The following is a 144,179-nucleotide window of genomic DNA, read 5'->3' as shown; positions in this document are numbered from 1 at the left end:
GGTGGTTTGATCCTACAGACAGATTCCCTTTAAAAGGGTTGTGTACTTATAGGACATTCCTTTCTTAAACTAAATGTTCGGCCCCAATAAAATAATAAAGCCTGTACTCACTTCCCATGCCGGCTCTGTTACCGCGGTGTCGGTACTCGCTTTCCCCGGGCTGTGATGCGGTGTTGTGACGCGTGATGCCTGTCGCCAAATCAGAGCTGGCGTCATCGTCTCCACCTTCAGACAAACTGAATATGAAGGATTCAGCTACAGCCCGGACTTTTTTGTTACGGGCTGCGTGGTGGAACCACTGTGCCAAAGCCCAAGGAAGACCAGGAGGGGTGTGACTAGGAGCCTCACCTAATCCCAGCAACAGACATGGTGGAGGAGTGGGTCTTCTCCTTTCTTCTAACTGCACCTTTAACCCAATCCCACCTCTACCCTCCCTTATCCTCCCTTCTTTTGAAGTCCACTCTGTCCGCATCTACTCTCCCTCCAACCTCCAAGTGGCCGTCATATACCGACCTCCAGGCCCGGCCACTACCTTTATTGACCAATTCTCCACCTGGCTTCTTCACTTTCCCTCTGCTGACATTCCCACCATCATCATGGGTGACTTCAACATCCCCACTGATACCCCTCAGTGAACAGCCTCCAAACTTCTGTCCCTTACTTCATCTTTTGGACTTACTGTTGTGAATTCTGTGGCAGAGCTCCCTCCTGTGGTCACAAGTGGTACTTCGGCTGATTCTCTCTGGAAGCTTCCGTTTGTGGAGGAAAGTGGTACTGCGGCTTCTGAGTTTCCTCCCTCAGGTGATTTGGTGAGGTCGTTAGGTGCTTCTCTACTTAACTCCACCTAATGCTTTGATCCATGCTTCCTGTCAATGTTCCAGTGTTGGACTTGTTTTTCCCTGGATCATTCCTGTGGCCTGCTGCTCTGCATAGCTAAGTTCTTCTTTGCTATTTGTTTGCTATTTTTTCTGTCCAGCTTGTCTAATTGTTTTGCTGGAAGCTCTGGGACGCAAAGGGTGTACCTCCGTGCCGTTAGTTCGGTACGGAGGGTCTTTTTGCCCCCTTTGCGTGGTTTTATTTAGGGTTTTGTGTAGACCGCAAAGTTATCTTTCCTATCCTCGCTCTGTTAAGAAAGTCGGGCCTCACTTTGCTGAGTCTATTTCATCCCTACGTTTGTCTTTTCATCTTAACTCACAGTCATTATGTGGGGGGCTGCCTTTTCCTTTGGGGTATTTCTCTGAGGCAAGGTAGGCTTATTTTCTATCTTCAGGCTAGTTAGTTTCTCAGGCTGTGCCGAGTTGCATAGGTAGAGTTAGGCGCAATCCACGGCTGCCTCTAGTGTTGTTTGGAGAGGATTAGGGATTGCGGTCTGCAGAGTTCCCACGTCTCAGAGCTCGTTCTATTATTTTGGGTTATTGTCAGATCACTGTATGTGCTCTGACCGCTATGTCCATTGTGATACTGAATTGCCTATCACAACAGTACAGGAAGCCAAAAGTGCTAATGATTCTCAATAGAGGGAAAAATGAAGTTCTGAGACCATTTTTTTTTCTTTGCACTGTGTTTTGCCTTTTTTTTCCCCTAGACATTTGGGTGGTTCAGGACACAGGTGTAGCAATGGACATTAAAGGTCTGTCTTCATGTGTGGATCAGCTCACGGCAAGAGTTCAAAATATTCAAGATTTTGTGGTTCAGAATTCTTTGTTAGAACCGAGAATTCCTATTCCAGATTTGTTTTTTGGAGATAGAACTAAATTTCTGAGTTTCAAAAATAATTGTAAACTATTTCTGGCTTTGAAACCTCGCTCCTCTGGTGACCCAGTTCAACAGGTTAGGATCGTCATTTCTTTTTTGCGTGGCGACCCTCAGGACTGGGCATTTTCTCTTGCGTCAGGAGATCCTGCATTAAGTAATATCGATGCGTTTTTCCTGGCGCTTGGATTGCTGTACGATGAGCCTAATTCAGTGGATCAGGCAGAAAAAAATTTGCTGGCTCTTTGTCAGGCTCAGGATGAGATAGAGGTATATTGCCAGAAATTTAGAAAGTGGTCCGTGCTCACTCAATGGAATGAATCTGCGCTGGCAGCTATATTCAGAAAGGGTCTCTCTGAAGCCCTTAAGGATGTCATGGTGGGATTTCCTATGCCTGCTGGTTTGAATGAGTCTATGTCTTTGGCCATTCAGATCGGTCGACGCTTGCGTGAGCGTAAATCTGTTCACCATTTGGCGGTATTACCTGAGATTAAACCTGAGCCTATGCAGTGCAATAGGACTATGACCAGAGTTGAACGGCAAGAACACAGATGTCTGAATGGGCTGTGTTTCTACTGTGGTGATTCCACTCATGCTATCTCTGATTGTCCTAAGCGCACTAAGCGGTTCGCTAGGTCTGCCACCATTGGTACAGTACAGTCAAAATTTCTTCTGTCCGTTACCTTGATCTGCTCTTTGTCATCGTATTCTGTCATGGCGTTTGTCGATTCAGGCGCTGCCCTGAATTTGATGGACTTGGAATATGCTAAGCGTTGTGGGTTTTTCTTGGAGCCCTTGCAGTGTCCTATTCCATTGAGAGGAATTGATGCTACACCTTTGGCCAAGAATAAGCCTCAATACTGGACCCAGCTGACCATGTGCATGGCTCCTGCACATCAGGAGGTTATTCGCTTTCTGGTGTTGCATAATCTGCATGATGTGGTCGTGTTGGGGTTGCCATGGCTACAAGCCCATAATCCAGTATTGGATTGGAAATCCATGTCGGTGTCCAGCTGGGGTTGTCAGGGGGTACATGGTGATGTTCCATTTCGTCATCCACCCCTTCTGAGGTTCCAGAGTTCTTGTCTGATTACCGGGATGTATTTGATGAGCCCAAGTCCGATGCCCTACCTCCGCATAGGGATTGTGATTGTGCTATCAATTTGATTCCTGGTAGTAAATTCCCAAAAGGTCGACTGTTTAATTTATCCATGCCTGAGCACACCGCTATGCGCAGTTATGTGAAGGAATCCCTGGAGAAGGGGCATATTCGCCCGTCATCGTCGCCATTAGGAGCAGGGTTCTTTTTTGTAGCCAAGAAGGATGGTTCGCTGAGACCTTGTATAGATTACCGCCTTCTTAATAAGATCACTGTTAAATTTCAGTACCCCTTGCCATTGTTATCTGATTTGTTTGCTCGGATTAAGGGGGCTAGTTGGTTCACCAAGATAGATCTTCGTGGTGCGTATAATCTGGTGCGAATCAGGCGAGGCGATGAATGGAAAACTGCATTTAATACGCCCGAGGGTCATTTTGAGTATCTAGTGATGCCATTCGGACTTGCCAATGCTCCATCAGTGTTTCAGTCCTTTATGCATGACATCTTCCGAGAGTACCTGGATAAATTCCTGATTGTGTACTTGGATGACATTTTGATCTTCTCGGATGATTGGGAGTCTCATGTGAAGCAGGTCAGAACGGTTTTTCAGGTCCTGCGTGCTAATTCTTTGTTTGTGAAGGGATCAAAGTGTCTCTTTGGTGTGCAGAAGGTTTCATTTTTGGGGTTCATCTTTTCCCCTTCTACTATCGAGATGGATCCTGTTAAGGTCCAAGCCATCCATGATTGGACTCAGCCGACATCTCTGAAAAGTCTGCAAAAGTTCCTGGGCTTTGCTAATTTTTATCGTCGCTTCATCTGCAATTTTTCTAGTATTGCCAAACCATTGACCGATTTGACCAAGAAGGGTGCTGATTTGGTCAATTGGTCTGCTGCTGTGGAAGCTTTTCAAGAGTTGAAGCGTCGTTTTTCTTCTGCCCCTGTGTTGTGTCAACCAGATGTTTCTCTTCCGTTCCAGGTCGAGGTTGATGCTTCTGAGATTGGAGCAGGGGCTGTTTTGTCGCAGAGAGGTTCTGATTGCTCAGTGATGAAACCATGCGCTTTTCCCGTCTCCCATGACAGCACACCTGAGAGAGGGGATCCGCCCAGTCAGGACAGGAAACCTACTGAAATAAAAGGGCGGTACCTCTCCCTCGCTTCAGTTGGGTTTCCTGTCCTGAGGGGAACCCTTGTACTGAATGTACGGCGGTACGTTGATTGAAGATTCCACTCACCCATTCCTGTCCCGGCTCTGGAAGAACAGGCAGAATGCCTGTAAGCCGGCCTTCAGGTGGTGGAAGCGCCGTTCGCGGGTCCTGGGGCCTTAGCGCACGTGCGGGCGTTGGCAGCGCGGTCCGGAGTCCTGGGGCTCTTCTGCGGCTGTCACGCCGCTCTCTTCCTCCTCTGCTGCCGCCGGCTCTGATTTCCGGGTGCGCGGCAGTGATGCGCGCGGGGCACGCTGGGAGTATGCGTGGCCTCGTGACGTCGCTGCTGCGCGCCGGATCCAAGATGGCGGCGCCCATGACCGAACGCTGCGGCGTCTCAGGAATCCCCTGGCGGTCTCCGGTGGGCGCAGAGGTGGGGGAGGGGCCAAAAAAGAGTACCGGAAGAGGCGGTGAGCAGTGTGGATTACCCCTTAAAAGGGTGTGGATCCACAAGAAAAGTGCTCGTACGTACAGAGCTCAGCTATGGAGGACTGTACTGAGCAACACTCAAATCAGTCATCACCACAGCCGCAGCAGCAGCAGGAGAACTTATCAGGTGCCATGTCTGCTCACCAGCATACTAGGAGGAGAAGCAGCAGTCGTCCGGATCGGAAATCGCAGGACTCCTCAGCTTCTAGGAGGGACGTTGTCCGTACTCCAGATCAGCCTCAAAAGCCGGTACCCTTGAGTGTCAGCGGGTGGTGAGTGATCTTCGTGAATGTCACATGGTGTTAATGGGCGTCATATCTCTGCTTACTTATCAGGCGCCGAGGAAGTCTAGTGCTAAAACCAAGAACAAAGAATGTGCCCTCTGCAAAACCCCGCTAGCAGTCCAATGGCAGAAAAGCCTCTGTGCAGACTGCATTCAAAAAACTATTCAGGATGAATCCCCTGACTTTACCACTAGCCTCAGAGCCATGATTAGAGCAGAGGTTAAAGGGTCTTTAAAATCAGCCCTTAAAAAGAAGAGCAAGGTCTTAGAGACTGTTCCAGATTCTGATACCCCTCAATCTGATGAGGAATATCAAGAAGGACCTCTGTCTCCCGGTTCATCCTCTTCTGTGGTCTCTGGCTCCTCTTCAGATAGTGACGTTGGGGGCAGACCATGCTTCCTGACTGAAAATACAGATAAACTGGTTAAATCTGTTAGGGCTACAATGGGCCTTAAGGACGAGAAGGAGTCCAGATCAGTAGAGGACGTTATGTTTGGTGGTTTGGAGGAGAAGAGGAAGCGTACCTTCCCTGTAAATAATAGAGTTAAAAACCTTATAGAAAAGGAGTGGAAAAAGCCAGAAAAGTCGGGTAGTCTTCCCTCAGCCTCCAAGAGACGTTATCCTTTTGATGATAAGGATTCAGAAATATGGGATAAGGCCCCTAAAATTGATGGTGCAGTGGCCAGATCTTCTAAAAGATCTTCCCTACCCTTGGAGGATGCAGGTGTCCTTCGAGACCCTCTAGACAAAAAGGCTGATGCTTTTTTAAAACATACCTGGGAGGCAGCCGCAGGAGGATTAAAGCCGGCAATAGCTAGTACATGTGTTGCCCGCTCCCTTATAGTCTGGCTGCAACAATTAGAAGATCAGTTAAAGTCTAGAGTGCCGAGAGATGAAATCATAGCCAATATGGCAATGACACAAGGAGCAGCGGCCTTTATAGCGGATTCCTCAGCCGACTCTGTAAGACTTGCAGCTAGGGCAGCAGGATTGTCGAACGCGGCAAGACGTGCCTTGTGGTTGAAAGGGTGCCCAGGGGACTTACCCTCAAAAAATAGACTCTGTTCCATCCCGTGCGACGGCAAATTCCTCTTCGGTCAGAAACTAGAGGACATTTTAGAAAAGGCTGGCGACAAGAAGAAAGGTTTTCCCCGTTTCCCAGTAGATATCAGACGGCCTTATTTTCGGAGGGGAAAATTCAATAGAGGTCGCCCCCCAGGAGATAGAAGAAACTGGGATTATAGGGATAGGAAAGGATCAGGGTACATGTTTAAGGGCCCCTCCACATCCACAAAAAAGCCCCCCCCCAATGACGCCATGCCAGAAGTAGGGGGAAGGCTTTCTTACTATCTTCATGCCTGGTTAAATATCTCCCCCAGTCGATGGGCGTTGGATGTTGTCAACGACGGACTAAAAATAAAATTTATTCATCTACCTCGAGAGACTTTTGTGTTAACACCATGCAGGAAACTTCCAGAAGAACAGCTAGCTCTGGAAACAGAGGTATTGGGGCTAGTTCTAAAAAAGGTCCTAGTAGAAGTTCCAAAAGTAGAGGAAGGAGAAGGGTTTTATTCTCCTCTCTTCTTAATACGAAAACCAGATGGCTCACTAAGGACTATTGTCAACCTAAAAAAACTAAATCGGTCAATAAAAAATTACTCCTTCAAGATGGAGTCGGTAAGCTCAGCGATAAAGATGCTGTTTCCAGACTGCTTCATGGCAGCTATAGACTTAAAGGACGCGTACTACCATGTCCCAATTCATCAAGACTATCAAAAATTCCTGAGGGTGGCAGTGTTTGTCCAGGGTCAGCTCAAACACTACCAATATGCCGCCCTTCCATTTGGTCTATCAAGGATATTTACAAAACTGATGTCAGAGGTTATGTCCTTCCTCCGTTCCCGGGACATAGTCATCGTCCCGTACCTAGACGACTTCCTAATAATAGGCAGATCAGTGGATCACTGTCTTGCACAAGTAAAAGAAGTGACTACGACCCTAGCCATATTAGGTTGGGAGGTAAATGTCGCCAAGTCGAGATTAACACCAGTGAAGGTTCAATCCTTCCTGGGGTTGAATCTGGATTCCACGCGTCAACTCTGTCTCCTGCCAGAGAACAAAATTCTCAAAATTCAAAGTCTTGTAGAATTGGCAATACATCAACCTGTGATGACACTAAGGAAGGCGATGTCCCTGTTAGGGTCACTAACATCCTGTATTCCCGCTGTAAAATGGGCACAACTTCACCTGAGGCAATTACAGTGGGAGGTCCTGTCAACACAGAGGTTGTTAAAAGGGCATTTAGAGGGAAAAATTCATCTCTCAATGCGCGTCAGAGATTCCCTAACCTGGTGGTCAGTAAGGGATCACTTGAGCTCAGGGGTTCAGTGGCTGACTCCAATAGAGGACGTGATCACAACAGACGCGAGTGGCACAGGATGGGGTGCACATCTGAGGTCCCTTTCCGTCCAGGGGTCCTGGTCCCATACAGAAAAACATCAAACATCCAATATAAAAGAGTTATGGGCTGTAGAAAGGGCAGTAAAACATTTCCTTCCAATTCTTCAGGGTCGCCATACCAGAGTAATGTCCGACAATTACGCGGTGGTAGCCTATATCAACCATCAGGGGGGAACGAGATCCTCTTCACTCATGAAGGCAACATCGGCGCTCCTTCAGTTAGCAGAATCTCACCTACTGTCTCTCACAGCTCTACACATAAAGGGGGTCGAAAACACGAAGGCGGACTACTTAAGTCGAAAAAAGCTAAGACAAGGAGAATGGTCACTGAATCCCAGGGTATTCCAACAAATAGTGCAGGCCTGGGGAGAACCGGTAATAGACTTGTTTGCCACGCTTCACAACAGGAAGGTGAACAGGTTCTGTTCGCTAGACCCGAGGGGGAACCCGGTTGCAGTAGATGCCCTCCGAATACCGTGGGAGTTCAGCCTCGCTTATGTGTTTCCACCAATAGCATTAATTCCGGTTGTAGTGAGGAAGATCAGGACGGAGCAGGCAAGGGTGATTCTGATTGCTCCATTCTGGCCGAAAAGGCCATGGTTCTCTCTCCTGAGACAAATGTCGGTAACCGATCCATGGATCCTACCAGAGGTCCCGGACCTGCTTACCCAAGGTCCAGTATGCCACTCTCAAGTGAAGGGCTTCCATCTGGCAGCCTGGAATTTGAGAGGGCATTACTGAGCAGACAGGGATTCTCGCCAGGGTTAGTTTCCACCCTGTTGAAAAGCAGGAAGCCAATTACATCAAAAATTTATGGTAGGACATGGAAGAGGTTTCTAGAGTTTCTAGGACAACCTTTGTCGGACGAGCCTCCTGTGGGTGCTATCTTGGAGTTTCTTCAAGCAGGCTTACAGTTAGGCCTGGCTACCAATACACTCAAGGTCCAAGTGTCAGCGTTAGGAGCTTTATACCATTGCAATTTAGCTTCCAATAAATGGGTGGCCCGTTTCATTAGGTCATGTAGTAGGTCTAGACCGGTAGTAATTCAAAAAATTCCTCCTTGGGATTTAAATCTCGTGTTAGACGCTCTAACTAAGAAACCGTTTGAACCCTTGCAAGAATTATCAATTAAATTTCTCACTCTAAAAACAGTGCTATTGGTAGCCTTGACGTCCGCACGTAGAGTGAGCGATTTGCAAGCCCTGTCCATTTGTCCCCCATACACTCAGATATATGACGACAGGGTGGTCCTAAGACCAGACCCGGCTTACCTGCCTAAGGTAGTCCTTAAATTTCATAGGAGTCAGGAAATTGTGTTACCCTCTTTTTGTGTTAATCCAAAAAATCCAGGTGAGGAGAGGTTTCACACTCTTGATGTAAGAAGGTCTATGTTACAGTACATATCCTTAACTAGTCAGTGGAGGAAGGATCAGTCTCTGTTCGTAGCTTTCCAGGGTAGCAGGAAAGGTCATGGGGTATCTAAAGGTACTATTGCCAGGTGGATTAGAGAGGCCATTAGCTTATCCTATACTGCTTGTGGCGTTCCGATCCCTGAGGGCATCAAGGCACACTCCACCAGGGCCGTGGCTACTTCCTGGGCAGAAAAAGCAGAGGTATCGCTTGATCAAATATGTAAGGCTGCTACCTGGTCCTCACCATCTACCTTTTTTAAGCACTACCGACTGAATCTATCCTCCTCGACTGACCTTACCTTTGGTAGAAGGGTGCTGGAAGCGGTGGTCCCTCCCTAAGGTGTTCCTTTCTCCAAAAATCTCTCAGGTGTGCTGTCATGGGAGACGGGAAAACACCATGGTTACTTACTGGTAGCCGGTTTTTCCGGAGCCCATGACAGCACCTGTATATTCCCTCCCTTCTTTTTTTCACCCTTGGGTGCGCACTTTTAGTTGGGTGTTTTTTGTTATTATTATAATGTGGTGGTGGATTACCATGTATACTAACCAAAGAGGCCTCTCATGCTCTGGAAAACCAACTGAAGCGAGGGAGAGGTACCGCCCTTTTATTTCAGTAGGTTTCCTGTCCTGACTGGGCGGATCCCCTCTCTCAGGTGTGCTGTCATGGGCTCCGGAAAAACCGGCTACCAGTAAGTAACCATGGTGTTTTTTTTCCAGGAAGTTATCGCCTGCTGAGTGAAATTATGATGTGGGCAACCGAGAGTTGCTGGCCATGAAGTGGGCATTCGAGGAGTGGCGTCATTGGCTTGAAGGAGCTAAGCATCGCGTGGTGGTATTGACTGATCATAAGAACTTGACTTATCTCGAGTCTGCTAAGCGTTTGAATCCTAGACAGGCTCGTTGGTCACTGTTTTTGCCCGTTTTGACTTTGTGATTTCGTACCTTCCGGGCTCTAAAAATGTGAAGGCAGATGCTCTGTCTAGGAGTTTTGTGCCCGACTCTCCGGGTTTATCTGAGCCGGCGGGTATCCTCAAGGAAGGAGTAATTGTGTCTGCCATCTCCCCTGATTTGCGGCGGGTGCTGCAAAAATTTCAGGCTAATAAACCTGATCGTTGTCCAGTGGAGAAACTGTTTGTCCCTGATAGGTGGACGAATAAAGTTATCTCTGAGGTTCATTGTTCGGTGTTGGCTGGTCATCCTGGAATCTTTGGTACCAGAGAGTTAGTGGCTAGATCCTTTTGGTGGCCATCTCTGTCGCGGGATGTGCGTACTTTTGTGCAGTCCTGTGGGATTTGTGCTCGGGCTAAGCCCTGCTGTTCTCGTGCCAGTGGGTTGCTTTTGCCCTTGCCGGTCCCAAAGAGGCCTTGGACACATATCTCTATGGATTTTATTTCAGATCTTCCCGTTTCTCAAAAGATGTCAGTCATTTGGGTGGTCTGTGATCGCTTTTCTAAGATGGTCCATCTGGTACCCTTGTCTAAATTGCCTTCCTCCTCTGATTTGGTGCCATTGTTCTTCCAGCATGTGGTTCGTTTGCATGGCATTCCAGAGAATATCGTTTCTGACAGAGGTTCCCAGTTTGTTTCGAGGTTTTGGCGAGCCTTTTGTGGTAGGATGGGCATTGACTTGTCTTTTTCCTCGGCTTTCCATCCTCAGACTAATGGCCAGACCGAGCGAACCAATCAGACCTTGGAAACCTATCTGAGATGCTTTGTTTCTGCCGATCAGGATGACTGGGTGTCCTTTTTGCCTTTGGCTGAGTTCGCCCTTAATAATCGGGCCAGCTCGGCTACCTTGGTTTCGCCATTTTTCTGCAATTCTGGGTTCCATCCTCGTTTCTCTTCAGGACAGGTTGAGTCTTCGGACTGTCCTGGTGTGGATACTGTGGTGGACAGGTTGCAGCAGATTTGGACTCATGTAGTGGACAATTTGACCTTGTCCCAGGAGAAGGCTCAACGTTTCGCTAATCGCAGACGCCGTGTGGGTCCCCGACTTCGTGTTGGGGATCTGGTTTGGTTATCTTCTCGTCATATTCCTATGAAGGTTTCCTCTCCTAAGTTTAAACCTCGTTTCCTTGGTCCGTATAGGATTTCGGAGGTTCTTAATCCTGTGTCTTTTCGTCTGACCCTCCCAGATTCTTTTTCCATACATAACGTATTCCATAGGTCATTGTTGCGGAGATACGTGGCACCTATGGTTCCATCTGTTGACCCTCCTGCCCCGGTTTTGGTGAAGGGGGAATTGGAGTATATTGTGGAGAAGATTTTGGATTCTCGTGTTTCTAGACGGAAACTCCACTATCTGGTTAAATGGAAGGGTTATGCTCAGGAAGATAATTCCTGGGTTTTTGCCTCTGATGTCCATGCTCCCGATCTTGTTCGTGCCTTTCATGTGGCTCATCCTGGTCGGCCTGGGGGCTCTGGTGAGGGTTCGGTGACCCCTTCTCAAGGGGGCGGTACTGTTGTGAATTCTGTGGCAGAGCTCCCTCCTGTGGTCACAAGTGGTACTTCGGCTGATTCTCTCTGGGAGCTTCCGTTTGTGGAGGAAAGTGGTACTGCGGCTTCTGAGTTTCCTCCCTCAGGTGATCTGGTGAGGTCGTTAGGTGCTTCTCTACTTAACTCCACCTAATGCTTTGATCCATGCTTCCTGTCAATGTTCCAGTGTTGGACTTGTTTTTCCCTGGATCATTCCTGTGGCCTGCTGCTCTGCATAGCTAAGTTCTTCTTTGCTATTTGTTTGCTATTTTTTCTGTCCAGCTTGTCTAATTGTTTTGCTGGAAGCTCTGGGACGCAAAGGGTGTACCTCCGTGCCGTTAGTTCGGTACGGAGGGTCTTTTTGCCCCCTTTGCGTGGTTTTATTTAGGGTTTTGTGTAGACCGCAAAGTTATCTTTCCTATCCTCGCTCTGTTAAGAAAGTGGGGCCTCACTTTGCTGAATCTATTTCATCCCTACATTTGTCTTTTCATCTTAACTCACAGTCATTATATGTGGGGGGCTGCCTTTTTCTTTGGGGTATTTCTCTGAGGCAAGGTAGGCTTATTTTCTATCTTCAGGCTAGTTAGTTTCTCAGGCTGTGCTGAGTTGCATAGGTAGAGTTAGGCGCAATCCACGGCTGCCTCTAGTGTTGTTTGGAGAGGATTAGGGATTGCGGTCTGCAGAGTTCCCACGTCTCAGAGCTCGTTCTATTATTTTGGGTTATTGTCAGATCACTGTATGTGCTCTGACCGCTATGTCCATTGTGATACTGAATTGCCTATCACAACAACTTACTCAGTGGTCCTCCACAGCCACCCACACAGATGGACATACCCTAGACCTGGTCTTCACCCGTTTCTGCCCTCTATCTGACTTCACCACCTCCCCTCTCCCTCTATCCGACCACCATCTGCTCACTTTCTCATCCCTGTCCTCCTCACCGGTCACACATATCCAGCAACATGTGCACGCCCGCAGAAACCTTGCACACCTAGACTCCCACACGCTCTCTGACTCTATCCTACCACTGGTATCCATATCCTCACTCCACGATACAGACACTGCCACTGCTTTCTACAATGCCACTCTCGCATCAGCTATTGATACGGTGCCCCTCTCGTTCATGGCAGAGTGCGACGTATCAATAGACAACCCTGGCACAATAACACCACTAAAAAGCTCCGGCAACTGTCCAGGTTTGCAGAGCGGCATTGGAAGAAAACACATTCACAAGATGACTTCACTGCATTCTAACAGGCAACACTTGCTTTTAAATCTGCTCTCACCTCTGCTAAACAGGTCTACTTCACAACACTCGTATCTTCCCTATCCTACAACACCAAACAGTTATTCAAAACTTTCAACTCTCTCCTCCGCCCTCCACTGCCCCCTCCAACCTCCATTATCTCTGCTGAGGACTTTGCCACACACTTTAAAAATAAGATCGACCAAACAAGGCAAGTCTTCATTGTTCAACCACCACAACCCCTTTGTATACCAGACCAATGTCCAAACCCCATATCCTCCCTCTCCAAGATCACTGAAGGGGGCTTAATTGTCTCCTCTCCAAATCGCACCTCACCACCTGTGCGCTTGACCCCATCCCACCTCCTCCCCAACCTCACCACCACACTTATCCCATCCCTAACCCACCTCTTCAACCTATCACTAACTTCTGGCACCTTCCCTTCTGCTTTTAAACATGCCACAATCACGCCTATCCTTAAAAAGCCAACCCTCGACCCAACAGCTGTGTCCAGCTATCGCCCAATATCGCTGCTATTATTTGCTTCCAAACTCCTGGAGCAGCATGTCCACGCTGAACTTTCCTCCCACCTCTCATCTAACTTGCTCTTTGACAATCTACAATCTGGTTTCCGCCCCCATCACTCAACTGAGACAGCCCTGACCAAAATCACTAATGACCTACTTAAAGCCAAAGCTAACAGACAATACTCTGTACTCCTCCTTCTAGACCTGTCCTCTGCATTTGACACAGTTGACCACTGCCTCCTACTACAGATCCTCTCCTCCTTTGGCATCAAAGACGTCGCCCTATCCTGGATCTCCTCATACCTTTCCAACCGCACATTCAGCGTCTCCCACTCCCACACTACCTCCTCATCCCACCCTTTCTCTGTTAGAGCCCCCAAGGCTCTGTTCTAGGACTCCTACTCTTCTCAGTCTACACACTTGGCCTGGGACAACTCATAAAGTCCCATGGATTCCAGTACCACCTTTATGCTGATGATACTCAGATCTACCTTTCTGGCCCAGACGTCACCTCTCTGCTGTCCAGAATCCCGGAGTGTCTATCAGCCATATCCTCCTTCTCCTCTTGCTTCCTCAAACTCAATGTGGACAAATCTGAACTCATCATCTTTCCTCCATCTCATAGATCTTGCATACCTGACCTATCTATTGCAATTAACGACATCACACTTTCCCCGTACCGGAAGTCTGCTGCCTCGGAGTAACCCTTGACTCTGCCCTGTCCTTCAAACCGCACATCCAAGCTCTTTCCACCTCCTGTCACCTCAAGCTCAAAAATATTTCCAGAATCTCCCGCCTTGACTACTGCAACATCCTTTTCTGTGGCCTCCCTGCTAACACCCTTACACCTCTCCTGTCTATCCTTAACTCTGCTGCCCGACTAATTTATCTCTCTCCTCGCTACTCCTCCGCTTCCCCCCTCTGCAAATCTCTTCACTGGCTCCCATTCCCTCAGCGTATCCAGTTCAAATTACTAATACTGACCTACAAAGCCATCCATAACCTGTCTCCTCCATATATCTCTGAACTAATCTCCCGATATCTTCCCTCATGTAATCTCCAGTCCTCCCAAGACCTCCTTCTCTCTTCCACACTTATCCGCTCACCCACCCGCCTCCAAGACTTCTCCAGAATATCCCCCATCCTCTGGAATTCTTTGCCTCAACACATCCGACTATCAACCACATTCGGATCCTTCAGACGGAACCTGAAAACCCTGCACTGACCCCGCTGCCTCCTCACCACTACTGAAGCTACCACCTCACCAATATCGGAGCTCCTACAACCCTCAACCTATTGTCTCCATCCCCACCATCCTGTAGAATGTAAGCCCACAAGGGCAGGGTCGTCACCCCTCTGTATCAGTCTGTAATTGTGTGCTTTCTGTAAGTGATATCTGTAATTTGTATGTAACCCCTTCTCATGTACAGCACCATGGAATCGATGGTGCTATATAAATAATAATAATCTGACCACAGACATGCAGCAGCTAACGACACCACGGTCCATGGAGAGACAAGGTAAGTGATCCATGTGCTACTCCAGGACTGACCTTGGGAAGATGGCGGCTGACCCCTAGGAACGGATAGCTGGAATGGCCCAGGGGGAATGTCCAACAGATGCAGGCAGGCAGAGAAGATGAAAGGTACTGCAGGTGCATACAGGACAGTCTGATGGAGAGATGAGCACTGGCAGGTGCAGCTGGCTTGGCTGCCATTGAGGAAAGCGCTGGCGGGTGCAGCTGGCTCAGATACCGTTGGAAGAAGCATTGGCGGGTGCAGCAGGCTCGGCTACCGTTGAAGGAAACACTAGCAGGTGCAGCAGAATCGGCTACCATTGAAGGAAGCACTGGTGGGTGTAGCAGACTCGACTGACGTTGAAGGAAGCACTGGCAGGTGCAGCAGACAAGGCTACCATTGAAGGAAGCACTGGTGGGTGCAGCAGACTTGGCTGCCATTGAAGGAAGCACTGGCAGGTGCAGCAGACTCGGCTACCGTTGATGGAAGCACTGGCAGGTGCAATAGACTCAGCTACCATTGAAGGAAGCACTGGCAGGTGCAGCAGGCTGACCTGTTGGAGGAGGCGCAGTAGCGTAGCTACTGGGGGGGGCAGAGGGGGCCATCGCCCCGGGCCCTGTCACATGAAGGGGCCCACTGGGAGCTGGCGCTGCCACTTCCGTGATGAGGCACAATACAGCACAGGAGGAGAGCAGTAAAATGCCTGCTCCCCTGCCTGACGGAGATTCTGCACGCTGGCAGCACAGTGGCCAGTTGCAAATCTCCCTCCTGCACTGTATTGTGCTGACCGACCTCCTCCCAGGCTGCAGGTTTCTTCCCTCCCTGTGCACGCTGGGACTGGCTCAGGGCAGCACGCTGGGCTGGGTCCTAGTGCCCACCTGCATTTACACTCAAATACTTCCTGGTCCTGCTGCAAACGTCATTGGTAAGTGGGGTCCTGGGGATAAAATGCATTAAATTGATAGGCATGTCAGTCACTGGGGGGTAAATGTGAGAGGATGGGGGTGTTGTGGGGGCTTAGGTGGGGGAGGGGGACAGGGCACTGGGGGGGGTGAATGTAAGAAGATAAGGGTATTGTGAGGTCTGAGGTGGGTGAAGGGCAACAACACTGAGGGGCTGATTATTATACGGTTTTGTTAAGAGACTATATGCACTCCATCACATGTAATAGTTGTTCTCTGGGAAGGGGAGGTAGGGGGCATATTATACTTATCAGCTGGGTAAAGCCATGAGCTGCATCACATTTAAAGCATCACTGCAGCATTTTTTGTTATTTCACCGCTGGAGTGGCGCTTTAAGGCTATGTGCACATGGTGCGGATTTTGCTGCGGATCCGCAGCAGTTTCCCATGAGTTTACAGTTCAGTGTAAACCTATGGGAAACCGAAAACGCTGTGCTCATGCTGCGGAAAAAAACACGCGGGAACGCAGCGGTTTACAATCCGCAGCATGTCACTTCTTTTGTGCAGAATCGTGGCGATTCTGCACACATAGGAATGCATTTATCCGCTTACTTCCCGCATGGGGCTATGCCCACCATGCGGGAAGTAAGCGGATCATGTGCGGATGGTACCCGTGGTGGAGGAGAGGAGACTCTCCTCCAGGCCCTGGGAACCATATTTGTGTAAAAAAATAAAGAATTAAAATAAAAAATCATGATATACTCACCTCTCAGCGCTGCACGCGGCCGTCCGGTCACAGGGTTGCTGTGCGAGAAGGGCCTGTGATAACGTCGCGGTCACATGACCATAACATCACAAAAGTCCTTCTCGCACAGCATCTTTGGAATCAGACCACCGCGTGCAGCGCCGAGGAGATCGGGACGTCAGAGGGTGAGTATATAACCATTTTTTTATTATTTTTAACATTACTATTGATGCTGAATATTGCTGCATATGCAGCATCAATAGTAGGAGTAAACCCGCAGCGGAAACCGCAAGACAAACCGCGATAAATCTGCAGGGATAACCGCAGCGGTTTTGCCCTGCAGATTTATCAAATCCGCTGCAGGAGAACCCCAAGGGACCCTTCCTACACGTGGATCCGCAGCGGATTTCCATCAGGTTTACAGTACCATGTAAACCTATGGAAGACAAAATCCGCAGTGCACATGCTGCGGAAAATACAGCGCGGAAACGCTGCGTTGTATTTTTCGAAGCATATCAATTCCCCAGGTGTAAAAACACAGGCGAAATCTGCACAAAATCCGCTGGGAATCCGCAGGTAAAACTGTTATGATCCGGTGACCTTGGAGCAGCATGAAAACTTTCACTGGAGTAGGTGGTAACTATACTGACCGCAAATCCTGATCTTAACACCGCAACTAGAAGTAGCCGTGGGGTGTACCTAACAAACCCTCGACACCTCGTCACAGCCGGAGGACTAAATACCCCCATAGATGGAAATAGGAATACTATCTTGCCTCAGAGCAGAACCCCAAGGATAGGCAGCCCCCCACAAATATTGGCTGTGAGTAGGAGAGGAAAGACAGCACGGTGGCGCAGTGTTGTCTAATCCCACCCAGGACAACATCTGCTAAGAGTTTGTATGTTCTCTCCGTGTTTGCGTGGGTTTCCTCCGGGTTGTCCGGTTTCCTCCCACATTCCAAAGACATACTGATAGGGAATCTAGATTGTGAGCCTCATCGGGGACAGCAATAATAATGTGTGTAAACTGTAAAGCGCTGCGGAATATGTTAGCGCTATATAAAAATAAAGATTATTATTATTATTAAAAGACACACACAGTCAGAAAACAGGATTTAGCACAAGAGGCCGCTCTATCTAAAATAGGAAAGGATAGGACAGAGTTCTGTGTGGTCAGTATTAAAACCCTTCCAAAAATATCCACAGCAGATTATACAAAAATTCCTCCATCTAACTAAAGACGTGGAACGTATATCTGCAACTCCAGAGACTACTAAACTCAGAGCAGGAATATAATCAAAAACAAGCACACAGCTTGTGTGCCATAGAAAAAGAAACAAACACTTATCTTTGCTGAATTGGCAGCTAAGCAGGAGAAGCCAGACAGGGATCAAATCCTTCCCAAGAAACATTGACAACTGGCAAGGACAATGAGTCCTGCAAACCTAAATACTCCAATCAGAACTGCAATCAGTAGATACACCTGTCCAGGACTGCAGCCCAGAGACAACTGCATTACCACCTACAACCACCGGAGGGAGCCCAAAAGCAGAATTCACAACATAAAACGCAGGGTGTTTTTACCTGCGGATTTTGCAGAATCCGAACGGAAAAGTCCGCAATGTTATCCGCAACGTGTGCACATACCCTAAGAGGCGCAGTTACAGCTGCTGTGGCTGAAACAGTATCGGCGCCACTCCCTAGGCTGCAGTGAGGAATGAAGTTAATTTCCTCCTGGCATCATGACTCTCAGTGCAGGCGACGCACGGTGTCAGAACACTATTAACTATTATACTGTGTTTTGTATAGGGGATCTGTGGGGGCATTATACTGTGTATAGGGAAGCTGTGGGATCATAATATTGTCTAAAGGGTAGCTGTGGGGCCATTATACTGTGTATTGAAAAGCTGTGGGCTCATCATACTGTGTATAGGGGAACAGTGGGAACATCATACTGTGTACAGGGAGGCTGTGGAATCATCATTCTGTGTAGAGGGGAGCTGTGTGCTCATTATACTGTGTATAGGGGAGCAGTGGGGACATCATACTGTGCATAGGGAAGCTGTGGAATCATCATATTGTGTGTAGGAGAGCTGTCGGGGCATTATACGGTGTATAGGAAAGCTGTGGGCCCACCATACTGTGTATAGTCAAGCTGTACATGGAGGCTACTTAGGGGACATTATTAAATGTTAAGTGGGCACTTAAACATTATTGTTATTGGGGCACTCAGAGCACTGAGACCATCAAAATTTCATATGTGGTATTATTACTTTTTAGGGACAAAATGTGGAGGGCACGAGCACAGGGCATTAGTGTTTTCTAGGGGTTAATTTTATTATCTAGAGAGCACAAATGAGTCATTTTTACTATGTAAGGGGCTCAGTGGTGGCATTATTATGTGGGGCGGCACCATTATTGTACTACACAGCAGGTGCAGAAATAGGGACACATACGGCAGCAGCGGCTCCGTATTGCGGTATCAGCAGAATGATTAGCTTGTGCAGGTTGAGAATAGATATGGACGGTGCTGGAAATGTGTGACGTATGATGTGTCTTTGTTGTAATCTCTGCAGATAAGTCCTGGCTGGAGAAGTTCTTACGTTGCTCTGGGCCAGATGGAAAAGATGGGAAAAGTGAACAACTCCATAAGGGTATGTGCACACGATGCGGATTTTGCCGCGGATTTTTCCGCCGCGGATTTGGAAAATCCGCAGTGCAAAACCGCTGCGGTTTTCACTGCGGATTTTACTGCGGTTTCTTCTGCGGATTTTCAACTGCACTTTCCTATTGGTGCAAGTTGAAATCCGCTGCGGAATCTGCAGAAAGAAGTGACATGCTCCTTCTTTTTTTCCGCAGAGAATCCGCGCGGATTTTTCTGCATCGTGTGCACTGCGGATTTTGTTTTCCATAGGGTTACATTGTACTGTACACCGCATGGAAAACTGCTGCGGATCCGCAGCGGTCAAATCCGCTGCGGATCCGCGGCAAAATCCGCATCGTGTGCACATGCCCTAAGAAAGACCATCAGCTGTAAAGGTACCGTCACACTAAGCGACGCTGCAGCGATACCGACAACGATGTCGATCGCTGCAGCGTCGCTGTTTGGTCGCTGGAGAGCTGTCACACAGACAGCTCTCCAGCGACCAACGATCCCGAAGTCCCCGGGTAACCAGGGTAAACATCGGGTTACTAAGCGCAGGGCCGCGCTACATTATATTTAAAGTGGACTTAAGGTGTATTGTTTTAGTTCTTACAATCACCTGTCTGGTCCACTTTTTGTAAGGAATTTTTCTGCTTTTATTGCCACTTTGGATTAATAAAATTTGCAACTTTTTATCCATCTTGCTGGAGCTGGAGTGTCTACTTTGTTGGAAATAACCCGATGTTTACCCTGGTTACCGTTGTAAATGTAAAGAAACAAACACTACATACTTACTTTCCCGGTGTCTGGTCATGTCCCTTGCCTTCACCTTCCCGCACTGACTGAGCGCGCCGTAAAGTACAGCGGTGACGTCACCGCTGTGCTGTGCTTTACGGCCGGCCGGCGCTCACCAGTCAGTGCGGGAAGCTGACGGCAAGGGACCTGACCAGACACCGGAATGTAAGTATGTAGTGTTTGTTTTTTTACATTTACAACGGTAACCAGGGTAAACATCGGGTTACTAAGCGCGGCCCTGCGCTTAGTAACCCGATGTTTACCCTGGTTACCAGTGAACACATCGCTGAATCGGCGTCACACATGCCGATTCAGCGATGTCAGCGGGAGATCCACTAGAAAGAAGGTCTTCCCGCTTACCTTCTTGGTGGCCAAAATGTTGTTTACCTCAAAAACGTCCTCAGCGCTGGCAGGAGTCGGAGTGGCACCAGGAACCTTAAAGGAAGAACTGAGGACAACAGGTTTGAGACACGTGGAAGGAATTTGGGATTCTCAAGGAGGCCAGGTGTTTGAGTTTGTAGGCTACTGGATTAATCTGTTTCAACACCTCGAAGGGACCAATGAAGCGAGGACCCAAATTATAGGATGGTATCTTGAGGCGGATATACTTAGATGATAGCCAGGATGAAACAGAGTTGAGTTCAGATGTCACTTATCCACATGTCTTTTCATCCGCTCAGAGGATCTCACCAAGGACGCTTTGGTGTCTTCCCAGATCTCAGAAAAGTTCCTGATGAGGAAATCGGCAGCTGGAATATCGGAGGTGACCGCCACAGGGAATGTCACTTTGGGGTGTTGACCGTTGTTAGCACCAAGCCGGATCCCTGCTCTGACGGGCAGGGTCTCCTGTGTGTCTCTTCACTTACCCATGCTGCAAACAGTTCTTCTTTTCCTCATGATCGGCATGCTTCCAGCCGCTCCTCTAGCCAAGTCCTTAGGGCATGTGTGCGTGCGTTCCTGCCCTCTTAAAGGGCCAGTGCGTGCACTTGCTATTTTCCTCCAAGCCAATGGCTATGGGACATCCTCTTCCCTCTGTACCAGTCTGTCATTGTTAGTTTGTTTACTGTAAGTAATATTTGTATTTTGATGTAAACCCTTCTCATGTACAGCACCATGGAATTAATGGTGCTATATAAATAAATAATAACAAATAATAATAATAATTATGTATATATTGCTTCGTCCCCACTGGGGAGGTGCCTGAGCAACCTTCCTGTTTCGCAGTCTAAGTTGTGTAAGGTTGCATACCTGTCCCCACTGCACTCAACTGCAGATCCTGCCTGCTGCACTCTAATGCAGACCTTGCCTGCTGCGTTCAACTGCAGACCCTGCTTGCTGCACTATAATGCAGACCTTGCCTGCTTTACTCAATTGCGTATCCTGCCTGCTGCACTCAACTGCAGACTCTGCTTGCTGCACTCTAATGCAGACCTTGCCTGCAGCACTCAACTGCAGATCCTGCCTGCTGCACTCTAATGCTGACCCTGTCTGCTGTACTCTACCGCAGATCCTGTCAGCTGCACTCTGAAACAAACACTGCCTGTTGCACTTTGATACAAACATTGCCTGCTGCACTCTGATACGAACTCTGTCTGCCGCACTCTGATGTGAAGTCTGCTGCATTCTAATACAAACTCTGCCAGGTGCTGCCTCCAGTCTGTCCTCTGGGTCCATCTGCTGCGCGTCCGTTGGTCTATCCTGGAGTGGCACCTGGCATTCAAATCTAACCTCACCCTCAGAGGCTCTAGTGAACAGTCAGGTGTTCGCTTAGTCACGCCCCTCCAGGCTCTCCATGGTACGCGGCACAGTGGTTCCACAAACCATGTCTGTGACAACCGTAGACCACAGATTTGGACGAAAACTCGCTCACGTGGTTATTATAAGAGAATTCAACCCAAGGCAGGAGCTCAGACCAGTCACTGTGATGACGAGCATTGACAAAATGAGTCAGGATCTGATTGGCTCGTTCCACTTGGCCAATGGACTGAGGATGGTAAGAAGATGAGAAATCCAAAGTAACATCCAGTTGCTTACAGGTGGCCCTCCAGAAACGATAGGTAACCTGGACACCTCAATCGGAGACTATGTGAAGCGGTAGACCATGGAGACGAAAAATCTGAAGAATGAATACTTTTGCTAGTACTGGTGAAGATGGAAGACTGGATATCATGATGAAATGAGCCATCTTGGAGAAACTATCTACTTTCACCAAGATGACGGTACATCTAGCCGACACTGGCAGATCCGTGATGAAATTCAAAGAGATATGCTGCCAGGGAGCAGATAGCACAAGCAAGGGAAGCAACCAACTGATCGGAATCTGTTTGGGAGTTTTATTTCAGGCACACGAGGGACAAGCGGAGACAAAATTTGCAACATCTTTGCACAGTGTCAGCCACCAATAGTGTCGAGAGATAAGGAGAGTTGTCTTCTTCTGTCTGGGTTGGCCTGTTAGCTTAGAAGAATGTCCCCAGAGAAGAACCAGCTTCCTGTCAGGTTCAGCCACGTAAGTCTTACTGGCGGGTAGATGAGATAAGTCTAGCAGAGCGACTGTGTTTCTTTTGCAGGGCTCGATGATATGTTTAGGCTTCTCCTCCTGGTCGGACCCCTGGAAGGACCTGGAGAACGCGTCCACCTTAACGTTTTTATCAGCCGGCCGAAAATGGAGTGTGGAGTTGAAGTGAGCGAAGAACAAAGACCACCTGGTTTGACGAGGGTTAAGCCACTGAGCAGACTGCAAAAAGGCCAGATTCTTACCACAGGGTGCAACGCTCTTTCAAGCAAGTAACGCCACTCCTCCAGAGCCAGCTTGATCGCGAGCAGTTCTCTATCACCAATAGAGTAATTACATTCTGGTGCCGAGAAGAGTTTAGAGAAAAAGCCACAGGACAACATGCAACCGGATGAAAACTTCTGAGTGAGAATGGCACCGACCTCTGTGGAAGTTGCATCCACCTCCAGGAAGAACTGCTTGTTATGGTTTGGGCGATGCAGCACCAGAGCCGAGGAGAATGCCTGCTTGAGGAATACAAAGGCGTCTTCTGCTTCAGGAGTTCATTCCTTAGGATTGGCTCCTTTGCGGGCCAAGGCAAAAATAGGAGCAGTCTGGGAAGAAAAAGGCGGAATTGGTGATAGTACACTGCTCAAAAAAATAAAGGGAACACTAAAATACCACATCCTAGATATCACTGAATGAAATATTTCAGTTGCAAATCTTTATTCATTACATAGTGGAATGTGTTGAGAACAATAAAACATAAAAATGATCACTGTAAATTAAAATTAATATCCCATGGAGGTCTGGATTTGGAATGATACTCAAAATCAAAATGGAAAATCAAATTACAGGCTGGTCCAACCTCAGTGGAAATGCCTCAAGACAAGGAAATTATGTTCTGTTGTGTCTGTCTGACCTCCACGTGCCTGTATGACCTCCCTACAACTCCTGGCATCCTCCTGATGAGGCGGCGGATGTTCTCCTGAGGGATCTCCTCCCAGACCTGGACTAAAGCATCCGCCAACTCCTAGACAGTTTGTGGTGCAATGTGATGTTGGTGGATTGTGCGAGACATGATGTCCCAGATGTGTTCAATTGGATTCAAATCTGGGGAATGGGTGGGCCAGTCCATAGCTTCAATGCCTTCATCTTGCAGGAACTGCTGACACACTCCAACTACATGAGGTCTGGAAGTGTCCTGCATTAAGAGGAACCCAGGGCCAACCGCACCAGCATATGGTCTCACAAGGGGTCTGAAGATCTCATCTCAGTACCTAATGGCAGTCAGGCTACATCTGGCGAGCACATGGAGGGCTGTGCGGCCCTCCAAGCAAATGCCACCCCCACCATTACTGACCCACTGCCAAACCAGTAATGCTGAAGGATGTTGCAGGCAGCAGATTGCTCTCTACGGCATCTCCAGACTCTGTCACGTGCTCAGTGTGAACATGCTTTCATCTGTGTAGAGCACAGGGCGCCAGTGACAAATTTGCCAATCCTGGTGTTCTGTGACAAATGCCAAGCGTCCTGCATGGGGTTGGGCTGTGATCACAACCCCCATCTGTGGACGTTGGGCACTCAGACCATCCTCATGGAGTCGGTTTATAACCGTTTGTACAGACACATGCACATTTGTGGCCTGCTGGAGGTCATTTTGCAGGGCTCTGGCAGAGCTCCTCCTGTTCCTCCTTGCACAAAGGCTGAGGTAGCAGTCCTGCTGCTGGGTTGTTGCCCTCCTACGGCCCCCTCCACGTCTCCTGGTCTACTGGCCTGTCTCCTAGTAGCGCCTTCAGCCTCTGGACACTATGCTGACAGACACAGCAAACCTTGCCACAGCTCGCATTGATGTGCCATCCTAGATGAGTTGCACTACCTGAGCCACTTGTGTGGGTTGTAGAGTCTGTCTCATGCTTCCACGAGTGTGAAAGCACAACCAACATTCAGAAGTAACCAAAACATCGGCCAGAAAGCATTGGTACTGAGATGTGGTCCGTGGTCCTTACGTGCAGAAGCACTCCTTTATTGAGTGTGCCTTGATAATTGCCAATAATTTCAATCTGTTGTCTATTCCATTTGCATAACCGCATGTGAAATTGATTGTCAAACAGTGTTGCTTCCTAAGTTGACAGTTTGATTTCACAGAAGTTTAATTTACTTGGAGTTGTATTCTGTTGTTTAAATGTTCACTTTATTTTCTGAGCAGTGTATATATATATATATATATATATATATATATATATATATATATATCTATATATATATATCTATATATCTATATAGACACTTAAAAAAGAGGCAGCACTCCGGGCGACGTTTCAGCTCCATCTGAGCCTTTATCAAGCTTGATAAGGCTTGATAAAGGCTCAGATGGAGCTGAAACGTCGCCCGGCTATGTGGGTCGATTAAATCTTCCACATTTTTCACTTAAACTATGGAGTGCTGCCTCTTTTTTAAGTGTCTGTAAACTTGCTGCAATCGCTGGACTGGTTGCTTGAGGCCCTGCACCTGAAGATAAGTACTAGAGTTGTGCTGTTCCTTTTTTTCTACTATATATATCTATATATATATATATATATATATATATATATATATATATATATCTATAATATAACGCTGGGAGCGTCACTCTGTCCGAAGCCTTTATAGACTGCGCAAGCGCCGGCGCAGTCTGGACCCCACAGAGTGACGCTCCCAGGAGATCGCAGTATGCGTAAACACTAAACGCACACCGCGATCTCCAACGGATAGCAGGGACGCGCCAGGAGGGTGAGTATGAGCTATATTATGTTACACAGTTTATGAGCTATATTCACCTGTCTGTCCCATTCCAGCGCTGCCTGCCGCTCTGTCTTCCGGGTCCTCTGCCTGTGACGTTCACAGTTCAGAGGGCGCGATGACGCGCTTAATGCGCGCCGCCCTCTGACTGAACAGTCACACCAAGAGGACCCGGAACACGGAGCGGCACGCAGCGCTGGATCAGGGCCAGGTGAATATAGCAAGTGTCGGGGGCCTGAACTAGCGACGACTCCGGCACCTGGCCCCCACAGCGCGCCGGTGTCCCCGCCTGCTCAAGCCCCCCAGCACTCGGCGCCCAGCGACGATAGGTGAGTATGTTTTTTTTTTTTATATATATCGCAGCAGCATACGGGGCATACACTATGGAGCATCTTATGGGGCTATCAACCATAATGGAGCAGTGTACAGGGGCATATACTATGGAGCATCTTATGGGGGCCATAAACCTTTATGGAGCAGCGTACGGGGCATACACTGTGGAGCATCTTATGGGGGCCATAAACCTTTATGGAACAGCGTACGGGGCATATACTATGGAGCATCTTATGGGGGCCATAAACCTTTATGGAGCAGTGTACGGGGCATATACTATGGAGCATCTTATGGGGGCCATAAACCTTTATGGAGCAGTGTACGGGGCATATACTATGGAGCATCTTATGGGGGCCATAAACCTTTATGGAGCAGTGTACGGGCATATACTATGGAGCATCTTATGGGGGCCATAAACCTTTATGGAGCAGTGTACGGGGCATATACTATGGAGCATCTTATGGGGGCCATAAACCTTTATGGAGCAGCGTATGGGGCTTATGGATGGGAGCAGCAAATTAAAAAACGGTGGCGCAGGATGGGAGCAGCACATGACAGAACGGGGGCGCAGGATGGGAGCAGCACATGACAGAATAGGGCAGCACATGACAGAACGGGGGTGCAGGATGGGAGCAGCACATGACAGAATAGGGCAGCACATGACAGAACGGGGGCGCAGGATGGGAGCAGCACATGACAGAATAGGGCAGCACATGACAGAACGGGGGCGCAGGATGGGAGCAGCACATGACAGAATAGGGCAGCACATGACAGAACGGGGGCGCAGGATGGGAGCAGCACATGACAGAATAGGGCAGCACATGACAGAACGGGGGCGCAGGATGGGAGCAGCACATGACAGAATAGGGCAGCACATGACAGAACGAGGGCGCAGGATGGGAGCAGCACATGACAGAATAGGGCAGCACATGACAGAACGGGGGTGCAGGATGGCAGCAGCACATGACAGAACGGGGTGCAGGATGGGAGCACAGGATGGGAGCAGCAAATAACAGAATGGAGGCGCAGGATGGGTGCAGCACATGTCAGAATGGGGGCGCAGGATGGGAGCAGCACATGTCAGAATGGGGGCGCAGGATGGGAGCAGCACATGTCAGAACGGGGGCGCAGGATGGGAGCAGCAAATGACAGAACGGGGGGCACAGGATGGGAGAAGCACATGTCAGAATGGGGGCGCAGGATGGGAGCAGCACATGTCAGAACGGGGGCGCAGGATGGGAGCAGCAAATGACAGAACGGGGGGCACAGGATGGGAGCAGCACATGACAGGATGGGGGCACAGGATGGGAGCAGCACATGTCAGAATGGGGGCGCAGGATGGGAGCAGCACATGACAGAACGGGGGCGCAGGATGGGAGCAGCACATGACAGGATGGGGGCGCAGGATGGGAGCAGCATATGTCAGAATGGGGGTGCAGGATGGGAGCAGCACATGACAGAATGGGGGCGCAGGATGGGTGCAGCACATGACAGGATGGAGACGCAGGATGGAGCAGCACATGACAGGATGGGGGCGCAGGATTGGGGCACCAAATAACAGAATGGAGGCGCAGGATGGGTGCAGCACATGTCAGAGTGGAGGCGCAGGATGGGTGCAGCACATGTCAGAATGGGGGCGCAGGATGGGTGCAGCACATGACAGAACGGGGGCGTAGGATGGGAGCAGCACATGACAGGATGGGGGCGCAGGATGGGAGCAGCAAATGACAGAATGGGGGCGCAGGATGGGTGCAGCACATACCAGGATGGAGACCACATACCAATATAAATGCTCGCCACCCGGGCGTAGAACTGGTTCAATAGCTAGTGTATTTGTATATATATATATATATATATATATATATATATATATATATATATATATATATATATATATATATATATACATATATATATATATATATATATATATATAGAATATATGTGTGTATATATATATATATATATATATATATGTATATGTATATACAGCCACACACACAAACATGTATATATTACATATGATGCTTTATTATGTATCCCCTTAGTGACGGAGCCAAATTTTTGAAATCTGACCAGTGTCACTTTATGTGGTAATAACTCTGGAACGCTTCAACAAATCCCAGTAATTTTGAGATTGTTTTTTCGTGACACATTATACTTTCTGCTAACCCCTTCATGACCCAGCCTATTTTGACCTTAAAGACCTTGCCGTTTTTTGCAATTCTGACCAGTGTCCCTTTATGAGGTAATAACTCAGGAACGCTTCAACGGATCCTAGCGGTTCTGAGATTGTTTTTTCGTGACATATTGGGCTTCATGTTAGTGGTAAATTTAGGTCAATAAATTCTGCGTTTATTTGTGATAAAAACGGAAATTTGGCGAAAATTTTTAAAATTTTGCAATTTTCACATTTTGAATTTTTATTCTGTTAAACCAGAGAGATATGTGACACAAAATAGTTAATAAATAACATTTCCCACATGTTTACTTTACATCAGCACAATTTTGGAAACAAAATTTTTTTTTGTTAGGAAGTTATAAGGGTTAAAATTTGACCAGCGATTTGTCATTTTTACAACGAAATTTACAAAACCATTTTTTTTAGGGACCACCTCACATTTGAAGTCAGTTTGAGGGGTCTATATGGCTGAAAATACCCAAAAGTGACACCATTCTAAAAACTGCACCCCTCAAGGTACTCAAAACCACATTCAAGAAGTTTATTAACCCTTCAGGTGCTTCACAGCAGCAGAAGCAACATGGAAGGAAAAAATGAACATTTAACTTTTTAGTCACAAAAATTATCTTTTAGCAACAATTTTTTTATTTTCTCAATGGTAAAAGGAGAAACTGAACCACGAAAGTTGTTGTCCAATTTGTCCTGAGTACGCTGATACCTCATATGTGGGGGTAAACCACTGTTTGGGCGCACGGCAGGGCTTGGAAGGGAAGGAGCGCCATTTGACTTTTTGAATCAAAAATTGGCTCCACTCTTTAGCGGACACCATGTCACGTTTGGAGAGCACCCGTGTGCCTAAAAATTGGAGCTCCCCCACAAGTGACCCCATTTTGGAAACTAGACGCCCCAAGGAACTTATCTAGATGCATAGTGAGCACTTTGAACCCCCAGGTGCTTCACAAATTGATCCGTAAAAATGAAAAAGTACTTTTTTTTCACAAAAAAATTCTTTTAGCCTCAATTTTTTCATTTTCACATGGGCAACAGGATAAAATGGATCCTAAAATGTGTTGGGCAATTTCTCCTCAGTACACCAATACCTCACATGTGGGGGTAAACCACTGTTTGGGCACATGGTAAGGCTCGGAAGGGAAGGAGCGCCATTTGACTTTTTGAATGAAAAATTATTTCCATCGTTAGCGGACACCATGTCGCGTTTGGATAGCTCCTGTGTGTCTAAACATTGGCGCTCCCCCACAAGTGACCCCATTTTGGAAACTAGACCCCCCAAGGAACTTATTTAGATGCCTAGTGAGCACTTTAAACCCTCAGGTGCTTCACAAATTGATCTGTAAAAATGAAAAAGTACTTTTTTTTCACAAAAAAATTCTTTTCGCCTCAATTTTTTCATTTTCACATGGGCAGTAGGATAAAATGGATCATAAAATTTGTTGGGCAATTTCTCCCGAGTACGCCGATACCTCATATGTGGGGGTAAACCACTGTTTGGGCACTCGGCAGGGCTCGGAAGGGAAGGCGCGCCATTTGACTTTTTGAATGGAAAATTAGCTCCAATTGTTTTCGGACACCATGTCGCGTTTGGAGAGCCCCTGTGTGCCTAAACATTGGAGCTCCCCCACAAGTGACCCCATTTTGGAAACTAGACCCCCCAAGGAACTTATCTAGATGCATATTGAGCACTTTAAACCCCCAGGTGCTTCACAGAAGTTTATAACGCAGAGCCATGAAAATAAAATAAAAAAAATTATTTTCTCAAAAATGATATTTTAGCCTGCAATTTTTTATTTTCCGAAGGGTAACAGGAGAAATTTGACCCCAAAAGTTGTTGTCCAGTTTCTCCTGAGTACGCTGATACCCCATATGTGGGGGTAAATCACTGTTTGGGCACATGCCGGGGCTCGGAAGTGAAGTAGTGACGTTTTGAAATGCAGACTTTGATGGAATGCTCTGTGGGCGTCACGTTGCGTTTGCAGAGCCCCTGATGTGGCTTAACAGTAGAAACCCCCCCACAAGTGACCCCATTTTGGAAACTAGACCCCCAAAGGAACTTATCTAGATGTGTGGTGAGCACTTTGAACCCCCAAGTGCTTCATAGAAGTTTATAATGCAGAGCCGTGAAAATAATAAATACGTTTTCTTTCCTCAAAAATAATTATTTAGCCCAGAATTTTTTATTTTCCCAAGGGTTACAGGAGAAATTGGACCCCATAAGTTGTTGTCCATTTTCTCCTGAGTACGCTGATACCCCATATGTGGGGGTAAACCACTGTTTGGCCACATGCCGAGGCTCGGAAGTGAAGTAGTGACGTTTTGAAATGCAGACTTTGGTGGAATGCTCTGTGGGCGTCACGTTGCGTTTGCAGAGCCCCTGATGTGGCTTAACAGTAGAAACCCCCCAAAAGTGACCCCATTTTGGAAACTAGACCCCGAAAGGAACTTATCTAGATGTGTGGTGAGCACTTTGAACCCCCAAGTGCTTCATAGAAGTTTATAATGCAGAGCCGTGAAAATAATAAATACGTTTTCTTTCCTCAAAAATAATTATTTAGCCCAGAATTTTTTAATTTTCCCAAGGGTAACAGGAGAAATTTGACCCCAATATTTGTTGTCCAGTTTCTCCGGAGTACGGTGATACCCCATATGTGGGGGTAAACCACTGTTTGGGCACACGTTGGGGCTCGGAAGTGAAGTAGTGACGTTTTGAAATGCAGACTTTGATGGAATGCTCTGCGGGCGTCACGTTGCGTTTGCAGAGCCCCTGATGTGCCTAAACAGTAGAAACCCCCCACAAGTGACCCCATTTTGGAAACTAGACCCCGAAAGGAACTTATCTAGATGTGTGGTGAGCACTTTGAACCCCCAAGTGCTTCATAGAAGTTTATAATGCAGAGCCGTGAATATAATAAATATGTTTTCTTTCCTCAAAAATAATTATTTAGCCCAGAATTTTTTATTTTCCGAAGGGTAACAGGAGAAATTGGACCCCAATAGTTGTTGTCCAGTTTCTCCTGAGTACGCTGATACCCCATGTGTGGGGGTAAACCACTGTTTGGGCACACGTCGGGGCTCAGAAGGGAAGTAGTGACTTTTGAAATGCAGACTTTGATGGAATGGTTTGCGGGCGTCACATTGCGTTTGCAGAGCCCCTGGTGTGCCTAAACAGTAGAAACCCCCCACAAGTGACCACATTTTAGAAACTAGACCCCCCAAGGAACTTATCTAGATATGTGGTGAGCACTTTGAACTCCCAAGTGCTTCACAGACGTTTACAACGCAGAGCCGTGAAAATAAAAAATCATTTTTCTTTCCTCAAAAATGATGTTTTAGCAAGCATTTTTTTAGATTCATAAGGGTAACAGGAGAAATTGGACCCCAATAATTGTTGCGCAGTTTATCCTGAGTACACTGATACCCCATATGTGGGGGTAAACCACTGTTTGGGCACACGTCAGGGCTCGGAAGTGAGGGAGCACCATTTGACTTTTTGAATACGAGATTGGCTGGAATCAATGGTGGCGCCATGATGTGCCTAAACAGTGGTAACCCCTCAATTCTACCTCCAACACTAACCCCAACACACCCCTAACCCTAATCCCAACTGTAGCCATAACCCTAATCACAACCCTAACCACAACCCTAATTCCAACCCTAACCCTAAGGCTATGTGCCCACGTTGCGGATTCGTGTGAGATATTTCCGAACCATTTTTGAAAAATCCGCGGGTAAAAGGCACTGCGTTTTACCTGCGGATTTTCCGCGGATTTCCAGTGTTTTTTGTGCGGATTTCACCTGCGGATTCCTATTGAGGAACAGGTGTAAAACGCCGCGGAATCCGCACAAAGAATTGACATGCTGCGGAAAATACAACGCAGCGTTTCCGCGCGGTATTTTCTGCACCATGGGCACAGCGGATTTGGTTTTTCATATGTTTACATGGTACTGTAAACCTGATGGAATACTGCTGCGAATCCGCAGCGGCCAATCCGCAGTGTGGGCACATGGCCTAATTCTAAAGGTATGTGCACACGCTGCGGAAAACACTGCGGATCCGCAGCAGTTTCCCATGAGTTTACAGTTCAATGTAAACCTATGGGAACCAAAAATCGCTGTACACATGCTGCGGAAAAACTGCACGGAAACGCAGCGGTTTACATTCCGCAGCATGTCACTTCTTTGTGCGGATTCCGCAGCGGTTTTACAACTGCTCAAATAGAAAATCGCAATTGTAAAACCGCAGTGAAATGCGCAGAAAAAAACGCGGTAAATCCGCCATAAATCCGCAGCGGTTTAGCACTGCGGATTTATCAAATCCGCAGCGGAAAAATCCGCAGAGGACCAGAATACGTGTGCACATACCGAAACCCTAACCCTAACCCTAGCCCTAACCCTACCCCTAACCCTACCCCTAGCCCTAACCCTAGCCCTAACCCTAGCCCTACCCCTAACCCTAACCCTACCCCTAACCCTAACCCTACCCCTAACCCTAACCCTATTCTAACATTAGTGGGAAAAAAAAATGTCTTTATTTTTTTATTGTCCTTACCTATGGGGGTGACAAAGGGGGAGGTCATTTATTATTTTTTTTATTTTGATCACTGAGATAGATTATATCTCAGTGATCAAAATGCACTTTGGAACGAATCTGCCGGCCGGCAGATTCGGCGGGCGCACTGCGCATGCGCCCGCCATTTTGGAAGATGGCGGCGCCCAGGGAGAAGACGGACGGGACCCCGGCAGGATCGGTAAGTATGATGGGGTGGGGGGGGACCACCGGGGGGGGGGGGGATCGGAGCGCGGCAGGCGTGGAACGGAGCACGGGGGGCGTGGAACGGAGCACGGGGGGGCTGGAACGGAGCACGGGGGGGCTGGAACGGAGCACAAGGGGGGGGGGGGTGGATCGGAATGCAGGGGGGGTGATTGGAGCACGGGGGGAGCGGACAAGAGCACGGGGGGGAGCGGAGCACTGGATGGAGGGGAGCCGAAGCAGTGTACCGGCCAGATCGGGGGGCTGGGGGGGGCGATCGGTGGGGTGGGGGCACATTAGTATTTCCAGCCATGGCCGATGATATTGCAGCATCGGCCATGGCTGGATTGTAATATTTCACCCGTTATAATAGGTGAAATATTACAAATCGCTCTGATTGGCAGTTTCACTTTCAACAGCCAATCAGAGCGATCGTAGCCACGAGGGGGTGAAGCCACCCCCCCTGGGCTAAACTACCACTCCCCCTGTCCCTGCAGATCGGGTGAAATGGGAGTTAACCCTTTCACCGGATCTGCAGGGACGCGATCTTTCCATGACGCCACATAGGCGTCATGGGTCGGATTGGCACCGACTTTCATGACGCCTACGTGGCGTCATGGGTCGGGAAGGGGTTAATGGTAAATTTAGGTCAATATGTTTTGTGTTTATTCATAAAAAATATCAAAAATTTGAGAAAAATTTAAAAAAATTAGCAATTTTCAAACTTTGAATGATTATCCCTTTAATCCAGATGGTCATACCACAGCAAAACATTAATAAATAACATTTCCCACATGTCTGCTTTACATCAGCACCATTTGTAAAATGTTCTTTTATTTTGTTAGCATTTTAGGAGGGTTAAAACTGTAGCAGCAATTTTTCATTTTTTTCAAGGAAATTTACTGAATTTATTTTTTTAGGGACTTATCCATGTTTGAAGTGATTTTAGGGGTTTCATATATTGGGAAACCCCCAAACGTGATACCATTTTAAAAACGGCACACCCTGACATATTGAAAACTGCAGTCAGGTAGTTTATTAACTCTTCAGGTGCTTACAGGAATTAATGCAAAGTGGCATGACAGAAATGAAAATGTGTATTTTTACCACCTAAATACCTCTAACTTCTGAACAGATTACTACAGCCGGCAGACTCTAAGGCCGCTATTTGGTCGTGAATTGCCATGGCAAACATCAGGACCACAAAATCATGATCTGAGGGCACCAATTGGGACAAAGAGGAAGCCCCCACACTCTGTTAATCATTTATAATGATGTAATCACTATTGACAGCAGCATCTAAGGGGTTAAACAGATATTGACGGTGCAAACACTTATCGTGGTTGATGCAGAAAGTTGTCAGCTATAGTGCACAACCGACAGCTGCTGGATTGTCACCTGTATGCGGAGGCCATTCTCTTATATGTCAGGTCAGTTAAAAGACGTATTGGCGGTCATTAAGGGGGTATATTGCAGTCCCTTACAGGAGCAGTATACAGGACGGGTAGTATACAGGAGGGGCAATATATGGGAGGGGCAGTATACAGGAGGTTCAGTATACAGTACATATTTGCTTTCTCCCTCACCACCCCCATCATTGCCCATTCCACCACCACAATCATTGCCCTTTCCACCACCTTCATCATTGCTTCCTCTTCCACCACCCCCATCATTGTCCTTTCCACCACCACCATCATTGCCTCCTCTCCATCATTGCCACACACACACACACACAGACACACACCAGTCACCTCTCTGCACGTTCCTGGCAGCCACACACAGACGGAGACACACACACACAGCACCACTCACCTCTCCACTCGTTCCAGGAAGACACACACACACACACACACACACACACAGCACCACTCACCTCTCCGCACGTTCCCGGCAGCCACACACACACGCACACACACCCACACAGCACCACGCACCTCTCCGCTCGTTCCCGGAAGACACGCACACACAGCACCACTCACCTCTCTGCACGTTCCCGGCAGCCACACACGCACACACACAGTACCACGCACCTCTCCACTCGTTCCCGAAAGACACACACAGTACCACTCACCTCTCTACACGTTCCCGGCAGCCCCACACACACACACACACAGCACCACTCACCTCTCCGCACATTCCCGGCAGCCACACACACACATAGCACCACGCACCTCTCCGCTCGTTCCCGGAAGACACACATACACACAGCACCACTCACCTCTCTGCACGTTCCCGGCAGCCACACACACACACGCGCGCACACACAGTACCACGCACCTCTCCACTCGTTCCCGGAAGACACACACACAGCACCACTCACCTCTCCGCACATTCTCAGCAGCCACACACGCGCGCACACACACACACACACAGCACCACTTACTTCTCCGCACGTTCCCGGCAGACACACACACACACACACCGTACCACGCACCTCTCCGCACGTTCCTGGGCAACGGCAGTATTTTCGTTGCTGGCAGCGTTCTCTCTCTGGCACAGCCGCGTGCTGAATAATGACGTCATCCAGCAGCACTGCTGTATCAGACAGGAAGCACGGGCAGGAAGCAGGACGGATCCATGCAGCTCCGCTCCACTACCATTTTGTAGTCAGCGGAGCTGCAAGGATTGCTCCCTGCCTGTCGCACATGAGGGCAATCTGGCCAGGGAACCCTCGGGCCAGATTGCCCTCAGTGTTAGCCGCTCTGCAGGGTACCCCATCCGCCTCCGGGCCCCGATGCAGCCGCACTGGCTGGACATGCGGTGTGTCCACCCCTGATACTCGGGACTACAGATCAGGAGAAGGACTTGGGTATTCTGGTTACAAGATTTTAGGATGTAGAAAATTAATGATAAAATCCTATGATCCCAACATATTGTTACCCCTTTCTAAATTACTTGTGAGGCCACATCTAGAATATGGGATCCAGACTTGGGCTCCACATTTGAAAAAGGATATTGAGAAGTTAGAATCAGTTTAAAGACGGGCAACTAATTACAAGGGATGGAAGGCCTCTCATATGATAAGAGGGGGGAAAAGTTGGGCTTGTTTAGCTTAGAAAAATAGACACCTCAGGGGAGATCTCATTTGTATGTATAAATATATGTGTGGTCAAAATAATGGATTGGCACACGACTTATTCCTTCCAAGGACCATACTGAGGACCAGGGGGTATTCATTACGGGTGGAGGAAAAGTGATTCCTGGAAAGGGTTCTTTACAATTTGAGCAGTCAGAGTGTGGAATGCCGACCACAAGACGTAGTAATGGCAGACACCATAACAGCTTTTAAAAAAGGGCTGGATGATTTCCTCAATACGCATAACATTGTGGGTTATAGTTAATACTAGATGGTGGCCCGATTCTAACGCATCGGGTAGTCTAGAATATGCATGTTCACGTAGCATATTGCACAGCCCACGTAGTATATTGCCCAGCCATGTAGTATATTGCCCAGCCATGTAGTATATTGCCCAGTCACGTAGTATATTGCCCAGCTGCGTAGTATATTGCCCAGCTACGTAGTATATTGCCCAGCCACGTAATATATTGCCCAGTGACGTAGTATATTGCCCAGCCATGTAGTATATTGCCCAGTCACGTAGTATATTGCCCAGTTACGTAGTATATTGCCCAGCCACGTAGTATATTGCACAGCGACGTAGGATACAGCACAGAGCCACGTAGTATACAGCACAGACACGTAGTATATTGGCCAGTCACGTAGTATATTGCCCAACCAGGTATGTAACATTTTAAAAAATAAACATATACTCACCTTCCGAGTGCGCCTTGTAGTCCTCTGCCTGTGTGTGGTGCACGCGGCAGCTTCCGGTCCCAGGGATGGTATGAGCGCAGGACCTGTGATGACGTCACGGTCACATGACCGTGAAGTCATGGCTGGTCCTTCTCGCATACCATCCTTAGCACCAGAACCTGCCGCTTGCACTGCCGAGGACAGGGCGAGACGTCGGAGGGTGAGAATAAAGTTTTTTTTTTTTATTATTATTATTTGTAACAGATCTTTTTACTATTGATGCTGCATACGCAGCATCAATAGTAAAAAGTTGGTCACACAGGGTTAAAGCTGCGTAACCGGAGTGCGTTACACCGCGCTCCGGTAACACTGGCATTAACCCTGTGTGAGGGCTGACTGGATGACTGGAGGGGAGTATGCGCGGGCACTGACTGCGGGGAGGAAAGAGCGGCCATATTGCCGCCGGACTGTGGCCGTCGCTGATTGGTCGTGGCAATGGTCGCGGGCGTTTTGCCACGACCAATCAGCGACTTGGATTCCATGACAGACAGAGGCCGCGACCAATGAATATCCAGGACAGACAGAAAGACGGAAGTGACCCTTAGACATATATAGTAGATAGTGACAAAATGTAAAATTGGTGGTGAAAGGTTGAACTTGATGGACCTAGGTGTTTTTCCCAACCTATGAAACTATGACTTGAATCAGAGAAGATATCACCTATAAGATACCTGGTTGGAAATGTTTATTTGTGATACTGCCTGTGTCTCATCAGTGCTGTGGTTCCTGTATGGTCCACAGCCTTATGATGATTGTTAACAACTAACATTAATATTGATCACTGTACTTGGTGCTGTAAACATGTACTGACAGTGGTTCTTGTGCTGCATTCATGCTCTGACGGAGGTTCTGACACTGAATTCATGTACTGACTGTGGTTCTGACAATTTAGGCTATGTGCACATGCTGCGGAATGTTGTGCGGATTTTTCTGCACTGATTTTGGTAAATCCGCAGGAAAACCGCACTGCAGCTTTACTGCGGAATTAATGCGGATATACCGCGGTTTTTGTGCGGATTCCACCTGCGGTTTTACACCTGCGGATTCCTATTGAGGAGCAGGTGTAAACCACTGCGGAATCCTCACAAAGAATTGACAGGCTGCAGATTATAAACCGCTGTGTTTCCGTGCATTTTTTTCTGCAGCATGTGCACCGCGGATTTTGTTTTCCTTAGGTTTACATGGTACTATAAACTCATGGAAAACAGCTGCGAATCTGCAGCGTCAAATCCGCAGCAAAATCAGCAGTGTGTGCACATAGCCTTAACCCCTTCCCGACCTGTGACGCCACGTAGGCGTCATAAAAGTCGGTGCCAATCCGACCTGTGACGCCTATGTGGCGTCACGGAGGGATCACGTCCCTGCAGATCGGGTGAAAGGGTTAACTCCAGTTTCACCCGATCTGCAGGGACAGGGGGAGTGCTACTTCAGCCCAGGAGGGGTGGCTTCACCCCCCCCCCCCCGTGGCTACGATCGCTCTGATTTGCTGTTGAAAGTGAAACAGCCAATCAGAGCAATTTGTAATATTTCACCTTTGAAAACTGGTGAAATATTACAATCCAGCCATGGCCGATGCTGCAATATCATAGGCCATGGCTGGAAACCCTGATTAACCCCCCCCCCAACCGCCACCGATCTCCTCCCCAGTCCTCCGTCCTGTGCTCCGCTCCCCTCCGTCGTCATGTCTGCTCCCCCGTCCTCCTGTCTGCTCCCCCGTGCTACGCTCCCCCCCCCCCCGTGCTCCGATCCCCCCATGCTCCGATCCCCCCATGCTCCGATCTCCCATCCGCTCATACTTACCGAGCCTCCCGGTGTCCGTCCGTCTTCTCCATGGGTGCCGCCATCTTCCAAAATGACGGGCACATGCGCAGTGCGCCCGCAGAATCTGCCGGCCGGCAGATTCGTTCCAGGTACATTTTGATCACAGTGATCAAAATAAAAAAAAATAGTAAATGAACCCCCCCCCCTTATCACCCCCATAGGTAAGGACAATAATAAAATGAAGAAAATATTTTTTTTCCCCCCCACTAGGGTTAGGGTTAGAACTAGGGTTAGGGTTAGAACTAGGGTTAGGGCTAGGGTTAGGGTTAGAATTAGGCTATGTGCACACGGTGGGGATTTGGCTGCGGATCCGCAGCGAATTGGCCGCGGATCCGCAGCGGATTGGCAACTGCAGATTCGTAGCAGTTTTCCATCAGGTTTACAGTACCATGTAAACCTATGGAAAACCAAATCCGCTGTGCCCATGGTGCGGAAAATACCGTGCGGAAATGCTGCGTTGAATTTTCCGCAGCATGTCAATTCTTTGTGCGGATTCCACAGCGTTTTACACCTGTTCCTCAATAGGAATCCGCAGGTGAAATCCACACAAAAAACACTGGAAATTCGAGGTAAATCCGCAGGTAAAAAGCAGTGCCTTTTACCTGCGGATTTTTAAAAAACGGAAAAATCTCACACGAATCCGCAACGTGGGCACATAGCCTTAGGGTTAGGGTTGGAATTAGAGCTAGGGTTGGAATTAGGGCTAGGGTTGGAAATAGGGTTAAGATTAGGCTTGTGGTTAGGGTTATGGTTAGGGGTGTGTTGGGGTTAAAGTTGTGGTTAGGGTTGGGATTAGGGTTAGGATTAGGGTTGGGGTTAGGGTTGTGGTTAAGGGTGTGTTGGGGTTAGGGTTGTGATTAGGGTTATGGATACAGTTGGGATTAGGGTTAGGGGTGTGTTGGGGTTAGTGTTGGAGTCAGAATTGAGGGGTTTCCACTGTTTAGGCACATCAGGGGTCTCCAAACGCAACATGGCGCCACCATTGATTCCAGCCAATCTTGCGTTCAAAAAGTCAAATGGTGCTTCCTCCCTTCCGAGCCCTGACGTGCGCCCAAACAGTGGTTTACCCCCACATATGGGGTACCAGCATACTCAGGACAAACTGGGCAACAACTACTGGGGACCAATTTCTCCTGTTACCCTTGCAAAAATAAAAAATTGCTTGCTAAAACAAAATTTTTGAGGAAAGAAAAATGATTTTTTATTTTCATGGCTCTGTGTTATAAATTTCTGTGAAGCACTTGGGGGTTCAAAGTGCTCACCACACATCTAGATAAGTTCCTTGGGGGGTCCAGTTTACAAAATGGGGTCACTTGTGGGGGGTGTCTACTGTTTAGGCACATCAGGGGCTCTGCAAATGCAACGTGACGCCCGCAGACCAATCCATCAAAGTCTGCATTTCAAAACGTCACTACTTCCCTTACGAGCCCCGACGTGTGCCCAATCAGTGGTTCCGCCCCACATATGGGGTATCAGCGTACTCAGGACAAACTGGACAACAACTTTTGGGGTCTAATTTCTCCTGTTACTCTTGTGAAAATATAAAATTGCAGGCTAAAAAATAATTTTTGAGGAAAGAAAAATGATTTTTTATTTTTCCGGCTCTGCGTTATAAACTTCTGTGAAGCACTTGGGGGTTTAAATTGGTCACCGCACATCTAGATTAGTTCCATGGGAGGTTTAGTTTCCAAAATGGAGTCACATGTGGGGGAGCTCAAATGTTTAGGCACACAGGGGCTAATTTTTCATTCAAAAAGTCAAATGGCGCTCCTTCCCTTCCGAGCCCTGCCGTGTGCCCAAACAGTGGTTTACCCCCACATGTGAGGTATCAGTGTACTCAGGACAAATTGCCCAATAAATTTTAGGATCCATTTTATCCTGTTGCCCATGTGGAAATGAACAAATTGAGGCTAAAATAAATTTTTTGTGGAAAAAAAAGTACTTTTTAATTTTTACGGATCAATTTGTGAAGCACCTGGGGGTTCAAAGTGCTCACTATGCATCTAGATAAGTTCCTTGGGGGGGGTCTAGTTTCTAAAATGGGGTCACTTGTGGGGGAGCTCCAATGTTTAGGCACACAGGGGCTCTCCAAACGCGACATGGTGTCCCCTAACGATTGGAGCTAATTTTTCATTCAAAAGTCAAATGGCGCTCCTTCCCTTCCGAGCCTTACCATGTGCCCAAACAGTGGTTTACCCCCACATATGAGGTATCGGCATACTCGGGAGAAATTGCCCAACACATTTTATGATCCATTTTATCCTGTTGCCCATGTGAAAATGAAAAAATTGAGGCTAAAAGAAATTTTTTGTGAAAAAAAAGTACTTTTTCATTTTTACGGATCAATTTGTGAAGCACCTGGGGGTTCAAAGTGCTCACTATGCATCTAGATAAGTTCCTTGGGGGGTCTAGTTTCCAAAATGGGGTCACTTGTGGGGGAGCTCCAATGTTTAGGCACACATGGGCTCTCCATACGCAACATGGTGTCCGCTAAAGATTGGAGCCAATTTTTCATTGACAAAGTCAAATGGCGCTCCTTCCCTTCCGAGCCCTGTCGTGCGCCTAAACAGTAGTTCCCCCCCACATATGGGGTATCGGCGTACTCAGGAGAAATTGTACAATAACTTTTGGCGTCCAGTTCCTGTTTTTACCCTTGGGAAAATAAAAAAATTGTTGCTTAAAGATCATTTTTGTGACTAAAAAGTTAAATGTTCATTTTTTCCTTCAAGGTTGCTTCTGCTGCTGTGAAGCACATGAAGGGTTATTAATAATAATAATAATAATAATAATTTTATTTATATAGCGCCAACATATTTCGCAGCTCTTTACAAATTATAGAGGGGACTTGTACAGACAATAGACATTACAGCATAACAGAAATCACAGTTCAAATAGATACCAAGAGGAATGAGGGCCCTGCTCGCAAGCTTACAAACTATGAGGAAAAGGGGAGACACGAGAAGTGGAGTTATTATTAATATTATTAAAATTTCGTTGTAAAAATGAGAAATCGCTGGTCAAATTTTAACCCTTATAACTTACTAGAAAAAAAAAAATTTGTTTCCAAAATTGTGCTGACGTAAAGTAGACGTGTGGGAAATGTTATTTATTAACTATTTTGTGTCGCATAACTCTCTCGTTTAACAGAATAAAAATTCAAAATTTGAAAACTGCGAAATTTTCGCCAAATTTCCATTTTTTTTCCACAAATAAACGCAAAATTTATCGACCTAAATTTACCACTAACATGAAGCCCAATATGTCACGAAAAAACAATCTCAGAACGGCTAAGATTCGTTGATGCGTTCCCGAGTTATTACCTCATAAAGGGACACTGGTCAGAATGACAAAAAACGGCAAGGTCTTTAAGGTCAAAATAGGCTGGGTCATGAAGGGGTTAATCAGCCATCGAGTGCTTTTAACAGCCACAGGCGGAGTGATGATCTTCCAGGACTGTTAACCTGTTAAATCCCACTGTTAATCACTGACAGCGGGCTTTGACATGTGTCGGCTGGAAGCGTGTCACAAATCTCATCAGCACCATAAAAGTGAACATGATAAATTTAAAAAATAAAAATTGTGGAATTGCACTTTTTTGTAATTTCACCGCACTAAGAATTTTGCTCACATTTTCTAGTACATCATATAGTATGATCAATGGTGTCATTCACAAGTACAATTCTTCTCACAAAAACAATATTGGCAGAAAAAAAAAAAGCTATGGGAAGAAGGGAAGGAAACATGCAAGGTCGTGAAGGGGTTAAAGCACTACAGACTGTTCGCTAGGGCTGTAGAAATATAACTGGGCTGGAATTGTGGTAACTTGTGCTCCACATACTGCTCCGGGTTTAGACACTTTTTGCTCCTCAGCAGTTTTGAAAAGTGAGAAGAAAAGGAGACGATGATAATAAACGTTCACTAAAGGGGAAAGAGCAGGAAGCGGAGACCTCGTCACACTGAGCAGAGCTGCAGCGCCGGAGCTGTGTGCTGGGGGCAGAGCCGCCTCTCACCAATCCGGGCTCTCAGCGCCGGAGGAGGCTCCTCTTACACAGCTCTCATAGCCGGCCGCCTCCTCAGCCGGACTCCACCATGCTGCTCTCAGCCTTCCCACTAGCCAGACATTTTGTGCTCAAGAGGAAAATCTTTTCTTCCTGCTGTAGACAGATCTCGGCCATGTCTACTCTGCTAATCTCCCAGCCGCAGTATGCATGGCTGACAGAGCTGGGCCTGCAGGAGGAGAACGACGGGGTGTACAATGGTGTCTGGGGAGGAAAAGGAGAGGTAGGTGCTGCTGCCACAGGAGTGAGGGTGCAAGTGCTGGCAGGGTGTGTGTGTGTGACACCAATGTGAACAGAGCCTCACACTAGCGACACTTCATCTAGTGATGGTCCGTAGAGTCGCGTTATTACGCAGTCGCCAATGACGTTTCCAAGTTGCACGCGACTCCTATGCCATAGACTTCAATGTGAGTCACGTGCGACTGTGGTCTGTGCCTTAGCTGCAATTTGCAAAAATCGCCGCTCTTAAATAGTCGCACGACAGCAAGTTGCAGAGACGGTTTTGATGGTGTAACTTTCCTGAGCATCTGTTGTGCAGCCCCAGCCTTCTTCTTTCGGAGCTTGGGACCATCCAAGAATCTTTAAAGGGAACCTGTCACCTGAATTTGGAGGGAACAATTTTCAGCGATGGGGGCGGGGTTTTTGGGTGTTTGGGAGTACATATGCAGCCAGCAGGTAAAGAAAGGGTGAATCAAACACCCGAAAACCCCGCCCCTATGGCTGAAAATTGTTCCCTCCAAATTCAGGTGACAGAGTCCCTTTAAAGGGAACCTGTCACCCCCAAAATGGAAGATGAGGTAAGCCCACTGGCATCAGGGGCTTATCTACAGCATTCTGTAATGCTGTAGATAAGCCCCCAATGCATCCTGAAAGATGAGAAAAAGAGGTGAGATTCTACTCACCGGGGTGGCGTTCCCGGTCCGATGGGCGTCGCGGTCCGGGGCCTCCCATCTTCTTACGATGACGTCCTCTTCTGGTCTTCACGCTGCGGCTCCGGCACAGGCGTACTTTGTCCTGTTGAGGGCAGAGCAAAGTACTGCAGTGCGCAGGTGCTGGGCCTCTCTGACCTTTCCCGCTGCCTGCGCACTGCAGTACTTTGCTTTGCCCATAAAGGGAACCTGTCACCCCGAAAATCGCGGGTGAGGTAAGCCCAGCGGCATCAGGGGCTTATCTGCAGCATTCTGTAATACTGTAGATAAGCCCCCGATGTTACCTGAAAAAGGAGAAATAGACGTTATATTATGCTCACCCAGGGGCGGTCCCGCTGCTGGTCAGGTCGGATGGGCGTCTCCGGTCCGCTGCGGCGCCTCCAATCTTCATTACAAGACGTCCTCTTCTGATCTTCAGCCACGGCTCCGGCGCAGGCGTACTTTGCTCTGCCCTCTTGAGGGCAGAGGATAGTACTGCAGTGCGCAGGCACCGGAAAGGTCAGAGGCTCGGCGCCTGCGCACTGCAGTACTTTGCCCTCAACAGGGCAGAGCAAAGTACGCCTGCGCCGGAGCCGTGGCTGAAGATCAGAAGAGGACATCATGGAAAGAAGATGGGAGGTGCCGCAGCGGACCGGAGACGCCCATCCGACCTGACCAGCAGCGGGACCCCCCCTGGGTGAGTATAATATAACCTCTTTTTCTCCTTTTTCAGGTAACATCGGGGGCTTATCTACAGTATTACAGAATGCTGCAGATAAGCCCCTGATGCCGGTGGGCTTACCTCACCCGCGATTTTCGGGGTGACAGGTTCCCTTTAACAGGACAAAGTACGCCTGTGCCGGAGCCGCAGCGTGAAGACCAGAAGAGGACATCATCCTATGAAGATGGGAGGCCCCGGACCGCAGCGGGACCGCCCCTGGGTGAGTATAATCTAACCTTTTTTTCCTCATCTTTCAGGTTACATCAGGGGCTTATCTACAGCATTCCAGAATGCTGTAGATAAGCCCCTGATGCCGGTGGGCTTAGCTCATCTTCCATTTTGGGTGTGAGAGGTTCCCTTTAAGACCATATACTTGTCACAAGGATCTTCTACAAGAGACCTGTTCAAGTCATGTTTTGGCTTCTACGATTACTATGAACGCAGACCACAAGTGGCCATTTACCAGGCCTCTGTCAGGACTGTTCAAGCCTAAAACAGGCGCTCAGTGCACCCATGGTGTGGCCAAGCATTTAATTTGCCTTCCCACATACTGTACTTTTCCTCTATCATCACCACCCCTCCCTTTTTTTATTTTTATTGACCCCTCTGGCTTTATAGAACCAGAGAAGGGCGACCATATATGTGGAAAACTAGTGAGAAAGTGTAATTAATGTTTAGTCACCCCAAGGGTGCACTGAGCTCCTGTGCGTGGTGGCAGCTGTCATTCTGTGCTGACAGCGTTCACAAACATATTTCCGTGTGCGCAATGCACTACATGCTGACTAATGAAACATTGTTTTCTTTGAAAAAGATGTGCATTGGCTGTCATGGCAGCCTGGGGCCTACTGAAGGTCCCATGTGTCTACTTTGTGCTCCAATGACGCCCTGACATAAGTAACCTTGCCTCCCAAAAATATCGTCAGTTCATTAAGTGGGAAATTAAATGGCGCCATTTTAAAACTTGCTCTCATTTGGTAAAACTCAAGCCCTCCTAATGCTCTGTCAATTGAAAAATACAAAAGTTGGTTCATAGTGACGGCTTCTAGAAATGTTAGTACCTGAAGTCTAAACTGAAAGGGTAATCCGGTACAGCAAATATACCCAGGTATCCTCTATATCTCCTGATACGTGGGTTACATTAGGAGAATCAAAATTCTTATTTTTCATGTTTTATACCATCCGTATGCTGTGGGCTTTACGCTCTCAGTTACTGAGGGCCGTCTGATAATAAATCTATCTATCCTCCATACAGCACCATGGATTCAATGGATATATATATATACGGTATATATATATATATATATATATATATATATATATATAATCTATCCTGAAATGGCACGTTTGTGTCCTTCATTCCTCATTGCCAATGTCACTCTATTGTCCATTAGAATAAATTTTTTTTTTTTTTGTATAATTATTTTGCTGAGCTGTCAGATAGAAGGTTAATAAATGATTTCTTGACCTCACTATTTCAGAGTCATCATTAAATTGTTAATTTAATGTTACATTTTAGCTCCAGGTGAAACTAAAAACTGTTATTTAGCTCTGTAGGATTCAGGACACCTATTAATCTCAGGCAACTATGCCAGTTTTTTCAGGCAAAATGCACTTTGGCATTTTCTTTTCCTGAATCCTATTTTGTCACTTCAGGAGTGTTTTTCTGAGGGTATGTGCACACGTCCGGATTTTTAGCGTTTTTTTTGCGGAATTTCGCCATAAAAACGCTATAAATCAGCTAAAAAAACGCTAACCTTATGCATCCTGAATCTGTCCTGAATGCTGCAGCCAGGATCATATTCCTCACCAACCGTTACACCGATGCCTCTACCCTGTGCCAGTCATTACACTGGCTACCCATCCACTCCAGAATCCAGTACAAAACTACTACCCTCATCCACAAAGCACTCCATGGCTCAGCACCACCCTACATCTCCTATCTGGTCTCAGTCTACCACCCTACCCGTGCCCTCCGCTCCGCTAATGACCTCAGGTTAGCATCCTCAATAATCAGAACCTCCCACTCCCGTCTCCAAGACTTTACACGTGCTGCGCCGATTCTTTGGAATTCACTACCTAGGTTAATACGATTAATCCCCAATCCCCACAGTTTTAAGCGTACCCTAAAAACTCATTTGTTCAGACTGGCCTACCGCCTCAATGCATTAACCTAACGATCCCTGTGTGGCCTATTTAAAAAAAAAAAAAAAAGGTTCCTCGCATCATGTTCTCATACACTTTATGCAGTTAATAGCCCTCTGTGTCTGTACTGCTACATACTTAGGCAGGTAACTGGTTCATGCAGCTTTACATGAACACCTGAGCCTTACACTATGGCTGGTCCTAATAACTAAAGCAATTGTTACCATCCACCTCTCGTGTCTTCCCTTTTCCCCATAGTTTGTAAGCTTGCGAGCAGGGCCCTCACTCCTCCTGGTATCTGTATTGAACTATATTTCTGTTATGCTGTAATGTCTATTGTCTGTACAAGTCCCCTCTATAATTTGTAAAGCGCTGCGGAATATGTTGGCGCTATATAAATAAAAATTATTATTATATTATTATCCTATCATTTAGAATGCATTCCGCATTTTTTGTGCATATGTTAGCGTTTTTTTCCGCAAAAAAAAAACCGCATACCGCAAAAAATGCAGACATGCTCTATCTTTTTGCGGATTTTCTATCAAAATGGACATTCCGGAAAAATCCGCGCAAAAAACGCATCAAAAACGCGCAAATTCCGCGAGAAATCCGCGCGAAAAAAGCACACGGACTTCTGGCAGAATTCTCAGGATTTTGTCAGGAAAAAATCCGGACGTGTGCACATACCCTGAAGGGTTTTGCCTGAGGTGGATGTCTGGGTGATTTGTCTGACCGGAAGTCACAGATCAGTCACCATCTCCCAGTGTAGGCCGGCTGCAGGGAGAATATTCATGGGCGTGCTTCATTAACAAATGTACATGATCAGAAAGTTTCCTAGGTTAATCTTAGAAATGTATCCGTGAAAATCGTATGCTATACGCAAGTTGTGTGGATTTTTTTTTTTTCTCCTCACAGCTGGTCAGACTGAAAGAAAAATCATCACACGCTGCGGATTACTCTGCAGATTTTTCCAGACTGATTTTGGTAAATCCACAGGTAAACCGCACTGCGGATTTACCGCATTTTTTTTTGCGGTTTTTATGCGGATTTCACCTGCGGATTCCTATTATGGAGCAGGTGTAAACCGGTGCGGTATCCGCACAAAGAATGAACATGCTGCGGAATAAACGCTACGTTTCCGAGCGTTTTTTTTCCGCAGCATGTGCACTGCGGATTTTGTTTTCCATAGGTTTACATGGTAATGTAAACTTATGGAAAACTGCTGCGAATCTACAGCGGCCAATCCGCAGCGGATCCGCAGCGTGTGCACATACCCTAAAGCCTCATTCACACATCACATATGATAAAACCAGACTGGTTATTTTGATCAGAGTGCATTCTTGGCGTCATCAGGTTTTCTTGTACGTGGAGGGGAAAAAAAGTTTCTCCACCTCACCCCCATGTGACAGTCTGTAAAAATCGGTACGCACACTATTACATCTGAGTGCAGTCTTTTTCATGGGCCCATAGCTTTTATTTATTGATTTTTTTTTTTTTTTATTTATTTATTTATTTTTAATCTGACACTCGGATCAAAATTGGACATGTCTCTGATTTTCTGCAGACCAAGCTCTGCAAAAACTCACTGTCGTGAGTGTGTGGACCATTAACCTTTTCACCAAAGCCTGTTTTCACCTTCCTGAACTGACCAAATTTTACAATTCTGACCACTGGCACTTTATGGGGTTATAGCTCTGGAACGCTTCAACGTATCCCACTGATTCTGAGATCTTCTCGTGAAAGATTGTACTTCACGATAGTGGTAAAACTTGTTCAATATGACTTGTTTATTTGTGAAAATGCTGCAATTTTTAAACTTACATATTCATATTCCCTTCAATCCAGAGAGTTATGTCACACAAAATAGTTAATAAGATTTCCCACTTGTTTACATTACATCTGCATTTTATTATGCATTTTTATAGCGCCATTTATTCCATGGCGCTTTACATGTGAAAAGGGGGCAAATATAGACAAATACATTAAACATGAGCAAAAAACAAGGCACTAACAGGTACATAAGGAGAGAGGACCCTGCCTATGAGGGCTCACAGTCTGTAGGGGATGGATGAGGATATGCTAGGAGAGGGTAGAGCTGTTTGTGCGGCAGTTCAGTAGGTTGAGGATCACTGCAGGCTGTAGGATTGTCAGAAGAGGTCGTCAGGTTCTTTTTGAAGGTTTCTATGGTAGGCGAGAGTCTGATGTGTTGGGGTAGAGAGTTCCAGAGTATGGGGGAAGCACCGGAGAAGTCTTGGATGCGGTTATGGGAAGAACAGATGAGAGAGGAGAAGGGAAGGAGATCTTGAGAGGGTCGAAGGTTGCGCGTAGGTAAAAACGGGAGACCATGTCACAGATGTATGGAGGAGACAGGTCGTGGATGGCTTTATATGTCGTAAGGGTTTTGAACTGGAGTCTATGGGCGATAGGAAGCCAGTGAAGGGCTTGGCATAGGGGAGAGGCTGGGGATTAGCGGGGAGACAGATAGATTAGTCGGGCAGCAGAGTGTAGGATGGATTGGAGTGGTGCTAGAGCGGAGGCCAGAGAGTAGGAGGTTGCAGTAGTCAAGGTGGGAGATGAGGGCATGACCTAGTGTTTTTGTGGTGTCGCGGTCAAGGAATGCGCGGATCCAGGAAATATTTTTGACTTTAAGACGGCAGGAGGAGGCAAGGGCTTGGATGTGTGGCTTGAGAGGGCAGAGTCGAGGATCACCCTGAGGCATCGGGTGTGTGTGACTGGGGAAAGTGAGCAGCCATTAACACTGATGGATAGGTTGGGTGGAGGGGTAGAGTGAGATGGGGGGGGGGGGAGGGGGTGTAAATGATGAATTCTGTTTTGTCCATGTTCAGTTTTAGAGAGCGAGCAGAAAAGAAGGCCGAGATAGCAGACAGTGTGGAATTTTGGTAAGTAAGGAGGGAAGGTCAGGTCCGGATAGGTAGATCTGCGTGTCATTGGCGTAGAGATGGTACTGCACACTGTGGGATTCTATGAGCTATCCCAGGCCGAAGGTGTAGATGGAGAAGAGTAGGGGTCCTAGAACAGAGCCTTGAGGAACACCGACAGACAAGGGGCTAGATGAGGAGGTGGCGTGGGGGAGGAAGACACTGAATGTTTGGTCTGTCAGATATGACGATAGGGCCAAGTCTGTGATGCCAAGAGATGAGAGGATCTGTAGCAGAAGGGAGTGGTCCACAGTGTCAAAGGCAGAAGACCGGTCCAGGAGAAGGACAGTAGTGTCGCCCTTGGCAGTTAAGAGGTCATTGGTGACTTTAGTTAGGGCAGTTTCAGTTGAGTGATGGGGTCGGGGTGATGGGGTCGGAAGCCAGATTGTAACCGGTCAAAGATGGAGCAGGAGGAGAGGTGGGAGGACAGTTCAAGATGGATGTGTTGTTCCAGTAATTTGGAGGCATAAGGGAGAAGAGATATCGGGCGATAGCTAGACACAGAGGAAGGGTTGAGGGAGGGCTTTTTGAGGATGGGTGTGATCTAGGCATGCTTGAAGGATGAGGAGAAGACACCTGTTGTGAGTGAGAGGTTGAAGAGGTGGGTTGGGATGAAGACTGTGGCAGGGTTAGGGATGAGGTGGGACAGTAGCGGGTCAAGCGTGCAAGTGGTGAGGTGTGATCTTCTGTCATGGTGGAGAAGCTGGATTTGGAGGAACAGGGCTTAGCAGCTAAGAGGGTCATTGGGCGCTGCGGGCCAAAGCTTTCTCTGATCGTATCGATCTTCTGTTTAAAGAAAGAGGCAAAGTGTTCGGCAGAAATGAGAGGGGAGGGAGAGGTGCAGGGGGGACGGAGTAGAGCATTGAAAGTGTTGAAAAGCTGTTGTGAGATAGGGAGGATATGAGAGATGAGAAGTAAGTTTGTTTTGCGGCAGTGAGCCTGGACTTGAAGCTGTCGAGGGACTGCTTGTATGCAGTGAAGTGGTCGGCGGAGCGAGATCGCTTCCATCTCCGCTCAGTGATCCTGGAAGCCCATCTCCGTTCTTTGGTCAGCCAGAGCTGCCTGTTGAGTGTATGAGTTTTGCTATGCATGAGGGGGCTGCTAAATTGAGTGTTGCTGTTGTTATAAAAAGTGGCAGTCAGCATCTGTGTCATGAAGGGAGGCTATGTCTGTAAGAGGGAGAAGGTACTCCGAGAGAGTGATTGTAAGTTGAAGTGTTTGAGATTTCGGCGAGAGTGAGTTTGTGGAGTGGGGGTTGTACACAAGGAGAGGGAAGAGAATGTCAGTAGGTTGTGGTCAGACAGAGGGAGGGGCGAGTTAGTGAGATTAGGCTTCTTTCACACTTGCGTCGTTTGACGTACGTCGCAATCCGTCGTTTTGGGAAAAAAATCGGATCCTGCAAATGTGCCCGCAGGATGCGTTTTTGTTTTTTTTCCCCATAGACTTGTATTGCCGAAGGATCGCGACGTGTGTCCGTCGTACACTGGATCCGTCGTGTTTTGGCAGACCGTCGGCACGAAAAAATGTCCAATGTAATGTTTTTTCATACGTCGCATCCGCCATTTTCTACCGCGCATGCACAGCCGGAACTCCGCCTCCTCCTGCCCACGCCGTGAATAATTTTCATAACGTGTGTCGGTACGTTGCGCCGACGCTTAGCGACGGACCTGTACTGACGCAAGCGTGAAAGAAGTCCAGCTTGTGGCCACCTGTTGTGAGTGGCGTCAAAGGACCATTGAGTGAGACCAAAGGAGGTGGTCAGCGATAAAAGTTTAGAGGCAGCTGGGGTGGAAGTGTCAATGGGGATATTGAAGTCACCCATGATAGTGTGGATGTCAGCAGAGGGGAAATGAAGTAGCCAGGTGGTGACGTGGCCGAAAAAGGTGAAGATGGCTAGTTCTGGGGGGGGGGGGGGGGAGGAGGCGGTAGATGACAGCCAGTTGGAGGGGGAATAGATGCGGACAGAGTGCACCTCGTACGAGGGAAGAGTAGCGGAGGGTGATAGCGGGATTGGAGTAAAGGAGTAGGTGTCAGACAGGAGCAAGCCAACTCCTCCACCACGTTTGTTGCTGGGGCGAAGGGTGTGAGAGAGGTGGAATCCGCCATAGGAAAGCGCAGCTGTTGAGGCTGAGTCAGAGTGGGTGAGCCAGGGTTCAGTGATGCCGAGGAAGGAGAGTTTATTGGTGATGAAGAGGTCATTGATAATTGGCAGTTTGTTGCAGACGGAGCGTGCGTTCCATAGTGCTCCAAGTAGGGGGACCGGGGGCTGGATGAATGGGTATGAGATTATCATGGTAGGGAAAACGTGCAGAGGTCGTGGCAGGGGGTTAGAATTGAGTGTGGGTATGTGTTGATGAGGGCCGGGATTTGGGGATACATCACCAGAGACGAGGAGTAGAAGACAGAGCTTTAGTAGGTGGGAGCAGGATAGGACATGATGTGGCCGTGTTTGTCTGGTGAAAAAGGATTGTTTGTGGTGGAAGAGTTCTGAGGAGAAGGTGAGATGGCTGGGGAGTATTGAGGGAGATACGACTAGTTTTTTGCTAGGTGGAGGGTTTGCAGGACATTGTAAGAAGGAAAGTCGTATGGGGGTGAAAGAGAAAAGAAACTGAAACATTGTAGTGGTTTGGTATTCTGTTACCTTCCAGTCCAATTCAGTCTAATTCAAAGTAATTAAAAAGATGTAATTTGAAAGATGGAGGTTAAAAGATGAATGGAGCAGAAGCCTCGTATGGATACGTCTAAGGTTGTGAAGGGGTAAAAGTGTGAATGTGGAAATCCCCTAATGGCAATCGAACGCGACAAACGACCGAGGTCTTAGGGCAGTTGACGATCGCGGTAGATTCTCTCATCCATGAGATTCGGACATTTTAAATGTTTCAATGAATCTGAGCGCACTGGGAGAAGATGGAGACTGCACTCAGATATCATCCGAAAGCAGGCTGATGGTTTCCAGGGACTCATTGATTTGCGCAGCAGAGTGTGATTTCCCCGCTGACGGGGCTGTTGATTGTAATTAGTCACCGTGGGCTCATTGGACATCATTTTTGGCCATATGCGCCTGGTCAGTGGAACCAACAAATATTTGTACCCACAATACCGTATTTTATACCAGAATTAATAATGGTGAAAGTTTTGAGTTTTTTTCCTGAGCAAATTCCTACATGGCCCATGTTATGGTCACTGAGGAATCTTCATGCTGTACATTGTTCTCCAGTATGGATGATGATAATCAAATTTTATGCCTGTATTGTTCTCTACATAATTTAATTTTTTTTTTTTTACGTGTTTTTCCCAGGTTGTGACATCCTATTGTCCTGCTAGCAATTTGCCAATTGCCAGAGTTAGACAGGTAATGTAGATGAAGTGGTCTTAATCAGTGTTTATGGGTTGGTAATGCTGTACATTTTGTATACCGCTTTGTATGGCGAGTCCATCAGTACTATATATTGGTGGTGGGTATACTTAATGATGACCCGGTTAGCCTAAAAAAGACACTTAAGGAAAATATACAGTTCAGTAATATAATTCTTACAATTAATGTCTACTGTTTAATAGCAGTATTTCAGGAGTAATCCTGTCTGCATAGATGATCACCTATCCACTGTACGCTCGTACCTTCACCATTTACTCTCGGGGTGCACGTACGACCTAGTTCTCCTGATGGCGGCCTTGTGCAAAAGAGGAGGAAAATGAACAGTTACTCGTACTGATCTAACAGTTCAGGACAGTGAATAGGTAATGGTTTATGTAGACTGAAATGCCCCATTAAGGGAACCTGTCCCATCCAGAAATGTTATGTACTTGTAGTTCTAGTGGTAATCTGAAGGTAAGTGGCATTTGAATCCTGTGTAGTCAGCTTACTGATGCAGCCGCTTATTGTCCCTGCAGCCGCTCACTTCCAGGCATCAGGGTGTTGCACGGAGCTGTTGGGCTACGTTCACATTAGCGTCGCGTCGCTGTTGCGTCGGCGACGCAGCGGCGACGCGCCCCTATGTTTAACATAGGGGACGCGTGCGTCTTTTTGCACGCGTTTTCCGACACGTGCGTCGTTTTAGACGCTAGCGTCGGACGCAAGAAAACGCTACAAGTTGCATTTTTCTTGCGTCCGATTTCGGCAAAAAACGACGCACGCGTCGCAAAACGCGCATGTTTTTCCGTGCGTCGCCGACGCAACAGCGACGCGACGCTAATGTGAACGTAGCCTTAGTGACCACCATACAGTGAGCTCGCTGTAATTCCTCCTCCATTCAGTGAGTGACTGTTATACAGCGTGTGTGCACAGCAGGCTCTCAGTCGCTGTGTAATGGAGTGATTACAGCCCGCTCTCTGTATAGTGAGCTGTGTCAGTAACTGCTCTCTGCACAACCCTACTGAATGGAGGCAAGCAGCATTTTCTTACAATGGCTTTCAGTACAGTGGCTAGGTAGCATTTTTGCACTATTTACTTGTAAATTTAGGGTTAATCTGCAGGTAAATAGTGTTTCTGGATGTGACAAGTTCCCTTTATTCCCTTTAAAATCCTATGATGGTCATACACATTTAATTATATTAACAGCCCCCCCGTGGAAGCCCATGTGAAACGCGCGTTGGGGTTTCTAGTTTTTGCGCACTTTCACATGGGTTACTATGGCTAAGATGACCTTTTTTATGATGCATCTTTTCTCCTCTATCCTACTTTTGCATATGGCTTTCCTTTTTCTTATTTTTGCACAAGATTGACTTTGTCTTTGTACCACCTGCAAACTCTTAGTTACTTTACATTGGAGATTAGTTGAACGTGTAGTTTGCCTGACATTTGTGAGATTTCTTACTTTGCTGTAGATATCTCTTCTCTGTGGACACTACGTGTTTTGTATATGATAACCCTATTCGGTCTAACCCTAACAAGGAGCTGAAACGAAGAGTTTCAGAATTGAATAAAATTCAAAAAAGCTTTATTGTACAGAAATAAATAGTGCAAATAAGTGCACAAGCACCCTAACATAAGGTGGGAGGCTGAATAATAATGTATGATATAAATACAGCATAAGTAAGACAAACTGCAGAGTAGTAAATATAATCCTATAAGTTTTGCCCCCGGAAGAAGCTGGTTGCGAAACGTGCGTTGGGGTGAGGTGGGAGGCTGCGTCTGCTGCAGGTAGATATGATTTTTGTGTCTAGTTACACTTGTATATGCAATATTGTTGTACTCTATGCATGCTTAGGCAGCTAGTAGTTCACCAGGCAACTTATAGGAATATATTTACTACTCTGCAGTTTCTTACTTATGCTGTATTTATATCATACATTATTATTCAGCCTCCCACCTTATGTTAGGGTGCTTGTGCACTTATTTGCACTATTACCGTATTTATTTCTGTACAATAAAGATTTTTTGAATTGTATTCAATTCTGGATCTCTTAGTTTCGGCTCCTTGTTAGGGTTAGACCAAATAGGGTTATCATGTATTGTGAAGTGCCAGCCATATCTTTGGGACATTGGTGATTTGTAGTGTTTTGTATATGTTGTACATGCATATAATAGATCTTAACTCTTGCCTGTACCCTTTACTTAATTGTGGAATTACAGCATTGCGACATCCTGTGCCATCACCATTTACTGTTCCATTTTTTTTTTTTTCTTTACCTTCCTTTTTATTATTGCTTTTCTGTAATAAAGTTTTGATATTTTTCTAAACAAAAACTCTCTGGACTTTGCCTCCTCCTATTCTCTTATAGGTTGCACATACACAGGAGTGCTAGCTCGGGCCAATCACTTCTATGTTCTCTATGAAAAAGCCATTGCCAGACATGTCCAGTGGTGGCTTTTTTCCTCTGGGTAACTTGATCGGCTGTCCGAAATGTAACGTGCCCGATTGACCTCTTCCCATCAATAAGTTGGCAGGCGTCACCATACACAATGGAATAATGTCAGCAGAGCCCTATCGACATCGGAGAGATTGGCCAACATTAGCCTAATGTATACAGGGGACTGTAGACCAACTTTTTTTTCTTTTGTACTTGCAGAGTGACATGCATGTAATGTGTTAAGTGCAATTGGCCCACAGTCTTGCTTTTTAAAAAATCTTTTTTGAAGTTTACATCTAGTCATAAGACCTTGTTAGAGACAGTTATGCCTCAGTAGCTTCTGTACAGCCCCTTTTACTATCTGAGTTGATGATGATAATGCTATCTTTCTTGCAATGACATTTCATACACCATTCTTAAAGGGAATCTGTCAATAAGATCAACCTTCTTAAATCTGTCTATATGGACATTTAGGTCATAGGAAATTGCAGATAACAAAATATTATTCTATTCAATCTGATGTCTTATTCCAGAGAGATCCACATTTATCTTGTATGTAAATGAGCTAAGATCTATGGGCCGGAAACTGATCTCCCTGATAATCTGCCTCCCATAGCTCATTATAAATGAAAAGGGGCATTTCCAGTGTAATGACTGACCCTCTGCTCTCATAATCACACACCGCTCTGCCGTGAGATCCGAACTGGCACAGTACAGCAGAAGTGAGCTTTGTCTGATTCCAATCACTTGCAGCAGCACCACTTGTCCTCATAGTGCTATCAGCTCTGCTGCAGAGTTCTCCCTGATTTATAACCAAAACAGTAAAGCCGAGTTGAACCTTGTCTCATTGCAAACAAGACCAGCACATTTTCAGTTGTCTTCTCACAAAGCTGTCAGCTCTGCTGTACTGCCCTTCCCCCCACACTGGCTGCCTGTGAGATAGAAGCTGAAGCACTAGGAGGTGACTGCAGCTACAAATGTTTTGTAGTGAGGCAAACTTCACTTCTGCTGTGCTGTGTTTTGGCTCTGATCTCACAGTAGATCTGTGTGTGTGATTGAGAGCATACTGTCAGTCATTACATGTCTCACACTGGTATTGTTCCTTTAACCCCTTCATGACCTTGGGATTTTCCGTTTTTCCGTGTTCGTTTTTCGCTCCCCTCCTTCCCAGAGCCATAACATTTTTTTATTTTTCCATCAATTTGGCCATGTGAGGGCTTATTTTTTGCGAAACAAGTTGTACTTTTGAATGACATCATTGGTTTTAGCATGTCGTGTACTAAAAACCGGGGAAAAAATTCCAAGTGCGGTGAAATTGCAAAAAAAGAAAAAAAATCTGATGTCTTATTCCAGAGAGATCCACATTTATCTTGTACAGGGTGGAGCCCGGTAATTTGCTGATTTGGGAATGAAATAAAAAAATTATGATCATTAGAAAAATTTATTTTATATTTTAATTATACTGAACAGTAATGGAATTTTTAAATTACATGGTTTTAAATAGTGTATCTGACAAATGTCGACCTTCGCTATCCACACACTGCTGCATACGTTTTCTGAAGTTTTCATGAACTCTAACAAGCATGTCCACTGGTATTCTGCCAATTTCAGCTTCAATATTGTTCCTTAGGTCTTCCAAGGTGTTGGGACGGTTGATATACACCTTAGACTTCAGGTAACCCCAAAGGAAAAAATCGCATGGGGCTAAATCTGGTGAGCGTGCTGGCCAGTTCACATCTCCCCTCAAAGAGATAAGCCGTCCAGGAAACATTTGCCTCAAACAATTCATGGTAACCCTCGCTGTGTGTGCAGTGGCACCATCCTGTTGGAACCATGTATCCTCTAGTTCCATTGCCTCAAGAGCCGGCTGAAAATAATCCTGTATCATAGACAAGTACCGTTCGGAGTTCACAGTTATGGCACGACCATTATCCTGAAAAAAGTAAGGACCAATGATGCCTACTCGTGATATGGCGCACCACACAGTGACGCGGTCCGAATGCAGAGGTCTCTCGTGAACTTCTCTGGGGTTTGTTTCACTCCAGTAACGCATATTTTGTTTGTTTACACACCCACTGAGGTGAAAATGTGCCTCATCAGAAAAAAAACACAATTGCGTCACGGGGTATCGTTGCTAACATGTCTTCACAAGAGGTCCGCCGTGTCAAATAGTCCCATGCTGACAAATGTTGGACCACGCACATTTTATACGGGTGAAAATTCAGTTCATCATGAAGAATCCGGTGAACTGAAAGGCAGAGGAATACAAATCTCCCATCAGCCACTGTAAGCCACACCCACTCTCCCCTCTCTTCGACCGACAGTGCCGCCACAGCATGCAGTGCAAAAAAGCAAATTACCGCGCTCCACCCTGTATGTAAATGAGCTAAGATCTATGGGCCGGAAACTGATCTCCCTGATAATCTGCCTCCCATAGCTCATTATAAATGAAAAGGGGCATTTCCAGTGTAATGACTGACCCTCTGCTCTCATAATCACACACCGCTCTGCCGTGAGATCCGAACTGGCACAGTACAGCAGAAGTGAGCTTTGTCTGATTCCAATCACTTGCAGCAGCACCACTTGTCCTCATAGTGCTATCAGCTCTGCTGCAGAGTTCTCCCTGATTTATAACCAAAACAGTAAAGCCGAGTTGAACCTTGTCTCATTGCAAACAAGACCAGCACATTTTCAGTTGTCTTCTCACAAAGCTGTCAGCTCTGCTGTACTGCCCTTCCCCCCACACTGGCTGCCTGTGAGATAGAAGCTGAAGCACTAGGAGGTGACTGCAGCTACAAATGTTTTGTAGTGAGGCAAACTTCACTTCTGCTGTGCTGTGTTTTGGCTCTGATCTCACAGTAGATCTGTGTGTGTGATTGAGAGCATACTGTCAGTCATTACATGTCTCACACTGGTATTGTTCCTTTAACCCCTTCATGACCTTGGGATTTTCCGTTTTTCCGTGTTCGTTTTTCGTTCCCCTCCTTCCCAGAGCCATAACATTTTTTTATTTTTCCATCAATTTGGCCATGTGAGGGCTTATTTTTTGCGAAACAAGTTGTACTTTTGAATGACATCATTGGTTTTAGCATGTCGTGTACTAAAAACCGGGGGAAAAATTCCAAGTGCGGTGAAATTGCAAAAAAAGTGCAATCCCACACTTGTTTTTTGTTTGGCTTTTTTACTAGGTTCAGTAAATGCTAAAACTGACCTGCCATTGTGATTCTCTAGGTCATTCCGAGTTCATAGACACCAAACATGCCTAGGTTCTTTTATCTAAGTGGTGAAAAAAAAAATTCAAAACTTTGCTAAAAAAAAAATTGTGCCATTTTCCGATACCCGTAGCGTCTCCATTTTTCGTGATCTGGGGTCAGGTGAGGGCTTATTTTTTGCATGCTGAGCTGGCGTTTTTAATGATGCCATTTTGGTGCAGATACTTTCTTTTGATCGCCCGTTATTGCATTTTAATGCAATGTCGCGGCAACAAAAAAAACGTAATTCTGGCGTTTCAATTTTTTTTTTCTCGCAACGCCGTTTAGTGATCAGGTTAATCCTTCTTTTTTTTTTTTTTTTTTTTTTTTTGATCGGGCGATTCTGAACACGGCGATACCAAATATGTGTATGTTCGATTTTTTTTATTTTTTTATTATTGATTTATTTTGAATGGGGCGATTTAAACTTTTATATCTTTTATTTTTTTTCACTTTTTTTTTTTTTTTTTTTAACTTTTGCCATGCTTCAATAGCCTCCATGGGAGGCTAGAGGCTGGCACAACTCGATCGGCTCAGCTACATAGCAGCGATCATCAGATCGCTGCTATGTAGCTGAATTGCAGGTGTGCTATGAGCGCCGACTACAGGGGGGCGCTCACAGCAGGCCGGCATCAGGAACCATAGAGGTCTCAAGGACCTCTATGGTTACCGTTCTCTTGCATCGCTGACCCCCGAACATGTGGCGGGGGTCAGCGATGCACTCATTGATGGCCGGAAGCGCCGGTTAAATACTACTGTCAGCGTTTGACGGCGGCATTTAACTAGTTAATAGTGGCGGGTGAATCGCGATTTCACCCGCCGCTATTGCGGGCACATGTCAGCTGTTCAAAACAGCTGACATGTCCCAGCTTTGATGCGGGCTCACCGCCGGAGCCGGCAACAAAGCGGGGGTTCTGACCTCGGACGTACTATCCCGTCCGAGGTCAGAAAGAGGTTAAAAAAACACAAAAAACAAAAAAAACACTGGAGGCAGATTCTCATGCAGGCCAATGTTTGGCCCATAGTGCTGAACAGCTCATTTACATGAACAGCATTGATTTCTCTGAAATAATACGTTAAATTAAATCGTAGATATCGAGATATAATTTTATTCAGCTTCCTATGACCTACATGCCCATATAGACGGCTTAGCTGATTGTGCTGACCAATTCCTTTTTAACCACATCAGTGGAAAAAGGTATACAGCTCTTGATTTCTTCTTTGTCCGTGTTCCGTAAATTGAAATGTATACTTATGTGTAAACATAGACTGACAATAATGTATTCGTTTCTTGTGTGCATTATAGTAAATATCGTGCTTAATAAATCATGTCACCTTTCTAGTCCCTTTTTCTTTGTCGTTGGACAGGCATACATGCATAGGACTTGCCCTTAGTTGACCACCTTTACCAATAGTTGCATTTTAGTTCTAAGTCATCCTAAGTTATAGCTGTTGTATACTTTATTATTTCAGGCCACTCTTGAGGAATATAATGAAACGGTCACAAAAGCAAAAGAAGCTTGGAAGATTTGGGCAGACGTGAGTAGCAAAAAGAAGCTCTGCTTGTTAGAAACCATTGTAAGGGAGACCCCTATCAGAAAAGGCCTTGGGCACATCAACGTTAAAGCCTTTATTAGGAGGCTCCACCAGAGATTATTTTTTCAGTATGTGAAAATATAGGGGCGATTTATCAATACCGGTGATTCTCTGGGGGATAACTGTCCTGCGAGTAGTTATAGCGCAAAAGCGGACAAACTGGAGACCAGTTACAATCTACTTGCGCTAAAGTCTCTGGCACGTGTTTTGCGACCAGCAGCAGAAATTCGAATACATTTGAAAACATTTGTGACTTTGTAAAATACTACAACTATGACAATGTGACACCGTATGAAATCATTAGTTGTGATAGGACGTGTTTATCCCTGGCCTAAATGTTTTTATTATTGGCTGTGGCTTAAATAAATGCAAAATACTGTCAAGCTCTGCATGAAAAGCGGGTCAAACTCGCATTTCTGCATACGTTAATTGCCGTTTATGTATTAAATGAATCTATAATTTTCAGACTGTTTCATGCTAGTCTAATAGGAGAGCATTTTTTACACTCTTATTATGACTACAATTCCTGACCCAACTGATTGCCTAGAGGCCCCAAGTAAAAGCCTCTTAACAATCTAAAATGTACTGATGCTTGTGAAATATTATTGTTTTAACTTCTTTCTACGTTTTTCCTTTTTTCCAATAATACTAACTAATGTAATAATAGATTTTATTCTTTCTATTTTCCCTAGGTTCCTGCTCCCAAGCGTGGGGAAATAGTACGCCAAATTGGCGATGCTCTACGAAAGAAGATCAAAGTTTTAGGACATTTGGTACAGAATTTGTCTAAAGTGCATATATGAATGACTTGACGTGGAGGAAAATTCTTGGTTATGGGGTTGTACAGACTCCACATGTATCCTAAGGGTATGTGCACACGTCAGGATTTCTTGCAGAAATTTTCCTGACAAAAACCGGACATTTCTGCCAGAAATCCGCATGCGTTTTTATCACTTTTTTTATGCGTTTTTTTTTTTCCCAAATGCATAGAATAGTGGGAAAAACGCAGAAAATCCGCTAAATTAATGAACATGCTGCTTTTTTTTTTTTTTTACCGCGATGCGTTTTTTGTGTGAAAAAAACGCATCATGTGCACAAAACATGCAGAATGCATTCTAAATGATAGGATGCATAATGTATGCGTTTTTAATGAGTTTTTATAGCGTTTTTACCGCAAAAAAAGTGAAAAAACCTGAACGTGTGCACATAGCCTAATAGTGAAAATATCAGACTAGAGGTTGTATCAGGGCCAATTTGTATGCCTGGCTGTCACTAGAAAAGCAGTTGCGTGATGATTCCGCCTATGGCCTTCATGTGATACTAATTATGACCTAATCTGTGTCAGGAATGCTGCACTATTGCTTTTATACTGGATTTGAACCTGAAGTTGCTTGTATTATGGTTCTCCATTTAGCTTCAGTATGATTTGGGCACGCCTCTCTCAAATTAGGCATAGGTGGATGATATTTTAATTGTCTGCAATACTGTATATCTTTAATGGATTTTTGGCACTATAATATTGATGACCTATCGTTTTAGATGGACTAAAAATATCCGCTCTGACTCCTGATATCCCAGCCCATTAGCTGACCAAGGGTGCTGTGGTGAATGCAGTGTCACCTATATTTTTTGCTAGGCACCACTCCATAGACTTGACCGTCTTCTGCTTCTGGTGTCCAATTTACTTAGATGCAGCACCTTCTTCAGCATGTAACAAACTTGAAGGTGTTTGAATTTTAGTCCCTAAAACGATTTTAAAAATCTATTCTGGTGTCTCACTATTGTTATCTGCTATTTTTCATGTAGGCAAATATTTTTTTCAGGAATCCTTGGAAATGGGAAAGATTTTGGTGGAAGGTATTGGTGAAGTCCAAGAATACGTTGATATATGTGATTATGCTGTCGGCCTGTCCCGTATTATTGGTGGACCTATTTTACCATCTGAAAGTAAGTGCTTCTAAGGGGCAATATATCAAAATATATATAATGTGAAGAGTGGAGCACCGTATGGTTGCACATGAAGACTTTGTGCTGCCAAACCGCTTCCTCCATGGGGATGTGCCCTATATTTTTCATGTCCTATATGGCAGAAGCGTGGAAAGCACTTATGGTAGGGCTCACGTGCACTTCATAACTGCCACGTTATAGCTGGAAAACTTGCTTTACTTAAAGAAGTGATTCACTACTGGACATGTCCCTTTATCAAGTGGCTCAAGTAGCAAGATGAATTTAAAAAAAAAATTATTTTGTTTACCGGACAAAAAGTGTTCACCTGGCATTGCAGCAGATCAGTGGCCACGTGACATTGTCATGAGACCCAGTGAGAGGCGCAGGGCTGAGAGTGTTGTCTGGGAGGCAAGTGTACATGTTGTAAGGTGGATGGGAGGTATGTGTCCCTGAGGTGCCATGCCTTGGTGATGTAGGACCCGGAGAAGCAGGCTCTGGCATATATAGTGCAGAGAGGTGTTTTCTCTATCGCCTCTCGTTGGGGGACACAGGAACCATGGGTGTATGCTGCTGCCACTAGGAGGCTGACACTATGCACAAAAAAGTTAGCTCCTCCTCTGCAGTGTACATCCCACCGACTGGCATTATACTCTTCAGTTTAGCTTGGTGTCAGTAGGAGGTGGACACGGGTCTTTCATTAGACCTTTATCTACCTCAATGTGCGTCGTTTTTCTTTTAGGTTCTCTGGAGGGATACAGGGTGAACAGTCACACCTGTAGTCCCACTCTGTGGACTATGAGTACGGCGTGTACTGCCACCCCATATCCTCATAGATCCCTCAGCAGGACCATGATCCTAGCACACAAGCGTCCTTAGAAGTCTGGAACTAGCTCCGTCCCCCACCCACTCACCTACCACAGCCTGTCGGTTAGAGGAGACGAGGACGTCCATCACAGCTCCTTGGACGTCTCATTCCCCTCAGGTTAGTAACTGCGTGGGATGTTTAGGTGAGTATTTTCCCCTCCCATTCCCTTATCACTCGCAGTGTGGGAGAGAAGAGGTACCTTTGGAAACGCACGATTTTTACCTTCATTTTTATTAGGGAACCCAGGGGCAGCCACACGGGCAGAATCTCATCGCGCGATGGCCTTTCAGGCCGCTCTCCCTCCTAGCTGTGGAAGGCCGGCTAGGCACGCTGGTTCTGTCTCCCTCTTCGGCGGCCGCAGTGCTCCCCCTGCAACCGCACTGCTCGGTGGTCGCGGGGTCTTCACTTACAACGCGACAGCCTGACAGGCTGCCGCGCCGCTTCCCCCTGTGGCCGCACTGCTCGGCGGCCGCAATGCGTCCTGTGTCTGCGCGCCGGCCTTAGCAGGCTGCCGCGCTGCTTAGTCCCTGCGGCGCAGTGCTCCGGCGCCTCGGTTCTCTTCTTCGGCGGCGGCGGCCTCTAATTTAGGTTCCGGCATCGGCCAGGGCCTACTTCCGGCGCCGCGACTCCGCCACTTCTGGTTTGCTCGGGCGGGCTTTTCTCCTGCCCGACAACCTTCTCCTCGCATTCTCCGCCAGCCAGCGCCATCTTGGTACTCCTGGGTGCTCAGCAGACTGCCCTCCCCCACTTTGCTGGTGCCACACATCGTCGCTCCACCACCTTGCAGAGCGGCAGTGGATCATATCGCCTCCCTGTCTAAAGACTTCCCCGGAGGTCCACCTGCAAGCCGGACAACTTCCTTCACCTGGATTCCGTTTTCGTCTGCCGTGAGTAGCTCTGCACTGCAGACTGACGCTCCCCTCTGCCCTCCTGTCCCCTAACCCTCTGGCGTTTTCTTCAGGGACCCGTCAAAATGTCTACCTCTAAGGGAGGCCGCTCTCTTCCTCCTACTTCTTCCTCTTCTGCCTTAGTCAAGTACTTTGCATGTTCGTCTTGTAACTGCAAACTTCCCTCAGGTCAGTCCTCTCCACTCTGTCAGGCCTGCAGCCAATTGTTCCCACCGCCCAGGATCCCCCGGCCGATCCGCCCGAGAGTGATACCCCCACCCCAGGCTGGGCTTCCCCTCTGTCACAATCGGTGGCCGAGCTAACATGGGTGTCTCAAACTCTGGTGTCCGTGCTGAATCGATTACCTCTGAAGACCCCTGCAGTAGCCAGCGGGTCACAGGAGCCTCCGTCCGAGCCTTCCATTTCAAGCCGCAAAAGGTCGACAGGAACACTGGTGAGTCCTCTTCCCGCTCCATCTTGCCATCTCACCACACGGTCCTTCTTTGTGGGCGGCTTCCTCCCGGTCCTCCTCCTGAGTCAGGCGAGGCATTCTCTGATGCGCCTTCGGAGGATATTTCGGAGCTGGATTCTAACCAAATCGCTAGCATGAGGGATATGGTTCAGAGCCTCCTAGACCACCTTCCAAGTTTTTCGCTCCGCGTCCTGAATTCGAGGAGATCATGACCAGACGTTTTCAGAGGGGAAAGCACATTGGCGTTTTGTATCCTTTTTCTCCAGATATTACCGCAAATTGGACTGTCTCTCCCTCGGTGGATCCTCCAGTCTCTAGGCTATCCACCAACACGGTCCTCCCACTGCGCGGTGGAGCATCTCTAAAGGATTCTAACGATAGGGTTATAGAATCCTTTGCGAAATCGGCCTTTGAAGCGGCTGCAGCTACTCTATGCCCGGCCTTTGCTTCCACTTGGGTTTCAAAATCCATATCCAAATGGGACAAACAGCTCCGTCGGGGCATCCTGGACGGGGCTCCACCCAGACAGCTGGTGGAGCTTGCAGACCAGATTCCTCATGCAAGTGAATACCTGGTCACCGCCTCCCTGGACGCCGCGTCTTGTGCGGTTCAGGCGTCCAGCAATGCTGTTGCCATCCGTCAGACCATTTGGCTCAAGGCCTGGCAGGCGGATTTGTCTTCTAAAAAGTCCCTTACCAGCCTGCCTTTTCAGGGTTCACCACTTTTTGGTTCTAAGCTAGACCAAATCATTAAGGATGCCACCGGGGGCACAAGTTCTTCTTCCCCAGTCCAAACCTCGTAGACTGCAATTTCGGTCCTTTCGACCTTTTCGTCGCTTTGCGGCGTCCAACTCCTTTTACCAATAGCAACAGAGGCCATAGGCACGTCAAGAGAAGTCGGTATCCTTTAGACCCACTCCTTCCTGGCATCCCCACTACTCCCAGGGTAGATCTTCCAGGTCCAGGACCGGAAGATCCACCTCCGCATGACTCGCGACAAGACCCCAGTCCTCTACCCAGGCTGGGCGGCCGTCTCCTCTTCAGGGAAGTCTGGATCTCCTCAGTAGAGGATGCATGGGTCAGGGAAGTTGTATCCTCGGGATACAAAATAGTTTGTTTCACGACCTCCGGATCGTTTCTTCGAATCCCGACCTCCACGAGACCCCGCTCTTATTGGGGGTTTCTTCGCAGCCATCGCTTCTCTCCTCAAAGCCGGGGTGATCGTTCCCGTCCCTGAAAAAGAACGGTTCACAGGTTTCTATTCAAACCTTTTTGTGGTGCCGAAAAAAGATGGCAAGGTTAGTTTCATTCTGGATCTCAAATTGCTGAACAGGAGAGTTCGTCTGAATCACTTCAGGATGGAATCCCTTCGTTCAGTAATTGCTTCAATGGAGGCTCAGGATTTTCTGTGATCCATAGATATTCAGGACGCCTACCTCCATGTTCCGATATTCCCAGGACATCACAGATTCCTGCACTTTGCAGTGCTCCAGGAACACTTTCAGTTCGTCGGCCGCCGTTCGGTCTCGCAACCGCTCCCAGGGTTTTCACGAAGATCATGGCAGCGCTGATGGCCATCTTGAGGGTCAGAGGCCTGGTTCTGTTTCCATACCTCGACGACATCCTCATCAAGGCTTCGTCCTTTTCTCAGGCTCACGAAAGTCTGGCCATCGTTCTCGACACCCTAGCCCGCTTTGGGTGGCTGGTCAACCGGAAGAAGTCCTGCCTTATTCCTTCTCAGCGCATCGTCTTTCTGGGCATGCTCTTCGACACTCATCAGACCAAAGTCTTCGTTCCCAAGGACAAAAAATTCATCCTTCGTCGGGACATACGCTTGCTCCAGGGTCCTCGGCCTCCCTCCTTCCAATCGGACATGAAGGTTCTGGGGAGGATGGTAGCATCATTGGAAGCGATTCCCTTTGCCCAATTTCATTCACGACCTCTTCAGCAACCCATTCTGTCTCAGTGGGACAGGTCTGTCTTCTCCCTGAATCATCAGATCCGACTCTCTCTCCGGGTCTAACGGTCTCTCAACTGGTGGCTGACGTCACCTCTCATCTCCCAGGGCAGGTCCTTCCTTCCAGTTCGCTGGCAAGTAGTGACGACGGATGCCAGCCTGCTTGGCTGGGGTGCGGTGTTTCGCCACCTGACTGTTCAGGACCGTTGGTCAATGTCCTCGAGATTCGGGCCAATTTTCTGTCCCTTCGTCACTGGGAAAGGATTCTCAGGGGCCTTCCAATCTGAATCCAGATGGACAACGCCACAGCTGTGGCTTATGTCAACCATCAGGGGGGGACTTGGAGTTCCTTGGCCCTTGTCGAGGTATCCAAGATACGGTTCCGGTGATATCCGCGGTGCATGTCCCCGTCGTGGACAATTGGGCCGCTGACTTCCTCAGCCGCGAGGGTCTCGCGGCAGGGAAATGATCCTTGCATCAGGAGGTCTTCCATCAGATTTGCCTTCGATGGGGGACTCTGAATGTGGACCTCATGGCATCCCGAATGAACAGGAAGGTTCCTCGATTCGTCTCCAGATCGCGCGACCCTCTCGCAGCGGGCGTCGCTGCTCTGGCCATTCCTTGGTCGCAGTTTGCGCTCCCCTATCTGTTCCCACCCCTTCCCTTGCTTCCCAAGGTGTTGAAAAAGATCAAGGCGGAAGGGGTGCCGGTCACTCATCTCCCCAGATTGGCCCAGGAGATCTTGGTTTGCGGAGATCGTCAACCTTCTCGCGGATGCCCCCTGGCGCCTTCCAGACAGATCCAATCTGCTGTCTCAGGGTCCGATCTGCCACCCGAATTCTCTGTCGCTCAGTTTAACGGCGTGGCTGTTGAGACCGCAGTTCTAAGAGCGTCCGGCTTTTTGGACCGGGTGATCCACACTATTATCCAGGCTAGGAAGCCTTCGTCTTCCAGGATCTACTATCGTACCTGGAAGTCTTACTTCCGTTGGTGTGAGTCCAACAAAGTTTCACCCATGTCCTTTTCCCTGCATTCCATTTTGGACTTTCTGCAGGCAGGACTGGATTCGGGCCTTGCTCTTAGTTCCCTAAAGGGCCAGGTTTCTGCACTCTCCATCCTTTTTCAGAAGACGTTATCTTCTCGGCCACAGGTTAAGACCTTTCTTCAAGGAGTAGCCCATGCTGTCCCTCCGTACAGGGCCCCGGTGGATTCATGGGATTTAAATCTTGTACTGGACGTTCTGAGGGGTGCCCCTTTTGAGCCTCTCAGGGAGGTTTCCCTGTTTCTTGGAGCCTCCATTGGGGACACAGCTCCCTCCCATGTTAGTTTTCGCTGTTCTGTATTCTGACTGTTATCTTGTTTACAGTTCTCATGTTTGTGGTTATGTTTCAACCTTACTGTTTTTCTCCTACTGCTTTCTCACTAACTGAAGAGTATAATGCCAGTCGTGGGGTGTACACTGCAGAGGAGGAGCTAACTTTTTTGTGCATAGTGTCAGCCTCCTAGTGGCAGCAGCATACACCCATGGTTCCTGTGTCCCCCAGTGGAGGCTCCGAGAAACAGATTTTACAGTAAGCAACCAAAAATCCTGTTTTTATTAGCCCAGACTATGGGTCCAGGTTTTATGAGCATCTGAAAGAGCTGGGTAGGATTGGCTGCTCACTTACCTGGAGTCCAGGTTTTGGATTGTCTGATTAACGCAGTTGGAGCTGTCTCCCTTTGTCTGTGGGTTTAGCAAGGTGAGGAAACCATATGTGCTGCTTTGACCCTGCTTGAGTCTTAAAGCAAAAGACTCACATTTAAATGCCTGAGCCCTTGTGTTATATGGACTGGTTATTTTCCTTTTGTTCCATTATACAGTGGGGAAAAAGTATTTAGTCAGCCACCAATTGTGCAAGTTCTCCCACTTAAAAAGATGAGGCCTGTAATTGACATCCTAGATAGACCACCTGTGAGAGTCAAAATTGAGAGAACCAATCCAGAAAATCACCTTGTCTGATTTGGCAATATTTATTTATTTTGCAAATTATGGTGGAAAATAAGTAGTTGGTCACCTAAAAACTGAAGTAGAACTGTTTCATAGAAACAAAACTCGTCATGTTTGGAAGAGACAGAATGCTGAGTTGCATCCAAACACCAAACCTACTGTGAAGCATGGGGGTGGCAACATCATGCTTTGGGGCTGTTCCTCTGCAAGGGGACCAGGACGAACGATCTGTGCACATGAAAGAATGGGGCCATGTATTGTGAGATTTTGAGTGCAAACCTCCTTCCATCAGCAAGGGCATTGAAGATGAAACGTGGATGGGTCTTTCAGCATGATAATGATCCAAAGCACACTGCCAGGGTAATGAAGGAGTGGCTTCGTAAGAAGCATATGAAATTCCTGGAGTGGCCTAGCCAGACTTTAGATCTCAACCCCATAGAAAACCTTTGAAAGACTTAAAGTATGTGCACACGTTGCGGATTTACCTGCGGATCTACAGTGGATTGGCCACTGCGGCTTGGCAGCAGTTTTCCATCAGGTTTACAGTACCATGTAAACCTTTGGAAAACCAAATCCACTGTGCCCATGGTGCAGAAAATACCGTGTGGAAACGCTGCATTGTATTTTCCACAGCATGTCAATTCTTTGTGCAGATTCCGCAGCGTTTTACACCTGCTCCTCAATAGGAATCCGCAGGTGTAAGACTGCAGGTGAAATCCGCGGGTAATCCGCAGGTATAATGCAGTCCGTTTTACCTGCGGATTTTTCAAAATCTGTGCGGAAAAATCCGCGCACGAATCTGCAGCGTTTGCACATAGCCGAACAGAAAACATTTGGCCTGTCATTGCCAACAAATGATGTATAACAAAATATTGAGATGAACTTTTGTTAATGACCAAATACTTTTCCACCATAATTTGCAAAATAATCTTGCCAAATCAGACGATGATTTTCTGGATTTGTTTTCTCATTTTGACTCTCATAGTTGTGGTCTACCTTTTGTGTCAATTACAGGCCTCTCATCTTTTTAACCCCTTCATGACCCAGTCTATTTTGACCTTAAAGACCTTACCGTTTTTTGCAATTCTGACCAGTGTCCCTTTATGAGGTAATAACTCAGGAACGCTTCAACGGATCCTAGCGGTTCTGAGATTGTTTTTTCGTGACATATTGGGCTTCATGTTAGTGGTAAATTTAGGTCAATAAATTCTGCGTTTATTTGTGATAAAAACGGAAATTTGGCGAAAATTTCGCAATTTTCACATTTTGAATTTTTATTCTGTTAAACCAGAGAGTTATGTGACACAAAATAGTTAATAAATAACATTTCCCACATGTATACTTTACATCAGCACAATTTTGGAAACAAAATTTTTTTTTGCTAGGAAGTTATAAGGGTTAAAATTTGACCAGCGATTTCTCATTTTTACAACGAAATTTACAAAACCATTTTTTTTAGGGACCACCTCACATTTGAAGTCAGTTTGAGGGGTCTATATGGCTGAAAATACCCAAAAGTGACACCATTCTAAAAACTGCACCCCTCAAGGTACTCAAAACCGCATTCAAGAAGTTTATTAACCCTTCAGGTACTTCACAGCAGCAGAAGTAACATGGAAGGAAAAAATGAACATTTAACTTTTTAGTCACAAAAATTATCTTTTAGCAACAATTTTTTTATTTTCCCAATGGTAAAAGGAGAAACTGAACCACGAAAGTTGTTGTCCAATTTGTCCTGAGTACGCTGATACCTCATATGTGGGGGTAAACCACTGTTTGGGCACACGGCAGGGCTCGGAAGGGAAGGCGCGCCATTTGACTTTTTGAATGGAAAATAAGCTCCAATTGTTAGCGGACAACATGTCGCGTTTGGAGAGCCCCTGTGTGCCTAAACATTTGAGCTCCCCCACAAGTGACCCCATTTTGGAAACTAGACCCCCCAAGGAACTTATCTAGATGCATATTGAGCACTTTAAACCTCCAGGTGCTTCACAGAAGTTTATAACGCAGAGCCATGAAAATAAAAAATAAATTTTCTTTCCTCAAAAATGATTTTTTAGCCTGGAATTTCCTATTTTGCCAAGGGTAATAGGAGAAATTGGACCCCAAATGTTGTTGTACAGTTTGTCCTGAGTACGCTGATACCCCATATGTGGGGGTAAACCACTGTTTGGGCGCACGGCAGGGCTCGGAAGGGAAAGTACGCCATTTGGCTTTTTAAATGGAAAATTAGCTCCAATCATTAGCGGACACCATGTCACGTTTGGAGAGCCCCTGTGTGCCTAAACATTGGAGATTCCCCACAAATGACCCAATTTTGGAAACTAGACCCCCAAAGGAACTAATCTAGATGTGTGGTGAGGACTTTGAACCCCAAAGTGCTTCACAGAAGTTTATAACGCAGAGCCATGAAAATAAAAATAAAAAATTTATTTTCTCAAAAATGATCTTTGAGCCTGCAATTTTTTATTTTCCCAAGGGTGACAGGAGAAATTTGACCCCAAAAGTTGTTGTCCAGTTTCTCCTGAGTACGCCGATACCCCATATGTGGGGGTAAACCACTGTTTGGGCACACGTCGGGGCTCAGAAGGGAAGTAGTGACTTTTGAAATGCAGACTTTGATGGAATGGTCTGCGGGCGTCACGTTGCGTTTGCAGAGCCCCTGGTGTGCCTAAACAGTAGAAACCCCCCACAAGTGACCCCATTTTGGAAACTAGACCCCCCAGGGAACTTGCCTAGATATGTGGTGAGCACTTTGAACCCCCAAGTGCTTCACAGATGTTTACAACGCAGAGCCGTGAAAATAAAAAATCATTTTTCTTTCCTCAAAAATGATGTTTTAGCAAGCAATTTTTTATTTTCTCAAGGGTAACAGGAGAAATTGGACCCCAGTAATTGTTGCGCAGTTTGTCCTGAGTATGCTGATACCCCATATGTGGGGGTAAACCACTGTTTGGGCGCACGTCGGGGCTCGGAAGTGAGGGAGCACCATTTGACTTTTTGAATACAAGATTGGCTGGAATCAATGGTGGCGCCATGTTGCGTTTGGAGACCCCTGATGTGCTTAAACAGTGGAAACCCCTCAATTCTACCTCCAACACTAACCCCAACACACCCCTAACTCTAATCCCAACTGTAGCCATAACCCTAATCACACCCCTAACCACAACCCTAATTCCAACCCTAACCCTAAGGCTATGTGCCCACGTTGCGGATTCGTGTGAGATTTTTCAGCATAATTTTTGAAAAATCCGCGGGTGAAAGGCACTGCGTTTTACCTGCGGATTTACCGCGGATTTCCAGCGTTTTTTGTGCGGATTTCACCTGTGGATTCCTATTGAGGAACAGGTGTAAAACGCTGCGGAATCCGCACAAAGAATTGACATGCTGCGGAAAATACAACGCAGCGTTTCCGCGCTGTATTTTCCGTACCATGGGCACAGCGGATTTAGTTTTCCATAGGTTTACATGGTACTGTAAACCTGATGGAACACTGCTGCGAATCCGCAGCAGCCAAATCCGCACCGTGTGCACATAGCCTAATTCTAAAGGTATGTGCACACACTGCGGAAAATGCTGCGGATCCGCAGCAGTTTCCCATGAGTTTACAGTTCAATGTAAACCTATGGGAAACAAAAATCGCTGTACACATGCTGCAGAAAAACTGCACGGAAACGTAGCGGTTTACTTTCTGCAGCATGTCACTTGTTTCTGCGGATTCCGCAGCGGTTTTACAACTGCTCCAATAGTAAACTGCAGTTGTAAAACCGCAGTGAAATGCGCAGAAAAACCGCGGTAAATCCGCCATAAATCCGCAGCGGTTTAGCACTGCGGATTTATCAAATCCGCAGCGGAAAAATCCGCAGAGGAACAGAATACGTGTGCACATACCGAAACCCTAACCCTATTCTAACCTTAGTGGAAAAAAAAAAATTCTTTATTTTTTTTTATTGTCCCTACCTATGGGGGTGACAAAGGTGGGGGGTCATTTATTAGTTTTTTTATTTTGATCACTGTGATAGATTATATCTCAGTGATCAAAATGCACTTTGGAACGAATCTGCCGGCCGGCAGATTCGGCGTGCGCACCGCGCATGCGCCCGCCATTTTGGAATTTTGGAAGATGGCGGCGCCCAGGGAGAAGACTGACAGACCCTGGCAGGATCGGTAAGTATGATGGGGTGGGGGGAGCACGGGGGGGGGGGTGGGGGGGAGGAATCGGAGCATGGGGGGGGGGGGGAGATCGGAGCACGGGGGGGTGGAACGGAGCACGGGGGGGTGGATCGGAGCACGGGGGGGCGGATGATGCAGGGGGGTTGGATCAGAGCACGGGGGGGGGGTGATTGGAGCACGGGGGGAGTGGACAAGAGCACGGGGGAGCGGAGCACAGGACGGAGGGGAGCCGGAGCAGTGTACCGGAGAGATCGGTGGCTTGGGGGGGCGATCGGTGGGGTGGGGGCACATTAGTGTTTCCAGCCATGGCCGATGATATTGCAGCATCGGCCATGGCTGGATTGTAATATTTCACCAGTTTTAATTGGTGAAATATTACAAATCGCTCTGATTGGCAGTTTCACTTTCAACAGCCAATCAAAGCGATCGTAGCCACGGGGGGGTGAAGCCACCCCCCTGGGCTAAACTACCATTCCCCCTGTCCCTGCAGATCGGGTGAAATGGGAGTTAACCCTTTCACCCGATCTGCAGGGACGCGATCTTTCCATGACGCCACATAGGCGTCATGGGTCGGATTGGCACCGACTTTCATGACGCCTACATGGCGTCATGGGTCGGGAAGGGGTTAAGTGGGAGATTTTGCACAATTGGTGTCTGACTAAAAACTTTTTTCCCCACTGTACCTTTTTGTTTACCTTTTTGTAAACCGCTTGTTTGTCTTGAATCACTGAACTAAGTCCTATGTGTGAATCAGCGTCTACCACAGAGCCGATCCCTCACAAAAAAAGTATTTATCCAGCAAGTTGTAGAGCATTATATGGGGCGTATTTTGTAAGGAGCATCTTATGGGGCTTCTGATTCAATATGGCTATTCAAAAACATTTAACCTACTGATGTCTCAATTAATTTTACTTTTATTGGTATCTATTTTTATTTTTGAAATTTAATAGTAGCTGCTGCATTTCCCACCCTAGGCTTATTCTCGAGTCATTACGTTTTCCCAGTTTTTTGTGGCAAAATTAGGGGTCTCGGCTTATACTCGAGCATATACGTAAGTAAAAAGCAAAAGTGCATTTAAATAACAGGGTTCTTAGTAATACTGTTTTTGATCAAAAAAAGCATAAAAGCCTTCCCACCGTTGACAAGGTGACCCAGATAGGGACAGTCCTACGCTGTTTAATATTAAAAAGCTTACCATGTGTCAGAGTTGACCTCAGTGTGTGAATAAGGGCAGACAAAAAAAAAAACTGGGTCCCGACCTGTGGACACCAGTCTGTGGAAGCCTTTTAAATGTAATTTCCAGCTCAGGAGAGGAAGGCCACACCCCGGCTTGCACTGAATGCAAAAATACAAAGAAAAAGCACAAAAATTGAGCTTGGTTTAAATTGATCAAAAAGAGCATAAAAGCCATCCCTCCGTCGACGGGAAAATGGATACCAATAAAAGTAAAATTAATTGAGACATCAGTAGGTTAAGTTTTTTTTGAATATCCATATTGAATCAGGAGCCCTTTATAATGCTCCATATAGTTCATGATGGGCCCATAAGATGTTCCATACAAAATACGCCTCATAAGATGCTCCATATTAAAATATGCCCCATATAATGCTGCACAAAGGTTAATAATGGCCCCATAAGATGCTCCATAGAAATATTTGCCCCATATAATGCTGCATAAAAGTTGATGGCCCCATAAGATGCTCCATAGATTATGCCCCATGAGATGCTCCACAAATTATGCCCCATATGCTGTTGCTGCGATTTAAAATAAAAAAAATCACACTCGCCTCTCGTCGCTCAGGCCCCCCCAGCACTTGGATATTCACCTCTCCCCATTCCACCGCCGGGCGCCGCTCTCTTCCCTCCTCCACAGTGACTGTTCAAGCAGAGGGCGGTGCGCACACTAACTACGTCATCGCGCCATCTGACCTGAACAGTCACAGCCAGAGGACGGAAGACAGCGGCGTGGAACGGGGAGAGGTGAATATCGCGTAATGCTCACCTCCCCCGTCATACTTGCCTGCTCCCTGTGCGGTCCCTGGCAGCGTCTCACTGTCAGATGGTCTCCAGGAGTCGGCGGCATCTTCCTATGTTCTGCGGTACCACGTGACCGCTGAACACAGGAAGAGCTGCCCGGAGACCATCGGAAATGCAGGGACCGCGCCAGGAGCAGGTGAGTATGTGACAGACGCCGCTAAATTTTTTGTGAAAAAAAGTTAAATGTTAATTTTTATTTAAACATTCCAAAACTTCCTGTGAAACACCTGAAGGGTTAATAAACTTCTTGAATGTGGTTTTGAGAACCTTGAGGGGTGCAGTTTTTAGAAAATACCCAAGTGTGACACGATTCTATCATATAGACCCCTCAAAATGACTTCAAATGTGATGTGGTCCCTAAAATAAAATGGTGTTGTAAAAATTAGAAATTGCTGGTCAACTTTTAACCCTTATAACTCCCTAACAAAAAAAAATTTTGGTTCCAAAATTGTGCTGATGTAAAGTAGACATGTGGGAAATGTTACTTATTAAGTATTTTGTGTGACATATCTCTGTGATTTAATTGCATAAAAATTCAAAGTTGGAAAATTGCGAAATTTTCAAAATTTTCGCCATATTTCCTTTTTTTTTTTCACAAATAGACACAGGTAATATCAAATAAATTTTACCACTATCGTGAAGTACAATATGTCACGAGAAAACAATGTCAGAATCACCGGGATCCGTTGAAGCGTTCCAGAGTTATAACCTCATAAAGGGACAGTGGTCAGAATTGTAAAAATTGGCCCGATCCATAACGTGCAAACCACCCTTGGGGGTAAAGGGGTTAAGCAGTGTTTTAAAAGGGGAGAGCTACAGACTAGTGATATGTACTCTTTTTAATTTTAATAAAGTCGTATCCTACAACTGTTTGTTACTATGCACTAATAGCCTTTTTTATATTTGAATTTAGGGCCTGGGCATGCGCTGATAGAACAGTGGAATCCTGTAGGACTGGTGGGAATTATCACTGCCTTCAATTTCCCAGTTGCTGTATACGGCTGGAACAACGCTCTGGCTCTTATCTGTGGAGACGTTTGTCTATGGTAAGAAAAGGCTACATGGCGTCCAGTGACTTGTTGGAGAAATACAAGTGCTTGCTCTGCTCTGTTCACATGTCCAGTAATGTTACTGTTGTGGGATAACAAAATCGGAAAGATCCAGTATGGGATACAGTATCAGTTCTTTTCTCCTAAAATCTCTTCATTTAACTCCAATCCAGCTGTTCTGTTTTTTTGTTTTTTTTTTAGTGGCCTAGGCTAGGGGAAACGGATCAGACTGTTGTATGAAATGTTAATATTAATGTGGAGCAGAGTTTCTAGTTTACCAGCTTAAAGTACATTAAAGTGGTTGTCCGTCCTCGCTCCATACACTTCTATAGAGTTCTGTGCAAGTGTCGGACACATGGCCGCGTTCACTAGTTGGGCTCTGGCTGGGAGTATGTACAACTCGTATGTTCCCACCAGTTCCGTCTCAGAAATCGGCTACTCCAGTGTGCGCTAGGGTAGGGGGTATTCGTAAGTCTGTAGTCACACAGAGTAACTGCAGACTTATCAAATGGACAGCTCCTTTAAGTCCTTGCCTACTGTTGGTTCACTATGACTGCTGAATGGCATTATATATGTATGTGTATATATATAATTTTTTTTTTTTTACATTTTTTCATGCATTTTATTAATGTTCGCCTTCATTGTTTGGATTTAAACTATTTTTTTTTTTTGTTTCAATTAGGAAGGGTGCTCCTACCACATCTCTCACGAGCGTGGCAGTGACCAAGTAAGGTTCTCGTGTGGCTTGCTTTTTTCATTTTTTTTTTTTTTTTTTTTTTTTGGGGTGGGGGGGTTACAGTTAATTTGAAAGTTGTTTTTGATCACTGAATCTTGGAATAATAAGTTCCACAGTTAGATGTGCTTCAAAGAAGAAAATGTCCCGAGGTGAGATATTATAAATGTCCCTACTGTGTAATGTCTGTGTCTGACCGTACAGGAACATGGTCTGATCATACCACATCTCCTGGGCAGGGGAGGAAGCAAGAGTATGCAGACATTACAGCAGGGGATCACAGCTGATTCTTTCTGAGGCAAAGCATTTCCTGCTGGTTTAAAAAACAAAAAACAAAAAAAAACTACACACAAAAACATTTTACCTCCCAAAGGGGGAAATGATAAGTCCATGTTCCTGTATGGTCACACGGCCATTACACAGTACACAGCAGGGGCACATGTATAAGATTATCTCAGCACAGGAACATTATTTTAAACACATCCAATTGTGGAAATTATTAATAATTTTCCAAGATCTATTGATTTAAATTAATTTGTTTGTGAAAAAAACATTTTAAGTATTCACATATCCTAATGACCTTTAACCCCTTTCCGACATCTGGCGTAATAGTATGCCGATGCCGGACTCCCTCCCTTTGATGTGGGCTTCGGAGGTAAGCCCACATCTTTCCAGCAATAGCTGCGGGTAGATTCGTAATCCACCCATGGCTATTTACCAGTTAAATGCCGCTGTCAGCAGCATTTAGCAAGCGTTTCTGACAATAGCGCTGGAAATCCACCCACCGGTTACCTGCGTGACATGATCATGGGTCACCGGTGTGTTGGCATGACAACCGGAGGTCTCCTGGAGACCTCTATGGTTGTCAGTGCCGGCTTGCTGTGAGCGCCACTCAGTGGTCGGAGCTGATAGCAAGTGAGTAATTATGCTATATAGAGGCGATCTGATCATCACCTCTGTGTAGTAGAGGCGATCGGGTTGTGGTAGCTTCTAGTCTCCCATGGAGACTATTGGAGCATGCCGATAGATAGATAGATAGATAGATAGATAGATAGATAGATAGATATAGATATACTAGATTGTGGCCCGATTCTAACTGATATCTGTCTGATGTCTACGTCCTTTATGACATCATCGTCGCTGTGCCCGTCGCTGATTGGTCGAGGCCTGGCGGCCTCGACCAATCAGAGACGCGGGATTTCCTAGACAGACAGACAGAAAAACCCTTAGACAATTATATAATACTAGATTGTGGCCCGATTCTAACGCATCGGGTATTCTAGAATATGCATGTCCCCGTAGTATATGGACAATGATGATTCCAGAATTCGCGTCAGACTGTGCCGTCGCTGATTGGTCGAGGCGACCTTTATGACATCATCGTCGCCATGGCAACCATTATGACATCTACGTCGATACTTTGCCCGTCGCTGAATCAGAAACGTGAGATGTCTACGTCCTTTATGACATCATTGTCGCTGTGCCCATTGCTGATTGGTCGAGGCCTGGCGGCCTCGACCAATCAGAGACGCGGGATTTCTACGTCGATGCTGTGCCGGTCTCTGATTGGTCGAGGCCTGGCGGCCTCGACCAATCAGAGAGCCGGGATTTCCAGGACAGACAGACAGACAGACAGAAAGACAGACAGACAGACGGAAAAACCCTTAGACAATTATAGATATACTAGATTGTGGCCCGATTCTAACGCATCGGGTATTCTAGAATATGCATGTCCCCGTAGTATATGGACAATGATGATTCCAGAATTCGCGGCACACTGTGCCCGTCGCTGCTTGGTCGAGGCAACCTTTATGACATCATCGTCGCCATGGCAACCATTATGACATCGTCGCTGTGCCCGTTGCTGATTGGTTGAGGCATGGCGGCCTCGACCAATCAGAGACGCAGGATGTCTACGTCCTTTATGACATCATCGTCGCTGTGCCCGTTGCTGATTGGTCGAGGCCTGGCGGCCTCGACCAATCAGAGCCGGGATTTCCAGGACAGACAGACAGACAGACGGAAAAACCCTTAGACAATTTTATATATATATATATATATATATATATATATATATATATTACTATTGAACCCGTTCTACGCCCGGGTGGCGAGCATTTATATTGGTATATGGTCTCCATCCTGGTATGTGCTGCGTCCCCATCCTGTCATGTGCTGCTCCCATCCTGCGCCCCCATCCTGTCATGTGCTGCTCCCATCCTGCGCCCCCATCCTGTCATGTGCTGCTCCCATCCTGCGCCCCCATCCTGTCATGTGCTGCTCCCATCCTGCGCCCCCATCCTGTCATGTGCTGCTCCCATCCTGCGCCCCCATCCTGTCATGTGCTGCTCCCATCCTTCGCCCCTGTTCTGTCATGTGCTGCTCCCATCCTGCGCCACCGTTCTTTAATTTGCTGCTCCCATCCATATGCCCCATACGCTGCTCCATAAAGGTTTATGGCCCCCATAAGATGCTCCATAGTGTATGCCCCGTGCACTGCTCCATAAAGGTTGATGGCCCCCATAAGATGCTCCATAGTGTATGCCCCGTACGCTGTTCCATTATGGTTTATGGCCCCCATAAGATGCTCCATGGTATATGCCCCCGTACACTGCTCCATTATGGTTTATGGCCTCATAAGATGCTCCATACTCTATGCCCCCGTACACTGCTCCATTATGGTTGATGGCCCCCTTAACATGCTCCATTCTATATGCCCCCATATGCTGCTGCAATATATAAAAAAAAAACAAACAAAAAAAACATACTCACCTATTGTCGCTGGGCACCGAGTTCTGGGGGGCCTGAGCAGGCGGGGACACCAGCACTTACTATATTCACCTGTCCTCCGTTCCACCGCTGCGCGCCACCATCTTCCCGGTCCTCTGGCTGTGACTGGTCAGTCAAAGGGCGGCGCCAGCGCGCATTAAGCGCGTCATCGCGCCCTCTGAACTGAAGGTCACAGGCCGAGGACCGGGAAGATGGCGGCGCGCAGCGGTGGAACGGAGGACAGGTGAATATGGCCGATACTCACCCTCCTGGCGGTTCCTGCTTCTCTGTTGGAGATCGCGGTGTGCGTTCAGTGTTAACGCATACCGCGATCTCCCGGGAGCGTCACTCTGTGAGGCCCAGACTGCGCCGGCGCTTGCGCAGTGTGTGTGTACTTGCGGTGCAAAGCTTTCCAAACCAAAGTCCAAATGGTTCCAAACATATGAGAAAAAAAGGAAAACAGCTCACAAAGAAAATAGAAAAAGTGGGCTTTAATGCCTGGACGGTTTCGGATTTCCAATCCTTTTTCAAGCAATGAGTATACAAATGAAGTGGGTATATATAGCTAATACATATGTTTCTTATTAACCATCAATAAAACAGTATTCATTTTTCTAACATTAGTGCTAACATACTCCGTATCCTAATAAAGTGCATCAGTGTCCATGTGCATATTTATACAATTACACCGTAAAACAATATCCAGCATACACAGTAGGCTGCAAATATCACGCAAATATGGTAATGAGCAATTAGAACTAAACAGATGTCCCAATCTAGTATGTAATTAAACAAAAGATACACTTACAGGCATATCGCCGTTTGTGTGCAAATCTCGGCGTCTTCCTGGAGTTATATAATCATCAAAAATGCAGATAAAGGTGGCGCAGTAGTCATTATGAATGAAAAAGATTATATTAATGAGATCAATAGACAGTTGGCTGACCCGGAGGTGTACGAGAGACTTACCCATGACCCAAAATTTGAGATTGCAAGGGACATTAAATCAATTTTGGATGGTGCCCTGAATATGCAAATTATTGATCAAGATTTATTCGATTTTTTGATAGTGAAATTTCCCATCACTCCCGTGATGCACATATTACCAAAGATACATAAGTCTCTCGTGCATCCTCCGGGGAGGCCTATTGTGTCAGGCTGTGATTCCATTTTGTCACACATTGGGATCTTCTTGGATAGGATCTTGAATCCAATTGCTAATCATGCAGAGTCATTTGTGAGGGACACTACAGATTTCCTTGAAAAGATTAGTGGGGTTGAAGTGACGGGTGATATAATATTGGCTTCGTTCGATGTAATATCATTATATACGTCGATTGAAAACAGTAAAGGTTTGGAGGCAATTAGTAGGAAGCTGCAAAATACTCAATATTCTGAGGATACCAGAACATTCATTTTACAATTGCTTGAATTGATATTGACCAAAAATTATTTTCTGTTTGGAGACGTTTATTATTTTCAATTGCGAGGAGTTGCCATGGGCGCGAATATGGCGCCGGCTTATGCAAATATCGTCATGAGCACCCTCGAGGAAGATTTTGTCTATGTATCTCCCCACTTCAGCTATGTAGCTGCGTGGTGGAGATACATAGACAATATCTTTTTAATTTGGACTGGTCCAGAAGCTACACTGCTGGAATTCCATAATTACTTGAATGCAGTTGACGACTCAATCAAATTCACTTTGGTATACTCAAACACCAATATTCAGTTCTTGGATGTGAGTGTAAAAATCGATAACAATAGATTGAGGACTCAACTGTATTCTAAGACGACGGACAAAAATGACCTTCTTCTCTTTAAAAGCCAACATCCGAGAAAAATGAAAGAATCCATCCCCTTTAGCCAGTTAATCAGAGTCAAAAGAATTGAGAGTAGGGAAGACTCTTTAAAAGAATCCATGGAAAATACCCTAAAAAATTTTTCAGACAGAGGTTATCCTAAAAATCTTCTAAAAACACAAAAAAATAAGGTGGATTTATTAAAAAGAGATGATCTTCTTCAAAAAAAGCCTTATAAAAAAGAATTGAATCGTATACCTTTTGTGACATCTTTTTGTGAGGAGAGTAGCAAAATTTCAAAAATTGTCTGTAAACATTGGGGTATGTTGTCTAAATGTCTACCACATGTGACAGAATTCTCCAATCCTCCAATGTTTTCATACAAACGTAACCGTACTATTGGTTCCACTATAATTAAATCTGATATTGGACCCTTCAAAAGGTCCAGTCAAACAACTATGTCTGGTCAAAACAGAAAGGGATGTTTCCCCTGTCTATCATGCGTAAATTGTCCCATGATGCTTAAAGGTTCTAGTTTTGTTCACCCTACTACTCAAGAAAAATTTAAGATACAACATTTTTTGACTTGTAATTCTGAATTTGTTGTGTATTTGTTACAGTGCCCCTGTTCCTTATGGTATGTCGGTGAAACAACTTGTGACTTCAAAACTCGAATTAACCAACACCGACATACCATAAGGAAGGGACGTATGGATCTGCCTGTCTCCAAGCACTTTGTAGAGAAATCGCATACAGAAAAACAATTACGATTTCGTATAATTGACATGGTTCCTCCCCAGAGAAGAGGGGGAGATCGTGTGCGACTGCTCAAAAGAAGGGAATTAGAGTGGATAGTGAAATTGAATACATTAAAACCACATGGATTAAATGTAATTTCAAAACTAATCAAGTTATATAGAATTTGGTATTTTTCCTCTTTTCATATATATGTGGGAATATGTTTTAAATTTTTTGTATATACATTTTTTTCAGATGTCCCAATCTATAAAGAGAAAGATATTCCTTGTATGGAAAATGGTGTCCTCCTTCTTCAATATGTTTTTGGAAATAAATACTCTGCTGAAATAAATATTTTGATGGCACTCATTTGTCTTTATATGTTATTTGCTCTACAGTATCATTATGGAAGTTTAATATGGTCTCATTTATTAAGGGCACACAGGAATTTTGGCGAGTTTTTATTTCTTTGGTACTCCAGCCCTGTTTCGTAATACCCACGTAGTTGGGTTGTGCTTGCTAGACCCGTATGGGCTAGTGTCCGGACCATTATACGAATATGATACAATGTAGCATTTAGACATGTATGAGTGCGTCCTATTTCTGCTAGCGCTTAAATTAGCCCATTGAATTAATATTAAGGTCTTTCGGTAATATGACACTTAAAAGATACTTATGTGGCTAGCGCTGAATTAAACCTAAAGTTTCGCTATAAATTTGCAGAGTTTTCTCGACATTTCCACTAGGAATTAAGGTCATTCCCTTTTCCAATATGGCGTTGTTGTATTCGGAGCCTGAATGCGCAGGCGCTGACCACAATGCTATGCGTCTTAGGTCAGAAGCTATAGACATGCGCAGTGACTCCAGGAAGACGCCGAGATTTGCACACAAACGGCGATATGCCTGTAAGTGTATCTTTTGTTTAATTACATACTAGATTGGGACATCTGTTTAGTTCTAATTGCTCATTACCATATTTGCAGCCTACTGTGTATGCTGGATATTGTTTTACGGTGTAATTGTATAAATATGCACATGGACACTGATGCACTTTATTAGGATACGGAGTATGTTAGCACTAATGTTAGAAAAATGAATACTGTTTTATTGATGGTTAATAAGAAACATATGTATTAGCTATATATACCCACTTCATTTGTATACTCATTGCTTGAAAAAGGATTGGAAATCCGAAACGTTGCCACGCCGTCCAGGCATTAAAGCCCACTTTTTTCTATTATTTTCTTTGTGTGCTGTTTATATATATATATATATATATATTATTCAAATCACCCCCCTTTCGCCCCATTCCAAAAAAAAAATAAAAAATCAAACATGCACATATTTAGTGTCGCTGCGTTCAGAATCGCTCGATCTATCAATAAAAAAAGAAAAGATTAACCTGATTGCTAAACGGCGTAGTGAGAGTCAAAACGCCCAAACTTTTTTTTTTTTTTTTTGTCGCTGCGGCATTTTATTAAAAAGCAATAACGGGCAATCAAAAGATTCGTATCTGCACCAAAATGGTATCAATAAAAATATCAGCTCGACACGCAAAAAAATAAGCCCTCACCCAAACCCGAGATCACGAAAAATGTTGCTACGGGTATTGGAAAATTGCGCAATTTTTTTTCTTAAAGTTTTTGGATTTTTTTTTTTCACCTCTTAGATAAAAAAGAATCTAGACATGTTTGGTGTCTATGCACTCGTAATGACCTGGAGAATCATAAACGCAGGTCCGTTTTGGCATTTAGTGAGCCTAGTAAAAAAGCCAAACAAAAAACAAGTGTGGGATTTTGCTTTTTTTGCAGTTCCACCGCACTTGGAATTTTTTTCCCGTTTTCTAGTACACGACATGCTAAAACCAATGATGTCGTTCAAAAGTACAACTCGTTCCACAAAAAATAAGCACTCATATGGCCATATTGACGGAAAAATAAAAAAGTTATGGCTCTGGGAAGAAGAGCAAAAAACGAAAATGCAAAACGGATAAAAGCTCTGGGGGTTAAAGGGGATTTGTCATTTCCCCGGAGATGTTTTTAGTATATATTTTGTCCAAAAATCCCAATACTTTTTTTTTCCTTTAAAACTTTGTTTGCTGGGCAGTTCCTCTGCTAATTCTCCTACAAATGTTATTAATTGATACTATGCCAGGAATACAACTCCAATTGTTAACAGTGTCCAGTAAGTGCGGTAGTATTAAACTGATGCACCTTTTTGCCAATGGAAATGGTGATGCCCAGGAATAATCTTCTAAGAAAAGATTGTCCACGATTGTTTTATGGAGAACTGATGAGTCCTCTTTAAGGCTACATTCCCACAATGAGTATTTGGTGACTTTTGAAGTTGCAGACTTTCTGCAGCATGTCTGCATCTATTGGGTTCTTTGCGTTTTTTTTTTCTCTTTTTTCTTACTATTTATTTATTTGCATCTTTCTCCAGTGTCTGAATCCATTTTACTCCATGTACTTTGCCAAATCAGTAATTCAGCCCAGACTGTGGCCAGTATATTGACTGCGGGCTGAAAGCTGTGCCAACCAGTCCAGCTGCACTTTGCGGTCATGTGCACTACATTAATATTACGTTTATATGTTTCAGAATTGTCGCTCAAGTGCTCGAACATAATAACTTGCCAGGTGCAATCTGCTCCTTAACCTGCGGAGGCGCTGACATTGGGTGAGTGAAGGATGTTGTCTCTTTGGACATGTTTTAGTTAATACTTTTATTCACTCTTGAAATTGCAGCTATTGCTCCTTACTAATAACTCTCTATAGTAATGTTTCTCTTATTCCTCATTGAAATGTATGAAGAAATTGACAACAAGGCTGTCCCAGTCTGTCAGTCAGATGTGTCCAAACACGCTGACCTTGTTAACACTAATGGTCCAAGAAACATGACCATCTGAACCCGGGCGTACACTGGTCAGCTAAGGCTACTTTCACACTAGCGTCGGAATTTGGCCCGTCGCATTGCGTTGGGCCGAGATTCCAACGCTAGCGTTGTTAGCACCGCACAACGGGTGCAGCGGATGCATTCTCCGGCGCATCCGCTGCCCCATTGTGAGATGCGGGGAGGTGGGGGCGGAGTTCCGGCCACGCATGCGCGGTCGGAAAAAGCGGTCAGTCTGGAGCAAAAAACTTTACATTTAACGTTTTTTGCTCCCAGCGGTCCGCCACAACACGGCGCAACCGTCGCACGACGGTTGCGACGTGTGTCAATACGTCGCAATGCGTCGGTAATGTTACGCTATGGGGCAAAAACGCATCCTGCAAACAACTTTGCAGGATGCGTTTTTTTCCCCTAAACGACGCATTGCGACGTATTAAACAAAACGCCAGTGTGAAAGTACCCTAAGTACTGTCTGTTTTATCTGGTGAAGCACTACTGTACAGCCTTTTTAGGTTTTGCATATACTTATTTAGATACTTATGGTTATACTTGTATTGTCGTTTTTTTGTCTTTTTAGCTTCACTTATTTTATTGAACACATGTGTTATGGCCGAGCTTAATACATAAAATTCAGCATATAAAAGTTCCACACGTAGGGGGCTTGTACACAATCTTTATGAAATAACATACAATAACCGACTGTAGAACAAGATGAGGGGAAAGTGATTAATGAAAAGATGGAGTGGTGAGGGGTAGAGATGGACGAACATGGACTTCACCAGGAAGTCCGTGTTGCTGTTTGGGTATGTCACCCTAAATATCGGGTGTTTCTTGCGCTGTCATGTGCATGATGGCATGGAAAACACTGCCTCTGATCGGCGGTAAGATTAATACCATCGGTGACACAGCACGTGTTTCCACACTGTTAAATGACAGCGTGAGCCTGCAGCTTTGATCAGAGGTAAAAAGTTTCTCCAGTCACTGGCATCAGCTGATGGGACTATTGCTCAAATAAAGGACTTCATTTTGGCTGTGCCTTTTTATTTACAATATACAGTTGTGATTAAAAGTTTACATACCCTGGCAGAATTTTTGCTTTCTTGGTCTTTTTTCAGAGAATATGAATGATGACACCAAAACTTTTTCTCCACTCATGGTTAGCGGTTGGGTGAAGCCATTTATTGTCAAACTACTGTTTGCGCTCTTTTAAATCATGACAACCCAAAATATCCAAATGACCCTGATCAAAAGTTCACATACCCTGGTGATTTGGGCTTGATAACATGCACAGAAGTTGACACAAATGGGTTTAAATGGCTACTAAAGGTAACCTTTACTCCCATCAGCCCCACCTACTCTCACTGTTAGCGGCAGCAGACGTAGGCTGATGGGAGTAGTAGTCCAATCAGCCAACTCCAGTAACCGGAGGTAAACTTTTTGCATCATGTCAGTGTGGGAACCGCAGCTGTCTGACCAGCAGTAATGATTTTACTGCTGATCAGAGGCAGTGTTTGCCATGCTGGCAAACACTGGATGTTCGGGCCCTATATTGAAGTGAAAGGTGTTCGGGTACTGTTCTTGTACCCAAACCGCATTTCTTCTTCTTTTTTTTAAACTGTTCGACCGAACCCACTAGACCCAAACATCCAGGGGTTTGCCCAGAGGGTTGTAGAGTGAGTGATATAATAGAAAGGTTATGGTATTATAATAAGAAATATATATATATATATATATATATATATATATATATATATATATATATATATATATATATATATATATATATATATTTTGATTGGGAATATAATACTTTTTTTTTTTTTGTTTTTAAAGTTTAAACTATTTTTACAGGTTGTGTGATCTTTTAGTGTGGTGCGACATCCGCTTGTTAATAATGTCTTCTCCACAAGCTGTGACATCGCTGCATCCTGAAAATGGCCGCCAAAGAGGCGGCACATGATCAGATCCTTCCATCAGCCGTCTCCAATCAAAAACTGAGTTACCAGTTTCCGATGCACGGGTTTCATCCTTTCGCCATATTCAGGACGTTAGCTCTCATCCAGCCGGTGTAGAAAGGGCTGATGCATTGAAGCTAATGTATATTAAAAAAAAATTCTGAAATCTGCGCAGAAGATCGAATCAAACATTGCCCATGCATAACTCTTTGTGGACAGTGCCAAGCCAGTGTAAGGAGACTTATCGGCCACGCACTGGTCCTCTGGGAATATGCAAATGGCCTCCTCTGACAGTAAAGGTACCTTCACACTAAACGTGAACCAGGGTGAACATCGGGTTCAGCGATGTCAGCGGGAGAGCCAGCGACCAAAGAAAGTTCTGGCCCTCTAGCCCCGACCAACGACATCACAGCAGGATTCTGATCGCTGCTGCGTGTCAAACTAAACGATATCGCTAGCGAGGACGCTGCAACGTCACGGATCGCTAGCGATATCGTTTAGTGTGAAGGTACCTTTAGGGTCGATATTCACTTTTGGGATTGCTACTAGTGATGAGTTAATATACTTGTTACTCAAGATTTCCCGAGCACGGTCAGGGGTCCTCCGAGTATTTTTTTTTTTTTTTTTTTTTTTAGTGCTCGGAGATTTAGTTTTTCTTGCTGCAGCTGAATGATTTACATCTGTTAGCCAGCATAAGAACATGTGGGGGTTGCCTGGTTGCTAGGGAATCCCCCACTTGTACTTAGGCTGGCTAACAGATGTAAATCATTCAGCTGCGGTGCTAAAAACGAAATCTTCGAACACTAAAAAATACTCGGAGGACCCCCAAGCGTGCTCGGGAAATCTTGAGTAAGGTCGGGATCACACATACGTGTGATACGGCCGTGTCTCGCAGGTGAAATCCCTCCTCTGGCGCCAGCACTTGGGAGCGGAGCGTGCAGCTCCATGTGTTGCTGTGCGGCTGCACGCTCCGCTCCGGAGTGCCGGCACCAGAGCTGGGTTTTCACCTGCGAGACTCGGCCGTATCTCGCGTATGTGTGATCCCGGCCTAACTGGTATATTCGCTCATCACTAATTGCTACATCTAATAGGTGGCGTTAGCGGTCGTGTCCTCTTGTTCCTTGAAGAGTCTTTTTGCATATATAAATCCCATAGTATGGTCCAGAATGGGGTATAGCAAAAAAAAAAAAAAGCCCCCTGACAATTATTCCATTTTTGATAGCCATCTCTTTGCTTACCACACTGCATCAATGATGTTCTATACTTACTAAGTGACTGTGGCAGCCGATCGCTGACATCAATGCTTCAATGTCACTTTCTGCCCAATAAGCAAAGGCTTTCAGGGGACCATGGAGCAGTTAGTGCAGGGTCTGCAGAGAAATAGAATTTACATTCTGGATCACATACATTTCAATCTTTCTATGTTTCGCTTTTCTAGTATTAATAAACCCCACTTATCCCACCTGCCATTTTACTGTCAAATCGCAGAAGATCACTTGATTTCACTTTCATGTTTGGGACGTGAATGTGCTGAGATTTTTGACTCTGCTATTGCTCAGGTGCTATATTTGACTAAGAAGATTTGCAGGACCCCGATCCATTGGCCACTTCAGCAGTCCATGGCCACCAGACCAGAGCCCAGCAAACCTCCGCTTCTTCTGATTCATAGGTCCTGCTCGATGTCATGCTGTAACTACCACCATTGCTGCTAGTCCGGGGTCCTGCAAATCTTTCTGATTAACTTTGAGTCATGTTCCCACAAGGTGCATACACAAGCTTTCTACACAGCGCACACTAGAGATTGTCTGCAGCGTATATTGACCGCCAATCTACAATCTACCTTTCTGCTAGGTGCTCTATAGGCCGTGTGCCACATCTAGTATTAAACGTCTGTGTGCTGTCCATATGCAAAAGTGATGGCATGAGGACAAATGACAGTCAATGTTGTAGTTTACATGAACGTTATTACACACCTGCCGATGGTCTGGATGGGGAAAACTGCAGCTTGCGCTACTTTGATCCATCTTCTGGATCATTATAAATCAATGGGTGCATTTTAAAAACAAAAACGCATATGGGTTCCCATCCGTATGTCATGCGCTTTTCACGGATACATTAAAATTCTAAAAATGGGAAACTGTATTCACGTAAAAACTGATGCCAAGCGGACATATGAATCAGAAACTGACTTAAACAAATGGACACATGGATGAAATTTTAAATTTTTTTTCTGGACGTAAAACAGATGATGTTGTTGTGCGAGTCCTGACTTACTCGGATATAATAGTTTTCTGTAGTATTTCCCACATTTGTCTTCATGTATTGCCATTGTTAATTGATAAATTCTCTTTTAGCCAACTTTGCTTTTTTCATGTTTTTTAAAGCAATGCCATAGCCAAAGATGAGCGTGTTGATCTCGTTTCCTTCACTGGCAGTACAAATGTGGGAAAACAGGTTGCTCTGAAGGTTCAAGAACGGTTTGGTGAGTTATTGGGAAATATGTACTCGTTAGACATGAGCGATCATGCTGCGAGAAGGTGTTATCCGACCATGCTCGTGTGCTAACCCAGTGTTTTTGGCATTCGAGAAAAATATGTTCGAGTCCCCGCACCTGCATGTCTCCGCTGCTTGACAGCAACAACACATGTAGGGAATTCCTGTTAGTCAGGCAATCCCTCCATGTGCTACGAGACATGCAGCCGCAGGGACTCGAACATATTTTTCTAGCATGCCAAAAAGACTGTTAGCACACGAGCATGGTCGGATAATGCCTTATCCCAGCACGTTTGCTCATCACTAATACCGTACTTTTCTTTTCATGTTTTTCATTGTCTCCCTTAGGTCAGCACTCACATGGTGTGTATGCACCTTTAGGATAGCTATTGATTTTGTAGATAATCTGCACTTAAAGGGAACCTGTCAGCAGGATTGTGCACAGTAACATGCAGACACTGTCAGGTCGGCGCCATTATGCTGATTAAAATGATTCCTGGGTTGACGAAAACAGTGAGTTATTTTAATCTTTATTTTCAGTTTCGAGGTAATGATATGCTCGTGCTTCGGAGCGGCCTGTGGGGGGGTCTTCATGTGGTGCTCCGATTAGCTATTCATAATGAAATATATATAATTTTTTTTTTTTTTTTCATTCATGTAAACTAGGGGTAGGTCAGTAAGTGATCAGTGACCTGTCAGCAGGCTGCATTATGAGTATCTATGCAGCACCACATGCTGACCCCCACAGCCCGAGCATATCCTTAACTCAAAACTGAAAATAAAGGTTAAACAGCTACAAGATGGATTTTATCAACCAGGGTATCATTGTAATCAGTGTAACGGCGCCGACCTGACAGTGTCTGCAGGTTACTGTGCACAATCCTGCTGACAGGTTCCCTATAGCAGTAAGGTTTGTGCTTTGGATTGGCCACTGATTAGTTCCTTATTAATGTATCTAATCCATGGCTTTTCACCAGTAAGGTGCAGGTAGGGGACTGTATTATCTGCATTATTAGTTATTCCGCACAGTTATTTCCTGAGCATTGGTATAAAATCCGCCCTTTACTTTGTCAGTGAACGCTTTGGGCTTAATGGCGTCTGTCTGGATTCAGATATGGAATCCACAACAAAATCCAGACAGTTCTCACCGTGTGAACTCTGCCCATTGGTTTCACAGTTTTGTATTGAAAGCCAGTGCTGTTTATGACTTCTTCAATATATCCATTTTCTCAGGTAATTTTTATTAATTAGATTTATACGCCGGAGCCTATTGACGTGAGTTTGTAGAAGCTTACCACATAGTTTATCACATGATGGGATTAGATCTTGAGCACAGCAGTGTATCACACATGATAGGATTAGATACGAATGTGAAATGTGATCCCCCTCTCCATCCACTTCTATGGGAGTGGTGGTGTAATGTGTGACCCCGCTCTGTCCACTATATTATTACCATAGGAGTGAGTGAAGCGCGGGACACAGTCCCGTGTCCTTCCCATCTCCAGCACATTCCATGTCTCCGCCTATCCCGTTTAGCACATTCCACGTCTCTACCCCCCTCCAGCGCATTCCTGGCCTCTTTACCCTACCATCATATGCCATGTCTTTCCCCCCTTATATTTTGGCCTCTGCCCAAAAGCATCATGCTTGACCCATCGCCGCATCAGCCATGATACTCATGGATGGATGAAGTCACTGCTACGCTCCTTTGGCCTCCGCAGCTTGTCCTCCTTGCAACCCAGGACCGGAGGTGAACAGTACAGCTTCGTTACAGGTCCTGACAATAGAGGGTATGTGGAGCTCAGCGGATAGTGCCGGGCTGTTAGGAAATGGTGCCCAGCCACATTGGATTGGCAGCCCACAATGGTGTGCCCAGTTCACACCTGATGCAGCTACAAAATTGAAAATGGGGGATCTGCGTCTGACCGCTGTCCCCTATACCCAAGGGCTGCTGTAGTTGCAGACTGTTATAGACCTTCAAAGTAAAATGGCATCTCCCAATGGCTGCATTAAAAATGTATTTCACAAAAAAACCATAAATACAGTTTAATAAAGCACAGGTTAAAAGATGTTATGTAAAGGTTTCCATTTTTATAGAACTTTCCCCACAAATTGTAGATCAATCTGATCCGCTCCTCCTGCTTCAAGAACATCCTGCTTGCAGATCAGATACCATATTCAGCATGGGTCCATATAAGCATTCTACAAGATGTACTGTTTTGCTGTTTAGCTTCCATTTGACTGCTCGTTTTTCCTTAGGACGGAAGTTGCTTGAACTTGGAGGAAACAATGCCATCGTTGGTAAGTATATAAGCTGATAATGATACATGTGTGCCTTTTTTTTTTTTTTTCCCCGTTTAGTGTAGAAAATGATATTTAAGCTTCTGCTCTTACTGCTTGGGTTGTAATGGGAAGCACCTTTTGTGTTATAATGTTTATACCGTTAATAAAAAGGCAGGCTGCAGCTTGATCTTGATATGCTGCGGTCTTTGACTTGGGTCTTTTATTAGACACTATACAGCTTTGGAGTGTATACTGTTAGCAGGACATGACCTCAGTTCCTCCTGATTTAGACCACAGAAAGAGATGAGACGATTAGGTTGACAATGTTAGAAGTTGATCAGTATGACCTCATTCAGACATCCGTTTTTGTCATAAGTATTCTTTCCGTGTTTTTCATGGATAAATCATGTAGCCATTATATTCAATGGTCTTTTCACATGGATATTTTTGCAGATCGCCTTCACAATTTTTCATCCTTGATGCTTCCAGTTTTTTCCTTTTCTAAAGACTCCTTCAAATGTCAGTGATTTGTTTTATCACTTTTTGTTCATATTCTCCGCTTTGCAGCCAACCAGGATCACTTATTTCTGAGCCCTTCCTCTTGGGCTGGCATCCATGCCAAGGTATTTCCGAAGGTTCTGTCCCCGGTTATGGCTTTTCTCTGGACCAGGGAGGGAGTGGAGCTATTCCATTACCTGGACAATATTCTGGCCAAGGCGCCTTCCTTTTCTCAGAATCTGGAAAGTTTTTTTTCAGATTTTTCTATAGTCCCTGGAAAAATTCGGATGGATTGTCAACAGGGCAAAGTTTGTGTTAATTTCAACGCAATGGTTTCTATTTCTAGGGATGATATTCAACACTCTTCAGGTATTCATTTTCCTTCCAGAGTAGAGGGTAGCACTACAATCCTTTGTCTGAATTTGCATGAGTCTTGGGAAACATGGTATCCACATTCAAGGCAGTCCTGTTTGCAGAGTTTTATTTAAAACCTATACAGAACACTCTTTTGGCCTGTTGGGTCAGGTCAGTACAATCTCTAGACCATACAGTCCTCCTTCCACTTCACTGTCGCCAGTCCTTTCAATCCAGTGGAACGTTCTGACCATGGATGCCAGCCTTATTAGATGGGGGACCCTCTTCTGCCACTTGGTTCAAGGATCCTGGAACAGATGGAGAGACTCCTTCCAATCAATGTGAGCTGTCTGTCTCTTCTACATTGGCAGTACCTAGTTCTAGGATTGCCAATCAGGATCCAGTCACACAATGTTATAAGTGGCCTAAATCAACCTTCAAGGAGGTACACTGAGTCTATCTGCCATTTCAGAGGTGGTGGAGATACTAAAGTTCCTCTGATCTCAGTGGATCATATACCTGGTGTGGACAACTGGGCGGCAGACATTCTTGAGCCACTAGCAGATAGCAACAAGGTGGTACCAAGATTCGTCACACATATTTGGCAATTGACACATTGGCGATTCCCTGGTCTCAGCTCTCTCTACCTTACCCGTTTCCACCTCTACCTCTTCTGCTCAGACTCCTCAAAAAGTCAAGGCAGAGGGGATTCCAGTTATCCTCATCACACCAGCCTGGTCTTGGAGGGCCTCATACATGGACATGATCAACCTTTTGGCAAAATTCCTCACTATCCAGATCTTGTGTCCATTCTTCCACCAAAATTTACAGTTGCTCAATTTTATGGCATGGTTGTTGATTCTGAGGGCAGTGGGTTTGTCAGAATCAGTTATCCACATCATGATCGGGGCACAAAAAGCCTTCCTCGCTGCTCATCTATCACCACATTTGGAAGACCTACTTTCGCTGGTGACTCTTCTGGAAATTCTCCAGTTTCTTTTTCTCTGCCTGTACTACTCTCCTTGCAGTTGGGGATGGAGTCCAGGTTGGCGCTTGGTTGGCTCAAGGGACAGGTGTCCGCTTGCGCTGGTTTTGTTTCAGTGGCATGTGGCCTCTAGACCTCCCTATTGACCCCATGTTGTTCTGTGGGACCTTAATCTAGTCTTAATCTTCAGTCTACACCACTTGAGCCCCTCAGAGATTTTAGCACATCATCTTGCAAGTAAGGTAGCTTTCTTTATAGCCGTCATCTCTATTAGAAGAGTGTCGGAGCTTAAGGTTCTCGTCGTTTTCCTTACTTCATCCTGCACCAGGGAAAGGTAGTGTTGAGACCTCTTCTGTCCCTCCTCCCCAAGGTGGTTTTGCCACCCTGCACCTTGTCATCCGACCGAGAAGCATTTTGGAACCAATATTATTTGGGAGTGTTTTTTCACATGGTTTTGTAATTTTTCTTTTTACTGTGGTGTGTTTTTTTTTTTTTTTTTTTTTTTTTTTATATCTTCCGTCTTTTTTTTGTGCCTTCCAATTTGGTTTATTCTGAAAAGTACAGAGCAGCTTCCAAGTGGGAAACTTAAAAGTTGCATTTTGTTTTAACCCCTTGGCTTTTTTAGAAACTTGAAACTGTAAAAAGTCTGCACATATTTATAGTTTATTCCTTTCAGCACATTCTTTCTTATGGTATCCTTTTCAGGCCAATTCAGCTGCAAAAACTGTCATCTGTTCATACCCTGATGAGTACGAGTTCTATATGTGAAAAACACTGATAGAATTTGTCAAGTTGTCAAAAACTGATATCTGAATGAGCCCTAAAGAGTAGGAGAGGCATGGAAATCTTTATTCTTAGGGTTTTTTATTTAAAGATAAAAAAGCTACCACATTCATGGTAAAAACAGACCTAAAAACCAAAAAAACAGTAGAATATGGTCTAAAAAAACACAGGTTAAAATAGATCAGTTTTTCATGTATGCAACTTTGTGACGGCTTGGGTATATTGGGTAAATACTAGTCCAGTTTAATATGCTATGTGAATTTATTTTTTTTTTCCCCTTTCTAATAAATCCCGAACAGGCCATTGGTTTCTATTCTTCTGTTTTTGACATCTGGCTCAATAGTCTGCTTGTAATCTTGGGATGCTGAAATGCCGGTCATGAGCCTTTCGTCTGATGTTTTCTCGATCTTTTATGATGACACATTGGTTTTATTCGACCTTAATGCAGATATTATGTGATTTAACCCCATCAGTGTTTGAAGATGCTGATCTCAATCTGGTCACCCCATCTGTGCTGTTTGCTGCGGTGGGCACTGCAGGTCAAAGGTGCACGACAGCTAGGCGGCTGGTAAGAGGAGATTAGTTGTACGTTAGGACTCCTGTGGCCATTTCTAAGAAAAAATTATGGTAGTGGTGTCTAAAATTGTCACTTTTCTTTCAATAGTTTTTACACGAGAGCATTCATGATCAGATTGTAGAAAAACTCTCCAAAGCATATACTCAAGTCCGAATAGGAGACCCATGTGAACGTGAGTAGAATTTACTTACAAGAAGGATTTTTTGTTTTTCCAGTGGCAACCAATTTTAACCTTTTAAATATGCTGGATACATCCCCACTGGATCATACACACATGGTTGAAAAGTAATGTCTGACTTTCATTTGTTCATTTTCATAGATCTTTTATTTATTGCTTTTGTCAGATTCAAGTAATTTCTGTGACCATTGTGGGTTTTTCTGTCACTAAACGAGTGGTACCAATAATTTTGGCCTCGTTTGCGTATAAGGTTTGCCAATGCATAACAGAAGGTGAATTGGATGGGGCGGTGATATCAATGGCTTGAAGGGTATATTCAGATTTGTACATCGGTTTCATTCATCCAAATGAAGTTGGATTGGCTGCAGGAGCTGGACTTTCTGCAAACCACTTTCAGATAATGATTGGAACAGTCACTGAAATTTTCAGTACAAATTAGTTGAGAATGAATAAACACAAAACAATAATCTTGCTTCATGAGCCATATAATTGTGACAGAGATGTAGCCATTAGGGTATGTGCACGCTGCGGAAAGGTGTGCGGATTTTCCCGCAATGATTTTAGTTAATCCGCAGGAAAACCGCACTGCGGAATTACCTCGGTTTTTGTGCGGATTCCACCTGCGGTTTTACAACTGCGGATTCCGCGTGTTTTTTTTCTGCGTTATGTGCACTGCGGATTTTGTTTTACATAGGTTTACATGGTACTGTAAACTCATGGAAAACTGCTGCAGATCCACAGCGTCAAATCCGCAGCAAAATCCTCAGCGTGTGCACATAGCCTACTTCTTCCCGTGGTGTATAGTCAGACTTATTTTTTTTTATTTTTTCAGCGGGCACGTTATGTGGACCTCTGCACACAAAGCAGGCTGTGGAAATGTTCCTGTCAGCCGTTGAACAAGCCAAATGTGAAGGAGGCACAGTTGTTTGTGGTGGTAAGGTACGTTTAGGTTGGATAGTCAGTGCAGCGAAGTGTGAAATCTTTTTGGTTGATGATTGATCTCTTTTGCAGGCTATTGATCGTCCAGGTAATTTTGTGGAACCAACCATCATGACCGGCCTTGCACATGATTCACCTATTGTTCATAAGGAAACATTTGCTCCAATACTTTACATCATCAAATTTAAGGCAAGTTATTTTATGTTCCATAATGGGGTTTTTTTAACATGGAGGACATGCCAAAAAAACTACACTACTGTGTGTATATGTATGTACAGTTGTGCTCAAAAGGTTCATACCCTTGCAGAATTTTTGCTTTCTTGTCCTTTTTTTTTCAGAGAATATGCATAACGCCAAAACCTTTTCTCCACTCATGGTTAGTGGTTGGGTGAAGCGATTTATTGGCAAACTACTGTGTTTGCTTTTAAAATCATAATGACAACCCAAACATCCAAATGACCCTGATTCAAAAGTTCACATACCCTGGTGATTTTGGCCTGATAACATGCACAGAAGTTGACACAAATGTGTTGGAATGGCTACTAAAGGTAACATCTAGTGATGAGCAGTATACTCATTGCTTGGGTTTTCCGAGCATCCTCGGGTGATCTCTGAGTATTTGTAAGTGCTCAGAGATTGTTTTTCTTGCCTTAGCTGCATGATTTACAGCTGATAGCTTGAATACATGTGGGGATTCCCTAGCAACCAGGCAACCCCCACATGTACTCAGGCTGCCTAGCAGCCGTAAATCATGCAGCTGCGTCAACAAAAACTAAATCTCCATTCAGTTACAAATACTCAGGAAACCACCCGAGCATGCTCGGGGAAAACCCGAGCAACGAGTACTCGTTCATCACTAGTAACATCCTCACCTGTGACCGGTTTGCTTGTGTATGTGCATAAAAGCTGAGTGAGTTTCTGGGATCCAGACAGTCTCATGCATCTTTCATCCAGCCACTGAGTTTTCTGGATTGTGAGTCATGGGGAAAGCAAAAGAATTGTCAACTTATCTACGGGAAAAGGTAGCTGAACTACATAAAACAGGAAAGGGATACAAAAAGATATCCAAGGAATTGATAATGCCAGTCAGCAGCGTTCAAACTGTGATGAACAAATGGAAAATCAGGGGCTTTGTAAAAACAAAACCACGGTAAGGTAGACTAACAAAATTGTCATCCAAAACTGCCAGGAAAATTGTTCGGGGTGCAAAGAGACCCACAAATGACATCAGCTGAAATACAGGACTAATGAACCGATAAGGAAAAGAAGGATCCTCCAAATGCAAAATAATGCCTAAAAAGTATTGATTTTTATTAAACAATTATTTTAAAAAAGGACATAATTGAAAGAAAGGAGATGGCCATTCATACAAACAGAAAGCGAAAAATGCACTGTGCAGAGGTTATAATAAGAATCACTCCATTTATAGGGATTTATACATATAGAGCCTGTAAACTAGTAAGTACCTAATATTGATGATGGAAATACATGCTGTGGTCTTAATCACACTAGCAATGCAATATACATAATAATGAACATCCCAGACAGTAAGGGTTAAGATGCAATAAACAAGGTGTTGAGTGTTTCCTACATGTACATGATGCTGGAAGATTCTGGAAACTGTCCCAGGTGTGTGGTGCAAACCAGACAGCTTGGATATTAAAAATAAGGCTATAATAGCATGACTCTAAACCATCTGTTTAGAGTCATAGTATATAGGGGTCTATATACACTGCTCAAAAAAAAATAAAGGAACACTAAAATCCCACATCCTAGATATCACTGAATGAAATGTTCCAGTTGTAAATCTTTATTCATTACATAGTGGAATTTGTCGAGAACAATAAAACCTAAAAATGATCAATGTAAATCACAACTAATATCCCACGGAGGTCTGGAGTTGGAATGATGCTCAAAATAAAAGTGGAAAATGAAGTTACGGGCTGATCCAACTTCAGTGGAAAGGCCTCATGACAAGGAAATTATGCTCAGTAGTGTGTGTGTGGCCTCCAAGTGCCTGTATGATCTCCCTACAATGCCTGGGCATGTGCCTAATTAGGCGGTGGATGTTATCCTGAGGGATCGCCTCTCAGACATGGATTAAAGCACCAGTCAACTTCTGGACAGTCTGTGGTGCAATGTGACGTTGGTGGATGTTGCGAGGTGTGTTCAATCGGATTCAGGTCTGGGGAATGGGCGGGCCAGTTCATGGCTTCAATGCCTTCATCTTGCTGGAACTGCTGACACACTCCAGCCACATGAGGTCTGGCATTCTCCTGCATTAGGAGGCCAACCGCACCAACATATGGTCTCACAAGGGGTCTGAGCATCTCATCTCGGTACCTAATGGCAGTCAGGCTACCTCTGGCGAGCACATGGAGGGCTGTGCAGCCCTCCAAAGAAATGCCACCCCACACCATTACTGACCCACTGCCAAACCGGTCATGCTGAAGGATGTTGCAGGCAGCAGATCACTCTCCATGGCGTCTCCCGACTCTCACGTCTGTCACGTGCTCAGTGTGAATCTGCTTTTATCTGCGAAGAGCACAGGGCGCCAGTGGCGAAATTGCCAATCCTGGTGTTCTGTGGCAAATGCCAAGTGTCCTGCACGGTGTTGAGCTGTGAGCACAACCCCCATCTGTGGACGTCGGGCATTCAGACCATCCTCATGGAGTCTGTTTCTAACTGTGCAGACATATGCACATTTTTGGCCCACTGGAGGTAATTTTGCAAAGGCTGAGGTAGCGGTCCTGCTGCTGGGTTGTTGCCTTCCTACGGCTCCCTCCACGTCTCCTGGTGTACTGGCCTGTCTGTTACGATCCGGTGACCTTGGAGCCGCATGAAACTTTCTCTGGATTAGGTGGTAACTGTACTGACCGCAAATCCTGAACTAACACCGCTACTAGAAGTAGCCGTGGGGTGTGCCTAACAAACCCTAGACACCTTAACACAGCCGGAGGACTAAATACCCCTATAGATGGAAATAGGAATTCTACCTTGCCTCAAAGCAGAACCCCAAAGGATAGGCAGCCCCCCCACGAATATTGACACTGAGTAGGAGAGGAAAGACACACGCAGGCAGAAAACAGGATTTAGCAAAAGAGGACACTCTAGCTAAATAGGAAAGGATAGGACAGAATACTAAGCGGTCAGTATTAAAACCCTTCCAAAAATATCCACAGCAGATAATACAAAAATTTTCCTATCGCCACGACAGCACCCACAACGAGAGAGAGGGGATCCGCCCACCTTCCGGACAGGAACCTACAGGTCAAAAAGGGGCGGTCCCCCTCGCCCTCCAGTTTGGGTTCCTGTCCGGACGGCGGGAGCCTACAGGTCTCGTTCACCTACCCGGGTCCGCCAAGCCTCTGTGCGGTGTCCAGGTGAGAACGGCAGATATGTCTATTCTGCCAGGGGAGTAACACCACCAGAAGGCATCAGGGCGCACTCCACTCGGGCTATGGCATCATCCTGGGCGGAGAAGGCAGATGTCCCCATTGAAATGATATGTAAGGCGGCAACTTGGTCATCACCTTCCACCTTTTATAAGCACTATCGCCTTGATCTATCTGCTAATTCCAGCTTACAGTTTGGCCGTTCAGTACTTAGTGCTGTGGTCCCTCCCAGTTAAATAGTCTTTGAAAGTCTCTCGTTGTGGGTGCTGTCGTGGCGATAGGAAAACCGGTTTTTACGTACCGGTAATAGGATTTTACAGAGTCCACGACAGCACCCATACATTCCCCCCCGTATTTAGTTACTTATTCCTGCACTCTGTTGGAAGGTGTGCCTTAGAGATCACTCTATAGAGGTGGTGGTATTTAGTAGTGTTTAAGATAATATTGTCATGTACTGATTCATTGGCGGTATCCCTTGTACTCTGGAACACAAACTGGAGGGCGAGGGGGACCGCCCCTTTTTGACCTGTAGGTTCCTGTCCAGAAGGTGGGCGGATCCCCTCTCTCTCGTTGTGGGTGCTGTCGTGTGGGTACGTAAAAACCGGTTTCCACCATCTAACTAAAGACGTGGAACATATATCTGCAACTCCTGAGAATTCAACAAGACTGAGAAAATACTGACACAATCTAAGCTGGACAAGAAAAAACAAATGAATAGCACTGAATTATCAAGCACACAGCATGTGTGCCACAGAAACAAAACCAGACACTTATCTTTGCTGATTTGGCAGCAAGGCAGGAGGAACCAGACAGAGGTCCAACACCTCCCAACAACCATGGACAACTGGCAAGGACTAATGAATCCTGCACAGCTAAATACCCCAGTCAGAACTGCAATCAGCAGATACACCTGACCAGGACTGCAACCCAGGGACAACTGCATTACCACCTACAACCACCGGAGGGAGCCCAAAAGCAGAATTCACAACACCTGTCTAGTGGTAGCGCCTCCAGCCTCTAGACACTACCCTGACGCACATCAAACCTTCTTGCCACAGTTCACATTGATGTGCCATCCTGGATGAGCTGCACTACCTGAGCCACTTGTGTGGGTTGTAGAGTCCGTCTTAGGCTACCACGAGTGTGAAGGCACAACCAACATTCAAAAGTGACCAAAACATCATCCAGAAAGTATTGGTAATGAGATGTGATCTGTGGTCCCCACCTGCAGAACCACTCCTTTTGAGTGTCTTGATAATTGACAATTTCCATCTGTTGTCTATTCCATATGCACAAGAGCATGTGAAATTGATTGTCAAACAGTGTTACTTCCTAAATGGACAGTTTGATTTCAGAGGTTTGATTTACTTGGAGTTATAGTCTGTTGTTTAAGTGTTCCCTTTATTTTTTTGAGCAGTGTATATGTGGTTTACTAAGCCGATATCTAAGCAACACTCAGTATAAGCATACAGACAGGCATATTTACCAGAGCTCCAACCTGCAACAGTGGACCCCATAATGCACATTTCAGCAGTTCTTCCTCAGAAGGGGTGCATCTGAAAACTAGCGGTGTGGCTGTTTCAAGATGCACAATAAGGAGGCACTTGAAGAAAACTGGGCTGCATGTTTGAGTCGCCAGAAGAAAACCATTACTGCGCAATGACCATAATTGAACTTTTTGGCCACAACCATAAATGTCATATTTGCAGAGAGGTCAACAATGCCTATGCTGAAAGGAACCCCATTCCTACTGTAAAGCACGGAGGTGGATCGCTGATATTTTGGGGGTGTGTGAGCTACAAAGCCACAGGAAACTTGGTCAAAGTTGGAGGAAACATGAATGCAGCATGTTATCAGCAAATACTGGAGGCAAATTTGCACTCATCAGCCCAGAAACTGCACATGGGGCGTACTTGGACGTTCCGACGTGCCAACGATCCAAAATACAAGGCCGAGTCGATCGGTCATTGGCTACAGCAGAACAAAGTGCAGGTTCTGGAGTGACTACCTCAGTCTCCTGACATCAATATTGTTGAGCCACTCTGGGGAGATCTCAAGCACGTAGTTCATGCTAGACAGCCCAGGAATTTACAGGAACTTGAGGCTTTTTGCCAAGAAGAGTGGGCAACTTTACTATCTAAGAAAATGAAGTCTTTTGTGGTAATTGTGGATGAGGTTCTTTAAGCGGTCATTAATATTAGAGGGGGCAATACACCGTATTAAGAAATGGGGTATGTGAACATTTTGATCAGGGTCATTTGGATGTTTTGGGTTGTCATTATGATTTTAAAAAGAGAAAAAGCAGTAGTTTGACAATAAATGGCTTCACCCAACCACTATAGCCGTGAGTGGAGAAAAAGTTTTGGTGTTATCATTCATATTCTCTGAAAAAAGGCCAAGAAAGCAAAAATTCTATATATGTCTGTTAAGTTCTTCCCCATTCTTGAAATATGGACCCTCTTTCCTGTATGTAAATCTAGCTTTATTAGGCAAGAGGGCATAATCCAACTCTTCTGTGGGCATCTTCTTGATGACCACGTCCAGTTGGTGAACAATACTAGATGTACATGTAGGGAAGAGGGTGTTAATCTTCGTAATGGATTTCGTTCCAATGATCTCCATACAAGATTCTGTAGAAACGCAATATTTACATACATACTATGTATTACATATTTATAGTCTTCCTTAACCCCTTTAATACATTTGACGTTAGACCATGCTCCTGGTATGACTTAAACAAACTAAGAGGTTTCTGTCAGTGTCACACTGACTGGTATAATGTACTGCAATGAAAAAGTAAATAAATAAAAATTAAATTATAACTTAATGTAGTTATAGTTTTGAACAGCTAACGTGTGCCCGGACTAGCTGCGGGTGGAATCGCGAGCCACCATTTAACTCATTAAATGCCGCTGTCAAACTCTGACATCGGCATTTAACATATGCTTCCGCCAATCACGTCAGTAATCTGCCCATCTGTTACACACCCCCTACCTCCCCCCTGTCATCTGCTCGTGGGTCACCGATGGGTTGGCATGACAACCAGAGGTCTCGTGGAGACCTCTATAGTTGTCATTGCCAGCCTGCTATGATTGCTAAACAGGTAGCAAAAAAAAGTCACAACGCCAGAAATTACATTTTTTTTTTTGGGTTGTCATGACACTGCATTAAAAAGCAGTAACGGGAGATCAAAAGAACGTACCTGCACCAAAACGGAATCATTAAAAATGTCAGCTCAGCATGTAATAATAAGCCTCCACCCAGTCCAAGATCATGAAAAATGGAGACGCTACGGGTCTCGGAAAATAACTTTGTTTAAAAAAAAAAAAAAAAAAAAATTTGATATTTTTTTTCACCATATAAATTTAAAAAAAAAAAAAAAAAAAAAAAAAAAAAAGATACACGTTTGGTGTCTATAAACACTTACTTACCTGGAGAATCCCAATGGCAGGTCAGTTTTAGCATTTGGTGAAAATGGTATACAAAAATAAAAAAAACCAGATGAAGGATTGCACTTTTTTTGCAATTTAACCGCACTTGGAAATGTTTTCCAGGTTTCCAGTACACGATATGTTAAAACCAATGGTGTTGTTCCAAAGCACAACTTGTCCCGCAAGAATCAAGCCCTCACATGGCCATTTTGACCGAAAAAAAAAAAAAAAAATGGCTCTTGGATGAAGGAGCAAAAAAAGAAACCGCAAAAACGAAAATACCTTTGTTTGTAACGGGGTTAAAGTCCATGTCGTTTTTTTTTTTTTCGACTTCCATAAGCAGAGTGGTAAAATCTAAAAAGAAAACCTATTGTGTTGTGAGGCTTGTGTCCTGTTAGGCTGACAATAATGGGACATATTCTCTTCGTTAGACTGAGGAGGAAGCATTTGCTTGGAATAATGAAGTGAAACAAGGTCTTTCAAGCAGCATCTTTACTAAGGACCTCGGACGAATATTCCGCTGGCTTGGGTAACTAAAGTTTATTTTCCAACATTGGTGCCATGTTGTTAGATTTCTGCACACATTATTCCATAGATCTTTCAGACTTCATGTGATTACTATTCAGCCAATTTGAGACGGAGTAAGCTCACTGTCTCATTCTGGTGTGTGTGTGTGTGTGTGTGTGTGTGTGTGTTTTTTTGTTTTTTTTGTTTTTTTTGTTTTTTTTTTTTTAAGTGTGGTAATTAGTGTTTCAATTGTGGTGGTTCATTGTCCATTGCAATGTGATCTGTATGCAGTTCTTGAATATAAATCAAGTAATGGGTAGATAATGAAGGTGAATTCTATAAAACATTTTTTTTTTTTTTTGTTTCTAATTTTGACTTAAAAAAATTACTGAATACATGCATCAAAAAGACAAGTTTAAAAGCACCTTCACGCCTGAAACACTTTGTAGAAACACATGGTTACTTTCTGCAGTTTAAAAAATGCATGTGTTTATAAAATAGATATTTGATACTCGCCATAAAATCTATTTTTGGAGAACACTGGGACCATGGGTTAATATGCAGATATTAAAAGGCACACACGTATAGAAATATATGTAAATAGTTTATTTAAAAAAACGTCCTCCAGGCTACACCTGGGCCACTAGCACCCAGTTATACCTTTTGTATTGACTGATCAACACCAGAAAGCAATGGTAGCCCTAGTGGTGGTCTAACATCTGCAAGCTACAAGGCGACAAAGTCCCAACCGAGCTGGACTAAACAGGTTAAGCTGCACAGATCTGTCTGTCAGCTTGTGATGAGTCAAAGTTTATAAAGGAAGGAGAGCAAGCTCCTCCTTAAGGCGAAAGGCGGAGAATCATGCTAAGGTGAAAGGTGGATAGGCAAACGCCAGATTACTCTGTCCTGAAGAAGACACTGAGTGCCCACTTCGGAGCCCTGCCTGATGGAAAAGATTGCCCTGCTGGAAAGCCAAAATGGAGAGATATCTTTGATTGGCGTGAAAGGAGAGCACTGGAGATTCCCCAAATCAGGGCGGCTAATATGATGACCCAGACATTGCCTGGATGGGCAATCCTAATCTATGGCTTACAAGTCAAGTTCTGCAGGATCAGAATGGCCAAAGCAGGAGCCTGCCCTTGTGAGGCAACCCTGGTTCGAGACAGGCAAATAAAAATTAAAAAGGAGTGTATCGCCGCCATTAGGTTCTCGCCTAACAACAAGAGTCTTTCTAAATGTAATGGTAGAAAAGTAGGGAACACTTGTTCCCTAATCTTAGTCAGACAAACGTGATCAAAAAGACCCAAAGTGTTTCAAGCTTTGGACTAAACAGCCCTCTTTGTAAATTAAATGATCAAGAAATTGGGGACGAGACCATTGGGAAAGGTCTATTTTGATGCCATCTGTGGTTCCCAGGGGTATCTGCAATGAAGAACAGGATTTCTGGACTTAATATAAAGAATCCCGAGCTTAAATCCGAAAGAATAAAACAGATCCTTAGCAGTATTTTCATCAGGAATCTTTAAATACTAAATTCGCAATGTAGCATAAAAATGTATAGAAAAACAAGAGGATGTCAAGTGGTGCAGAGTGAAGGGCCTGGTGATTTAATATGCAAAATAATGAGTAATTGCAATATTTTAGGTGCAAGTTTCAAAGAATAAGATACAATTATATCAATCTCTGGAAGTAGGTGACATCAGTATCAATGGTAAGAGGACCAATCTCGCTCTCCCTTTCACAATAGTTTATTTTGCCTGCAATTGGCATTTTGTCAGAAAGTTAAGTACTGTAGAGGTCGATATTATGTCACTAGGCTATACCTAGTGAAAACTTACAAAATGTGCATTAAGTAAAATTCATCTTGTAGAAAAACTGTAACATAGGTGCAAAATACACATTAGATACAGAAGAGCATTTACCATCCAGCATATACAGGCAGGAACCCTCGGACGGGCATTTTGCATTGCTTCTTCAGAAGAGGCACCTGAATCCTGAGCTTAGTAGACATTCAAAATCTTCCATCCAAGCTGGGGAAGAAAAATCCTGTCCTGATGGTAAAAGACCAAGATTCCTCTGATATGTGGAAATGTAGAAGAGCGCAGATGTCTGATCTGACCCGTCACCCACTGGGGTAAACTCTAATGAAGGAGGTAGGATTCTTGGGAGACCATTGAAGATGTAAAATCTCTAAAAGCATTGGCGTCTGTTGCGTTGCCTGGAACTTGACCGATTGAAGGATCTACCTTAAGGCTCAATTGAGACAGACCTAGCCACTTGGAGGCGAAAAAATGGACACATGACTGCATATTAAACCACTATATATATATATATATATATATATATATATATATATATATATATATATATATATATATATATATATATATATATATATATATATATATATATATATATATATACGCACACGCACACACTAGATGGTGGCCCGATTCTAGCGCATCGAGTATTCTAGAATATGCATGTCCCCGTAGTATCTTGCCCAGTCACGTAGTATATTGCCGAGCCACGTATGTCACAGGTTAAAAAATAAACATATACTCACCTAACGATCCGAGGGCCCCTTGTAGTTTAACATACTCACCATTCTTTTCGCTGCTCCTCAGCGTCCCGTCTCTCCGCCTCCTGGGATCGAACAGCGCTGTGTCGATGGGCGCGTGGCTGCCGCCATCTTCCGTTCCCAGGATGCATTGCGAAATTACCTAGATGACTTAGCGGTCTCTCGCAATGCATCGCTGGGAAAGGAAGATGGAAGCAGGCGCGAGCGGACAACGGAGGGTGAGTATAGCAGGTTTTGTTTTTTTTTTACTATTGATGCCACATAGGCAGCATCAATAGTAAAAGGTTGGGGACACACAAACGCCGGCATTAACCCTGTGTTAGCGGTGACCGGAGGGGAGTATGGAGCGGGCACCGGGGACACTAACTTCGGGGAGTAAGGAGCGGCCATTTTCTTCCGGACTGTGCCCGTCGCTGATTGGTCGCGGCAGCCATGACAGGCAGCTGGCGAGACCAATCAGTGAATGAATAACAGTGACAGAAGGACAGACAGACGGAAGTGACCCTTAGACAATATATCTTGTATATAATTGTCTAAGGGTCACTTCCGTCTTTGTCTGTCCTTTTTCTTTCTGTCACGGATATTCATTGATCGCGCCCTCTGTTTGTTATGGTCGTGAGATCGCTAAGTCATATGATTAATTTCGCAATGCATCCTGGGAACGGAAGATGGCGACAGCCGCGCATGTATCGCCGGAGCTTCGGTGGATCCCAGGGGGGGGTGAGTATATAACTATTTTTTTATTTTAATTATTTTTTTTTAACAGGGATATGGTGCCCACACTGCTGTATACTACGTGGACTGTTAGATACCGCGTGGCTGCCATGTACTACATAGGCAGTGTTATATACTATGGCTGTGTGATATACTCCGTGGGCTCTGCAATATATTAAGTGGCCACTGTTATATACTGCGTAGGCAGTGTTATACACTACGTGGCTGCTATATACTGCGTGGGCTGTGCTATATACACTGTGTTCCAAATTGTTATGCAAATAATATTTCCTCATATTTTCTCTAAATTACCTATCTGAATTGCAGTCATTGTTATTTTCCAGTCATCTACTATTCTAGTGTAATTGCAATGTTTTGGAACAAACTACCTATGAAAACAGTATCTTTAAAAATAAATAAACACTCAAAATGCATGTTCCAAATTATTATGCACAGCAGGGTTTTCAACCTTTTTTATTTAATTTTGAACAAAAAAAGTTCAATTGTGAAGTTATAAGCATTATCAGCTTATTACAAAATGAAATCAAACAGTTTTCAAGTGAAAACTTTATTCTAGGTGATGTTACATTTGCACATAGGATCCCTTGTTCGAAAGAAGCTTCTGAACTCTCTCGTCCATTGAATTTGTCAGTTTTTGGATGTTTTCTGCTTCAATTGTTTTGCATGTGGATAGAATACCGTCCCAGAGCTGTTGCTTACATGTGAACTGCCTCCCGCCATCATAGACACTCTTTTTGATGATGCTCCAGAGGTTCTCAATGGGGTTGAGGTCAGGGGAAGATGGTGGCCACACCATAAGTTTGTCCTCTTTTATGCCCATAGCAGCCAGAGATGCAGATGTGTTTTTTCAGCATGAGACGGTGCATTATCATGCATGAAAATGATCTTGCTGCGGAAAGCACGGTTCTTCCTCTTGAACCATGGCAGGAAGTGTTGTTTTAGAAACTCCACATAGATTATGGAGTTCATCTTTACCTCTTCAGGGATCATAAAGGGGCCGACAATCTTTCTACCCATGATTCCAGCCCAAAACATTACTCCACCTCCTCCTTGTTGGTGCCTTAGCCATGTTTTCATGGGGTGTCCATCAAACCGCCATCCTCCACTCCATCCATCTGGACCATCGAGCGTTGCACGGCACTCATCGGTGAACAAAACAGTTTGGAAGTCAGTCTTCATGTATCGTTTGGCCCACTGGAGCCGTTTCTGCTTGTGTGCAGTGGATAGAGGTGGTCGACTGTTATGACCTGGTGGTCAGGACCATAATGGACCTGATAGTTAAGAGCACACGGAATGACCTGATAGTTACTGATAATACAGGACGAGCTCTGGGACGTGGAAACTCTGCTGACCGCAATCCCTAATCCTATCACACACACTAGAAATAGCCGTGGATTGCTCCTAACGGTCCCTATGCAACTCGGCACAGCCTAAGAAACTAGCTAGCCCTGAAGATAGAAAAATAAAGCCTACCTTGCCTCAGAGAAATTCCCCAAAGGAAAAGGCAGCCCCCCACATATAATGACTGTGAGTAAAGATGAAAATACAAACACAGAAATAGATTTAGCAAAGTGAGGCCCAACTTACTGAACAGACCGAGGATAGGAAAGGTAGCTTTGCGGTCAGCACAAAAACCTACAAAAAGACCACGCAGAGGGCGCAAAAAGACCCTCCGCACCGACTCACGGTGCGGAGGCGCTCCCTCTGCGTCCCAGAGCTTCCAGCAAGCAAGACAACAAAACAAAATAGCAAGCTGGACAGAAAAATAGCAAACCAGAGAAAAACTAGCAAGCACTTAGCTTCTGCTGGGAAGACAGGTCACAAGAACGATCCAGGAGTGAACAAGACCAATACTGGAACATTGACAGGTGGCATGGAGCAAAGAACTAAGTGGAGTTAAATAGAGCAGCCAGCTAATGAATTAACCTTGTCACCTGTGGAAGGAAACTCAGAAACACCCACAGCCACCAGAGGAATTCCATGGATAGAACCAGCCGAAGTACCATTCATGACCACAGGAGGGAGCCCGACAACAGAATTCACAACAGTCGACAGGATGGCTTATGTACAGCTGCAAACCTCTGAAGGACCCTGCATCTTGTTGTTCTGGGGACGTTGGAGGCACCAGCAGCTTCAAAAACTTGTCTGCTGCTATGACAAGGCATTTTTGAAGCTGCTCTTTTTCCAACAGGCAATTGCGTAAGGTTGAGTCCTCAATTTTTCCTTATCAGCACGCACACGTGTGTGCTGGGAATCAGGTACATACTTCTTGATTGTGCGATGATCATGATGAAGTGTCTTGGCAATGTTGATTGTAGTCATGCCTTGACCTAAATACTCCACAATTTGTTGCTTCTCAGCAGCCGACACATCCTTTTTCTTTCCCATTTGGCCAAAAATGTAGGCTACTTAACCCCTTCATGACCCAGCCTATTTTGACCTTAATGACCTGGCCATTTTTTGCAATTCTGACCAGTGTCCCTTTATGAGGTAATAACTCAGGAACACTTCAACGGATCCTAGCGATTCTGAGAATGTTTTTTCGTGACATATTGGCCTCATGTTAGTGGTAAATTTAGGTCGATAATTTCTGCGTTTATTTGTGAAAAAAAATGGAAATTTGGCAAAAATTTAGAAAATTTCGCAATTTTCACATTTTGAATTTTTATTCTGTTAAACCAGAAAGTTATGTGACACAAAATACTTAATAAATAACATTTACCACATGTCTACTTAATATCAGCACAATTTTGGAAACTAAATTTTTTTTTGCTAGGAAGTTATAAGGGTTAAAATTTGACCAGTGATTTCTCATTTTTACAACACCATTTTTTTTTAGGGACCACCTCACATTTGAAGTCAGTTTGAGGGTTCTATATGGCTGAAAATACCCATTCTAAAAACTGCACCCCTCAAGGTGCTCAAAACCACATTCAAGAAGTTTTTCTAACCCTTCAGGTGTTTCACAGCAGCAGAAGCAACATGGAAGGAAAAAATGAGCATTTAACTTTTTAGTCACAAAAATGATCTTTTAGCAACAACTTTTTTATTTTCCCAAGGGTAAAAGGAGAAACTGGACCACGAAAGTTGTTGTCAAATTTGTCCTGAGTACGCTGATACCTCATATGTGGGAGTAAACCACTGTTTGAGAGCACGGCAGGGATCAGAAGGGAAGGAGCGCCATTTGACTTTTTTAATGAAAAATTGGCTCCAATCTTTAGCGGACACCATGTCGTGTTTGGAGACCCCCGTGTGCCTAAACATTGGAGCTCCCCCACAAGTGACCCCATTTTGGAAACTAGACACCCAAAAGAACTTCTTTAGATGCATAGTGAGCACTTTAAACCCCCAGGTGCTTCACAAATTGATCCGTAAAAATGAAAATTCTTTTAGCCTCAATTTTTTCATTTTCACATGGGCAACAGGATAAAATGAATCCTAAAACTTGTTGGGCAATTTCTCCTGAGTACACCGACACCTCATATGTGGGGGTAAACCACTGTTTGGGCACATGGTAAGGCTCGGAAGGGAAGGAGCGCCATTTGACTTTTTGAATGAAAAATTATCTCCATCGTTAGCGGACACCATGTCGCGTTTGGAGAGCTCCTGTGTGCCTAAACATTGGCGCTCCCCCACAAGTGACCCCATTTTGGAAACTAGACCCCCCAAGGAACTTATCTAGATGCATAGTGAGCACTTTAAACCCCCAGGTGCTTCACAGAAGTTTATAACGCAGAGCCGTAAAAATAAGTTTTCTTTCCTCAAAAATAATTTTTTAGCCCAGAATTTTTTAATTTTCCCAAGGGTAACAGGAGAAATTGGACCCCAAAAGTTGTTCTCCAGTTTCTCCTGAGTACTCTGATACCCCATATGTGGGGGTAAACCACTGTTTGGGCACATGCCGGGAATCGGAAGTGAAGTAGTGACGTTTTGAAAGGCAGACTTTGATGGAATGCTCTGCGAGCATCACGTTGTGTTTGCAGAGCCCCTGATGTGCCTAAACAGTAAAAAAAACCCACAAGTGATCCCATTTTGGAAACTAGACCCCCAAAGGAACTTATATAGATGTGTGGTGAGTAGTGTTGAGCATTCCGATACCGCAAGTATCGGGTATCGGCCGATATTTGCGGTATCGGAATTCCGATACTGAATTCCGATACTTCCCGCGTATCGGATACCGGAATCGGAAGTTCCCAGAATTCAAATTGAACGCAGCAGCCAATGAGGAATGAATGAAAGTGTGGGCACATCCTGTTTAGCATGGTGGGCATGTAAGTACTGGCAAGGCTTGGATTGGCTGCTGAAATGATGTCACTCTGCACTATAAAAAAGCGCTGCCGCCATTTTGCGCTCACTCTGCTGTGATTTCAGTTAGGGACAGGACGCTGTGTTCTAACTGAGGGCCAGTTGAGCTAGCTAATTGCTTTATTTTCCTTTCCAAAGGCTAATTTAGCAAAACGCTGTGTGTTCTTCACTGTTCACCTTGCTCTTGCCTTGCAGCGCTGTTTTAACAGCGTTCTGCAAGGTCTCTGTGTGTGTGTGTGTGCAGCTCACTCTGTAGTCTGTGTGCAGCCATATACCCGGTTGTATTCAGCTCAGGGGGGGTTCACACTGCCTCACACAGTTGTTCTTTTTTGCTCTTAGTGCAGCCTGCTGCACATTTTTTCTCAAATTTCCTATTAGTGTTTTTCCACCAGTCTCCAGCTCTATTGTGGAAAAACACTACATAGGATAACCTAGAGGGGGGTTTTTGGGCCTTGCAGCGCCGTTTACGGCTGTCTGCACGGTCTCCGTGTGAGCCCAGCTCGCCCTGTAGTCTGTGTGCAGCCATAGCCGGTTGGATTCAGCTCAGGGTTCGTTACTGGCTCATACCTTGAGAAAAATTTTCCTTTTTTTCAAATAGTGCAGCCTGTTTAAAATTTGAAAAAAAAAAATCCTATTAGTGTCTTTCCACTCGTATCCAGCTAAATAGTGGAAAAACACTATATAGGATAACCTAGAGGAGGGTTTTTTGGCCTTGCAGCGCCGTTTACGGCTGTCTGCACGGTCTCCGTGTGAGCCCAGCTCGCCCTGTAGTCTGTGTGCAGCCATAGCCGGTTGGATTCAGCTCAGGGTTCGTTACTGGCTCATACCTTGAGAAAATTTTTCCTTTATTTCAAATAGTGCAGCCTGTTTAAAATTTTAAAAAAAAAATTCCTATTAGTGTCTTTCCACTCGTATCCAGCTAAATAGTGGAAAAACACTATATAGGATAACCTAGAGGAGGGTTTTTTGGCCTTGCAGCGCCGTTTACGGCTGTCTGCACGGTCTCCGTGTGAGCCCAGCTCGCCCTGTAGTCTGTGTGCAGCCATAGCCGGTTGGATTTAGCTCAGGGTTCGTTACTGGCTCATACCTTGAGAAAAATTTTCCTTTTTTTCAAATAGTGCAGCCTGTTTAAAATTTGAAAAAAAAAATTCCTATTAGTGTCTTTCCACTCGTATCCAGCTAAATAGTGGAAAAACACTATATAGGATAACCTAGAGGAGGGTTTTTTGGCCTTGCAGCGCCGTTTACGGCTGTCTGCACGGTCTCCGTGTGAGCCCAGCTCGCCCTGTAGTCTGTGTGCAGCCATAGCCGGTTGGATTCAGCTCAGGGTGCGTTACTGCCTCATACCTTGAAAAACAATTTCCTTTTTTTCAAATAGTGCAGCCAGTTTAAAATTTGAAAAAAAAAATTCCTATTAGTGTCTTTCCACTTGTATCCAGCTAAATAGTGGAAAAACACTATATAGGATAACCTAGAGGAGGGTTTCTTGGCCTTGCAGCGCCGTTTACGGCTGTCTGCACGGTCTCCGTGTGATTTAAACTAGCTCTGTAGCCCGATCTGCACCAAAAAAAAGGTTAAGTTCACCAAACACAACTTACACTTGTGTAGGCCACATTTGAAAAATAATAAAGTTTAGTCCACAATTTACAACATTAGTGTTTCTTACACCTGTTAGGAGGAGCATTACAGGAATAAGCACACTAAGGCCTTAGTACTTTTCTGCTTATCTTTATCTGTCAACCAAGATGAAGAGGGCAGGGAGTAAGGCACGTGGGCGTGGGCGCGGAGCAGGGAGAGGAGCAGGGAGAGGACGTGGTGATTCTGTGCCTGCTGCGGGCGCCGGTGACTCGTCGTCACTCAGTTTCAGCAGGGAACAGTCCTTCATGCGCAGCTTTGTCGGAGAGCGCCGTGCACCGCTGCTGCGTGAAGACCAAATTGAAGCCGTTGTCGGGTGGATGGCAGCTAACGCCTCGGCATCGACTTCAGTTAGTGCCACATCCTCTCAGGCACAGAGCACTGGAGAGCAGCCATCTGTCTCTTCACCACCTGCCAAATTGGCCAGGCAGTCAGAGAGCCCAGGACAGGAGCCGTCTCTACTTCTGTTCTCTGAATCTCTTGGCTTGGAAACAGGGGGCCAGCCAAGCAGCATTGGAGAAATGGAAGAAGAGGCAGTGTGCAGTGATGCCCAACACCTTTTTCTCTCTGACTCTGAAGAGGCAGGTGGGCCAGTGCCTCCGGTGACCACAGCGCAGTACGCATCTGATGATGAAACTCAGGTGCCGCTTTCTCGTGCGTACTGTGCTGCTGAGACTACCCAGGAGGAGCAGTTGGTGGCAGAGGGTAGTGGAGATGATGAGGTCCTTGACCCATCGTGGCGTGAGGAACAGGAAGGTGGTGGGAGCAGCTCAGAGGAAGAGCTTCCTCTTACGGGCCAAAGAGGGAGAGGGAGGGGGAAGACTGCGGAGCCTGTAGCCTCCACTTTGGCACCCGTTAGGAGCCTGTCTCTTTCCAAAGCCAAAAAGGGCGCTCCCAAGACTTGCAGTGCCTGGTCCTTTTTTGACACAGTTGCAGATGACATTTGTTTTGTCAAATGCAAGCTGTGTCATCATAAAGTAAAAAGAGGGAAAAATGTCAGCAACCTCAATACCACAAATATGTGGAAACATGTGCGGACCAGGCACGCGGTGGAGTTACAGAAACACACTGAAGATGTAGGCCAACCAACAGCGGCAGCTACCACCTCTTCAGCTCGTGTTGCCTCTTCCTCCAGCTCACGCACAGCTGGTTTGGCTTCCTCCCAGAGACCTTGTGTAATTCCACCCACAGCACCACCTTCCCAGTCATCCTCACACTCCCAGTCTACTCTACAGCCATCGGTAGTACAGGCATGGGAGAAAAGGCGGGCATTCTCGGCCAACCACCCCCGAGCACAGGCTCTGAATGCAGGCATTGCCAAACTGTTGTCCCTGGAAATGCTCTCGTTCAGGCTGGTGGAGACTGACAGCTTCCGTGACTTGATGGCATTGGCAGTCCCACAGTACAAGGTGCCCAGCCGCTTTTACTTCAGCAGGCAGGCTGTCCCTGCCCTGCACAGGCATGTTGAGGCAAACATAAAACATGCGCTACTGAACGCCGTCAGTAGCAAGGTCCACCTCACCACCGATGCGTGGACCAGTCAGCATGGACAGGGGCGATATGTTTCCCTCACTGCCCATTGGGTTAATGTTGTTGAGCCAGGTACAGATCGTGCGAGTGGCGCAGGACGTGTCCTGCCCACTCCAAGGATTGCAGGAATCCAGTCTGTACGCATCGACTCCTCCTCTTACACCAGTTCCTCTGATTCCTCTCTGCAGGATCCGTCACAGTCCACCCCCACATGGACCCGTGAACGTTTACCTATGACCGACATGAGCACAGCCGTGGCCAAACGTCAGCAGGCCGTCTTGAAACTAGTTTCATTGGGGCATCGAAGCCACACAGCGCAGGAGCTCTGGAATGCCATCAAGCAGGAGAGCGATGTGTGGTTACTGCCAGCGAATCTCCAGCCAGGCATGGTAGTGTGTGACAATGGCCGAAATCTGGTGGCAGCTTTGGCCCTTGGCAACCTCACTCACATCCCATGTCTGGCACATGTGCTCAATTTGGTTGTGCAGAGTTTTCTGAGGGACTATCCGGATCTTGATGCCCTGCTGCACAAGGTCCGCCTAGAGTGTGCTCACTTGCGGCGTTCCAGCTTGGCCAGATCCCGCATTGCTGCTCTGCAGCGCCGATTCCGCCTTCCGGAACACCGCATCATATGTGACCTACCTACCCGGTGGAATTCCACGTTACATATGTTGGAGCGGTTGTGTGAGCAGCAGCAAGCAGTTATGGAGTACCAGCTGCATCAGGCGCAAAGAAGTCGCAGTCAGCGCCGATCAGACTTCACAACCACAGAGTGGGCCACTATGAAGGACGTCTGCCAGGTTTTGCGTCCTTTTGATTATTCCACGCGGATGGCAAGTGCAGATGATGCACTAGTCAGCATGACTGTCCCCCTTATCTGCCTGCTTCAGCAAACTTTGCAAGGGTTAAGGGATGATGTGGTGGAAGAGGTGGAGGATGAGGAGTCACCTTTTCCATCAGCTTCTGGAGAGTCAGCGCCACGTGGTTCCTCACAAAGGGGTACGCAGGGGCCAATTTGTGAGGAGGATGAGGAGGAGTCAATGGAGGAGGAAGAGCTCCGTCCAGAGGAGGGAGCGACACAATTGTCCAGTGGTCAGTGTGTACAGCGAGGGTGGGGTGATGACGAGCGGGCAGAGATCATGTCTCAAGCAGGGGACAGCGTTTCTGGGCCGGTTGGCACTCTGCAGCACATGGTGGATTTCATGCTGCAGTGCCTGAGAAACGACCGCCGCATCGACCACATTCTCAACATGCCTGATTATTGGGTGTTCACCCTCCTCGATCCTCGCTACCGGGACAACGTCCAAAACCTCATCCCTGCGTTGACCCGGGAGCGTAAATTGCGGGAGTACCACGACACACTGGTGAATTCCATCATCTTCTCCTGTCCAACTGAGAGGAGTGCTGCTAGTGCTTTACAAAGCAGCTCAGTGCGTCGAGGCAGTGGGGGAGGCTCTGCCCAAAGAGGGAGCAGAAGCAGTGCCTCTGCCCAAGGCAAGCCCAGTATGGCACAACTCTGGCACACTTTTGTGTGCCCGCCCCAAATGTCTACACCATCACCGGCGGCTCCAGTCAGCAGGAGGCAACGGTTCCGTCAGATGGTGACAGACTACATGGCTTGCCCTCTTACTGTACTCCCAGACGGCTCTTCCCCGTTCAAGTTTTGGGTCTCTAAGCTGGATACATGGCCAGAGCTAAGCCAGTATGCATTGGAGGTGCTGGCTTGCCCTGCGGCTAGTGTCTTATCGGAACGTGTCTTTAGTGCCGCAGGTGGTGTACTAACAGACCGTCGCATGCGACTATCCTCCGATAACGTTGACCGGCTTACTTTCCTGAAAATGAACCAGGCCTGGATCTCGCAGGAATTTGCCACTCCTCTGCCTGATTAAGTAATTGGGTGTCATCCAGGTCTCCTGCTGTGTTCATCTTTCTACCACCTGAACTGCTATTCCTGGGCTCCAACACCGCCAGTTGCGGCTCAGAAGTGCAGGCTGCACAGTAAAAACATACGACCCAGTGTTATTGGGTTTCAGTAACGTCAGCTGATCCCCAGCTGTGTAGCCGGCAATGTGTCCTGCGACCGCCACGCTGGCACAACAACCTAAATGTAAGGGAACCTGTCCCCCCCCCCCCCCCCCCGTCGTTTGTTACTGAAAGAGCCATCTTGTGCAGCAGTAATGCTGCACAAGGAAAAGGTAGCTCTTTTTTTTTAGCTCTTTGCACACGCAGAACTTAACACTTATAAAATGTGTTCACTGATACCGTTATACCGTCCCGGAGCTGGGACTTTCCTTCGTAATGTGACGCAGCACAGCCGTCATTCCTACCCCCTTGGTGCCATGCGCTGCCTCCTCAGCGTTGTTTTAAGCTGTCACGGAGCCTGCGCTGTTCTGTTATCCCTTGGGCATGCCCTATTTGCGCTGCCTGTCTTCTGACATAATTTGGTGTCAGGCTGGCTGCGCCTGTGCGGCCGCGGTTCCCGAGATCCCGCCTCGCAGTGTCTTCTGATTGAGTCACACTGCGGGCCTGGGATCCATGGGCATGCGCAGTGCATATCTTCCCCTCGGGCTCTCGCTCATTTCCCTCCGCCTTCTTTAGACTGTGCGCCGTCAGCTGATCCCTAGCATGCCACGGCCGTGACACCGCACAGTCTGAAGAAGAGGGAAGGAGGGGAGTGAGAGTCGAGGTTATGCACTGTGCATGCCCATGGGTCCAAGGCCCGCAGTGGGATTACGTTAGATGAGACTGCGAGGTGGGATCTGGAGCAGCGTGGACGCACAGGCACTGACAGCCTGACACCAAATTATGTCAGAAGACAGGCAGCGCTAATTGGGCATGGCCAAGGGCTAACAGAACAGCGCAGGCTCCGTGGCAGCTTAAAACAACGCTGAGGAGGCAGCGCACGGCATCAAGGGGATAGGAATGACAGCTGTGCTGTGTCCCATTACGAAGGAAATTCGCACCTCCGGAACGGTTTAACGGTATAAAGGGACACATTTTTAGTGTTTACTTCGGTGTTTGCAAGGAGCATAATTAAAAGAGCAACCTTTTCCTTTTGCATCCTTAGTGCTGCACAACATGGCTCTTTCAGCTACAAACGTCTTGGGGGGGGGGGGGTTAAAGGTTTCCTTTCAACTTGCTCCAATCAGGCTTCGGCCTACACTCTGTTCCTCTGCTCCTCCTGCTGTCCCTGGGCTCTAACACCGCCAGTTGGTGCCTGGAAGTGCTGTGTGCACAGTCAACAGTCGCTCCTCTGTTATTGGGGTTCAGTAACGTCAGCTGATCCCCAGCTGTGTGTGCGGCAATACCTCCAATCTGCTCCTCCTGCTGTCCCTGGGCTCTAACACCGCCAGTTGGTGCCTGGAAGTGCTGTGTGCACAGTCAACAGTCGCTCCTCTGTTATTGGGGTTCAGTAACGTCAGCTGATCCCCAGCTGTGTATCCGGCAACGTGTCATGCGACCGCCACGCTGGCACAACTAAAATGTAAGGGGACCTGTCCCCCCCCCCCCCCTAGGCGTTTGTTACTGAAAGAGCCACCATGTGCAGCACTAATACTGCACAAGGGAAAGGTCGCTCTTGAAATTATGCTCCTTGCAAACGCTGAACTACACACTCATGTAATGTGTCCCCTCACACCGTCCAACCGTCCCGGAGGTGGGACTTTCCTTTGTAATGTGACACAGCACAGCCGTCATTGCTACCCCCTTGGCACCGTGCGCTGCCTCCTTAGCGTTGTTTGATTCCGTCATGGACCCTGCGCTGTTATGTTATCCCTTGGCCATGCACAGTTTGCGCTGCCCGTCCTCTGACATCATTTGTTGTCGTCCTGGCTGCGCCTGTGCGTCCACGCTGCCCGAAATCACACCTCGCAGTGTCGTCTAATGTGATCCCACAGTGGGCCTGGTATCCATGGCCATGCGCAGTGCATATACTAGCCTCTCACTCCCCTTCTTCACGCTTCTTCAGACTAGGCGGCGTCAGCTGATCCCTAATAGCATGCCACGGCCGTGACGCCGCACAGTCTGAAGAAGCAGGAAGGAGGTGAGTGAGAGGCGATGATATGCACTGCGCATGCCCATGGATCCCTGGCCCGCAGTGGGACTACATTAGATGACACTGCAAGGTTGGATCTCGGGCAGCTTGGACGCACAGGCACTGCCAGCCTGACACCTACATGATGTCAGAAGACGGGCACCGCTAACTGTGCATGGCCAAGGGATAACATTACAGTGCGGGCTCCGTGACAGAACCAAACAACGTTGAGGAGGTGGTGCCCGGCACCAAGGGGGTTGGAATGACGGCTGTGCTGTGTCACATTACAAAGGAAAGTCCCACTTCCGGGATGGTTTGACGGTGTGAGGGGACACATTATATGAGTGTGTACTTCAGCGTTTGCAAGGAGCATAATTTTCGGAGCCACCATTTTCCATGTGCAGTATTACTGCTGTACAAGATGGCTCTTTCAGCAACAAATGCCTGGGGGGGGGGGTTAAAGGTTCCCTTTCAACTTGCTCCACTGCAGGCTTCGGCCTACACTCTGCTCCTCTTTGATTCCCTGGGTTTCAACACTGTCAGTTGCCACCTGGAAGTGTTGTCTACACAGAAAAAAACACTAGGTGATGTGTCAGTGGGGTTCAGCACCGCCAGCTGTTCCCCTGCTGTGTAGTCGGCAACGTGTCCAGCACAAGCCACGCTGGCACAACAGAACAAAAGCTGCCACCAGTGCAGGCTTCGGCCTACACTCTGCTCCTCTCCTCCTCCTGCTGACCCTGGGCTCAAACACCGCTAGTTTTTGCCCGGAAGTGCTAGCTGCACAGAGAAAAACACCAGCCAATGTGTTAGTGGGGTTCAGCAACGCCAGCTGTTCCCCTGCTGTGTAGCCGGCAACGTGACCTGCAAACGCCATGCAGGCACAGGAACTGAAATTAAAAGGGAACCTGGCCCCACCCCCCCAGGTGTTTCTATGTATAACAGCCACCTAGTACAGCAGTACTGCTGCATTTGTACAAGGTGGCTGACTTTTTCTCCTTGCCCACGTGGAACTCAACACGTACAAAATGTGTCTCATTGAGACCATTCCACTGTCCCTGAGGTGTGACTTTCCTTTGTAATGATACGCAGCACCCCCCTTGGTAGCGTTTCCCGTCTTTTGTCATCATGGTTAGCTGGCTGCGCCTGTGCATCCGCCCTGCTAGAAACAACGCCCCTCGTTGTCATATTTATTTTGTCAACGAGGGTGTGGTTTATGGGCACGAGCAGTGCATATGTTCGCCTGTCTTAACTCATCTCCTTCCGCCTTCTTCAGACTGTGCGGCCTCCTGGCCGTGGTAGGCGATAAGGGATCAGCTGAGGCCGCCCAGTCTGGAGCAGGTGTAAGGACATGTGTAAGCGGCAAACCTATTTACTGCACAAGGCCACGAATCCCAGCCACGCAGTGTGATTTTTTGAAAACACACTGTGGGTCTGGGATTCATGTCCATCGCTAACCGCAACGGCCGACATGAAATGAGGTCAGAAGACAGGAAGCGCTCACAGCGCATGGCCAAGGGATCACAATAGCGCAGACTCCTGTACAGCAAATAACAACGCTCAGGAATCTGCGCCCAGTACCTAGGTGCAAATTTTGACACCTGTGCTGCGTCTCGTTAAAAAGACAAGTCACGCCTCCACAACTGTTTGACAGTATAATGGGCTAAATAGTGTACGTGTTTTAGTCAGCGTGTGCAAGGAGCAAAACAAATAGAGCAACCTTTTACTTGTGCAGCATTAATGCTGCACAAGGTGTGGCTCTTGTACCTTGCAACACCTGAGGGGGGGGTTAAAGGTAACCTTTGAAATTGGTTCAACTAGGCTTCGGCCTACACTCTGCTCCTCTACTCCTCCTGCTGACCCTGGGCTCAAACACCGCTAGTTTTTGCCCGGAAATGCTAGCTGCACAGAGAAAAACACCAGCCAATGTGTTAGTGGGGTTCAGCACCGCCAGCTGTTCCCCTGCTGTGTAGTCGGCAACGTGTCCAGCACAAGCCACGCTGGCACAACAGAACAAAAGCTGCCACCAGTGCAGGCTTCGGCCTACACTTTGCTCCTCTCCTCCTCCTGCTGACCCTGGGCTCAAACAACGCCAGTTTCTGCCCGGACATGCTAGCTGCACAGAGAAAAACACCAGCCAATGTGTTAGTGGGGTTCAGCACCGCCTGCTGTTCCCCCGCTGTGTAGCCGGCATCGTGTCCAGCACAAGCCACGCTGGCACAACCGACCAAAAGCTGCCACCAGTGCAGGCTTCGGCCTACACTTTGCTCCTCTCCTCCTCCTCCTGCTGACCCTGGGCTCTAACACCGCTAGTTTTTGCCCGGACATGCAATCTGCACAGAGAAAAACACCAGTCAATGTGTCAGTGGGGTTCAGCAACGCCAGCTGTTCCCCTGCTGTGTAGCTTGCAACGTGACCTGCAAACGCCACGCAGGCACATGAACTGAAATTGAAGGGAGCCTGCCCCCCACCCACAGGTGTTTCTATGTATATCAGCCACCTTGTACAGCAGTACTGCTGCATTTGTACAAGGTGGCTGACTTTTTCTCCTTGCCCACGTGGAACTCAACACGTACAAAATGTGTCTCATTACAGACCATTACAATGTCCCTGAGGTGTGACTTTCCTTTGTAATGACACGCAGCACCACCCTTGTTAGCGCTGCCCGTCTTTTGACATCATTGGTTAGCTGGCTGCGCCTGTGCATCTCCCCTGCTCGAAACAACGGCCCTCGGTGTCTTATTTTTTTGGACAGCGAGGGTGTGATTGATGGGCATGTGCAGTGCATATGTTTGCCTGTGTTCACTCATCTCCTTCCGCCTTCTTCAGACTGTGCGGCCTCCTGGCCGTGGTAGGCGATAAGGGATCAGCTGAGGCCGCCCAGTCTGGAGCAGGTGTAAGGACATGTGTAAGCGGCAAACCTATTTACTGCACAAGGCCACGAATCCCAGCCACGCAGTGTGATTTTTTGAAAACACACTGTGGGTCTGGGATTCATGTCCATCGCTAACCGCAACGGCCGACATGAAATGAGGTCAGAAGACAGGAAGCGCTCACAGCGCATGGCCAAGGGATCACAATAGCGCAGACTCCTGTACAGCAAATAACAACGCTCAGGAATCTGCGCCCAGTACCTAGGTGCAAATTTTGACACCTGTGCTGCGTCTCGTTAAAAAGACAAGTCACGCCTCCACAACTGTTTGACAGTATAATGGGCTAAATAGTGTATGTGTTTTAGTCAGCGTGTGCAAGGAGCAAAACAAATAGAGCAACCTTTCACTTGTGCAGCATTAATGCTGCACAAGGTGTGGCTCTTGTACCTTGCAACACCTGAGGGGGGGGTTAAAGGTAACCTTTGAAATTGGTTCAACTAGGCTTCGGCCTACACTCTGCTCCTCTACTCCTCCTGCTGACCCTGGGCTCAAACACCGCTAGTTTTTGCCAGGAAATGCTAGCTGCACAGAGAAAAACACCAGCCAATGTGTTAGTGGGGTTCAGCACCGCCAGCTGTTCCCCTGCTGTGTAGTCGGCAACGTGTCCAGCACAAGCCACGCTGGCACAACAGAACAAAAGCTGCCACCAGTGCAGGCTTCGGCCTACACTTTGCTCCTCTCCTCCTCCTGCTGACCCTGGGCTCTAACAACGCCAGTTTCTGCCCGGACATGCTAGCTGCACAGAGAAAAACACCAGCCAATGTGTTAGTGGGGTTCAGCACCGCCTGCTGTTCCCCCGCTGTGTAGCCGGCATCGTGTCCAGCACAAGCCACGCTGGCACAACCGACCAAAAGCTGCCACCAGTGCAGGCTTCGGCCTACACCTTGCTCCTCTCCTCCTCCTGCTGACCCTGGGCTCTAACAACGCCAGTTTCTGCCCGGACATGCTAGCTGCACAGAGAAAAACACCAGCCAATGTGTTAGTGGGGTTCAGCACCGCCTGCTGTTCCCCCGCTGTGTAGCCGGCATCGTGTCCAGCACAAGCCACGCTGGCACAACCGACCAAAAGCTGCCACCAGTGCAGGCTTCGGCCTACACTTTGCTCCTCTCCTCCTCCTCCTGCTGACCCTGGGCTCTAACACCGCTAGTTTTTGCCCGGACATGCAATCTGCACAGAGAAAAACACCAGTCAATGTGTCAGTGGGGTTCAGCAACGCCAGCTGTTCCCCTGCTGTGTAGCTTGCAACGTGACCTGCAAACGCCACGCAGGCACATGAACTGAAATTGAAGGGAGCCTGCCCCCCACCCACAGGTGTTTCTATGTATATCAGCCACCTTGTACAGCAGTACTGCTGCATTTGTACAAGGTGGCTGACTTTTTCTCCTTGCCCACGTGGAACTCAACACGTACAAAATGTGTCTCATTACAGACCATTACAATGTCCCTGAGGTGTGACTTTCCTTTTTAATGACACGCAGCACCCCCATTGTTAGCGCTGCCCGTCTCCTGACATCATTGGTTGGCTGGCTGTGCCTGTGCGTCCCCCCTGCCCGACACAACGCCCCCCGTTGTCTCATATATTTTGACTGCGAGGGTGTGATTGATGGGCACGAGCAGTGCATATGTTCCCCTGTTTTCACTCCCCTCCTTCCGCCTTCTTCTGACTGTGCGGCCTCATGGCCGCGGCATGCGATAAGGGATCAGCTGAGGCCGCCCAGTCTGAAGCAGGTGTAAGGACATGTGTGAGCGGCGAACATATTTACTGCACAAGGCCACGAATCCCAGCACCGCAGTGTGACTTTAGGAAAAGCCACTGTGGGTCTGGGATTTATGGCCATCGTTAACCGCACCGGCCAACATGAAATGAGGTCATGAGACGGCCTGCACTAACAGGGTATTGCCAAGGGATAACACAAGAGCGCAGTTTCCTGTACTGCAAATAACAACGGTAAGGAATCTGCGCACAGCACCTAGGTGTAAATTTGTACACCTGTGCTGCGTCTCCTTAAAAAGACTAGTAGTCACGCCTCCACTACTGTTTGACAGTATAATGGGCTAAATAGTGTACGTGTTTAATTCAGCGTGTGCAAGGAGCAAAATTAAATAGAGCAACCTTTGACTTGTGCATCATTAATGCTGTTCAAGGTGTGGCTCTTGTACCTTGCAACACCTGAGGGGGGGGGTTAAAGGTAACCTTTGAAATTGGTTCAACTAGGCTTCGGCCTACACTCTGCTCCTCTACTCCTCCTGCTGACCCTGGGCTCAAACACCGCTAGTTTTTGCCCGGAACGGCTAGCTGCACAGAGAAAAACACCAGCCAATGTGTTAGTGGGGTTCAGCAACGCCAGCTGTTCCCCTGCTGTGTAGTCGGCAACGTGTCCAGCACAAGCCACGCTGGCACAACTGACCAAAAGCTGCCACCAGTGCAGGCTTCGGCCTACACTTTGCTCCTCTCCTCCTCCTGCTGACCCTGGGCTCAAACAACGCCAGTTTCTGCCCGGACATGCAATCTGCACAGAGAAAAACACCAGTCAATGTGTCAGTGGGGTTCAGCAACGCCAGCTGTTCCCCTGCTGTGTAGCTTGCAACGTGACCTGCAAACGCCACGCAGGCACATGAACTGAAATTGAAGGGAGCCTGCCCCCCACCCACAGGTGTTTCTATGTATAACAGCCACCTTGTACAGCAGTACTGCTGCATTTGTACAAGGTGGCTGACTTTTTCTCCTTGCCCACGTGGAACTCAACACGTAGAAAATGTTTCTCATTAGAGACCATTACAATGTCCCTGAGGTGTGACTTTCCTTTGTAATGACACGCAGCACCACCCTTGTTAGCGCTGCCCGTCTTTTGACATCATTGGTTAGCTGGCTGCGCCTGTGCATCTCCCCTGCTCGAAACAACGCCCCTCGGTGTCTTATTTTTTTGGACAGCGAGGGTGTGATTGATGGGCATGTGCAGTGCATATGTTTGCCTGTGTTCACTCATCTCCTTCCGCCTTCTTCAGACTGGGTGTCCTCATGGCCTCGGCAGGCGATAAGGGATCAGATGAGGCCGTCCAGTCTGAAGCAGGTGTAAGGACATGTGTGAGCGGCAAACATATTTACTGCACCAGGGCACGAATCCCAGCACCGCAGTGTGATTTTTTAAAAACACACTGTGGGTCTGGGATTCATGTCCATCGCTAACCGCAACGGCCAACATGAAATGAGGTCATAAGACAGGAAGCGCTCACAGCGCATGGCCAAAGGATCACAAGAGCGCAGACTCCTGTACAGCAACTAACAACGCTCAGGAAGCTGCGCCCATGCAAAAAGGTGTTGTTTTCGACACCTGTGCTGCTTTTCTTTAAAAAGACAAGTCACGCCTCCACTACTGTTAAACAGTATAATGGGCTAAATAGTCTACGTGTTGCATTCAGCTTGTGCAAGTAGACAAATTAATAGAGCAACCTTTTACTTGTGCAGCATTAATGCTGCAGAAGGAGTGGCTCTTGTTCTTTGTAACACCTGAGGGGGGGTTAAAGGTAACCTTTGAAATTGGTTCAACTAGGCTTCGGCCTACACTCTGCTCCTCTCCTCCTCCTGCTGACCCTGGGCTCTAACAACGCTAGTTTTTGCCCGGAAATGCTAGCTGCACAGAGAAAAACACCAGCCAATGTGTTAGTGGGGTTCAGCAACGCCAGCTGTTCCCCCGCTGTGTAGCCGGCATCGTGTCCAGCACAAGCCACGCTGGCACAACCGACCAAAAGCTGCCACCAGTGCAGGCTTCGGCCTACACTTTGCTCCTCTCCTCCTCCTCCTGCTGACCCTGGGCTCAAACACCGCTAGTTTTTGCCCGGAAATGCTAGCTGCACAGAGAAAAACACCAGCTAATGTGTTAGTGGGGTTCAGCAACGCCAGCTGTTCCCCCGCTGTGTAGCCGGCATCGTGTCCAGCACAAGCCACGCTGGCACAACCGACCAAAAGCTGCCACCAGTGCAGGCTTCGGCCTACACTTTGCTCCTCTCCTCCTCCTCCTGCTGACCCTGGGCTCAAACACCGCTAGTTTTTGCCCGGAAATGCTAGCTGCACAGAGAAAAACACCAGCCAATGTGTTAGTGGGGTTCAGCACCGCCAGCTGTTCCCCTGCTGTGCAGCTTGCAACGTGACCTGCAAACGCCACGCAGGCACATGAACTGAAATTGAAGGGAGCCTGGCCCCCACCCCCAGGTGTTTCTATGTATAACAGCCACCTTGTACAGCAGTACTGCTGCATTTGTACAAGGTGGCTGATGTTTTCTCCTTGCCCACGTGGAACTCAACACGTACAAAATGTCTCTTTGAGACCATTCCACTGTCCCTGAGGTGTGACTTTCCTTTCTAATGATACGCAGCACCCCCCTTGGTAGCGCTTCCCGTCTTCTGACATCATTGGTTGGCTACTTGCGCCTGTTCGTCCGCCCTGCCTGAATAAAATGCTCCTCGTTGTCTTAATTATTTTGACTGCGAGGGTGTGATTGATGGGCACGAGCAGTGCATATCTTCGCCTGTCTTAACTCATCTCCTTCAGCCTTCTTCAGACTGTGCAGCCTCATGGCCGCGGCATGCGAGAAGGGATCAGCAGAGGCCGCCCAGTCTGAAGCAGGTGTAAGGACGTGTGTGAGCGGCCAAAATATTTACTGCTCAAGGCCACGAATCCCAGCACCGCAGTGTGGCTTTATGAAAAGACACTGTGGGTCTGGGATTTATGGCCATCGTTAACCGCACCGGCCAATATGAAATGATGTCATAAGATGGGCAGCGCTAACAGGGCATTGCCAAGGGATAACACAAGAGCGCAGACTCCTGTACAGCAAATAACAACGCTCAGGAAGCTGCTCCAAGCACCAAGGCGTTATTTTGGACACCTGTGCTGCGTCTCATCAAAAAACCAAGTCACGCATCCACTACAGTTTGACTGTAGAATGGGGTAAATTGTGTATGTCTTTCATTCAGCGTGTGCAAGTAGACAAATTAATAGAGCAACCTTTCACTTGTGCAGCATTAATACTGCACAAGGTGTGTCTCTTGTACTTTGTAACACCTGAGGGGGGGGTTAAAGGTTTCCTTTGAAATTGGTTCAACTAAGCTTCGGCCTACACTCTGCTCCTCTCCTCCTCCTCCTGCTTCAACACGGGCTCTAACATCGCTAGTTTTTGCCCGCAAGTGCTAGCTGCACAGAGAAAAACACACGCCATTGTGTTAGTGGGGTTCAGCAACGCCAGCTGTTCCCCCAGTGTGTAGCCGGCAAAGTGTCCTGCAAACGCAACGCAGACACAAAGCTGCCTCCAGTGCAGGCTTCGGCCTACACTCATCTCCCCCTGCTTACCCTTTGCTCCAACACCGCTAGTTGGGGCTCTAGGAAGACAATCTTTAATAGGCAAGGCAACGCATCCGTGTTCCAGCACCGCCAGCTGGTTCTCGGCAGTGTTCTTGTCACAGGTACTCCCTCGTGCCAAGCCTGGTTTCAGCACCGTCAGCTGTTTCCGGGTTGTGTCAACTTCACTGAGACGCCTATGCTTGCCCCGTCGTGGTGCGGTCGAGTTAGCCAACTCCAGGGTGCCTCCAGTTTAGGAGCTTCCTATGTGGGCTGCGTGAACTGGTAGTCAAGGCTGGTTCTGTAGTGCCAGTAGGCCCAGCTCCCCCTGTAGGACTGTTGGGGTTCGGTAACTGCGGCTGCCTCGCGGCCTAGCTGTTCTCTCCTCTCCTGTGGACCTTGGGGTCCACCACCTGGTTCCAGCACCGTCAGCTGGTTCCGGGCCGAGCCTTTGGCTTAGGTGCCTCCTCCTGGGTATCCGAGTTCCGCCAACGCCAGGCGGTCCTTGGTAGTGCTTTTAAGCGCGGGCACCTACAGCTTAGTAACCGGGTTCCAGCACCGTCAGCTGGTCCTCGGTCGTGCCATTGGCTCTTGCACACTGGGGCAACGCATCCGGGTTCCAGCACCGCCAGCTGGTTCTCGGCAGTGTTTTTGTCACAGGTACTCCCTCGTGCCAAGCCTGGTTTCAGCACCGTCAGCTGTTTCCGGGTTGTGTCAAGCTCACTGAGACACCTATGCTTGCCTCGTCGTGGTGCGGTCGGGTTAGCCAACTCCAGGGTGCCTCCAGTTTAGGAGCTTCCTATGTGGGCTGCGTGAACTGGTAGTCAAGGCTGGTTCTGTAGTGCCAGTAGGCCCAGCTCCCCCTGTAGGACTGTTGGGGTTCGGTAACTGCGGCTGCCTCGCGGCCTAGCTGTTCTCTCCTCTCCTGTGGACCTTCGGGTCCACCACCTGGTTCCAGCACCGTCAGCTGGTTCCGGGCCGAGCCTTTGGCTTAGGTGCCTCCTCCTGGGTATCCGAGTTCCGCCAACGCCAGGCGGTCCTTGGTAGTGCTTTTAAGCGCGGGCACCTACAGCTTAGTAACCGGGTTCCAGCACCGTCAGCTGGTCCTCGGTCGTGCCATTGGCTCTTGCACACTGGGGCAACGCATCCGGGTTCCAGCACCGCCAGCTGGTTCTCGGCAGTGTTTTTGTCACAGGTACTCCCTCGTGCCAAGCCTGGTTTCAGCACCGTCAGCTGTTTCCGGGTTGTGTCAAGCTCACTGAGACACCTATGCTTGCCTCGTCGTGGTGCGGTCGGGTTAGCCAACTCCAGGGTGCCTCCAGTTTAGGAGCTTCCTATGTGGGCTGCGTGAACTGGTAGTCAAGGCTGGTTCTGTAGTGCCAGTAGGCCCAGCTCCCCCTGTAGGACTGTTGGGGTTCGGTAACTGCGGCTGCCTCGCGGCCTAGCTGTTCTCTCCTCTCCTGTGGACCTTGGGGTCCACCACCTGGTTCCAGCACCGTCAGCTGGTTCCGGGCCGAGCCTTTGGCTTAGGTGCCTCCTCCTGGGTATCCGAGTTCCGCCAACGCCAGGCGGTCCTTGGTAGTGCTTTTAAGCGCGGGCACCTACAGCTTAGTAACCGGGTTCCAGCACCGTCAGCTGGTCCTCGGTCGTGCCATTGGCTCTTGCACACTGGGGCAACGCATCCGGGTTCCAGCACCGCCAGCTGGTTCTCGGCAGTGTTTTTGTCACAGGTACTCCCTCGTGCCAAGCCTGGTTTCAGCACCGTCAGCTGTTTCCGGGTTGTGTCAAGCTCACTGAGACACCTATGCTTGCCTCGTCGTGGTGCGGTCGGGTTAGCCAACTCCAGGGTGCCTCCAGTTTAGGAGCTTCCTATGTGGGCTGCGTGAACTGGTAGTCAAGGCTGGTTCTGTAGTGCCAGTAGGCCCAGCTCCCCCTGTAGGACTGTTGGGGTTCGGTAACTGCGGCTGCCTCGCGGCCTAGCTGTTCTCTCCTCTCCTGTGGACCTTCGGGTCCACCACCTGGTTCCAGCACCGTCAGCTGGTTCCGGGCCGAGCCTTTGGCTTAGGTGCCTCCTCCTGGGTATCCGAGTTCCGCCAACGCCAGGCGGTCCTTGGTAGTGCTTTTAAGCGCGGGCACCTACAGCTTAGTAACCGGGTTCCAGCACCGTCAGCTGGTCCTCGGTCGTGCCATTGGCTCTTGCACACTGGGGCAACGCATCCGGGTTCCAGCACCGCCAGCTGGTTCTCGGCAGTGTTTTTGTCACAGGTACTCCCTCGTGCCAAGCCTGGTTTCAGCACCGTCAGCTGTTTCCGGGTTGTGTCAAGCTCACTGAGACACCTATGCTTGCCTCGTCGTGGTGCGGTCGGGTTAGCCAACTCCAGGGTGCCTCCAGTTTAGGAGCTTCCTATGTGGGCTGCGTGAACTGGTAGTCAAGGCTGGTTCTGTAGTGCCAGTAGGCCCAGCTCCCCCTGTAGGACTGTTGGGGTTCGGTAACTGCGGCTGCCTCGCGGCCTAGCTGTTCTCTCCTCTCCTGTGGGCCTTGGGGTCCACCACCTGGTTCCAGCACCGTCAGCTGGTTCCGGGCCGAGCCTTTGGCTTAGGTGCCTCCTCCTGGGTATCCGAGTTCCGCCAACGCCAGGCGGTCCTTGGTAGTGCTTTTAAGCGCGGGCACCTACAGCTTAGTAACCGGGTTCCAGCACCGTCAGCTGGTCCTCGGTCGTGCCATTGGCTCTTGCACACTGGGGCAACGCATCCGGGTTCCAGCACCGCCAGCTGGTTCTCGGCAGTGTTCTTGTCACAGGTACTCCCTCGTGCCAAGCCTGGTTTCAGCACCGTCAGCTGTTTCCGGGTTGTGTCAACTTCACTGAGACGCCTATGCTTGCCCCGTCGTGGTGCGGTCGAGTTAGCCAACTCCAGGGTGCCTCCAGTTTAGGAGCTTCCTATGTGGGCTGCGTGAACTGGTAGTCAAGGCTGGTTATGTAGTGCCAGTAGGCCCAGCTCCCCCTGTAGGACTGTTGGGGTTCGGTAACTGCGGCTGCCTCGCGGCCTAGCTGTTCTCTCCTCTCCTGTGGGCCTTCGGGTCCACCACCTGGTTCCAGCACCGTCAGCTGGTTCTCGGCAGTGTCTTTTGCTCTTGTACCTTCTGCTCCCCATCCTGGTTCCAGTACCGTCAGCTGGTTCCGGGCAGAGCCTTTGGCTTAGGTGCCTCCTTCTGGGTATCCAAGTTCCACCAACGTCAGGTGGTCCTTGGTAGTGCTTTCAGGCACGGGTACCTCCTGCTTAGTAACCGGGTTCCAGTAACGTCAGCTGGTCCTCGGTAGTTCCATTGGCTCTTGGACCTTCGGCTACCCATCCGGGTTCCAGTACCGTCAGCTGGTTCTCGGCAGTGTCTTTTGCTCTTGTACCTTCTGCTCCCCATCCTGGTTCCAGTAACGTCAGCTGGTTCCGGGCAGAGCCTTTGGCTTAGGTGCCTCCTTCTGGGTATCCGAGTTCCGTCAACGTCAGGCGGTCCTTGGTAGTGCTTTTTAGCACGGGTACCTCCTGCTTAGTAACCGGGTTCCAGTAACGTCAGCTGGTCCTCGGTAGTTCCATAGGCTCTTGAACCTTCGGGTAGCCATCCGAGTTCCAGTTCCATCAGCTGGTTCTTGGCATTTTCTCAGCCTTCTTGTACCTTCTGCTACATTTCCAAGTTGAAGACCCTAACGTCGACGACCCGGAAGACCACCACGATGACGACGACACGGAAGACCACCCCGATGACGACGACGACGGCGGAGACGACGACGGCGGAGATGACGACACTGGAGACGACGACCCTGGAGACGACAACATGGAAGACCGAGAAGCAGAAGAACAAGAGGCTGCAGAACAAAGAGCAGAAGAACATTAAGCATAAGACTTAATATCAGAGCAAAAGATATTATCTAAATTATATGCAGAAGAAGACTAAGCAGTGTATGGGGGTGAGTCCGTTCCTCCTCGTGGTGCCCCTGGATAAAGCCTGATGCTGCAGGCCAAACTGAACGCGGACAAATGTAACTTTTGTGACTGGCAGAACGGAAGGTGTAATCTTCAAACTTTTATAGATAACAACTACGGGAATGCCTGTCACAAATGAGAATATGATGAAGAAGTAGAATAGGAAGAATAATAACAGTGGAATAAAAAGAATATGTAGAATAAGAAGAATAATAATAGTTGAATAAAATGAATATGAAGAATGTAATAAAAAAAAAAAAATAGGTAGAAGATGAAGAAGAAGATGAATAAGGTGAAGAAGTTGATGTCAAAGATGCTGATGATGATGAAGATGAAAGTGTGGGAAAAGAAAAAAAAAAAGAAAAAAAAGAAGGGGAAGGGCGTGGAATAGTGAAACATCAATATCTGACAAAATAAAAAAAAAATTTACATAGTCAATATCTTTGTCACTCCGAACGTCTTAAAAAAAAACAAAAAACATGCTATTCTATTTGATTGGGATAAACCTCTATGACTTTAATGTCTCCGCCACCTCCCCAAATACATCCGGCATTATTCTTAGTTGTTTTCCTTCATGTAGAATGAACCTACAAGGAAAGAAAGGGTTTATTTTAATTCCGATATTTTGGTCCCATTGACTTGCATTGGGATCGGGTATCGGTATCGGCGATATCCGATATTTTTTGAATATCGGCCGATCCAAACCGATACCGATACTTTCCGATATCGGAAGGTATCGCTCAACACTAGTGGTGAGCACTTTGAACCCCTAAGTGCTTCACAGAAGTTTATAACGCAGAGCCGTGAAAATAAAAAATAATTTTTCTTTCCTAAAAAAATAATTTTTTAGCCCGCAATTTTTTATTTTCCCAAGGGTAACAGGAGAAAATGGACCCCAAAAGTTGTTGTCCAGTTTCTCCTGAGTACGCTGATACCCCACATGTGGGGATAAACCACTGTTTGGGCACACGTCGGGGCTCGGAAGGGAGAGAGCACCATTTGACTTATTCAACGCAAGATTGGCTGGAATCAATGGTGGTGCCATGTCGCGTTTGGAGACCCCCTGATGTGCCTAAACAGTGGAAACCCCTCAATTCTAACTCCAACACTAACCCCAACACACCCCTAACCCTAATCCCAACCCTAACCACAACCCTATCCCCAACACACCCCTAACCCTAGTCTTAACCCTAATTCCAACCCTAACCCTAAGGCTATGAGCACACGTTGCGGATTTGTGTTCTGATTTTTCCGCACCGTCTTTGAAAAATCTGCAGGTAAAACGCACTGCGCTTTACCTGCAGATTTCCAGTGTTTTTTGTGTGGATTTCACCTGCGGATTCCTATTATGGAGCAGGTGTAAAACGCTGCGGAATCCGCACAAAGAATTGACATGCTGCGGAAAATACAACGCAGCGTTTCCGCGCTGTATTTTCCGCACCATGGGCACAGCGGATTTGGTTTTCCATAGTTTTACGTGGTACTGTAAACGTGATGGAAAACTGCTACGAATCCGCACCATGTGCACATAGCCTAATTCTAACCCTAATTCCAACCCAAAACCTAATTCTAGCCCTAAGTGCAACCCTAGCCCGAAGTGCAACCCTAGCCCTAACCCTAACGGAAAAACAAAAATAAATATATTTTATGTATTTTATTATTTTCCTTACCTATGGGGGGTATAAAGGGGGGGTTTATTTACTTTTTTTTTTTTATTTTGATCGCTGTGATAGAACCTATTCACAACAATCAAAATGTGCAGGGAACGAATCTGCCGGCCGGCAGATTCGGCGGGCGCACTGCGCATGCGCCCACCATTTTCCAAGATGGCGGCACCCATGCAAGAAGACCAAGGACACCAGGACGGACTCCGGGACTAGGTAAGTATGAGGGGGTGCGATCGGACAGCGGGGGGGGGGGGGGGCGGAGGGGAAGGCGCTTAGGACAGGACGGAGGGGTACGGAACACTGACGGCGGCTGCAGATCGCCACCGTCAGTCGGTGGGGGGCCAGATCGGGGTCTCCAGCCATGGCCGATGCTATTGCAGCATCTGCCATGGCTGGATTGTAATATTTCACCAATTTTCATAGGTGAAATATTACAGATTGCTCTGATTGGCTGTTGAAAGTGAAACAGCCAATCAGAGCGATCGTAGCCACGGGGGGGGGGGGGCGAAGCCATCCCCCCTGGGCTGTAGTACCACTCCCCCTGTCCCTGCAGGTCGGGGGAAATTGGAGTTAAAACTTTCACCCGATCTGCAGGGACGCGATCCCTCCATGACGCCACATAGGCGTCACAGGTCGGATTGGCACAGACTTTCATGACGCCTACGTGGCGTCAAAGGTCAGGAAGGGGTTAATAATGTGGAACAGCCTTCTTAAGTAGTCTTGCCTTTATTTGGACACACCTGCCAAACTAATTTGCACAGATATCTGCAATTGCTTTCAGTGATATAAAGAGCTCTGACACACATCACCATCAGTGAGTTTAAATGACAAACAAAAAAAATTCTAACCCTATCACACCTAAACTTTGTGCATAATAATTTGGAATACAGTGTATTACGTGGCCTGTGTTATATACTACGTCGCCTGTGTTATATACTGCGTGGGCTGTGTTATATAGTACATGGCTGTGTTATATACTGCGTGGCCACTGTTATATATTGCGTGGCCTGTATTAACGCATCAGGTATTCTACAATATGTATGTATATAGCAGCCACATAGTATATAGCACAGGCCACGTAGTATTTATACTAAATGGCTCCTATGTACTACGTGGCCCGTGCTATATACTATGTGGCTGCTATATACATACATAAATACATATTCTAGGATACCTGATGCAGTAGAATCGGGCCACCATCTAGTATGTATGTGTGTACATACGTACGTACGTACATACATACATACATACATACATACATACATACATACATCAAAAGTTTGGACACACCTTCTCATTTAACCCCTTTACCCCCAAGGGTGGTTTGCACGTTAATGACCGGGCCAATTTTTACAATTCTGACCACTGTCCCTTTATGAGGTTATAACTCTGGAACGCTTCAACGGATCCCAGTGAATCTGACAATGTTTTCTCGTGACATATTGTACTTCATGACAATGGTAACAATTCTTTGATAGTACCTGCGTTTATTTGTGAAAAAAACGGAAATTTGGCGAAAATTATGAAAATTTCGCAATTTTCCAACTTTGAATTTTTATGCAATTAAATCACAGAGATATGTCACACAAAATACTTAATAAGTAACATTTCCCACATGTCTACTTTACATCAGCACAATTTTGGAACCAACATTTTTTTTTTTTTGTTAGGGAGTTATAAGGGTGAAAAGTTGACCAGCAATTTCTCATTTCTACAACACCATTTTTTTTTTTAGGGACCACATCTCATTTGAAGTCATTTTGAGGGGTCTATATGATAGAAAATACCCAAGTGTGACACTATTCTAAAAACTACACCCCTCAAGGTGCTCAAAACCACATTCAAGAAGTTTATTAACCCTTTTGGTGCTTCACAGGAATTTTTTGAATGTTTAAATAAAAATGAACATTTAACTTTTTTTCACAAAAAATTTAATTCAGCTCCAATTTGTTTTATTTTACCAAGGGTAACAGGAGAAAATGGACCCCAAACATTGTTGTACAATTTGTCCTGAGTACGCCAATACCCCACATGTGGGGGTAAACCACTGTTTGGGCACATGGCACAGCTCGGAAAGGAAGGAGCGCCGTTTGACTTTTCAATGCAAAATTGACAGGAATTGAGATGAGACGCCATGTTGCGTTTGCAGAGCCCCTAATGTACCTAAATAGTAGAAACCCCTCACAAGTGACACCATTTTGGAAAGTAGACCCCCTAAGGAACTCATCTAGATGTGTGGTGAGCGCTTTGACCCACCAAGGGCTTCAGAGAAGTTTATAATGGAGAGCCGTAAAAATAAAAACTTTTTTTTCCCACAAAAATTATTTTTTAGCCCCCAGTTTTGTATTTTCCCAAGGGTAACAGGAGAAATTGGACCCCAACAGTTGTTGTCCTATTTGTCCTGAGTACGCTGATACCCCATATGTTGGGGTAAACCCCTGTTTGGGCACACGGGCGAGCTCGGAAGGGAAGAAGCACTGTTTTACTTTTTCAACGCAGAATTGGCTGGAATTGAGATCGGACGCCATGTCGCTTTTGGAGAGCCCCTGATGTGCCTAAACAGTGGAAACCCCCCAATTATAACTGAAACCCTAATCCAAATACTCCCCTAACCCTAATTCCAATGGTAACCCTAACCACACCTCTAACCCTGACACACCCCTAACCCTAATCCCAACCCTATTCCCAACTGTAAATGTAATCTAAACCCTAACTGTAACTTTAGCCCCAACCCAAACTGTAACCCTAACCCTAGCCCTAATGGGAAAATGGAAATACATTTTTTTAATTTTTCCCTAACTAAGGGGGTGATGAAGGGGGGTTTGATTTACTTTTATAGTGGGTTTTTTAGCGGATTTTTATGATTGGCAGCTGTCACACACTGAAAGACGCTTTTTATTGCAAAAAATATTTTTTGCGTTACCACATTTTGAGAGCTATAATTTTTCCATATTTTAGTCCAGAGTCATGTGAGGTCTTGTTTTTTGCGGGACGTGTTGACGTTTTTATTGGTAACATTTTCGGGCACGTGACATTTTTTGATCGCTTTTTATTCCGATTTTTGTGAGACCGAATGACCAAAAACCAGCTATTCATGAATTTCTTTTGGGGGGAGGCGTTTATATCGTTCCGCGTTTGGTAAAATTGATAAAGCGGTTTTATTCTTCGGGTCAGTACGATTACAGCGACACCTCATTTATATCATTTTTTTTATGTTTTGGCGCTTTTATACGATAAAAACTATTTTATAGAAAAAATAATTATTTTGGCATCGCTTTATTCTCCGGACTATAACTTTTTTATTTTTTTGCTGATGATGCTGTATGGCGGCTCGTTTTTTGCGGGACAAGATGACGCTTTCAGCGGTACCATGGTTGTTTATATCTGTCCTTTTGATCGCGTATTATTCCACTTTTTGTTCGGCGGTATGATAATAAAGCGTCGTTTTTTTGCCTCGTTTTTTTTTTTTTTTTTTCTTAAGGTGTTTACTGAAGGGGTTAACTAGTGGGCCAGTTTTATAGGTTGGGCCGTTACGGACGCGACGATACTAAATATGTGTACTTCTATTGTTTTTTTTAATTTATTTAGATAAAGAAATGTATTTATGGGAATAATATTTATTTATTTTTTTTCATTATTTAGGAATATTTTTTTTTACACATTTGGAAAAAATTTTTTTTACTTTTTTTTACTTTGTCCCAGGGGGGGACATCACAGATCGATGATCTGACAGTTTGCACAGCACTCTGTCAGATCACCGATCTGATAGCAGTGCAGGCTGCTTCACAGTGCCTGCTCTGAGCAGGCTCTGTGAAGCCACCTCCCTCCCTGCAGGACCCGGATCCGCGGCCATCTTGGATCCGGGCCTGGAGCAGGCAGTGAGGGAGGTAAGACCCTCGCAGCAACGCGATCACATCGCGTTGCTGCGGGGGGCTCAGGGAAGCCCGCAGGGAGCCCCCTCCATGCGCGATGCTTCCCTGCACCGCCGGCACATCGCGATCATCTTTGATCGCGGTGTGCCAGGGGTTAATGTGCCGGGGGCGGTCTGTGACCGCTCCTGGCACATAGTGCCGGATGTCAGCTGCGATAGGCAGCTGACACTCGGCCGCGCTCCCCCCTGTACGTACTATCCCCTCCGTGGTCATAGGGGCCCACCTCACCTTGACGGGATAGTACGTCCGATGTCAGAAAGGGGTTAAAGATTTTGTTTTTTTGTTTTTTTTTTCATGACTATGAAAATTGTACATTCACACTGAGGGCATCAAAACTATGAATTAACACATGTGGAATTATTTACTTAACAAAAAAGTGTGAAACGACTGAAATTATGTCTCATATTCTAGGTTCAAAGTAGCCACCTTTTGCTTTGATGACTGCTTTGCACAATCTTGGCATTCTCTTGATGAGCTTCAAGAGGTAGTCACCGGGAATGGTTTTCACTTCACAGGCGTGCCCAGTCAGGTTTAATAAGTGGGATTTCTTGCCTTATAAATGGGGTTGGGACCATCAGTTGTGTTGTGCAGAAGTCTGGTGGATACACAGCTGATAGTCCTACTGAATAGACTGCTAGCTGCTTTTTTCTTGCCATAATACAAATTCTAAGTAAAGAAAAACGAGTGGCCATTACTTTAAGAAATGAAGGTCAGTGAATCCGAAAAATTGGGCAAACTTTGAAAGTGTCCCCAAGTGCAGTGGCAAAAAAACCATCAAGCTCTACAAAGAAACTGGCTCACATGAGGACCGCCCCAGGAAAGGAAGACCATGAGTCACCTCTGCTTCTGAGGATAAATTTATCCGAGTCACCAGCCTTAGAAATCGCAGGTTAACAGCAGCTCAGATTAGAGACCAGGTCAATGCCACACAGAGTTCTAGCAGCAGGCACATCTCTACAACAACTGTTAAAAGGAGACTTTGTGCAGCAGGCCTTCATGGTAAAATAGCTGCTAGGAAACCACTGCTAAGGACAGGCAACAAGCAGAAGAGACTTGTTTGGGCTAAAGAACACAAGGAATGGACATTAGACCAGTGGAAATCTGTGCTCTGGCCTGATGGCGTCCAAATTCGAGATCTTTGGTTCCAACCACCGTGTCTTTGTGTGACGCTGAAAAGGTGAACGGATGGACTCTACATGCCTGGTTCCCACTGTGAAGCATGGAGGAGGAGGTGTGATGGTGTGGGGGTGCTTTGCTGGTGACACTGTTGGAGATTTATTCAAAATTGAAGGCATGCTGAACCAGCATGGCTACCACAGCATCTTGCAGTGGCATGCTATTCCATCCGGTTTGCATTTAGTTGGACCATCCTTTATTTTTCAACAGGACATTGACCCCAAACACACCTCCAGGCTGTGTAAGGGCTATTTGACCAAGAAGGAGAGTGATGGGGTGCTACGCCAGATGACCTGCCCTCCAGTCATCAGACCTGAACCCAATCGAGATGGTTTGGGGTGAGCTGGACCGCAGATTGAAGGCAAACTCTCTGCCGTATGATGTTGTAATGAGTGATTCATTACTTAAATTTAAGAGGGGACTGGATACCTTTCTGGAAAAGTATAATGTTACAGGGTATATATACTAGATTCCTTGATAGGGTGTTGATCCAGGGAACTAGTCTGATTGCCGTATGTGGAGTCGGGAAGGAATTTTTTTCCCCAATGTGGAGCTTACTCTTTGCCACATGGGTTTTTTTGCCTTCCTCTGGATCAACATGTTAGGGCATGTTAGGTTAGGCTATGGGTTGAACTAGATGGACTTAGTCTTCCTTCAACCTTAATAACTATGTAACAAGTGCTAAGCATATCTGGGAACTCCTTCAAGATTGTTGGAAGACAATTCCCGGTGACTATTTCTTGAAGCTCATCAAGAGAATGCCAAGAGTGCGCAAAGCAGTCATCAAAGCAAAAGGTGGCTACTTTGAAAAATACGGTATGTCTTGTATTCTAGGTTCTTCAGATTATTAGACGCTCCGGATTATAAGACACACCCCACATTTTGAGAAGAAAAAAATGTTTTTTTAATAAAATGGTGGCGATTATAATCTTTGCATCTTATTGCTTACCGGGGATGGTGGCTGCAGTGAAGCGGGATCCCAGGGTCGCTGCTGGAGGAGGCAGGAGTGGGGTGATGCCGCAGGCTGGGATGAGGGGATGTTCTGATGTGCGGCATGCTGCTGCAGGGGTGTCTCCAGGTGCCCGGTGGTTGCTGGCCTGTGCTGCAGGGGGCCTGCGGTGCTGCATGGGTGTCCGGCGCTGCCAGGGTTCCACGTGCCTTGGTGTCCAGGAATATGGCCGCTGCCGGGGGCGGCACATGCGCAGATGGTGATCTCGGGATCAAGATCTCGAGAGGTGAGATTTCAGCTCTGGCCTGCTGCAAAATGTCGGCAGAGCCCCGGGCGGCGCTGGACACCCACGCAGAACCGCTGGGCACCAGAATCCCCACCGTAGCACAGGCCAGCAACCGCCGGGCACCCAGAGACACCCGGACACCCCCTCATCCCAGCCTGCGGCCTGCACCCACGATCTCGGTAAGGTATGTTCGCTTCCTAAGACGCACCCCCATTTTCGCCCAAGTTTGGGGAAAAAAGTGCGTCTTACAAAGTGAAAAATGCGGTATTTTCAGTTTTCACACTTTAAGTATATAATTCCATACAGTTCATAGTTTTGATGCCTTCAATGTGAATGTACAATTTTCATAGTCAAGAAAAATCTTTAAATGAGAAGGTGTCCAGACTTTTGGTGTGTGTGTGTGTGTGTGTGGATCCAGACCCTTAGATCTCCAAAAATTGTTCGAAAGAAGCCTTTGGATTTTTATTGCAACAAGACATTAATTCAGGCAGAATGTTGGCTTATCTCTTGTGAGCTGAGCACCTCTGTGTGATCTTTTGAGCAATTGGTCGGGGTCTGTGGACCCTGACTCACACCGATCTACAAGCACTTAGTGACAAAATTTATATATGTGTGTGTGTATATATGTGTGTATATATGTGTGTATATATATCTATATCTATATCTTCTCACTTGGCCTAAAACTATTCCTCCAAATGTGCTGTATTTATCATTGTTCTGTGTATTCACTTATACCTATACATTCATGTTTTCCTCAAATAAGGCCAAAAGGATCTGACTGTGGGGTGGTGAATGTTAATATTCCAACTAGCGGAGCGGAGATTGGCGGAGCCTTTGGTACGTAACGTAATTTCTTTCCTGCAATGTAAAAGCTTAACCTTCTATAAAAAGGTTTGAAGTACAAAAGATAGCATGTGTATGTTATGTTTCTGAAAACCTAATACTGTGTAACCTTTATTCTTTGAGGAATCAAAACCTAATTATTACAGTGATAATGTAATATACATTTTAAATATTTGATTGTGAAGCCATGATTGCAGTTATATGGCTCTCCACTAGGTGGCATTGTTGTTTTTGTTTTCTTTAAATTGTTCAACAGTTTCATACAGTAACTTCATAGTTTTAAGGTTGAAAGCAGACACAGGTTAGTGGGTTATAGGTCCATTGAGTTTAACCTAACATTTTGTTCCAGATGAAAGCAAAAACTTGATGAGTCAGATGCGAATAGTAGGTGAAAAGTTCCTTATTGCAGACTAGTTGCTAGATCAGTTTCCCATCACCAAAATTTAGTGCTCTTTACTTATGTTTTTCAAGAAAATGGTCCAGTCCCTCCTTGAACTTTTTAAATAGAATTAATTAATGATTTATTTATTTAGATAGATATTTTATCAAAAGTAATAGCACCAAAGGAACCATGAATAAAAAGTTAAAGCTTTATTGAACCAACAAATAAAAAAAACATGTATAGACACTGGTAGTGGGGTGATGACAATGGTAAGCCACAGAAATGGAACCACAACTTGGACAGATAACAGACAGGCAGAGTAAACCCATTGTAACTAGCTCAAAAGTTCAAGTGCCATTGTGCAAAACTAAGAATCCCATGGACAAGATGATCTTGTAAGAGTCAACGGTACTATAGTGGATGGAGTCCAATAGGGCTGTGTAAAGAATCAATACATGCGCTTGAGCAAAGATTTAAAGAGAGGTAAAGAAATGCCTGGTGTTACCTGGAGGTTGTGGTGCCGATGCCCCAACGTGCGTTTCAGCACAGTGCCGCCGCCTTATGTGTTTGTTCATTAAAGCTTTAACTTTTTGTTCATGGTTCTTTTGGTGCTATTCATTTTATATGATTTCAATGATTTTGGCACTGCACCTGTCACACTAATCCCTTCCCCACGGAATAATATATTCTCTGTGGGTGTCTTGCCTCCTTTATAGGATTTGGGGATTCATTCCAACTGGCTTTGACAGACTCGCTGCTCTTACAGTAAAAATATCATCCATGTGTGATTAGCCTTCTGTCCTCTAGACACAGAGCGTGCCCCCTAGTTGTAGGCCCACATGCGAAAAAAATCATTAGAAAAATCTCTGCACTGTCCATCATATACACTGCTCAAAAAAAATAAAGGGAACTGTTATGAAAGGCAATTCAGTACCACAATGGACATAGCGGTCAGAGCACATACAGTGATCTGACAATAACCCAAAATCATAGAACGAGCTCTGAGACGTGGGAACTCTGCAGACCGCAATCCCTAATCCTCTCCGAACAACACTAGAGGCAGCCGTGGATTGCGCCTAACTCTGCCTATGCAACTCGGCACAGCCTGAGAAACTAACTAGCCTGAAGACAGAAAATAAGCCTACCTTGCCTCAGAGAAATACCCCAAAGGAAAAGGCAGCCCCCCACATATAATGACTGTGAGTTAAGATGAAAAGACAAACTTAGAGATGAAATAGATTCAGCAAAGTGAGGCCCGACTTTCTTAACAGATCGAGGATAGAAAAGGTAACTTTGCAGTCTACACAAAACCCTAAAGAAAACCACGCAAAGGGGGCAAAAAGACCCTCCGTACCGAACTAACGGCACGGAGGTACACCCTTTGCGTCCCAGAGCTTCCAGCAACAAATTAGACAAGCTGGACAGAAAAAATAGCAAACAAATAGCAAAGAAGAACTTAGCTATGCAGAGCAGCAGGCCACAGGAATGATCCAGGAAAAAGCAAGTCCAACACTGGAACATTGACAGGAAGCCAGGATCAAAGCATTAGGTGGAGTTAAGTAGAGAAGCACCTAACGACCTCACCAGATCACCTGAGGGAGGAAACTCAGAAGCCGCAGTACCACTTCCCTCCACCAACAGAAGCTCACAGAGAGAATCAGCCGAAGTACCACTTGTGACCACAGGAGGGAGCTCTGCCACAGAATTCACAACAGGGAACACTAAAATCCCACATCCTAGATATCTCTGAATGAAATATTCCAGTTGTAAATCATTATTCATTACATAGTGGAATGTGTTGAGAACAATTAAACCTAAAAATGATCAACGTAAATCACAACTAGTATCCCAAAGTGGAAAATGAAGTTCCAGGCTGATCCAGCTTCAATGGAAATGCCTCAAGACAAGGAAATGATGCTCAGTGTGTGTGGCCTCCACGTGCCTGTATGACCTCCCTACAATGCCTGGGCATGCTCCTGATGAGGCGGCAGATGGTCTCCTGAGGGATCTCCTCCCAGACCTGGATTAAGCATCCGCCAACTCCTGGACAGTCTGTGGTGCAACATAATGTTGGTGGATGGTGCGAGACATGATGTCCCAGATGTGTTCAATCGGATTCAGGTCTGGGGAGCGGGTGGGCCAGTCCATAGCTTCAATGCCTTCATCTTGCAGGAACTTGATGTGCCATCCTGGATGAGCTGCACTACCTGAGCCACTTATGTGGGTTGTAGAGTCCGTCTCATGCCACCACGAATGTGAAAGCACAACAAACATTCAAAAGTGACCAAAACATCAGCCAGAAAGCATTGGCACGGAGATGTGGTCTGTGGTCCCCACCTGCAGAACCACTCCTTTTATTGAGTGTCTTGATAATTGCCAATAATTTCCATCTGTTGTCTATTCCATTTGCACAACAGCATGTGAAATTGATTGTCAAACAGTGTTACTTCCTAAGTGGACAGTTTGATTTCACAGAAGTTTGATATACTTGGAGTTATATTCTGTTGTTTAAGTGTTCCCTTTATATTTTTTTTGAGCAGTGTATTTGTCCATTGAAGAATCAAAGGCTTATTGGAGATCTTATTACAAAGTGAATAACCCCATGCTTGATACTGCAGTTCACCAATCCCCTTGATAACTTTGATCCTTCTTCTCTGCACCCACTCTAATTCAGCCATGTCCTTTTACATTGGATCAAAAAATTGTGTACAGCATTCTAAGTGTGGCCGCACTATTCACTTGGATAGAGCAAAAATAACATTTTTGTCCGAAGCATCGATGCCTCTATAAATGCATCCTATGAATATTTATGCTTTTAAGCAGCTAGCTGGCATTGGTAACTTCACTTATCCACTGCATACATTCAAGTCTTTTTACTTTATTTGTTTAGTTTTACCAAGGGTTACTTTTGAGCATGGAAATAAAATGTATAATTTATATGCTTATTTATTCTATTTATCTATATTAAACTGCAATTACCATTTCCCAGTCCAAGTCTAGAGCTTAACACCTCTAATCTAGTGTTTGTTATAGTCCTATACTTTATATATAAGATCTACAGCAGGGGTGCCAAACTGCATTCCTTCGAGGGCTGCAAACAGGTCATGTTTTCAGGATTTCCTTGTACTGCACAGGTGATAATTTAATCACCTACACACATAATGATTGCAGCACCTTGTGCAATGCTAAGGAAATCTTGAAAACACGCATGGTTTGTGGCCCTCGAGGAATGCAGTTTGACACCCCTGATCTATAGCCCAAGAACACTATATCAGTACCTGACTCGCCGCATCTTGCTGCACCACTCTGACTCAGCACTTTGTATTCACATGCCGGTCTGCAGTGAGACCAGGGAGGAGATCAGACTGTCTCCATTACATGAATCCCACTGATAATGTTCATCTAAGCTATTGTGGGGACGTTCTTATTTCCCTAGTGTTTCTGCCTATTGATGATTGGTCAGCCTCATGTAGGGGAAGAAGTACACGCCTTGATTGCAAACATTTATCTTTTCCTCAGTAGTCCTATTGGTTTTAATGGAAGAACGCATGCACTTGGCCTACAAGGGCATCTACTTTCATTTATATTTATTTACTTCTTCATTAATCATCTTAGGTGGTGAAAAACACACAGGAGGTGGACGAGAGTCTGGCAGTGATTCCTGGAAACATTATATGAGAAGATCTACATGGTACGTGGCTTATATTCTGTTACATTTTAGCAAGATATAAAATAAAAACAAGAGCCCACAAATGGAGTGCAGTGGAAAGTTATCTACAATAGTACTGGTGCGGTAGATTTCAGACTTGTAAAGGACATTTTGCATATCTGGCGTCGGCAGTATGATGTCAGCCAAGGTTTGACTCTGAAACACTGCCGTATTTCAAGGAAAAACACACTTTAAAAGCCGTGAGTTACGGAGCCGTGCTGCAGACTGGGCGGACAGGCTTCATCCACTGCCCTGGAGTGATAGGGAGAGTTCTGAGACCTGTCAATCCAGGGCACTGCTTTTAAAGTGTGTTTTTCCTTGAAATACGGCAGTGTTTCAGAGTCAAACCTACCTGGCTGAGTTCATACAGCTAGTGCTTAATACATGCTGCCAATCAAATAAAATGTTCCTTGTAGGTATTCTCATTAGCTTACTATTTACATACATAAATACAAGTATAGAAATGAATACCATCTGTATTTTAATGCAATGCACGAGCAGTCAGAGAATTATAGCATTTACCATATCTTCAGGATTATAAGACTCAGTTTTTTTTTTTCTCCCAAATTTTGGGGTAAAATGGGTGCGTCTAATAATACGAATATACCTTACCGGCCGCTGTGGAGCAGGGTCCCAGGGTTGATGCTGGAGGAGGCAAGAATGGAGCGTTGCTGCTGGCCGCAGGCTGAGATGAGGGTGTGTTCAGTGGTGCGACGCTGCGGTTTGGTGGTGCAGGGGCTCCGCCGACATTTTATGAAAGCCCGGAGTCGCCGCACTTCCATAGTTTACTATTCGGTGGACTCGTGAAAATGGCTGCCAGGGGCGGCGCATGCACAGATGGAGGTCTTAGCACCAAGATCTCAGGAGATGAGATCTCAGCGCAAGCACCTGCGCCCGCCCCTTGTTGCTGCATCAGAACGTGATAGATGCTAATGCGCAGACGCAGCTGCCGGCGCCATTTTGAGGTGATTTTTTTTTTTCTGTTTAGCACAGCAATATAATAGGCACTAATTGACAAGTGATAGTGTGCAGGCGCTGCCGTTTTGGTGAAGTGACATGGGTTTTTTTTTTGTTTTTGTTTTTTTTTAAATACACACATTAGTATATTCCTTAAACTAGGGGGCAGGTCAGTGAGGGATCAGTGACCGAATAAATAATCAGAGCACCGCATACCCCAACCCCACCTTGGGACACGAGAATCTCATTAGCACAAAACTAATAACAAAGATTAAGAAACAACCATAAGACAGATTTCATCAACCAGGGTATCATATTATTCAGTATAACGGCGCCGACCTGACACTGTGTAGGTTACGGTGCACAATCCTGCTGACAGGTTCCCTATAAGGTCACGATGTTCCAGCAGCCTTCTTCTTTTAAGGGCCGCATTCAGTTCATTTTACAGTGAATTATAGGTGATCGATTTACATATGGATCTTTAAGATACTACTAATTTTGAAATTTCCTGAATTTCGCTTTTAAAGCCCATCCACATGTACTTTACTGTAATTTGTGAAAACTGAATATCTTGTGTAAGTGGTGTTTTTTTATTTTTAATTTGTCAATTAAATGTGCTGAGATCAGAGGATCAATGAAACAGAATTGAGGTCTTTTCAGTAATTGGGCTGAGGCTTCAAAGCTTATGATTGAGCATTTTTTTAAAACTATTTTCTATCTTCTTTCCAGTACAATCAACTACAGCAAGGATTTGCCATTAGCCCAAGGCATAAAGTTCCAGTGAATTATCCCTAGATGACGCTCTTACAACCTTCAGGAGACATGGTCAACAATCAGCCATAATGTGGAGCCATGAATGCAGTATTACTGAATGACTGATCTCTCGGATAAAACCTTGAAATGAGAATGTATAGTGACAAGAAAATGATTAGGACCCGTTCTTTCGGCAGCATTACCACAGCTACAGTACACTACATATTCGCTGGGAATCCTGAAGCAATCGCTTAACTTGATCAGTGATTTATCGATGACTGCCGGATCACTTTCTGTTCCATAGTCAAGTTTGTGCTTTACAAATTGAACTTTTAGTATAAAACATTTCTTTTGTGGCTTATATGTTTGGTGTGGTGTTTCTTTCCTGTTCCTCTCAAACCGTCCTTTTTTATAAGTGCATATGCACCTTTTAAAATCTATATTGGAATTACTGCAAATTCCATAGTGCGTCTCCTTGTGTCTACAGGTAAACGCTATAAATTATCTGATCCAGCATAAACCTCCATCACAAGAAAGACTATGTACTCCAGACGGGGTGGCATAAGCAGGATTGCCAGCCAACCAGAAATTGCAGGACAGTCCTTTAAAAGCTGGCCACTTTTTGCCTTGTCTGCCAAAAAAAAGTAAAAAAAAAATTGCGGAATCCGTGGGTTCTGATAAATGCTCTCCATTGTATCCATA

The 144,179-nt window shown here is 46.3% G+C and overlaps 1 protein-coding gene across 1 annotated transcript; it reads left to right on the top strand.

Moving 5' to 3' along the window:
- The first annotated feature begins 41,674 nt into the window (after positions 1–41,674).
- On the top strand, positions 41,675–143,838 carry ALDH7A1 (aldehyde dehydrogenase 7 family member A1). The gene is made up of 18 exons (XM_069753838.1): positions 41,675–41,954; positions 51,740–51,793; positions 58,956–59,021; positions 59,771–59,851; positions 60,902–61,025; positions 74,316–74,448; positions 75,134–75,178; positions 83,092–83,169; positions 87,722–87,819; positions 90,090–90,131; positions 93,207–93,301; positions 93,398–93,482; positions 94,321–94,427; positions 94,500–94,616; positions 101,685–101,782; positions 137,597–137,670; positions 141,674–141,749; positions 143,454–143,838. Exons 1-18 carry the CDS (start codon positions 41,763–41,765, stop codon positions 143,506–143,508), a joined length of 1,620 nt encoding a protein of 539 aa, XP_069609939.1. The 5' UTR covers positions 41,675–41,762; the 3' UTR covers positions 143,509–143,838.
- The last annotated feature ends 341 nt before the right edge of the window (positions 143,839–144,179 follow it).

Source organism: Ranitomeya imitator, chromosome 1 (genome assembly GCF_032444005.1).
Source record: "Ranitomeya imitator isolate aRanImi1 chromosome 1, aRanImi1.pri, whole genome shotgun sequence".
NCBI classification, from domain to species: domain Eukaryota; kingdom Metazoa; phylum Chordata; class Amphibia; order Anura; family Dendrobatidae; genus Ranitomeya; species Ranitomeya imitator.
The sequence above is the reverse complement of the archived record's forward strand: the minus strand, read 5'-3'. Positions and strand labels throughout refer to the sequence as shown.

Excerpts from the sequence above, each read along its gene's own strand:
- ALDH7A1 (XM_069753838.1), top strand. The coding sequence starts at position 41,763 with ATGCTGCTCTCAGCCTTCCCACTAGCCAGACATTTTGTGCTCAAGAGG. Across the intron at positions 61,026-74,315 it reads ACCTATTTTACCATCTGAAA|GGCCTGGGCATGCGCTGATA; the intron begins GTAAGTGCTTCT and ends ATTTGAATTTAG. Across the intron at positions 101,783-137,596 it reads CGAATATTCCGCTGGCTTGG|GCCAAAAGGATCTGACTGTG; the intron begins GTAACTAAAGTT and ends TCCTCAAATAAG.